Source organism: Lepeophtheirus salmonis, chromosome 6 (assembly GCF_016086655.4).
Source record: "Lepeophtheirus salmonis chromosome 6, UVic_Lsal_1.4, whole genome shotgun sequence".
Classification (NCBI taxonomy): Eukaryota; Metazoa; Arthropoda; class Copepoda; order Siphonostomatoida; family Caligidae; genus Lepeophtheirus; species Lepeophtheirus salmonis.
The window spans coordinates 27,771,302-27,897,793 of NC_052136.2; the positions used below are offsets into that span (position 1 = coordinate 27,771,302).

At 32.6% G+C, this 126,492-nt stretch overlaps 13 protein-coding genes and 5 long non-coding RNA genes across 35 annotated transcripts; 10 read left to right on the top strand and 8 right to left on the bottom strand.

Annotated features, from left to right (window-relative positions):
* The first annotated feature begins 16,869 nt into the window (after positions 1-16,869).
* On the top strand, positions 16,870-20,524 carry Mtr4 (exosome RNA helicase Mtr4). The gene is made up of 7 exons (XM_040715224.2): positions 16,870-17,063; positions 17,127-17,896; positions 17,960-18,296; positions 18,352-18,921; positions 18,982-19,828; positions 19,892-20,217; positions 20,295-20,524. Exons 2-7 carry the CDS (start codon positions 17,144-17,146, stop codon positions 20,450-20,452), a joined length of 2,991 nt encoding a protein of 996 aa, XP_040571158.1. The 5' UTR covers positions 16,870-17,063; positions 17,127-17,143; the 3' UTR covers positions 20,453-20,524.
* Positions 20,408-23,284, bottom strand: TBC1d7 (TBC1 domain family member 7). 2 transcript variants are annotated; one of them, XR_011780910.1, is made up of 5 exons: positions 22,973-23,284; positions 22,324-22,914; positions 21,737-22,269; positions 21,052-21,659; positions 20,408-20,758 (listed from the first exon to the last, which is right to left on the bottom strand). XR_011780910.1 is itself a non-coding variant. In XM_040715225.2 (4 exons), exons 1-4 carry the CDS (start codon positions 22,993-22,995, stop codon positions 20,561-20,563), a joined length of 1,023 nt encoding a protein of 340 aa, XP_040571159.1. In that variant the 5' UTR covers positions 22,996-23,277; the 3' UTR covers positions 20,408-20,560. The 2 variants fall into 2 exon arrangements, 1 of the variants encoding a protein (XP_040571159.1); XM_040715225.2 differs by lacking the exon at positions 22,324-22,914 and having other exon boundaries at positions 21,718-21,911; positions 22,973-23,277.
* Positions 23,285-23,331: 47 nt separating this feature from the next.
* On the top strand, positions 23,332-25,963 carry LOC121120378 (NAD-dependent protein deacylase sirtuin-5, mitochondrial). Its single transcript, XM_040715238.2, is given in 5 exon segments — positions 23,332-23,429; positions 24,205-24,684; positions 24,749-25,020; positions 25,091-25,102; positions 25,105-25,963. Coding segments are annotated over 4 exon segments (900 nt in total). The 5' UTR covers positions 23,332-23,429; positions 24,205-24,292; the 3' UTR covers positions 25,329-25,963.
* A 9-nt stretch (positions 25,964-25,972) lies between these two features.
* On the top strand, positions 25,973-30,515 carry LOC121120377 (CUE domain-containing protein 2). Of its 14 annotated transcripts, none has more exons than XR_005865033.2 (7): positions 25,973-26,861; positions 26,932-27,349; positions 27,417-27,590; positions 27,665-27,790; positions 28,357-28,464; positions 28,562-28,685; positions 30,176-30,515. XR_005865033.2 is itself a non-coding variant. In XM_040715229.2 (7 exons), exons 1-6 carry the CDS (start codon positions 26,791-26,793, stop codon positions 28,669-28,671), a joined length of 1,017 nt encoding a protein of 338 aa, XP_040571163.1. In that variant the 5' UTR covers positions 25,973-26,790; the 3' UTR covers positions 28,672-28,685; positions 30,351-30,515. The 14 variants fall into 14 exon arrangements, 12 of the variants coding, with proteins under 12 accessions (XP_040571163.1, XP_071745710.1, XP_071745712.1 ...); XR_005865034.2 differs by having other exon boundaries at positions 30,351-30,515; XM_040715229.2 differs by having other exon boundaries at positions 28,552-28,685; positions 30,351-30,515.
* Positions 30,516-30,968: 453 nt separating this feature from the next.
* Positions 30,969-32,640, bottom strand: LOC121120889 (ras-related protein Rab-32A). Its single transcript, XM_040715788.2, has 2 exons — positions 32,176-32,640; positions 30,969-32,113 (listed from the first exon to the last, which is right to left on the bottom strand). Exons 1-2 carry the CDS (start codon positions 32,545-32,547, stop codon positions 31,850-31,852), a joined length of 636 nt encoding a protein of 211 aa, XP_040571722.1. The 5' UTR covers positions 32,548-32,640; the 3' UTR covers positions 30,969-31,849.
* A 545-nt stretch (positions 32,641-33,185) lies between these two features.
* On the bottom strand, positions 33,186-39,811 carry LOC121120421 (centrosomal protein of 192 kDa). The gene is made up of 3 exons (XM_040715288.2): positions 39,627-39,811; positions 39,317-39,559; positions 33,186-37,754 (listed from the first exon to the last, which is right to left on the bottom strand). Exons 1-3 carry the CDS (start codon positions 39,627-39,629, stop codon positions 33,390-33,392), a joined length of 4,611 nt encoding a protein of 1,536 aa, XP_040571222.1. The 5' UTR covers positions 39,630-39,811; the 3' UTR covers positions 33,186-33,389.
* A 310-nt stretch (positions 39,812-40,121) lies between these two features.
* On the top strand, positions 40,122-43,817 carry LOC121120422 (uncharacterized). Its single transcript, XM_040715289.2, has 2 exons — positions 40,122-40,521; positions 41,733-43,817. Exon 2 carries the CDS (start codon positions 41,734-41,736, stop codon positions 43,726-43,728), a length of 1,995 nt encoding a protein of 664 aa, XP_040571223.1. The 5' UTR covers positions 40,122-40,521; position 41,733; the 3' UTR covers positions 43,729-43,817.
* On the top strand, positions 40,528-41,705 carry LOC121120424 (coiled-coil domain-containing protein 134). The gene has a single exon (XM_040715290.2). It carries the CDS (start codon positions 40,599-40,601, stop codon positions 41,244-41,246), a length of 648 nt encoding a protein of 215 aa, XP_040571224.1. The 5' UTR covers positions 40,528-40,598; the 3' UTR covers positions 41,247-41,705.
* A 1,028-nt stretch (positions 43,818-44,845) lies between the features above and the next one.
* Positions 44,846-46,398, top strand: LOC121119660 (uncharacterized). Its single transcript, XM_040714395.2, has 2 exons — positions 44,846-45,844; positions 45,907-46,398. The coding sequence occupies exons 1-2, from the start codon at positions 45,693-45,695 to the stop codon at positions 46,307-46,309; spliced, it is 555 nt and encodes a 184-aa protein (XP_040570329.1). The 5' UTR covers positions 44,846-45,692; the 3' UTR covers positions 46,310-46,398.
* LOC121119659 (alanine--glyoxylate aminotransferase 2, mitochondrial) lies at positions 46,373-48,314 on the bottom strand. The gene is made up of 6 exons (XM_040714394.2): positions 48,175-48,314; positions 47,625-48,102; positions 47,150-47,566; positions 46,980-47,095; positions 46,767-46,922; positions 46,373-46,707 (listed from the first exon to the last, which is right to left on the bottom strand). Exons 1-6 carry the CDS (start codon positions 48,178-48,180, stop codon positions 46,456-46,458), a joined length of 1,425 nt encoding a protein of 474 aa, XP_040570328.1. The 5' UTR covers positions 48,181-48,314; the 3' UTR covers positions 46,373-46,455.
* A 2,934-nt stretch (positions 48,315-51,248) lies between these two features.
* On the top strand, positions 51,249-54,233 carry LOC139905836 (uncharacterized). 2 transcript variants are annotated; one of them, XR_011780912.1, is made up of 4 exons: positions 51,249-52,015; positions 52,125-52,734; positions 52,803-53,042; positions 53,107-54,233. It is a non-coding gene; the product is annotated as an uncharacterized lncRNA (long non-coding RNA). The 2 variants fall into 2 exon arrangements; XR_011780911.1 differs by having other exon boundaries at positions 51,249-52,734.
* A 3,781-nt stretch (positions 54,234-58,014) lies between these two features.
* Positions 58,015-81,446, bottom strand: LOC121120824 (uncharacterized). Its single transcript, XM_040715702.2, has 7 exons — positions 81,363-81,446; positions 74,686-74,824; positions 65,122-65,230; positions 64,974-65,053; positions 63,146-63,340; positions 61,261-61,662; positions 58,015-58,492 (listed from the first exon to the last, which is right to left on the bottom strand). The coding sequence occupies exons 2-7, from the start codon at positions 74,806-74,808 to the stop codon at positions 58,034-58,036; spliced, it is 1,368 nt and encodes a 455-aa protein (XP_040571636.1). The 5' UTR covers positions 74,809-74,824; positions 81,363-81,446; the 3' UTR covers positions 58,015-58,033.
* Positions 81,447-86,372: 4,926 nt separating this feature from the next.
* LOC139905737 (uncharacterized) lies at positions 86,373-87,394 on the top strand. The gene is made up of 2 exons (XR_011780764.1): positions 86,373-86,511; positions 86,574-87,394. It is a non-coding gene; the product is annotated as an uncharacterized lncRNA (long non-coding RNA).
* A 10,961-nt stretch (positions 87,395-98,355) lies between these two features.
* On the bottom strand, positions 98,356-102,081 carry LOC121119865 (uncharacterized). Its single transcript, XM_040714679.2, has 2 exons — positions 100,711-102,081; positions 98,356-100,653 (listed from the first exon to the last, which is right to left on the bottom strand). Exons 1-2 carry the CDS (start codon positions 100,996-100,998, stop codon positions 99,298-99,300), a joined length of 1,644 nt encoding a protein of 547 aa, XP_040570613.1. The 5' UTR covers positions 100,999-102,081; the 3' UTR covers positions 98,356-99,297.
* A 52-nt stretch (positions 102,082-102,133) lies between these two features.
* Positions 102,134-102,971, top strand: LOC121119866 (uncharacterized). The gene is made up of 2 exons (XR_005864867.2): positions 102,134-102,672; positions 102,730-102,971. It is a non-coding gene; the product is annotated as an uncharacterized lncRNA (long non-coding RNA).
* An 8,512-nt stretch (positions 102,972-111,483) lies between these two features.
* LOC121119269 (uncharacterized) lies at positions 111,484-118,654 on the top strand. Of its 3 annotated transcripts, none has more exons than XR_005864722.2 (3): positions 111,484-112,464; positions 112,537-115,378; positions 115,444-118,654. XR_005864722.2 is itself a non-coding variant. In XM_040713898.2 (2 exons), exons 1-2 carry the CDS (start codon positions 112,177-112,179, stop codon positions 113,932-113,934), a joined length of 1,686 nt encoding a protein of 561 aa, XP_040569832.1. In that variant the 5' UTR covers positions 111,484-112,176; the 3' UTR covers positions 113,935-118,654. The 3 variants fall into 3 exon arrangements, 1 of the variants encoding a protein (XP_040569832.1); XR_005864719.2 differs by having other exon boundaries at positions 112,537-114,891; positions 114,946-118,654; XM_040713898.2 differs by having other exon boundaries at positions 112,537-118,654.
* A 1,789-nt stretch (positions 118,655-120,443) lies between these two features.
* Positions 120,444-121,624, bottom strand: LOC139905866 (uncharacterized). Its single transcript, XR_011780965.1, has 2 exons — positions 121,289-121,624; positions 120,444-121,230 (listed from the first exon to the last, which is right to left on the bottom strand). It is a non-coding gene; the product is annotated as an uncharacterized lncRNA (long non-coding RNA).
* A 215-nt stretch (positions 121,625-121,839) lies between these two features.
* LOC139905867 (uncharacterized) lies at positions 121,840-123,169 on the bottom strand. The gene is made up of 3 exons (XR_011780966.1): positions 123,039-123,169; positions 122,847-122,986; positions 121,840-122,784 (listed from the first exon to the last, which is right to left on the bottom strand). It is a non-coding gene; the product is annotated as an uncharacterized lncRNA (long non-coding RNA).
* Between the last annotated feature and the right edge of the window lie 3,323 nt (positions 123,170-126,492).

The window sequence follows — 126,492 nt, forward strand, 5'->3', positions numbered from 1 at the left end:
TCGTCATTACATAGTTGGGTGATTCACAATCTTGGAAAAAATCCAAAAACCAAGTCAATATAATTCTGAGAACACCTCTAATTTCATACAAAATATGGTAAATGACATAATATTGATATCTGCAGAATATATATAGAGATGGTTTGTTGTAAGAGCGTGAGGAGATGACGGAAGCTGCTGCTAATTCATGATTTTGGAGACAGAAAATGATTTACTGCCATAAAGAGGAGCACATTGAACATTAAAAATAGCATTAGTGCATGGAAAATAGTATAATTATGTTTAAGTTCATACATATTTATTTTATTTTGAATTTTAAATCAATTTACACCGAAGATAGGGGAGAATTCTTCTTTTAAAGGGAGGTGCTAACACCACAACAGCAAAATTTTCAATAATAAACAAGAAAGAACACACTCAAGAACCATTTTCGTGATCTAAAAATAAAAGAAATTGAAAATCAACATAGTAACCATAAAAATTAGAAAGATGTTTAGGAACAGAGTTTCTCTCATAACTCAGTAAAAAATCCTCAGACTTAATTCCCATCTTTTATGATCACACAGTAATTTTAAATCCTTTTTTGAGTATAAATATAAGTGGTAGAAAAGGAAAGTTCACTCCTCAGGAATTAAATGATAATGGCAACACAGGAAAAGACAATTCACTCTTCAATTTACCAACTAAAAAAAACGGACAAGCTAAAAAATCACGAGTTATAAATCATATTCAGAGGTGTATACATCCTAGAAAACGGAAGCGTCTTTTTCTAGTTGGCAATCTGAACAGGTTTGTTTTTTTCAAAGCTGTTTTTATTATATTTAATTCTTCAAGACAGAACATTCAAGCATAAAGTAAAAACTGGATAATAATTTGTTTTCCAATTGTTCATGTCACTCTAAAATATGGATCTAATGCAATTCAGGGTCAGATAGTAAAAAAATAGGAAAAAATGGTTGCCAATGGCTCATTGAAAAAACGGAATCGTCACATTTTTAGAAAATAAAAAGCACCCGTGCAGATTTGAATTGAGAATCAAGATCGGAGTAATTCTTCCCTTCTTCCCCCCCTCCCCCCTTATCGTAGCTTTTTGTAACTGATCTAATGAAGCGTCATGAAAGACAGAGAGTAAAAATGAGGGTTTGCTTAGGAGTAATAAGAGTTATAAGAGTAAGTCCTTGTTGGACTCGGAGTAGAGAGTAGAATTGAGGATCAACATCCGAGCTATTATATCATAAATGTCTTTGTTATATAGAGAGTGGGATTTGTGTTTATTTATTTCCTCAAAGGATTGCTTACAGCTGTCATGACAGCTAAGCTGCTCTCCTCTAAAACATTCTTCGAATTCAGCATTATCAGAATTTGTAGCAATTCTAAATTTGTAAACTATATACTGCTGCTTAATGTAATGACACGTTTAAAACGGTGGTCTTTAGATCATCTTTGACTTATATTTTTTTAAGGAAATAGGTATAAAAAGGTTCTAAATGAAAAAATTTAATACTGTAATCATATTTGGAAGCTCCGGCTTTTCTGGATTTGTTCCCTTGTAGCCGTGAGAACACTCCCTTTTACTCTTCCCACAAATTGTTCTTCTTTCGTGTTTTTATCAAAAATGAATGAATGAACCACGAACAGACAGGTTTCTGACAATGAATGGAAAACAAAAAAGAATGTATGGTTCTAGCTAAATCGGAATAATTTATTACGCATTTTGTTGTCAGCTATCAATTATTCTGTTTCTTTTCCTCTAATCAGTATTCTGAACCAGTTCTAATTTCGTTTTGTTTCATCACATTTCGTCCCATTTTCGTTAAATTGAGTCTCGTCTATTTTTCGTTCAACTCCTAATTACTCCGGTAAATGCTGGGTACTACCGTTAGTTATATAGTAATTCCATAGGGTTACTAGTTGGAGTTTTAGGACTTATTTTGCGTTTCTTTTTGGTGGAAAGTTTTCGAAATAAAATGCAGATAAAGACGTGAGAGGAGTTAAAGCGAATTAACTGCATCGTCAGTTTTGGGCATAATTCATTGGAAGTATTTAATTAAGTCTATATAATTCCATGAAATATTAGAAGGCAAAGGGGTATGACTCATAGTTGACCACAAAACTTGAACATACAAGTTTTGTCAGTTGATGTATAAGGGCATTTGCAATGCAATCTATGATGTATTGATGATATTGATACAAAAAATACGACTGAACATATTCCTCTATTACATAATAGTTATTATATGAACTTACAACAGCTGACCCATAATTGTGTTCATATCCCTTTTTTTTTTTTTTGTTATAATTCATTAAACGCTTCAATGACAAAAACTCAAAATAGAAAGGAATTAATTAAGAGTCACGTTTTCAAAAATCAATTAGTCATAAGAATAGTAAAATAAATAGACACGTGATGTCATCAAGAAAACAAAAATATTTTGAAGCTGAAAATGATGATTTATCGACTTGGTAACAACAGGGGTATACAAAAATCCTTATACTGCAGGTCCAAGTTGAGTCTCAAGTCTTTGCTCACATGAGTATTTTTATTCAGTCCAGTTCAAGTTCTCAGGAAATAAAACATACAATAAGGAGTACTTTATATCCAGTGAAAAATAAAAAAAATAATAGGAATTTACAAGAAATTATTTTTTTTGGAAAAAAAAATTCAAAAATCTAGTTGTTCACAAAAATCTTTCAAATATTAAATTTTTTGGAGAATAATTTTAAAAACCCATAGTTATTCACAGACAATTACATTTTTGGAAAAAAAATTGAAAAATTAAATTAAATTTCAAATATGTAATTTTCTAGTAAAAAGGAGAAATTCATAAATTTGGGGGGAGGCTACAGACTCTTGAGCCCACCCCCTGCTGACACCCCTGGATACCCACCTAAATAAAGCTGCTCCTGCTTTTTGGGACATATTTATATACCTCTGAGCATGCTTCCTGAATAGAAAGTGTTGACCGGTTTCATTTTTTTATATATCTATTAAGCGTTCGTTCCAGTTAATGCAAACTACTTTTGCTATGGTAGCATCAAATCCTTCATTCTCAACTTACATCTATATACAAGGGTGGCCTCAAAAAGTTTCCGACATAACAAAGATACAAGACATTTTTAATGAAATTTGATGTATGTATTTTTCAGCATAGTCTCCTTGTAATTTTACAAATTTGTTCTAGCCTTACTCCCATCTATGTAACCTGTCATAATAGTACTCGGGCTTTTTCTCTGCAAATTAATTGTTCACGAGACGTTTTTTTGTTTTTGGTCCAATTATTAGGAATTAGATTGACTTAAACGTGTCAAATTTTAACACAACCACCCTTTTTATGTCTGCTACTATTAGAAGCTATTGAAAGGCAAAAACAAATTTTTAATAACAGCATGGTCCCCAATTGTGTACATTTTCACAAAACCACTCACATCAAATCACTCAAACGACTGTTACGTAACAACTGCACGTTCAAAATGGCGAAAACATTGGTTAGTAACTATTAATAAGTGCTAAATAGATGTGAATAGCTTTTATATACGAGTGCTACCATCTTGACGTTGAGAACAGATAACTTTTCAGACCACCCTCGTACATTTCCCTGCATAATTTTCTATTGACTTCACTTAATGAGTGATCCATTGACAATGAATTTTATATGATAGTACATATAAACGTTGATTAAAGTTGTCACTTATCACATCAGCAGAAGGATAGAGGAAGTTATTGATAACAACTGAAATATTATGCATGCCCACATCCCTTGCTTCTTTAAATATAATCATATATATTATGACTATGATATTCAACAACTAATATATGTACCAGTATTGAGACTCAGTCCAAGACCGATCCCCCCCCCCACCGTTTTGGTCTCAAGTGATTTCTTTTATGACTATTTACAGTGTGAAGACTCATACATCAGAAAATTTTAGAAGCCGTTTTCACTTCTTCATATTTTTTTTGTACAATTTTTATGGCAAACTTTTGAATCAAAAGTTCATAATTCAACCATTTTCTACAGATTTTATTCAATGTGTCACACTCCATTCTGAATTATGGCCTTGATGAAGTCTGAGGACAATTCGTTCCACTCCTCTGTGATCACAGCCTTCAGGGCATCGACGTTTGGTCGATGAGTCTTGTTCGTCTTGCCGTCCAAGAAACAACAAACTGCAAAGTCCAGGGAGGACACGTCGGGTGAGGACGAAGGATAGAAGTCTGCCTGTCACAAAGTAGCAATGATCTCCCTGCATAAATGCAGCATGTGTGTCCCAGGATGCCGTCTTGGGTAAACACATAGTTGTCCCCAGGGAACGTGCTCTTCAACCATGGCAAGATATGCTGTCCGAGGACCTTGTAGTAGACGTCTATGTAGACTTTTTTTGTTGGCGTTGAAGAAGTAGGGAGGCATCTTGCTGCCGTTAGACGCCAATACGCCGAGGACCATGACCTGAGCTGGATGTATGGTCCTAAAGGTTCCCTTGATTAAGCCATGAAGCGATCATTTCTCTTGTTCAAAACAGCGTTAACTTGTCACCTCGCTGGCAGAGGAGATCACACACTCTTTCCCGTTTTGCTTGTTGCTCGGACATTTTTGATCGTACAAAAACAAAACAAAGATCAAATTGTAGCTTTTTTTCAGTTTTTTATAATGGCGCCATATGAAAATTTTTCATACTTTTATAACTGAGGCTAGACGACCTCGAAGAGGATTCTAATTTATGAGTCCTCATCCTATAGACCGATGTTTCTTTCCAGAGTGTGAACACCAGACTGCAGACCGATATTTCTGTCCAGAGTCTGAACGCCAGACTTTAGATCGAAATTTATTTTTTTTCAAATTTTGGACCTGCTTTTTTGTTCTCAATATACAAACCGATTTTTTTGGTCTGAATGAATGGACCAATTTTATCTCCTATTCTGTAGATTTATCAGTTATAAACAAATATGATTCATGCAACAGATTTAACTTCATATGACGTTATTCTAGGTTGATGTTCACAAATTTGAAACACAACTGACGTCATCAACAATTCATCCATATCAACTCACCCGAATTTTAAATGAGACTGCTTCATTGCAACTTTATTTACGACAGATCCAGACTAATTTTTCCTTCAGGCCAAGCTTTTTTTCAAGGACCAAATGCTATAAAATATAACCGCTCATACCATTCTCATATCATTCTAGAGATTTAAGACCGAAATCTAGCATTAATATCTAGACGATTAGTTATAGGCGATGGAACAATATTTTGGACATAATTTTGATGTCATGTCATTTTTTGTAAAAATATATATTGAAAATTGAAATGTCCCTCATTTAAAAAAAGGTTATCAAGAAAGATCAACAAAGTCAAGAAAATGGTTATATTTTAAAAAGAACAAATCAAAACTATTCGTACAAAATTCGAACTCCTCAGTCAAAGAAAAAAAAAATAATAATTAGCTCTCCTACACCTAAAGATAGGACATATCATTCCTTTCTTGGATACAGGTTGCTACAGATCCTAACATGAAAATATTAGAATTAATTATGGGTACCCAATTTTTGGATCAAGAACCGAAACCAAAATGATTTTATGAACATTTTACCCGAAGTTCCCACCTTAATATAATATGATTACGGTTACTTTTTTACTGAGTCCGAAATAATGAGTAAGCCAATGATATTAGTTATGGTATCGCTAGCCTATATTTGGGGTGGGGGCTCAAGTCCTGGAGCCCCTAAATTTTTTGTCATAAATATATATAAAATAAACCTATTTTTATAGGTAATCATATAGTCGTTTATGTTGATAGAGCTAGTAACGCCCCTGCTTATTAATATAAGAATAGAGTTATTTGTTATTATTTAAATTATCTTCATAATAATTTTGGACACGTCCTTTATTGTATTTTGTAACCTATTCTTCTAAAAAGAAACAGAAAAAAATCACTAAACGAATTGGTGGTTAGCCAATTCTTTCATCTATGGACTTTTTATTCAATTTTTGATCTACCAAATGATTATGGGCCTATTTTCTGTTTATTTTCGTTAGAAATTTTACGTAATATACTAAATCCCCAAAAATCCCGGGTACTCCCTCCTAAACATATAAAAGGTTAGACCATCATGTAATCGGGCTTGCTAGAATTTTCAATCTGATGTATTGTACCGACTGTTGTGCAAGACAGGGAGATTTTGACAAAACGCGCAACCACTCATAGTCTTTGACGTCACTATTGCTAGAATTTTCAATCTGATGTATTGTAGCAATTGCTGGGTAAGACAGGGAGATTTTGACAAAACAAGCAACCACTCATAGTCTATGACATCATTATTGCTAGAATTTTCAATTTAATGTATCGTACTGACTGCTGGGCAAGGAAACCCGATTTCGACAAAACACACAGCCACTCATCTACTATGACGTCAACATTAAAAGCATGGTTGGAGTCAAAGATCAGCCGTACATGCGCTATGGTATAACCTTGTATTTCTATTAACCTTGGGTAAAGGGTACGGGGAGTGAAATGCTAGTGCTCAAATGTACTGGGAGTAGTCTCCCTGTTCCCGATTTTTTTTTTTTTTTCAAAAAGGGTAAACATTATTTTATTCCCTTCCCCAATGCTTAGACCTTCCAATGTCCCTGAAGTCCCCACCTCTTCTACTCTAGATACAATGTAGACCTTTTAATGTGGTATTAATTTAAAATGTTTTAATTTAAGGACGGTGTATCCTTTAGCTACTCTTGACCTTAACTTTAAGAATAAATTATCATGACCTATTAGAATAAAATAGTAATTAAAGATAATCCTTCAATTTAAAATTAAAAGCAAGATACCTATACACACATCTCCAAGATTCAATTCCACCAAAAATATTTCTTTTTGAGCATGAATCTCATATATATTAACAGAAGTATCCAAACTTGTTCGATTTTTTTAAAGTTTAATTAATTAGTTTTTCTTTAATGCCCATTTTGAAAACATAAAAGGTCCGAAATCTAATTTTGACAAAAACAAAAGTTACTTGAAATCTACATGGCTGTTTTTTTCATATGAATAAATTGATGACTTTTTTATTATAAAACGTCCTCCCTGGGGTTTGGATCAACAAAGAAGGGGGATTTATAAATTTGTATAACTAGTCTAGAATTGGATGATATTTTAAATAATTTCCCATAATATCCTGTATAATAAAAAAATATTTTTCGATCAGATATTCCGATCCGACTCGATATTTTACAAATGATTAGATCTATTTGTTTTGTATTGTCAGAATTGGTTTGCTTCGTTTGCCAAGAGATTCATATATTAAAGATACATTATTTAAAAATTAATATTTATTAGTAGGTTTTGAGTGACAAGATATCTCTAGCTGAGGAAAGATTTAGATACGAGGGTGGTCTTAAAATTTTCCGACCTAACAAAGATACAATACATTTTTTCTGAACTTTTTATTTATTTTTCAAAGAGTCTCCTTGTTATTCTACACACTCATCACAGGGATGCTCCCATCTCTGTAACCCATAGGAATAGGACTCGGGATTTTTTTCTGCAAAATAATAGTTCACGAGATAATTTATGTGTATGTCTGAATTTACTCTGAGTTGGATTGACTTAGACGCGTTAAATTTAAAAACAACAAGCCTTTATATGTCTGCTATTGTTTGAATCTATTTAAAGGTTACTCCCTCAAAAAAAATATTGAATGACGGTTTGATACTCAATTTTGTCCATTTTTACACAAAAAATACTCAGAGCGTCCAAAATGCCTGAAACTTTGATGAGTAACTGTCAATTGATGCTAAATAGATGTTACTAGCTTTTATTTACGAGTGCTGCCATCTTCACTTCGAGGTCGGAAACTGTTCAGACCACCCATATCCCATTATAAATTCTAGTCCTGGATGCAAAAGGCAGCGGAAGAATTTAATCAGACATGGGGTCCAGCAGTTCACCTGCACTACCCGTGGGCCCGGCTGTATTTTTGGATATTTAGGGCTTCTCTGATGTTCAGGGAAGTGGTTGCGGATAAATTTAAGTCGACTCGGTACCCAGCATTTCCCCTTTACCATCTGGTTTTTTTACACAAAATTATATGTTGAAAAATAATTAACTTTTGTATTCAAATGTAGATATGAGTCCTTACATGAAAATAAGTTATAAAAAAGTTTTATAAAGCCCTCAATTTTTCTTATGCACTAAAAAGTCTGATACACATATTTGACCCACACATTATGTCAAAAATGGTACCTTACTTTTTTTCTTTAACTGAAATTTTCTAGATTATTTTTTAATGACATATTAATACTACTTGAGTAATTGATGGATAAGACACGTATTGCTTACAAGGAAAGCATTACATTTGAAAAGTAATGCTTTTCAATTCTTTGGGACAGGCCTCAAACGCAAAAATACACCCATTGTGTAAATAAAAATTAACTATTGCAATGGGAATAATAAGATATTTTTCCTCTAGTTATACAATAAATCTATTTCTTTTAAGGGATTCAATACAAGTTACTTTGATTTTATTCAGAAAATACTCTATATTAGGCCTTTTTTATAAAATTAATAATTATGTCATTTTATTGACTCTTATTTTTATACTTAAAAAATAGACCTAATCCTTCTTGAAATTTCATCTAATGCAATTGAAATTTTCCTATTATGACGTGACATAAATATTCTGAGCTTTTTGGCTATTTGCCGATTCTCTTCTTTTTTTTTTTTTTTTTTTTTTTTTTTTTTTGCAGTACTCTGCTAATTATACTAAGAAGGAATCATGCATATATCAATGTATTAATGCTGAAAGGCGGCCAGTCTTCATCCTCATAAAATATAAAGATGCCTTATGTTTCATTATGAATATGGGGTGGGTTGAGGGAATGAAGACCCCCCCCCAAAAAAAGTAATAATTAAGGAATTTTTTTTTACTAGTTATTTTTTTCGTCAATTATGTAGCAGAGCAAAAATTTTAATATATTAAATTTTTTTTGAGAAAGCTATGGATTTTCGAATTGAATATTTGAATATTTTTTCCAAAATTTTTAATTTTTCTGAATGAGTAAGGATTTTTGAAATTTTTATTTCCAAAAAATGTAATATTTTAGATTTAATTTCTTAATTTTTTTTGTGTGTGTATGTATGGATGTAGATTTAAAAAAAACATTATCTGAATAGCTGTCATGACGTTTTATTAGATCAGCTACAATCAGCTGTGACAAGGGAGGAAGGAGAAAAAGAAATAATCAAGGATATTCACAAGAACTACTCCAACTTCGATCCTCAGTTCTACAATTCAATTCCGAAAAGGACTTACTATTCCAACACGGCAACATGTCCTCAGAGTTACTCTTTTATGAACACCCACGCATATTCCATAAAGTTTTGAATATAATAGAATCTATTTAGGAAAGGGTGTTTACTAATCAGGAATTAAATAATAATAATGACAACTGCTAAGGAAAAGAAAATTCATTCTTCAGATTACCAACTTCAGAAAACGGGCCAGTTAAAACTATGGAGCAGGTGAATCACGGAAAATCAGCTACTTTTCTCTGTGCAAAGAGTCTAAAAAAAAGGACATTGTCGAGCAGACCAGTGTGATCCGGAAACAAATTTTTTTTCCATATTTATAAAAACGTAGATTACTTTATTTATAATAAAATATGTTTCTTTGAATTAATTTTTTTTCTTATTAACCCTTTTTCTCATAGCGTTACCCAGGAGCAACACTTCAGAAAATAGTACTTATTATTATTTTCTTTTTTTAATCAAAAAGAGGATGATCTTCAAGAATTTTTGGGTCGATATGTATTTAAGGATAAATATTAATGCATTTTAGCATCGGATATACCGTAGTTTACCTGTTTCAAGATTGTTGTAATCCTTTAAATTTCAATAATCTTTATATAATTATGTCAAGGAAATTGTAACTGAATTATTTATTACTAGAATATTAAAAAAATATTTTTTATGTATTGAAATTCTAGCTAGTATTCTTAATTAGAAATAAACAAATTTCGAACTTAAATTTTAAATATGATTAGTGTTTTATATACTTTCTAATATTGTGTTAGTTTTTAACCTTTTTTAAATTATATTAATATTTTTTTCTTGGGATATGTTTCTTATACTCAAAAAAGTATTGGGAAGTTTTATATGTCACCAATTTTTATTCCATGAGAGAAAGGGTTAAATTCATTTAAATTTTCTGATCAAATATAGTATATTTTTGAGAACAACAGCCGTTTTGTTCACAAAATATTACAAATTTTCAGTCTGGTATCCCATTTATGTATGTTTATAGGTACTGGTCGTGTTGTAACAAAAAGTCATAATTTTTTTTATTTAATATAGTAACTATTATGAATTTTTGCTAAAAAATGTAATGATGTAAAAATTAATTTACTTGGTTGGATATAGACGGAGTAATTACATTTTTCTTCCCAAAAAATTAAAACCTTTTATCACCCGCAATGAACACACTCATTTATTTGTTGTTTAGTCTATTTGAACACTAGATGGCGCATCAAATTTCAAAACAAAGTCATAACAAACATAACTTATTATTACTAAATAATTTATCTTGTAGTTGATATTAAGACTATTGGAATTACGAATAGTATGATAAAATTTGGATACTTAATAGATAAAAGACTATAGTTTACTTCAGATATACCCAAAAATTCCTCAAATTAACCAAAGAGACTCGGAAGTCGAAAAATATAAACAATCAGACTAAATGATACAAAAATTACTGAATAACAGTTTTGAAAAATATTAATATGGTAGAGCTTCTTAATTTCGGATGTGAAAGTTTTTTGTAGTGGCGTCCTCTACGTTTTTAACACATAAAATCAATAATGATGATTTTAGAACCTTTTCATTTAGGGAGATGATTTTTAACCATTTTCCTAGTAAGAGGAATGGCATCTCCATCCCTATTACAACTCGAGCACTATTTATTGGTCATTAATATGGGACTTATTCATTCATGAAAAACTTTCAAAACTTTATAGCGCCCTCTACAATGCATCAAATTTATTAATATTATAGTCTCAGTTCACCAATTGAATAGTACATGAGAAAACTAAAAAATAAATATTATCTACAAGGTTGTGTGACAGTTTGTAGCCTATCTAATTGAAGTATCGATTGCTTGAGGGCGCTGGTGTCGTGTAAGATTATGTCAACTGTCCTTTACCCCACTCAATAATATACCTCTCGTGACTTCCTCCCTCCTGTCCTTGCTCCTTGTTGAGCTCTAATAATGTCCAGTTTGAATCCTTAGAATCCAAGGCTTAAAAAATTATTTTCTGGCTATTCACTTTTAAAACTAATAAAATAGTAATCTTTATTATTTAACTAGTTTGTTAAAAAAATAGCGTTTGCTGAGAATAATTTTTAGGGCGCCCTCTATCGGGTAATGATAATTATCATACTTGGAGTTATATTCTTTAGCTGCAACACGGGCCACTCTCTGATAACTTATTTAAAACTTTTAGTATCTTTAAAAACACATGAATATTTTTCAATTATTGTCAATTTAGGGCTAATGAAAGTGTAATTAGGGTTATTAAAATTATAGAAGATTGATTAGTGATGATGCCACTGGTACATATCCATGATGACGGTCATACCAAAAAATTGTTTTATAGTACAGTCCAAATCGGACTCGTTTTTAAAATATAGGAGGGAACAGTACAATTTTGGAACTGTTACATCCCTACTAACTATTAGTGTTGAAACTCAGTCCAGAACTGATTTTTTTTTTTTTTTTTCGGTCTTAAGTGATTTTTTCAAGACCGATTTGTTTCTGTCTCATTCTAATAATCGATTTTTTTCATATATTTTCAAAGACTGAATCTCTTTTTTTTTATATCAACCATCATTGTTATTTTCATTATATTAAACAAAGATCTTATATAGATCATAAATATTTGGATAACCTTGAATATCTAAAAAGTATATTCTAGAATATTTTTACAATACATTCAGAATCTATCTATTCATATTATATTACAATATGAAATGATAACCATAAAACTAAAATATACAACATTTTGACCTCGTTCTGCCATTCTAGGGGTAATGGACTTCTTCAGGGCCTCTACAGATGAATGATACTTGGTACTGGCCTCATGGTCGATCCTTCCCCAAGATAAAAATCGCATGGGTTCAGTTCCGGGCTGTTTGCAGGCCAATAATCTGGCTCCAAAAGTGAATACATTTTGTGGCCAAGACATCCAGCACTGTTAGAAATCCCTTTACCTTCATTAATTATTGAATTAGTAGTAAGTGTTCATTTTTCAATGGACCATCCGGTAAAATGGATTTTTTTGGGACCGATCTAGACCGACTTTTTCTATGAGACTGGAAAATACCAAATTTCTTTAAAAGACCAAATTAGTTCATTCCAACAAAAACCATAACAGTCTAGGATTTTCAGACCAAAACCCAACATTACTGACTATGTATTATTCTAATTAATGATTCAAAGTTGGATATAAAATAATATTATAAGCTTTATCGTAATATCATAATTTAATGCATACAAAAAACTACACCCATTTCCAGGGTCACGACATTCCTTGAAAAGAAAGGTTGTTGCATTGGCATTTTTGAAGATCATCATGAATAAAAATCAAGGACTTGGTTTTATTATCATTGGAAAGTGGTCTCCAATTGAGGTTTTATTTAGTTTTGTAGCAGGAATGTAATCCATAGAATATTATATTATTAATTAAAAGTATAAGTCATATTCATAATGACTCGTCATTTTTTTTAAATTTTTATAGTTAATGAGTAAATTAGGTTTGTTCGAGAAATAAAATCAGATTCTTTGTTCAAGCACAGTATTAACCCATTTGCATACAACATGGCGCCACCATACTTACACAAAAATACAATCTGTGTTTTTCTTTGTCAGCTGTCGATTCTTCTTCTAGTTTCCCCTTATCAGAATTGAATGGTGGAATTAGAATGATCTCTTTTAAGCAGTGAACAATTCCCATAAATTATTATTGAATATTTAAAAGACGTGCAATGTACAAAAGATGGCACTACTGGGCCGTATCGAGGTTATGTTTATTTAAGAACATCTTTTAGAAGAATACACACGAACTTTCAGCCAGATCAGTCTATTTATTTCTGTTTGGCATTCGTTTGAATCGAGGGATCGGCCGGAAAGATTTTGGCTACTGTCTAATCCTCGTCGAATATCTGAAAAAGGGAAAAACTATTACAAGTACGTGTAATAGATCCTTATTTGACAGTTTCAAAACCAAGCTGCAAGAAAAAAGACAGGATTGGCGCACAAAAAAGTCCTTTTCCATCACGAAAATGCACCAGCTTACAAATCAGAAGTTTCGGTTTCAAAATTAATGGAAATAGGGTTCCAACTCGAGATGCCCACAGGACTAGCAATCTCACGTAACTTCACTCTTCTGTCATACATCACCATATCATGGATCTTAATAATCACTTCTGGAGTAGTAATCTCAACTGTGTGAACAGAACGTTCAGCGTCGTTTGTGCCAAATGGTCACACCCAAAATTTTGAAATCACTTATAAACTGTTCTAATCGATGGTGAAGAGTCCCCATAATGTTTATCAAGCTCCTTTTTAGTTCCCTTAGGCGTCATGAAGTAGTGTATAATCTACACACAGAATTCTTTTTTGTCTTTTTTTTGACAATCACTCCACTACCTCGAATCAAAGGAATGCCAAATAGAAAGAAATATACCGATCTGGCTGATGTTTATTGTGTTGTCTTCCAAGAGATGATTCTAACTAAAAATAACCTGGATACACCCCAGTAGTTCCATTTTGCATGTAGTACTTTTCAAACGAAACTTGTATAGTCGGGAAGAAATGGTTTACTAGCAACAAATTTTGGACCTTCCACCCCCCCTGGTTTTGGGAGATGTAAGGTTGCGTGATAAACCCCCTGTATTTTGTTGTATACCGATGATTTTTCTATTTATTGTCCCCCCCCCCTTTCCAATCAGTGTTCTGAATATTGATTGGTTGAATTTGAATTATCTCTTGTTAAGCTACTATAAAAAATTGACTAGTAACACAATAATTAGAAAGAATAGGCTAAGAATCTAGCGTCATCACTACACTAAAGCACAAAAATATAAATTTTATTGTCAACTGTCAATTATAATACCCTTTTTATTATAATCAGGGTACAGAACGTTGATTGGTTATTAAATGTAATGACAAAAAATTAAGGAATTAAATAATTTTTTATTTTTACTAATATATGTAATATTTGAAATTTAATATTCTTGAAAAATTTATAAGGGATTAGCTGTGGATTTTAAAAAATGTTCTCTAAACAATTTATTTTTTTTGGGAATAGGTATGAATTTTTGAAGTTTTTTTGTAAATAGATTTGGATATTTGAAAAAAAAAATTCCGAAAATTAACGTGGTCACCCTGACAATTTGAATAATAATGTTTCGGGGCTGTCATGACATTTCATTAAATTAATTGCAATAAACAATCCAACTCATTATATAGCAAGGTTATAAAATGTATAGCCTGGAATTACTCCGATTTTTCAACTTATTTTCCCCATATCATTAATTGGTTAAATTTGAATTAGCTCTTGTTAAGCTACTTTGAAGAATTTTTAACTATTATTGAATGGGTAATAATTCAGGGGCACACACAAGGGGTAGGCTGGAGGGGCTGTAGTCCTCCCCAAATTAAATAATGTCTACTTTTTAATAGAGAATTTAATATTTGAAATTTTTTTTCAAATAATTTAATATTTGTGAATATGTGTGAATTTTGAAATTCTTTTCTAAAAATTTAATATTTAAACTTTTTTCTCAAAAAATTAAATTTCTTGTGAATAGCCGTGAATTTTTGAATTTTTCTTACAAAAAATTAATATTTGAAATTTTTTTACAAAAAATCAAGTTTTTTTGGAATATTAGGATTTTTATATTTTAATTAATAAATTTTGGTGAATTGCTTTTGACTTTTGAATACAAAATTAAATATTTGAAATAAAAAAAAAATTATTAAAATTTAATTTTTAAATTATAAAAAACAAGCCCCCAAAAAAAAAAAAACCCAACTACATTACCCCCTGTAATTTTATAGTTAAAAAGAATAGACGTAAGTTATTGTAATGTACAGGGTGTCCACGATAAATTGGAACTATCTTAAAATTCAACCTGCTTGATAAAAATGGAATTTGGAGTGTATTTGTTAATATGTAAAAAAGTTAGACATGATATTAAACAATAAATTTATTCAACATCTTCTCCCTCAGCAGCCACCATCTTCTCCATCCTGCCCCTAAAGGATTTGCATGACCTGATGACTTCCGCGGAATCGACAGCATTCCACTCCCTCGTAATGGAGCCCTTCAGGTCCGCGATGCTCTTGTGGCTGAACTTGCACACCTCCCTCTCCAACTTCCCCTACCAGTAGTAATCACACGGATTGAGGTCGGGTGAGTTGGAGGGCCAGGTGTTGCGATCCCAGAAAGTGATGTCGTGGGAGTTGAAGAGGTTAGTGGTCCTCATGGTGATGTGTGCGGCGCTGAGTCTTGTTGGGATATGAACTCCCTCCCAGCAGCCGTATCCTTCATCCAGGGGATGACGAACTCCTCCATGACTTCGCAGTACCTTATCGCGTTAACCCTTTCCTTGGGATTGAAGAAAAAAGGAGGCATCACCTCACCGGTGCTGCAGATGACACCCAGGGGCATCACGGAGGCCGGGAACTTTGTGGTGAAGACCGCAGGGACCTCTTCTCTCTCCTTGGCAAGCCACCTGTCATTCTGGACGTTGTAGCTTCTGTCAACAGTCCAGTTCTTCTCGTTGGAGAAGAAGACAATTCTTCCTCCATGGCTCTTGAGGTCATTGAGGGTACACTTATATTTTTTGGAAAAAAAAATCAAAAATTCAAATATTTAATTTTCTAGTAAAAAGTCAAAATTACTTAATTTACAGATTGATTTCGTACCGACATCAAACTATATATATAAATATATATTATTTGACCGACATACGTTCAAGGTGACTATATATTATGAATAATGCCTTTTTATTAAATTTGATTGTGCAGGGGCGTGCCCACATAAAGAAGTTTTGTACCAGAAGATTTTTTTGTTCGGAAGAAAAATTTAAAATTGTTTTAAGGATTTCTTTTCTAAAAAAAAATAAAACGGTCATTCGACCAAATTTTCATTTTTGAACCCCTGTTGACTTCATCAATAGTTATTAGATTGTGATGTTTAATTATAATTATCTCTTATATATTTGAATACTTTTTTTTTTATAGATTATCATATTTTGGGACCGATAGCCCACAAACTAGCCCGAACCCCAACACCTTATACCCCGATATTTTCTAGTCAAACCCACCTCCAGTCTAGAGTGAACTTTTTTTAAATGCACAAGTTTGCAACCAAAAAATGAGATAGATGATATTAAATGTAGGATTAACAGTACAATTTACAATGTACAATGTTCCTTAGATGTTAGAATGGTGTAGTTTTTCGATATTTTAATAAATTATAAGTATTCTGTGGCACATCGATTAAAAGTATCAAATCCCCTCAGTTATATTACTCATAAATACATACTAACTATGCAATCTGAATAGATCAAAATGAGATAATAGTATCAATTAGTAGTTGGTGATTAGAATGATCAATTTTGTAAGTAAATAATACATTTTATGACGAAGAAATTCCAACTTGTACAATTTACTAAGACAAGTTACAACTTGTACAGACATCGCAACTTGTACAAAACATATCGGTCTATGATTTCCAGACCCAACACCAACAAGACTACTATTTACTCCTACTGACGCGCTCTGCTTTTCAAGAGCTATATATTAGCTACACAGTTAGCTATATTTTGATCTTGGTCACAAATAAATAAATATAAACTTTGCATCGCGTGTAGACGATTGAAGGCAAAAACATGGAAGAGGACCTATTTTCCGTGTTTGAAGATGATCCGCAACCCGAGAAACGTCTCTTTACTCCGGAATCAGGAGGATCAAAGGCAGTTGCAGAAGGAAAACAGGAAATTGAGTGAGTCATTCATCATTACATATGTGTTCAATCGGAATTTCAATGAGTACCTTCCATTTTCAGCGGAGAGAAGCTCGTAGATGAGATTTTGGGGTAGTAACAAGCGGACGGGATCCCCAGTTGACAAAGATGAAGCCGGGTCTGCCGACCTAAAACGCTCTAAAATAGAAGAAGAGGCTGAAGGCGACAATGCTTTGTCCTTGGTGGAATCCGCTCCACGGATTCGTATTCAGTCCCTGGAAGGAATGGTGGGATGTACTCACGAAGTGGCTCTTCCTCCGGGACAAGATTATATTCCCCTTTCTCCCTTAAAGTCCAATCCGTACAAAACTTATGCCTTCGCTTTAGATTCTTTTCAAACACAAGCCATTGCATGCATTGAGAACAATCAGTCTGTACTCGTCTCAGCGCACACTTCCGCGGGAAAAACCGTGACTGCAGAATATGCAATCGCTCTTTCTCTCAAAGAAAAACAAAGGGTTATTTATACCACACCCATCAAAGCTCTTTCAAATCAAAAGTATCGAGAGTTCTATGAAGAGTTTTCTGATGTCGGACTCATGACTGGAGATGTCACCATCAATCCCATGGCATCTTGTCTTATCATGACGACGGAAATTCTACGGAGCATGTTGTATAGAGGGTCTGAAATTATGAGGGAAGTGGGATGGGTTATTTTTGATGAAATCCATTATATGAGAGATTCGGAGAGAGGAGTCGTTTGGGAGGAGACTATCATTCTCTTACCGGATAATGTACATTGTGTATTTTTATCTGCTACCATTCCTAATGCTAGGCAATTTGTCGAGTGGATCGCGCATTTGCACAATCAAGTAAGGGTTGCTTTGCTTTTGCAATCGCACACATTTATAACAACATCATCATATTATTTGCAGCCGTGCCATGTTGTATACACCGACTATAGACCAACTCCTCTTCAACATTATATTTTCCCTTCTGGAGGAGATGGAATTCATCTGGTTGTGGATGAATTTGGTGTATTCAAGGAGGATAATTTCAATCAAGCTATGTCTGTCCTTCAAAACGCTATTGGAGATTCAGGTGCTGGTGATAAAAAGGGGAAAAAAGGTGGAATGAAACCACAAAACAACTGTTACAAAATTGTCAAGATGATAATGGAACGTAATTTTGCACCCGTGATTGTTTTTTCATTTAGTAAAAAAGAATGTGAAGCTTACGCACTCCAAATGGCCAAATTAGATTTTAATAGTGGTAAGGTGTAAATTTTTTTTGCTCTTCAAATATGTACTAAAAACATATTTTCTAGCTGAAGAGAAAAAACTCGTGGACGAAGTCTTTCAAAATGCAATGATGGTTTTATCGGAAGAAGATCGTGCTCTACCCCAAGTAGAGAATGTACTTCCCCTTCTTAAACGTGGGATTGGTATACATCACGGAGGATTACTCCCTATTTTGAAAGAAACTGTCGAAATTCTTTTTGGCGAAGGACTTATTAAAGCCTTATTTGCCACAGAAACATTTGCTATGGGCTTAAATATGCCAGCAAGAACAGTTTTGTTTACAGGGACTCAGAAATTTGATGGAAAAGATTTTAGATGGATAAGAAGTGGAGAATATATTCAAATGTCTGGACGTGCTGGTCGTAGAGGTTTAGATGACAAAGGTATAGTTATTCTAATGGTAGATGAGAAAATGGCTCCGTCCGTTGGAAAGAATATCGTTAAAGGTCTGCCTGACCCAATTAACTCGGCTTTTCATCTCACTTATAATATGGTACTGAATCTTCTAAGAGTTGAAGAAATCAATCCTGAATACATGATGGAGCGGAGTTTTCATCAATTTCAAAATTATTCAAATATTCCAAAATTATATGAAAGTAAGACAAAATATTTTCCATTGCTAAGAACATCAAAATAATAATTTCATTTAATTATAGAAACGAAAAGTCTAGAACAAAAACTCGAAGAAATTAAGATTTCAGATGAAGAAGAAATCGCATCTTATTATAGTCTTAAAGAGCAATTGAAGAATATGAGTAATGAATTTCATTCTTGGTTAATTAAACCCCAATATATTGTACCTTTTTTACAATCTGGGCGACTTATTTCTGTCAAGCACGGAACAAAAGACTTTGGATTTGGCGCCGTTGTTAACTTTCGAAAATTATCTGGTGATAAAAAGCAAAACCCAAGTTTAGAAGCAAGTCAAAACCTAGTTTATATCATTGATATTCTTCTTCACGTAACTAAAGAAACTTCCAAATGTAAATCCACTTATGATTTGGAGCCTGCGCCTCACAATACCAAGGGAGAAATGGTAGTTGTATCCATTAAGCTGGAACTCGTTCAAAAGATATCAAGTGTCAGGATATTTATGCCTAAAGATATTCGACCAATTGAAAATCGTTGTTCTGTATTAAAAAGCATTCAGCAAGTATCAAAACGATTTGGAAGCGAAATACCTTTACTTGATCCAATCAAAGAAATGATGATTGGGGACAAAGACTTTAAAAATATAATCAAGAAAATATCAACATTTGAAAAAAGACTCTTATCTCATCCTTTGAGCGGTAATCCTCAGTTAAATACTATTTTAGAGGAGTATGGAAGCAAAGTTGAGCTCCAAAAATCTTGTGAGTCTGCTCGAGAGGAACTTAAAAAAGCTAAAAGTCTGCTACAAATGTCGGATCTGAAATGTATGAAACGAGTTCTTAGACGGCTGGACTATTGCTCTTCAGCGGATGTTATTGAAATGAAGGGTCGAATCGCTTGTGAATTGGGGACGTAAGTAATTTTTTTCTACTATATTATGAGCAAAGAATAATCAAACAATGTATATTATTTAAGGGCGGATGAACTCCTTTTGACGGAAATGATTTTTAATGGTGTGTTCCAACCTCTTACTCATGCTCAATGCGCTGCTATTCTCTCCTGCTTTGTATTCGATGAAAAATCTGACTGTATGCCGAAATTAACGGAAGAGTTAAGCGGCCCCTTGAGACAAATGCAGGATTTAGCTCGTAGGATCGCTAAAGTCTCCAAAGAAGCTAAAATTGAAATCGAAGAAGATGAGTATGTTGAAAAATTTAAACCCTACATGATGGACGTCGTTCATGCATGGTGTAAGGGTGCTTCATTTGCGACTGTGATCAAAATGACGGATATTTTTGAGGGTAAATATATATTCATTTAATATTCGAATCCTTAGATATTACTCTGAAATATCTTTCTTTTTTGTTATGGATCTCAGGAAGTATAATTCGATGTATGAGAAGATTGGAGGAGTTACTACGACAGATGGTTCAAGCATCAAAGAATATTGGTAATACAGAACTGGAGAACAAATTTTCGGAAGCTATTAAATTACTTAAACGCGATATTGTATTTGCTGCTAGTTTATATCTATAGTTAAATATATATTTCTATATTTTTGGCTACATGAGATGGCAATTTTTAAAGAATATAAATTCATTCAATCCATATCCACGCCGCTCCTCTATGCTGAATAAACTTCATTTAGTTTTCAAATTTAATCTCCTTAACCAATTGTTGTAGTGGCACAGTAGACTTGCTAATGGTTTTGTTAAAGGGTACGATACTTGTGCAGTCTTCTCTATTCATTCTGTTGTGATCACAAGGAAATAACTGACAACCATCCTTGGTCCACTGATCAATGGCTTTTTGAACAATAATCGAGCAGTCTTCTTCAGATAGCTAAAATATAATTATTGATTAACGCGAAAGCTACAGAGGGCTTGCAATGAAAAAATACGGACGACAAATATATTCGTATAGAAAGAGACCGAATAATTCTACATATATTTGTCAGTATATAACACTAACGAATATGATTAAAATCCTGTAATACGAATACTATGGAATGAAAAAAATGCTATGTTGTTCATGACGCCAATGTTTCTCCGTAAGTGTTGCTTGCAGAGCATAAAAATCTTCCGAGGTGAACTTAAATAAAATATTAATATGACTTACAACATAAAAAAACTTACTTTATCAAATATTTTTAAGCCTTCACGCCAATCCGCGCTCTGTTGTAGTCTGGAATTACATAACTCCATAATAGATATGGCGACAAATACTAATATCTTCATGGATCCTCCGATAACTTTGTCCCATACTTTAACTAAAACATTCTCATGAATGACTCCGGCAAAAGCTCTACTTATCCATACTCGAATAGGCAAATTGTTGAGCAAATCAATTTTCTCACAGTATGAATACAGTTTAGGGTGAATATTTGACAATTTTTTGATAAAACTCTTTTCAAGATCATCCATAATTCGTTTAGGATGTGAATGTAGGAACTTATGTAGCTCTTGAGATAGGTAAAAGGACGCCACTTCTGCGGAGTCTGTAATTTTAACCATGGAGGTTGCTATTGTAGTAAAGTTGCATGATGAAAGCTCTTTAAGCTGAGATTTGACATCGAATTTTATCCAACCTTGACGAACAAGGAATTGGACGGTAAGTTCTTGTGGTAAGGACATATCGTCCGTTATTTTTTGCATTCGTTTTTCCATTTGCTTTATATGGAAGTAAGGATTTTCTTTCCACCATAACATTTCTGATGAATTTTTGGAATAAATAGAAGAGAACTCTGCAAAATAAGAAGATAAACGATATCTAAAGTTAATTCTGATTAAGAGTTTCCGTACCATAAATGACTTTCCAAACCTCTAATCTCATAATGGAAGGAACAGAGAACCTCAAACAGAACTGTTGTAGTTTTTCAATACTCCTTGGTTCTTCATTGAGGAGAGTATCAAGCGTTTTTTCATTCAGTCCTTTGAACCCCACTCTTTCGTAATAATGTGTTCTAAAGTTGCGTTCATCATTTCTTGACATTTGACTACATCATTATCATAGTATATAAAAATATAACAAGAAATTAAGATAAATTATTTTATATTAATTATCAAAATATATTAAAATACATATTTATTGTATTTCCCTCTAATCACAGACATATATAATGGGTGGGTTTGTGAGCTAAAACAAATAGGAATAATAAAGTTTCTGTATAAAAAAAGTATTTATGGTTTAGAGTCCATTTTTCTATGTCGTTGCATTTTGGATAAAACAGCATTGTATGAAGTTTTCATTTTTCGAGCAGATCCTTTTAATTCTCTATTTTGTCCACCAAAGGGCTTAGTAGGTGTGGCTACTTCCTCATCGCCTTCTATTCCAAAATCATAGTCTGCCATGGCCTAGAACGGAAAATAATTTAATATGAAAATTTTGAATATTATGGCAAAGCTCACTTTATTATGAGCAGCGGCAGCCTCTCTTTGAGCAACAACAGCTTTTTCCTCCTTGATAATGTTTTTGCGAAGACTCTCTTCGTCCACTTCTTCATCGTCACTGGGCGGCCGCTTCTCGGGAATCTTCCACTGCAAGTCCAAATGCCCCTTTTTCGAGAAGATTTCCCATGAAGACAGAATATGATCCACTTGAGGGGTCCAATAAAGTTTTCCCTTTGAACATCCAGTGGTCTGATAGACTTCCTCGTCAGAATGGGATTCGAACCAAGACTCTTCGCTCATCATATCATTAAAAACAAGAGATCCCTGAGGTTTCATCTTGAATGTATGTGTACATAGAGGGCGCACATATATTCTCACCTTCTCTAGCAGGAGATGCTTCACATTCTCAATGCTCTAAATTTTAAGTCTTTCATTTGACATTTAGCAAATTGACCAGGCTAGGCGCCAATGAAGCCATTCAGATCAATGATAATACTTCATATTATATCATAAAGATCCTTCATTTCTTTAGAGATCGCTAATTCATTATACATATTTAGATATCCGGCAATTCTAATCTTAATCATTTTATTTTTTCCCACTTGATTGCTACAATTTGTAAATGTATATCAATTATCAATATTTTGAGCAAGTAATTATTACTTACCAGATGATGGTACTTGAGTTCATATTTTGAAGACTAGCAACTCGACTTGATCCACACAATCAAAGACTCACGACTGGACTTGGACTAGAAAGCTTTATACTAAACTCAAGAAAAGTCTTAAAAATATATTTTCATTATGGACACTATAACTATTTAATATTAATAATTATGGAGTTGAAATGAACTCAAAAGAAATCTGAGGACTCGAACTGTACTCCATGAAAATATTTAAGAGTGTAGACTTGTGAGCAAAGATGGTCAATACTTGCTTGAGAGTAGTTCTTTACAGTGTGCTATTAAAATATTGAATCCTTCTTTTTAGTTACGTTTTAAATATATATGTATTTCGAATACAACGTGTCATAAAATATTATTTTATGATTTGCTTTAATTAAATAAACTAGTCTTTAATTATCTGTTGTGAGAAGTGAGCTGTTTGCGAGCTAGTTTCTTTTATGTAAGCAGAATCCATCCTACTTTAATCTATATAGTCTACTAATTCAGTCTATTTTAATCTCTAATTAACTAAAAACTTAGTATATTTTATCTGCATAATTAATGTATCATGCACATAATAATAATTAAAAGATATATGTGTAATTTCTCCTTTTATTCGGAATCAAATTATTCCTTGTTTTGGAAAAGAGTATGATAATTGATAACTGATTATAATTCATTCATCTTATTAGTTTTGCCTTAGTAAGGGATATTCAAAAATCCAGAAAAGGAGAAAATCCCAATTATTTTTTTTAATTCATAATTTATATCATATGTATAAAACGAAATATTTCTAAATCAATTATAGGCTCTGTATTCAAATTTCTGGGATGAGTATTGATACCCAAGAATTTTAGCTACAGTTGAAAACCTTTATTTGATTTAAGGGACTTATATTGGCCCCGATATGACTCTTTTCAAATATTATAATATATAAATTTCTCAATCTTTTATTTTGAGGATGAATTTTATCTAGATTAATTGCAATTTGCACCAAACTTAAAGGGATAATTAATAAGAAGAATTTGTTGATAGATATGACCGATAATCATTTGTCGAAGAATACAAATTTAATCCACACTCAATTATGGTGAAAATCCTTCTAGCTTGTTTAGCTTGTTTTTGTGTTGACGGGCCATTATTGTGCATGCAACACATTTGAAGGCTTAAAAAATGAAATCATATATATGTATATCAGATGCGTAAACTAAATGCTTATATTTCTATTGCGCAAGTGTTTTGTCAGTATCTGGGGAAGTCCTCTGGAAAATTGTGAAGTGAAGAGTACTAGCAAATAACAAGAGGTAGACATTATATTGTGAAATGACTTTACCATTGCTCCGAACTACGTGTCAGTTTCTTCATCGTAATCGAAGCCCCTGGTCCCTCATGTCATCCCTCCTCGAATATTCTCCCTCTTCAAGCTATGCTGCATTTAAAGATATATTTTCTAGATCCAAGAATATCGTCGTTCTTACAGGGGCAGGTATCTCTGCTGAATCCGGAGTTCCCACTTTTAGAGGACCTGGAGGCTATTGGAGAAAATATCAAGCACAAAACTTAGCCACACCGGAGGCTTTTAGAGCTGATCCAAGCCTTGTTTGGGAATTTTATCATTATCGCAGGGAGGTTATGCTCTCAAAGCAACCAAATCCTGCACATATAGCCTTGGCTCGTTTGGAAAAAAAGTTAAAAGAGGAAGAAGGAGGACTTAAGTAATTAGATAATTAATTATTCATATTGAACTTTAATTCATTGTCTTTAATTGGTTCATGACAGGAAGTTGATTATCATAACACAAAATATTGACGAACTCCACAAGAGAGCCGGATCTACTAATATACTGGAACTCCATGGATCACTTTTCCGTGTACGCTGCACTTCCTGTGGAATAGAATCCTTAAACTATGATTCACCTATCTGCCAATCACTTCTTGGAAAAGGTGCTCCCGAACCCCATGTACCTAGAGCTGGAATTCTAAAAAAGGACCTACCTAGTTGTACGGAATGTGGAGGTCTACTTAGACCTGCTGTCGTGTGGTTCGGAGAAAGTATGATATTGTATTTGATTTTAGAATTATATTATATGAATAAGTACTGAGTCAATTATTTATTTTTTAGGATTAAATGATCGCATCTTGGGGAAGCTCACGATGCTATGAACCAATGTGATTTATGTCTTGTAGTGGGTACATCATCTGTTGTTTATCCTGCTGCAATGTTGGCTCCAGAAGCTGCTGAAAGAGGGATTGCTGTTGCAGAGTTTAACATGGAGCCCACACCTGTTACAAATGAGTTCAAATTCCATTTTGCTGGTCCTTGTGGAACTACACTTCCAAGAGCACTTGGTTTAGACTAGAGTAAGGACCATGATTTAGAGGATCGGTGGAGCCATTCTTTGTAAACATAGCAAAATTAAAACAATCCCGTTTCGGGCCCCGTGCTAAAAAAAGATCAAAATTTCTTTAAAAAACTGATTTCCTGTCCATCAACACAAAAACAAGCTTTAATGATTTTTCTCAATATTGAATCAGGATTCCTTATGTATTATTTGACGAATTATCGTTCATTTCTATGAACAAATTCTTTCTGATTAATCCTAGAGAGAAAATGTAAGTTGCACTACTTCAAGTAGCAAAAATGCATCGTTACAATTAACCAATTGAAAAGGTCAAATGAAGTATCATAAATGAAAAGAAAGTTCTAGACTACATTCTTGGATATCTCAAATCATCCCAGAAATTTGAAAAACCAGCCTATAATTGACTGAAATAAGGATTGTTTAAGTGTTAACTTACCACATAGTATACTTTAATATTCAGACACAAGTAATGATCATTTTCCTATGAATATTTAAAAATATTTATGGATTTGTAACATCGATTGGAACATATCATTTATTTTCTTAAAATAATTAATTATTATCATTAAGAGTCATCGTGTGTTGTTTTTTATATAAATAAATACTGTTGTTAAATAATGACCATACTAATAGAGCGAGGGAATCACGTCCTTTATTTGATAATTTATAGGTTTCCTGCTTGATTAAAAGTCTTGCCGTCATCAGGATATGTATAAAAAATAATGATACTTATCATATAATTAATTTTTCAAAATATTATTGCCCTTTAATGCACTTAAATAACGGACTCTGTTGCTTGTAACATGTAAGATATAAAGTATGTATATATCTATGTAGATATAAGCTCTCAAATTGCATAATTGTATCATCATCCTATGTTAATGAATAATGAAGGTGTACTACATATTTTAACATTGACATTGTGTAGAGGGGGAGCTAAGCCGAGAGGTGTATGTGCTGGCTTTAAAGTAAGTAATATTTGACAGGTATATTGGTTAATATCATGATGTAGAGGGCAAACAAAGGGAAGAGTGTATTAGAATATTAATAATTTATAATACAAATGAAATTCATAAGTGTTTACATTTTATAATATTAATGAAATGAAGACCAAATGGCTCGAAATCTTATGATATCAAGGATTGCTTTGATTGAGAGAAAGTTGTATATTACAGACTAACATCAATATATATATATATATATATATAAAAAGTTTAATAGAGAAATATAAAAGCAAAAAGGAGTTTTTTGCTGTTCTTTATATTTTGCTCTCTGCAGCATTTCTACTTCAACTCCTGACTGTCTATAGAGGCTATACACGACGCACGGGTCGATATTTTTTATTCTTCTACAAATCAGCTTTGACAATAACATTAAACTTTAATATCTACCACCACGACCATAAAAGCGGATCCCTCCTCTCCTCGACGACGACATTTCCTCCTCTTCCATAATAATAATGAACGACGAGTCTATTTCCAGTTCCCTCCTGGAGTTTCTCCGATCTCAAATCCCTTCAATTAAAGTGGAGTAAGGAGTCAAGATATACATCCATTATAAATACGTATAATTAATATGACTAACATCCATTGCTTTTCAGTGATATTGATGGCATTCTCTTGGACTATGTCACCTCCATCCTCGAGGATCTCAAGGAAGACAGCTCTAATTTTGATTTGGATGAATTTTATGAAATGCTCACTGCCTACATACCAGACTCTGCTTCTATAGAATCCGAGATACTTGCGGATTGGCTCATTAGAACGGCATGTGAGCAGAGGAAAGAAGAGCCTCAGGGGAGTAGCAGTTCTTCATCTGCATCCTACTCCTTCCTCTCTTCGTCGATATCCAAGGTTGCATCTCTGGATCTCTCTCATATCATAAAAGAAACACCCAAAGAGGCCCTTGAAGAAGAAAAATCACCTGATTCTTCCACTTCCTCCACATCATCCACTTCTTCAGATCCTACTTTTGAAAGTAAAGAAAATGCTCATATCGAAGAGTCGTGTGAGGACGAGGTTATTTCATCTATTCAAAATGAAATGTACAACCCTTTAATTTATATAATATTCTATATATTTATAGAGATATGAGTTTCAAGATAAAATGGATAGTCTTTCCGAGTTATTTCCCTATGCCTGCCAATTAGAAGTGGTGCATTGCTTGAGTTTAGCTGAAGGAGACATTGACAATGCGGCTCATCTCATCATGATTCGTAATGAAACGGGACAGAGTTTCAGAGCACCTACTGATAGAAAAGTAGTTGCATAATTTAATTCATACTATCTGTCTGAAGCCTACTTAATGATGTGTATCGTCTTTTTAACCTTTAGATAATCAAAGCCAATACCAAGCCGATATTAAATGCAAAGGAATTAAAAGAAAAAATTGTTGGTAAATATGGGTTCATTGATCAAGCAGAGGATTCCAGATATCATCGACCAAATATAAAAAAAACCGTAGGTCTTTTTTTTTTAAACTAGTTATATTTGATTTATATTTCATTATTGTGTTTTAAGAACATGAATTCATCAATATATGTATCAATGTGATGTGTCTACATAAAAGCAATCTTAACTGTTGCTTGACTTCATACCAGCATAAACGCTTCATTATTTCATTGACGTATTTCACTCAATTAAGAATTCATATTCTAATTTCTGGGATGGATTGAGATACCTAAGAGTGTAAAATCTATTCTGGAGCCTTCATTAGGGGCGCTGGATGGGCTGTAGCCCCCATCCCAAATTAAGGAATTTTATCTGTTTCCTCTAAAGTTTAATAATTGAAATTTGTTTCCTAAAAATTAAATTTTTGTCAATAGCTGAGGATTTTTGAATTTTTTTTCAAAAAATTTAATATTTCCGCAGGATTATTATTTTTTATATATATATATTTATGTATCTTTTGTAGAAAAGTAGAGTAATTAGATTAAGAATACAAATGTAATCCTTTTGAGAAAATTCATCATAGCCTGCTTTTGTATTGACAAACTACAATGATTATATGATATTTTTACTTATAGGAGGACAAAAAGTTGATTCGCTATCGCGACGGCAAAATAGTGAGCACCAAAGGAGAAAGATTTACTCAAGTTAAGAAGGAAGGTCCTGAAGAAATGAAGAAGTCAAATGTAAATATTGTCTCTAATTTTTGACAATTAATATCTTATGACAAATCATCAAAAATACATATTTTGGATTTGTCAATAATTTTTCAGTTTTTTTTAGAATTACGAATCCGACGTATAATTTCCACATATCATTCTCAAATTATTCCCTTTTATTTAATACTCTCATTATCACAAAATTTCAAACATAATTATGCAGATATTAGATAGCATTTTTGAAATGGGTTTTAAAAAAAAAAAAAAAAAAAAAACTATTTACAAATCAGTATTCATTCGAGACGTAAGCCACTACGACCAATGGCGGAGTGGCACGATTTTAATTATGGAGGTCATGCGTAAATTTTGAGCTCCCTATTCAGGCCTGTGACTACGGGGAGATGTTACACATCTCTGACTAAAATCTTGTCAAATTTGTCGACAAGACTTTGTTTTTTGACTGATATTTTTTTGTCACAATTTTGAAATCAACAATATTAATTGTTGACAAAAAAAAAATATATATATTATTTGTCAAATTTGCCTTTAAAGAAACATGTCAAAATTGTCCAAAGCCCCCTTCCCCCCAAAGAAAAAAATTAATAACGGCACTTAGCTCTACAGATTTACAAAAGTCTATTTTTTGGGATCTAGTTTTATTTAAAAAAAAAAAAATTTTTTTAATATTTTTCGGATTTGGCGCCCTCTTTAGGATAATTTTGGACCTTAATTACCCTTTTTTAAAATAGCTATTACATTTTTATTTATTTTTAACGGCCTTTTTTAAAATATGCATATTTCATTGAATGACGTTTTATAGAGAGAAAAGGTAATTTAGAAATATAAATAAAGTATTCTTTTTTTCTAATAAAACATCATTAAATGAATTTTGACACAATTTATCAAAAGGCCAAAAGAAGGTTTAGCTTTTTCTAAAAATAGAATTATGGAAAAAGACCACTCGAAATTATTGTTTCTTAGGATCCGCATTTTATTTTATAAAAAAAAATTGTTTAGAAAATTGTTGTTTCTAGAGATTATGCCAATACAAGATCTAAGGTCCTTAATAGCAGGGGCATCCGCAGAGTTATTTATATATATATATATATTTCTTTAGGGGGAGGGGATTCTTTTGAATTTCTGAAAAAATTAAATTTTTTCCTCCACCCCAGAATTTGATCGAATAAAACAATAAATTGACCCCTGATTCCCATGACATTTTTTTCGTATTGAATAAGAATTTTTTCATGGCTAAGGCACTTTTTTTCCTTTTGCAGACACCCTTGAATATAGTAAAAGTCCTGAGATGTTTCTTTATTGATATTTTTTCTTACATCAATTGCAGGACGTCAGTAACCGTTCTTTTTCTTAACACAAAATATCCGAGAATTATATCTCGGTCTTGTAGCTTCAATAAGACCTCTCGACATTAATGTTTTGATATAATATATCATTTTAAAAAAATAAAGAAAGAAGAGGGGCTCTGCCCTTAGCCCCTTGTCACTCCACCACTGGCTACGACAACATGTTTTATTATTATTTTGAATTACCAAATCTTAAAAGCTACAAGCGATTTTTAATATAAATTATAATTATTATTCATTAATTTTAATTTAATTAAATGGAATGTTATATAATACGTATTAATTTCTAATAATTAATTATTATTTTTCTTCCTTTCCACGCTGCTTTTATTGGAATTACTCTTTTTTTTTTTTTTTAATTTATTGTTATGTAGAAATTCTGACAAAACCTCCTTGACACCAGGTCCATTTGATATCGGTGTTTTCGTAGATCAATAACTTCTAATAATATGTTTCCCTTTACAATTACCACCCTCTTATCATTGCATCAGTATCCATTCTTCTTCCCATTGAAATTATATTATTATCTTCATAATTATGCATGTTCAGTATTTCTACTCGATGTGATTATTTTTAGTTTAATTAAAGCCCTCTTCAGGCATCTTTATTGTTCATTCCATCGTTTTTTGTTAGTATCAATGAAAACGGCTGTGAAGTTTTCAAATACACTTTTAATATTAGTTAATTATAATAAATATTCCATGAAAAAAATAATTATCCACACTTTTGTAGTATTTATTTATATATTAATCAATAGGTTGATTTTTGGTGGAGCCAATGGCAACAAGTAGAACCATGCCCTATGAAATCTTCCCCATTGCTTTTTTTTGGGCCCTTAGGTTGCTTATTGGTAGAGTATCGGAGAAAGAGTCACTGTTGAACTATGAAATCATATTATTCCACAAAATCCTCGAAAAACGATAACAATACTAGCGAAAGGTCCCATGAGCAATAGTTCTAATTTATCTGTTTCTCTAACAAAAATCGACCTAATATGTGCAATAGGGTCAACGATTCCACATCAAACCGCCCAAAGGTTTTCTTTGAATAACTCAAAAATTGATTAAATGTTGTTGATTACGGTTATAGGTGGAGGGAGGGTACTAAACTGAGCCCTGCACTGGATATTATTTTGAAGAAATTTAAATAATATATAAGCTAAAAATGATTATTTATAAAAGGACCCAAAAGGTAGAAATGGGATAGACCTTTTTTATTTATGTTTTTAAAATGAAGAGGTAATTTTAATACGGATACAATGTATTTAAAAAGAATATAAGAAGGCATAATTTTTTTTTTTTAAATATTATTAAAAAATACCTGGAAATTTTTTATAGCATAATAAAGGTCAATTTAAAAGAATCTAAAATGTAAAAATATATTTAAAAAAAGGAATGAAACAAAGACTCATTAATCTTTCCAAATGCCCTGCTCAAGCTAAAACAGACGCCTTAACTTAACAAAGTATTTCTGTAAAGTAAAATGTGGTTGACCAAATGTGTATTCCAAACTTATTTTGGAGCCATTACTTTATATTATGACATTTAACCTCGTTTATCAAGAACCAAATTCTCTTAACTTAAATATTTACTTAACAGAATGAAGCTTGGAAACTCAATGTTTCATTATGAATAGTGGTGTTTTTTATTTTTGATAGTAAAATAGATACAAGAAATTCATTTCAACAGTCTCAATTTCTCTATTTTTAAGTATAAACAATCAATATTAGACTTCTAGGACGACATATGGGTTAATATTTGTAATTTTTTAGTTAAGACAATTTGACCCTCAACCCTCAAAGTGTTGTTCCGGTCGAATTGGATTCATTTTTTTATCCACAATACATATATGTAAATGTGGGCATGTTAGTTTTTGTTTTGGAGATATTTCGATTGGGATTAGGAACAATCTATTATGTGAAATGTGCAAAGATTTAAAAGAAACTACATTTATACTAAATTTCATAAAATTCTAAGGTGGCCGGCTCAAAAACTGCCCTCTTCTTTTGGACGATTTGAATCTATGCCACTATAACTTATTCTTCTCAATTAATTATTATCGAATAAGCTCGGTAATAACCTTTCGTGTACAGGAATAAGAGTTAAATCATTTTGAAGTATGTTCTCAACCAAGGTCTTCATGGCATTTTTAACACTCGACTCATCCCTCGCTGAAGTCTCAAACCAAGATAAAAGCCCATTTTCTTGCACATAAGAAGAATACTTATATCGTGGGACTTTGATGTCAGGTAGATCACACTTATTTGCCATCAGTATGATTGGCATTACTTTGTTTGGCTCTTCATCCCCATCCTATGTCCAATTTTGCGTAAAAAAATATTTTTATATGTATTGATGAATGATTGCTCGCTCACCGTGATATCTGCCCTGGAATCAAATAGCTTCTCCGTTACATCACTTAACCAAGATAGTGCAGAGTCAAACGTTTCTGATCTAGATAGATCAAATACTATTACTGCCCCGTGAGCATATTTATAGTACACTTTTGTCATCCCTCCGAATCTTTCGTGACCAGGGACATCCCAAAGTTGCATATTTATTCTCTTATCTTTCACTTGAACGGATTTCAGCCGATAGGAACAATCTACACTGACTCTATAGTCTGAATGGTAGTCGTTGTCCACGTAGCGACGAATTAAACTACTTTTCCCAACTCCCAGATCCCCTAAAAACAGAATTTTGAGAAAAACCTCTGGGGTTATATCCTTTAATTCTTCTTCGTCCATTATGACTCAACCATTAACGTACCTAAGTAATACACATTTCTAAAAGAAAGCCCGGACCTAGCTTTCAGGTAATATTATCTCAAGCCATATTCGCAGTTTCTTCAAGGAGTCAATAATAATGATATTGATTAAAATGCATAACACTGGTCAACATTATTTTAACCCTTGGAATGAGATGATTATGTTCCTGATTGATTTTACATCGAGAAAGATGGAAATTACCCTTACAACAGTTCTTTTTTGAACAATTTTTACATGATTTAAAGTTCTTTTTCACCTTGGAAGATCTAAAAAATATTACAACTATTTCTGTAGGGATATCCGATAAAATGCCTTGTAAGTACCAAAAAATACTTTTCATTTGTAAGTAATAGAATACATTTCTCATTCTTGGTAACAATGATGAAAATCGTAGTTTGTTGTATTGTAAAGAGTCTTAACTAAAACCATTCAACTTCATAAGAATAAAAAAAAGAGCACCTTGAAAAAAAAATAATATTTAAAAGTTTGATAAAGATTTGTTATTTAAAATTATATTTATTAAGCTATCACCAGTTTCAATCCAGGGCCAGTGTACTAGTGTTTAGCTTTGACTTGAAATATGCAGAAGGGAACTCAAAATAAAATATATTGCAATATCAATTTAATAGACTAATCATATCAGATCAGACATGTTAATTTATTTATAAATATATATATTATATACGAGTGTACAACCACACTATAATATAAGCGTCTCAGAGTGATAAAAATGGATTATTAGACATAAAGGATAATATAGTTGTTAGATAAAATTTAGGAACTTGATAACGTACATATGATATTCAAGGGTTAGTAATGAACTATTCACATGAGCCCATAAGGATCCCGACAAGGATTTTATGATTATTTTTGAGAACGATATTCTGCTTAAATTCTCCCTTAGTTACGGGAGCAAAAGTGACTGGAAATCCAAGGTAAGACATAGGCTTGATGACAATTGATGTTTCATGATACTTAGTAGTGAAGGGAGTTGAGAGTGCTTCAACATTGAATGTTTGAGCTGCATTCAAACGATTCTTCACAATTACTTTGACGACAGAGTGTTCTCCAACTCTAGTAACAGGAAATGAAATAGATTCTTTATCAAGATATACGGTTTTTTTAGTGCTCGGTTCTTGTTGAAATTCACATTCGGGTCTATAATTTGATGAAACAATACTTTGAAGGGGAACGGGTATATGAGAGGGCTGTTGCCCTCCACTAACTTCTAAAATGGCAGTCATTATTTCACCAACAGAGCCTTCCGTCTTTCCAGTAAAGCATAGTGCCTTTTCAAAGTGCACTCCCCCCTTGATTGGCCGAAACAAAATACTAAAATCAATCGAACCTTTTGAGAGTAAATAACCCTTCTTCAAGGAAATTATAAAGTTAGGATCCGTGTCTTTCACATCCCATTGCAACCTTTGTTCTGTATGATTTTTGAGGGTGACATTCATCTCAGTTCCTGGATGTGCAAACTTTATCTTATCTGGCTCAATTGTGAATTTTAAGGGAAGAACATGAAAAATGATGGATTGACAGCTCTCTTGATTATGCGGAGATGAATAAACAGAAATGGAACCTTTGCGTCTCTCTTGAGCAATAGCAGTTATGGCGATAGTTTCTCGTTGACTGGGCGCAACAATTCCGGATGATGGTTGTACCATGAGTATGTGTGCTGGCCAACCAAGATCAAATCCCTGAGTGTCTCTTGTCACATTAATTAGGGTTACCAACACAGTTTTTCTGGATTCGATGAAAATTTCTTCATCATGAATTTCAAACACTTTTCCAGTCTTTGAAGCTGACGCAGGATGCTCCAAAATAGGCGAGCACCGTGTAGGAGGTGAGTGAGGTTGTGTAGCAAATAGGGTACTATTATAATTCGTGTTATCCATTCGACTCTCACTCAGAGTTTCTTCAACTGGTAAAGCATTGAACTTAATTATACTCTCTTCTTTAGAACAAGTAATTCCGGATAGTTCTACAACCATCTTTTTCGCATTCTTATAAAAACTTTTTACATCCAAATGATTTGTTAGGCCACTAAAAGACTCACACTCTCCTTTATAATCAGTATCCATATTAGCAGCAACTCCATTTCCAAAAATAGAAGATTCGTAAGTCAACTTAAGGGAAGGAGATAGTTTATGTATAGCTTTGCGCATTGCACTCCGAGCTAATTCAGATCCATAAAATACATGAATAAAACCCACAAAAACTTGGTTTTTGTCTCCCATGGGAACCCTCCTAGGATCAACGGTAAAACGAAAAATACAGGATTCGTTAGGATATAACACAATTGAATCTTCATTCTCAAAGCTAATAGCATCTGACTTTGCACCATTGTTTCCTAGAGCAAGACATGTACAAAATCCTGGCCCACTACCTTTGTTACGGATACTTAATGTTTTAATAATGGGTTTATCTGATAGTTGCCCCAAAAAAAGTGACTGTTTACCATTCACTTCGTCTCCAAAACCACTAAAAGTAAACTCTGGCGCTCCAGCATGACCTTGTAGTGCTATGGTTGCCTTATAAATTTTTCCTCCAGCTCCGAGTCTTGGTTTGATAATAAGCTTTCCTACATCGATCTTGTCCCCATTCTTTTTTAGCAAAGTTGTGGGTTGAAATGAAACTTTTATACAGATAGTTCCGTAACCGGGGAGTGAGGCTATATCTACAGACCTTTTGTATTCATCGGATTCGTTTATTTTTACTTTAAATAAATTAGATTCCCGGACAACTAATGTTACAGCTATAGCATCGGGCAAAGCATTTTTTAATGTAAGCATCTGTTCTTCTGACGTACCAACTGGAACGGATATCCAATTTATAAATGATTTATCAGCCTCAACTGGAAAAACGAAGCCTTCTTTAGCCGGAGTATTATTATTAGTAACTTTTTTCGTATTCAATTCTCCTAGAGAACTTTTTCGAAGAGGAGATGAAGAGCTAGAAGAAGTATTAGGAAGTTTACCAAGTTGAACTACAGGGAATTTCAAAGCGTTTTCTTTATCTTCATCTTTTGTAAACTTCGAACATATTTTGATGGGGACTTCATATGTCGTGCCATTAGGCTGTACAGTACACCTTAATATGCATTCTTCTTCACCAACATCCTGAGGATAGAACTTAAAATGAGTTTGATACTCTTTCTTAGGTTGAAGTATCATAACGTTTTGCTCCATTTTAAATATTCCAAGAGATGAATTCGCAATCGACAAGGATATAGTCATTTGTATATTACCAAAGTTCATCATAGGAATGGAATGTTCAAACCAAGTTCCATTTGGAGAACAATAGAGGATGGGTATCTTATTAGATTTCAATGTCTGCAACTTTGCTTGTCCGACACGAGCTACCATGGGGACTTGGGCCAAAAGTTTTCCCTCACAGATAATATTGATTTGAGAGTGAAGTGTTTTCAGTTCATCCGATCCAGATGCAGGTGTATGAATACTTATTTTAATGCTACATGCAACAGATTCCTCTGTTGTAGACAAGGAAATTGCGGGTAGAGTTAAAATAATGTTTTTGGACGAAATAATCTTTATATAACGTGTTTGACCATCCGTAGGATAAATAAAGGAAGGCAGTTGTCCTTGAATTTCCAAACGAATCTCTTGATCATGCTGCCCATTATGAACAAGAACCAAATCCTCTGTAGTCGAACAATCCTCAGGTAAAATTCCAAAATCTATACGGTCACCTTCTCGTGTGAGAACCTGAAGTTGGCATTGATTTTTTTTCAATTGTTCCATTACAACGATGGACACATTCGGATCATTATCAACAGATTTAGAAGACTTAATAACACTATTAATGGGTTGAATCTTGAGTTTTTGCTCATTCCTCGACAAACTTTGACTCCTGATAGGTGATGAATGTCGAGTCCCAGAGCTTTTTTTTCTGGATTTCGATGGAAGTGTTCTCGATGAAACATTAGGAGACGAATCGTTTGAAACAGAAGTACTTGACATTTCTAGAAAAGATGGCAAGGCACCACTAACACAAGACATGTCAAATGAGGAAGATTTCTTATTTGTCTCGGAAGCTTCCAAAGTTTTAAGAATCATGGAGACTAGATATTCGGCAGAACCTTTTTTATCATCTGAACTCGAAGATGAATCAGTACTGTTATTCATCAACATGGATATAAAATTTAGATCCAATTGACCATCCGAACTTAATTTATTTTTTAACACCTGTTCTAAACCCTTTGAATCATTGATGGATATGGAGTTGTTAGTATCTGACATACTAAGATTCTTTTTATATTTATTTTTATCCTTGCCAGTTTCAACAGAAGATGCAGACGAAACATCACTAATGGTATATGTAGAATTTGTATGAGAAGTCGAACTTTGTTGCAAAACAGTTTTTTCTAAAAGAGGTCTAGCCTTCAATTTGGGACTCTTAATAGTCTCAAAGCCTAAATTAGGACGAGAGCTATCATCAGTGGCATTGCAAATAGAATTACCAAGTCGAGAAGTGTTCATCATAAAGTATTGGGATCTAGATAGTTGATCTTCAGTTAGCATAGCACTTGCATTTGTATTATTCAAACATTGTGAAAATCCAAGCTTTGATCCCGTTACATCCGATGACATGGTTTGCTCTTGAATAAACCGAAATTTATCTTTATTTTCTTTTTCAGCATCATCTATAAAGTTAGAATCAAGAGAACGAAATTCTTCCTTCTCAAATTCTTCTTGTTTTTCCTTTTGCTCTTCAAATTTAGCATTATCAAAAAAACATCCAGACTCATTCATAGCCCCACCAAACGGGCTATCCTTGGCAGCGGAATAGTTAGATTGAATACTGTTTGGCATTGACATCAATGCAGAAGGAGGATTTGTGTAGTCTGAGAATCGTTCGTTTTGTGTACATTCGTCTTTCGATGAAGATGAGGAATTTGTTGTACCAAAAGAAGTAGAGCGAGCACTAAACTGCCCAGTACAGAAGGAAGGAGACTCTTTTTCTATTTGATTCCCAAAAATTTTGTCCCACGAGAGCCTTGAGTTATCTGCACTTATATCTCCAGAGTTCACGGCACTAACAATATTTTGAAGAAGACGGTGAACGGGAGGAGGTAAGCCACAACTATTCATTGGTGTACTTGGAGTTGATTCAGAAGGGACTAAAAGTTTAGTAGGAAGTCCTACAGGGGTTGTGGCTTCAATCTGTAATGTCATTGATTGGTAAATTTAGAAAATCTTTCATGCAAGTTGAGAAAACTCTTTTGAACCAGATAGGATATCATTAAGAAATCTAATTAAGTAATATATCCTACCTTTTCCATGTCAAAATGGCACTGTAAATAATTACTATACACATTGGGAAAATAGCATTGAGTCTATGTTTGACATTGTATTATTTAGAATTGTCAATTCATAGAAACTAAAGTCCTTGTAATTTAACAAATTTTATTTGTATCTAATAATGGACTAATCTATCTTAGATATGCTCAAAAATTAATTAATTGATCTGTAGCTAATTCAATCCGATTTTGAGTTAAGACTTCTTAAAAGTGGAAGAGTAAAGATGTTTTCTGTTGTCTGAAATCTTGATCAACAATTTTTATTATACATTGTAACATCATTGCAAAACAATTAAGCATTTAAACATAAGTTACTCTATAAAATGGTTGACCTTAAACATTTCAAAAGTTAGTAGGAAATGAAGATATAGATTGTATCAAAAGATTTATACATATTAAAAATGGGTAAAAATCAAAGAATAATACGCTCAAAATATTAGAATATTTCATTGTTAAGAGCTAACAAAAGTATTGATCAACAGATCCAAAATCTTATATATGAGTAGAACTATTCTCTGCAATATTACCACATATTTCAAATTTTAACCAAACACAAAATGCTTCATCTTTTTATACATGAAAATTAGTCATTGAATGACACATTTTTAATATAAATATTGATGTATTCTAGGCAAGTCCTATATTTCCTAGGGTTATGTTGTTAGAACACCCTACAAATTAGTGTCTTATCTTGAGATATTTAGCCTCACTCTAAAAAAATTAACAAATATTGAAACTTTTTTCTTCTTTTTCTTTCATTGAACTGTGTCCGTTTTCAAAGTCAAATTTTTTAAATTTTGAGTAAGTTAAGTTCGTGTTTGATCAATCATGGAATTCTAGATACATAAGTCTATTAACGGCATTTTTTCCACACTTGAGTTATAGACTCTTTTTATATATACTTTATTAACCTATTCGTGGTAAGTAATGAGTTTTTTTAAATTTTAAATGCTCGCAAAATATAATTGTTAAGATTTAAAGAATTAACAAAAATGTAAGGAAGCTGAAATTTGAATGTTAAGCACAATATATTCTGCTCATATGCGTCATTAATTCAGATATCTTACTAATTACATATATGGAGTTCGATTATTGAGAATTTCCACATAATATGTCATGTGGTTTTTTTCTCCTATTCAAAAGTAGGACATCATCAACTCCTTTTTTTTAGTAGGAAAGTAGGGCCTGTACATATTACTTTTAATTAATGTCCTTTTGAGTGATACTAATTGAAATTTGACTCATCATTGCTCGTATATTTGGAGTTCAAGTAAATATTTTGGGACAGTTATGCGTAATTTTCATGCAATTATCGGCTTATGTTACATTTTCCCGCCCCGAGTAATACTCTCAGTGTACAGTGCCATTTTGAGTTAGAAAAGGGGTTGAATTGAAAATGATTAGCATAGGATTCTCTAAATGTACAGATTTAGAAGAAAATGTTTGTGAAGAAGAGTAAGCAACAGGTGTGGGCTCGAAGTCGTCAAAGACTTCTTCCTCCTCTTCCAAATCCCCCTCTGCGTCTTCTTCTTCCTCAGTAGTAAGAGCAACAAATCCGGAAGAATCATAGCCACTAATCCCAGATAACTCTGAAATAGCATCTGGTCTCAATAGCCCCAAGGAGGAGCGCGCTGAAGTTGATGATTCACTCCTATCTGCTCGGGGATCCTAAATCATCAGGGAGTAAGGCAGTAAATAGAAGAAATACATATTATATATCGTAACAAGGATTTACCATGATTTGACGGATGAATGACTAAAAAATATAAAATGAAGTAATAAAATTGCCAAAGTGAAGGGTACTTGAATTCCAGGAATAAAGACGTTCTAACTTCTATCTCTAAAAAGTAAAATCCAAGGATCAAGTTATAAAATCTCCCACTTTTTTTAACTGAAAAACTTAAAACAGGCGCACCAACTGCTCCTATGAATCATTGGCCGATGTTTGATAATTTTTTTATAGTCCATCATATACAGCTGTTACTTCTGAGTATATTTTTTTATTAAAATCATGAACTTTGTAAATGGTAAACTTCAAACCTTAACCATTAATTAATTATCCCTTTACAAAACGAAGAGGTATTAAAGATTTATAAATGTTGTGCGTAATTTATAAATTACGCACCCCTAAATTTTTATTTGTTTTTGATATATTTATTTTTCCAAACAACCTATCTTTTTCACCTTCCAACCTCTTATTTCTAGAATAAGAATTGTTAAAGGTTTGTAGATTATGTTATATTAAGTTCATAAAAATAAATTGACGTTGAACCAAAGACGTTGTTTCATAGAAAATATAAGAAGAGCGAGGATCTTTTTTGAGGAGTTTATTATCCATTCAAGATGATGTCAGCTGTTGTTGGGTTATTTATGCTATAATAGTCTCTAAAAGAACCCTTTCTTCTTTTTCTTGGATTTTACAGAGTGTCTAGTATTATTCAGAACAGTTGACATTATCTTACGCGACATCAGCGCTCTCAAGCAACCTTTGATGTGAACCATCACAGTTTTACTAGCATGATTTTTAGCTAGAAAATATATATTATATAAATATCAAAGATAAGAGTAAACAAACTATTCATTCCTGAGTTACACACGTGGACCATTCAGATACCGACTTAGGAAGAGAGGTGAGTTGACGCATTATTTATTATATTTCCGTATGTTACCGTAGGGGATCTGTGTTCCTAAATATTCAACGACCAACATGTCCAAGACTCCTTTGACTCTTATTTTATTACTATTATGTGGCGTTCTTTCTGTCGTTCAATGCCAAAAAAATGAGGATTTAGTGTCCGAGTTTCACAAAGGATTCATGGCTAAAAGAGCAGCAATGTTGAGCATGGTCAAGGATTTAACGGTCATGGATGAGGATAAAAGAGACAAAACCTTAGACTCCCTCCTTAAAAGCATGTTTAAAGTCCTAAGCGAAGTGAAATCTCAGGTTCAAAGTGCTGGAATGTCCCTCAAGGATATTCCAGAGGATAAAAGGAGCAGAGAATACGTGGCCCTTCTATTAGAAAATACTTGTTTCTTCTCTGATATCCTTCTAAGATTCCCCGACTATGCTTCCCACAGACTCTCTGCAAACAATGACTACAATACACTCTATCGTTGGAGTCTCAGCTACATCAGCTATGGGGATTTCCCTCCTTCTCTCATTAATGAGCCCACTAAAAAGCTCATTCATCTTGCAACCCAAGAGCTGGGCGTAGGAGAAAGGGATCCGGACTATGTTAATCCTTATAAGAAGAAAGATAGACCCCCACTAAAGCGCTTTGAAGATCCACCTATTGCCCCGAAAAAGTCTAAAAAGAAAGTCAAAAGGGGACCGCGGTTAAATGTCGAACTCTAATTTAGGTGTTGTGATGGGATCATGACATCCAAAGAACAGTGCCTACCTTCTAACATTTGTTTTTGTGTACCAATTAATGTTTATTTATATATTTTTTTATGTCATTGATAAGTGTAAAGCTTTACCGTTTTCGGACATATATATTTTCGCCTGATTGCACAAATGTATATTCTGCGGGGGACAATAAAAAAATTGAATTAGTCAATAAATATTGTTCACCCTTGTTATTAGTAATTTAAGGGGTCTAGGATGTGCTAAATGTTAATTTATTGTTATATCAAAGATAATTTTCCTCCTTTTGTTTAAATACGATTACTTTAACTAAGGTTATATTCCGATCAAATAGGGGAAACTTCAAATCATTGATAATATTTTAGCAGAAAAAGTTTTTGTGCAGGGGGAAAATATTAACCCGAAAAGGGGACCTGTCTTAATGTATCCATCCATAGTTTTAATTTTGTTTTTCTCCTCTTTTTTTTGTATTAGCATGGTTAATTCGATTGTAAACAAGTCTAACAGGAGGTTCAAGGTAGCTCCTTCAAAAAGAACCAAGGGCTTGAAAAAAAATGATAAGGTGCCATTTCTCGTTCAACATCCCAAAAAAAGACGAGGAGTCGTCTACATCAACCATTTGCCTCATGGATTTTACGAAAATCAACTGTACGCATTTCTGAGTCAATTTGGAACGGTGACGAATCTCCGAGTCGGCAGAAGCTCAAAAACAGGGAATCCTAAGGGATATGCATTCGCGGAATTTTTGTATCCTGAGGTTGCGGATATTGTTGCTTCTACTATGAACAACTATCTCATGTTTAAAAAGATTTTGAAGTGCTCAGTGGTTTCCAAAAGCAGATTATCTCGAAGGATTTTTAAAAATAAGATCCATCCGAATAATCCACCTGCTCCCAAAATACGCGCAAAGAGTAAGCATGCCCTTAATAACGTGAATGTGTCTGATGAAGTTGTTGAGAAGAGGAAGTATAAGCAGTATGGTAAACTCATCAAGTTGCAAAAAATGCTTCAAGAGGCTGGTATAGAAACCACCATCAAAATCCCGAAGACGGTTCTTAAAGCTAAATCGGAAACTGAGACTGATAAGACAGAAACAGTTAAAAAACCTAAAGTCAAGACTCCAAGTCAAAGGCCTCTCATTTCTCTGGTTCTTGACGATAAAATCAAGTCTTTGAAGAGGAAAAGAATTAGTGATCAAACTAAGGGAAAACAGAACTCTGATTCTTCTCTAAGCAGCACCTCGGTAACGCCGAAACATAATAAACCAGTTGGGAGTAACACCCCTCAAAGTGGGTCAAACACACCTAAAAATCTGAAGAGACCTGCTCAGGCTTCCCCTGAAACTCCTTCGAACATGAACAAAAAGATTAAAAATGCTGTGGATGTAAAGCAAGGAACGACTCCCGGAAAGGGCGAGGCTCTAACGACTACATCTCAAACTCCATCTCATAGCAAGAATTCTATGGATCAAGCTGAGGCCTCTAGTAGTGGCAAAGTTATGCTTAAATCAGGATCAAAGAAAAGAAAACGTCAAAGTCTTTCGGGAGATTCTGTCCAAGTAGTTGAAGGTTCATCCAAGCAGGAGGATGCTAATCTTTCTTTCTCATCTGATAAGAAAGTCGCATCAAAATCACCAAAAGCTAAAAAGGCTCATAAAGCCATGGATACACCAGTGCCTCAGAAGATGAGCTCATCACCCACTCTCCAGGAGTCTAATCAATCATCATCTAGCTGTCCAACAACACCTGTATCGTCACAAGGGGGAAAGAAAAATCCCAGTACTCCCTCAACATCCAAAAAAAATAAGACACCCAATTCTAAAATCGCTTCACCCGGAGCACCCTTAACAACTATAAAGATTAAGACCCCAAATTCTAAAATCGCTTCACCCGGAACACCCTTAACAACCAAAAAGAATAAGAACCCAAATTCTAAAGTCGCTTCACCCGGAACACCCTTAACAACTAAAATGAATAAGACTCCAAATTCTAAAATCGCTTCACCCGGAACACCCTCAACATCTAAAAATAATAAGACCCCAAACTCTAAAATTACCACACCTTCTACCCCCTTAAGTGGAAAAAAGGTGAAAATGCCCAATGCCAAACTAGCTTCTCCAGCTACAACACCCATCGCGAAAAAAGTTAAGACTCCCAATTCTAAGAATAAATCACTAACACCTTCAGTTAAAATTGATTCACCGTCAACTTCTAAAAAGGCAAATACCCCAACGTCTAAAAGTAATTTGAATACGCCAAAGGCTAAAAAAGGAGGAACCACCCCTTCTTCTACTCCTGGATCTGCTAAGAAGACAAACGTTATGAATAAATCACAAATCACGCCTTCACTTATGACTCCTAAAGCAAAAGTTGATTCACCGTCAACTTCTAAAAAGTCCAACACTCCGACCTCTAAAAGTAATACACCAAAGCCTAATAAAAGAGGAACTCCTGGATCTATAAGGAAATAAACTCCTTAGGTGTTTTTTTTTACTTATCAAGATTAATACATTCGTTGATAATCGTATTTGTTTTTGAAATATACTAACTCAAAAATCCATTCTCCTGAAAAATATTTTATTAATTGAAGTATAATTTTGTCAATTTTAAGGTATTATAACCTCAGAGCGTTTTTATATGACGTCAGCATGGTTGATATTGGCCATATTGGGGGTTTTATGACATTAAAAAATTGTTGTTCATTAATATTAAGGAAAATAGTATTTTTTGAAAAATTATCAACGGGGGGAAAAAATGAGAAAAAAAAAAAAAAAAATAGGATTTCTTTCGGTCTTTTTAAATTTTTTCAAAAAATCTAAACAAAAAAAAAATACTGCAGATGCCCCTGAACAGTTTCCAGATTGACCTTTTTTAAGCAGTTTGGCTTTGAAAAATTTAAGATTTGACCGAAATTTGAAATAAATATGTATTCAATAGTTTTGTTTTATAAAACCATTTTTCATGAAATTTCATTGAATAGGTTCTATGGCCCATTAAAATATTTCAAGTGGCAATGCAGATCATTATATTAAAAGGTTAGACATCCTTGGACTAGATGTTAAAATGAGACTAATAAATATCAAACATATGTCCCTCTATTGCCCAGTTTTATTATATATCTGACTAAAAAATGTATTTAAAATATATTAATACATCAATACACAATCTTATTTTCGTAGTGTAGATAAAAATTAACTATTACAATGGAAAGAATTCGAAATTTTTCTACAATTATCTTACTTTTCTCGTCACGAATCGATCAAAAAGAAAAAGAAAGTACAATTATTGGCATTATTAGGGATTTTCAATACTTATTACTTAGATTTAATTCAAATATCAGTGTTTATCATTAGCATCAATTAGTATCAAATGCAGATATGCTCAGTCTTTTTTTAATTCTTAAAGCCAATTGATGAAGATTAATCTAGATTTATTGGAAATTTGTCCATTTTATGTAGTAAAAATATCAACTATGAGCCCCATGATGGCGTCACCTTCAATTATGATGCAATTTTTGACGCTGGTGAAAATACTTTATTGTTCATTGTTACCCATCCTGTTAAAACAAGATGAAATTGGCAATGACCTTACGCTATGAGGTCTTATTTATAGTGAAACATAATGACAATTTGCTTCCATGGGTACACTGGGCCAGTGGCCAAGGGTCCCACCTTTACAGAGTTCTCATAGTTATCGGGATTTATTTTTTCTGTCTTATCTAATAAAATTTCCTAAACTTTCAAAATTTATTTTATCTTATATAAAAATTAGGTTATCGTTTAAATTTTAACTCTTAAAATTTTTGAAAAAAGTTTTATCTCTTTTAAAAAACATATTTATCAAATTTATATTTAAAAAAACATTCTTTTAAAATGGTCAAAAAGTAGTATTCTATGCAGTTATTAAGTCTTTTTTTATTCATAAATTCATTGGATTGGATGGAGTTTTATCAAGGTTTATTGGAAGTTTGAATAATTTTGTAGTAAAATACCAAGTGTGAGCCCCAAAAATGGCGTTTCCTTCAATTATGATGCAATTTGTGACGTATTCATTGGTTAAAAACTCTGTTGTTTAGCCTCCAAAATGGGCGACATCAACAATGACGACGTCACGTGAAAACGCTTTATATAATATGAAATTAGTAATAATTATTTGTTCATTAAATCTTTGGATTTATCGCTTAAAAAATATATCTTATAATTAACTATCTATCGTAAAGAAAAATATTTATTATATTTTAAGTAATGTTAGTGTCCATTGCATAATATTTATATTATCCTCAATGTTGTGAGTTACGTCATAAAAACAGCTGTTTGTTTGAGTTGCAACTTCTTACATCAAAATTAAAATAAAATTATTGAAGAAAGACATTAATTAATAATTGTAGGTCCAGGATCTGCTATCAATCCTAATAAACCGTTTTAAATTTTATATCATGGCAAATCAATCTCGTGGTCTATTTGTGGCATTATTCAACAACTTTATAAATTCATTTAAGTTCCGCAAGACCGTTTTGAAGTCCGCTACTCAAATAAAAGGAGAAGATCCTTTTGGAAATAAATATTATGAGATCCCCGCTGATCCATCGTAAGTAATGTGTTTCTATTAATAATGAAAAGTAATCATAGTCAATCATTTTATTATTGAAGGCGAGGTAAGCGACGACCGGTTCGCTGGTATACTGCCTTAAATACACCGGAAAAATCAAGCATCTCCAGCACATTTACGGATGGGTTTGATAGTGAACTCCCTGCAGAATGGGAGTCTTGGCTCCGTAATCGACGGGACCATCCACCCTCTGCAGAAGAAGTTATTCGAAGTTTACAAATGGGAGAAATGAAGAAAATGAATGCTGCGAAATTGGAGGAACAAAGAATAGAGCAGCTTAAGGCAGAGGGTATTTACATTGGTGGCGAGGAACCTGTGCCTCAAGACCATGAAAAGCCATCCTACCCCAAAAGAAATGAATATGAGCTCATCCCAGGAGAGAGTGAGAAAGAGATTCATGATCGTTGGAAGGATTTTAAAAATCCATATTCTAAGACTGAATAAAATTGTTCTAATTTTACTCTCAAATTATATACATGCTTTTCATATGACGATATAGTTCATGAGTTGAATACATTTTAATATTTATTTCAGATCTGCCTTGAAAACTAGGTACATGATTACATTTATCTTATATATATTTCAATGTGTTATTGGGTTTTAGAAAGAACATCTCTCATCACGTGAATTGCAAAGTCTACATCTTCTTTGTTGATGCACATTGGTGGCTTGAATCTAAACACATTTCCAGCTAGACCACCACGTCCAACAATCACACTTCCATCCTTGAAACCATCCCATAATTGCATGATCTTATTTGGATTCAATGGTGTTTTACTCTTTTTATCTTCGACCATTTCCATTCCAATCATCAAACCCTTTCCTCTCACATCTCCTACAATCTACAGAAAAACCAATCGATTCATTCAAAATATAATAAAAAATGGAATATATTATATACTTCAAACTCTTCTCTCAATTTTTCAAGTTCCTTTATAAAATATGATCCAGTTTTATGGGAGTTCTCCTGACATCCATCTTCTTCAATAGCATCTAAAACAGCCATTCCAACAGTGGATGCCATTGGATTACCTCCAAAAGTATTGAAGTGTGTTGCCTATTAGATAATTAAGTAAGAAAATAAGCAATAAAGTGGAATTATTATTTTAATTACTTGACTCATAGATGCAGCAACTTCCTTTGTCGTTACAATGGCTGCCATGGGAAAACCATTACCTATTCCTTTAGCCATAGTGACTATATCTGGCGATACGCCATGCCCCTCAAAACCTATGAAATATTTAATAGATAAATTAATAAATTAAACCTCCTACATATTTGTACCCCAAAAGTGAGTCCCTGTTCGTCCAAATCCTGTTTGTACTTCATCAGCAACATATAATCCTCCCCATAATCTAATTTTCTCAACAGCTTTTTTTAAATAACCTTTGGGAAACTGAACAGCTCCTCCGACCCCTTGAATAGATTCTGCAAATAATGCTGCGACCTTTCCACCCTTGGGAAGAGAGTATTTGCCAATTTCGTCTAATTGTTCAATATATTTATCTGCTGCCATACAAGGTCCTTGCGGATCACAGGAACAATCTCGCTGTGTCTGAGAAGGAGAATCTCTACAATGGCTTCCACCCCAAATACCCTTGTAGGGATCAGGATTCATGGCATGATGAATACCAGAGCCGGTGTATAAGGGAAACTTCCATGGGGAATGTGCAGTTAGGCCCATTGTGTAAGGACTCATTCCTTCAAAAAACTTGATTGTTATCTCTTTGATAATAAGTGAAATATATCAATAACTTACCATGGTACGCATTACGATAAGAAATAATATCGTAGTTTTTCGTGTGTAATCGAGCCATATACATGGCAAGATCATTGGCTTCAGAGCCGCTATTTACAAAGTAAGCACAGCATAAATGCTCAGGGAGTGTTGAAGTCAGTCTTTCCACATATTCGTGTATCTTAGGATGATAGTAAATATTTGTCGTATGCCAAAGAGTAGATAGTTGCTCTTCAAGTGCCTTGTTCACTTTAGGATGGCAATGTCCAACTGACACAGTGACAATACCACCAAATAAGTCCAAATATCTTTTGCCTTCTGAATCCCATAGCCATTGCATTGATCCTTGCGTAATATAGAGTGGACTACTGAAGTTGGTTGTAAGCGCTGGATTTAATTTAGTTTTTCTTGTAGCATGGACAGACTCAAAACTTGGTCCAGAATGAGGTTTTGGAGTGACAGCATATGCTGGCAATTTTCTCAGTAGGCTATTAGTGAGCTATATGGATATTACATATTAAAGGGCAATTAATTATTTAGTATATTTGTGTAATCTACACAATGAACTCACTTTCATATTATTGGATATTCAAGTTCTCTTAAAGTATCCAAATAAGTTTCTTCATGTGTTGTGAAACAAAATGAAGAAACTGATGATTTTAAAAATTCAATAGATTCATGTCATTGAAAGAACAGAAAACAACATTTTTTACAAGGAGGGTCGGAGAGCAATAAGAAAACCAGTTCTTGGGTATCTTAGAAAATCAAATTCTTAAGTGTACAAAACACAATTTTAGACCATTTTGTTAACTTTTTTTCAAATTAATATTTATTTTAATTGCGTAATTTCGTTGGTTTTATGTCATATATAATATATATATATCCCCAATATTTAAAGCATAAATTAAGTTAGGTCATTTCTTTCTGGCCTGACTCACGGTTGTTTAGCCATGGATACATGTTTAACATACTACTAAGGTAGCATTGAACAGGTTTTCCACCTATAGTTTTTGTACAAATCAATTATGTGACAGCACAGTGAATTGTACACAACTTGTGCTCTATTTTAAGCCAGATTATACATTCTAATTTCTTTGTCTGATCACAAACTAGGATCACCCTTAAATCATTTCATAATGGTCTTTAATTTTACCTCCGCCCCTTCCCCCGTCATACATAATACATTTTGAATCTTATTTTTTTTAAGATCAAGAAGCTCAAATCCTCAAACATGTATTATATTTGACATGCACACTGTAGTGGATTTATTATACATAGGAGGTAGGTATCCATTGATGGAATAGTTCAATTAACTTATATGGAATGTACGTCAATTGTTGTCTACCTATTTCTTAAAAAATATATATTTTTTTTGAAAATCTGATGAGTATTTGTTACTGGCATTAGGTATTGATGGTGATTAATAGACTGATGATTTTCGAGGGATTTCTTTTGGCCAAAATGAGCAAAAAAAGTAAATTATTGTAAAATGAGCACCCAAAATATCAAAATTGAGCAATTTGTATTTAAAGAAAAATACAGTTTTATAAGAATAATTTAAATTAATTATTTTTCTTTTATATTTATGATAATTTATTTATGAATTTTGCTATATTATATCGACAAATCAAGATTTTTAGAAAGATTTACTTCTTGTTAATTTTTGCCTTCAAGCATCATGTGTAGTATTAAACATACTAAACGACATCCACGTTAGTAGCTGATGGAAATTTTGAAGTTGGCGAGATCTTCATGAGTCTTGTTAGACGGAGGCATCTCCTCATCAACACCACTGATATTACGTCCAACTTTTTGCATAAATGGAAGATCAGGATTTGGCAGTTTGGCGGAAAAGTATTTCTCATTTGTTGCAAGATTCAATGGAGATTATTCAAAAGTAAATTTTGCGCCAAATTTATTCTTCCCCTATTTGGCTCTGTTATCGGAACCTGGCTCCCTCACATATCCAATCCTCTTATCATAACCCTGATTTCATAATATACCTACATATTTTACCTCCAAAAAGTGAGCCTAATCAAGGTTAATAGAAATACAAGGTTAGACCATCATGCAATCGGGCTTACTAGAATTTTCAATTTGATGTATCGTACCGATTGCCAGGCAAAAGAAGTAGATTTTGACAAAACACGCCACCACTCATAGTCTATGACGTCACTAATACAAGAATTTTGCATTTAAAATACCAACTGCTGGGCAAGAAAAACAGATTTTGACAACACACGCAACCACTCATCTACTATAACGTCATAATAAAAGCGTAGTGGAAGTCAAACATCTGTTGAACACGCATTATGGTATAGTCTTGTATTTCTATTAACCTTAAGCCTAATGAAGGAAGGCATTGCCAGGTAGATTTTTCCTCGAGAAATATCATCAAAAGTTGTTGTGTAATCTAACTAGAACCCAAACTTTCTATATTCATTTCATACCAGTTTGGAAAAAGGAACCATTTTTATACAAAAAAAGGGCAAAATAAGCAGTTTTTCCAAAATAGGTCAAAGTGAGCAGTTTTTGATCAATTGAGCGATCAATCACAAATCCTAAGTAAATATATACTTTCTCTATGCGATTTAAAGAGGTTTCGTGACCATAAATAGATCTGACGATGGAATCACATTTCAATATTAGGATCAAATTATTCTATTACCCTTTACCGTCTGAATTAAAAAGAAAAATTCTAATTTCAATAGACTTTTATAAGCATCAGGATATAATATAAATAAAAAATCTCAAAAATATTTTTTAATAAGAAAAATATATTGGTCACATGATATATTTCTGTACTATGGCTTGGAATGTCTTAAATTCATGCTATACACGTGTTTATTTAAAAAGAGACTTTGAAGTACATCCAGTCGGAAATCGTTTTCACTTAGGCCATAAATTGTATCATTATTGAAGGAGAAGCCATCTTGGGGACTCTAAGTTGATAATTTTACTACATTAAACGGACAAATTTCCTATAATCATGAATAAATTTCATCAATTGACTTGAAGAATATAAAAAGACCCTATACCCGCATTGAATACTTGTTGATGTCAATCATAAGCACTGATATTTAAATTAAATCAAAGTAATAGGTACGTAAAAATCCTAATATTTGCTAGATTTTTACATTTTTTTTGAATAGATTATAGATGATAAAAGTATCAGAGAAAATCTTTAAAGATATTATTTTCTTTGTAATAGTTAATTTTTATCTACAATATGCCAATAAGATTGTATAACGGTATAATATCATACTATTAATATATTTTAGTGTCAGATATATAATAAAAACAGGCGATAGATGTAAAAATAAAATAAAATGTATGGCTAGCTATACGATATAATGTCATGTCGTTACCGATATTTTATAACGCAACCTTTCTTCTAACAAGAAACAGAAATAATATCTAAAATCATTTGGTAGTTATCCAAATAACTCAATCCTACCAACTACTATTTTAAAATTAATTACATGAATATAAATTTTATAATATTAAAATCTTACAAAGTATTTTATTCAATAATTTATTGTATAGCTACGTATTTTATTAAATACGTAGCTATATGTTTGTATTTTTGAATGATGTCCAAAATAATAATAAGATGGCCAATATATACTAGTTTTGGTGAAAAAGTAATTTGAGTATTTTCCGCCTCTTTTTTTAATTAAGTATATCTTGTTCATTATTGCTCGCATCGGATCATAATCATAGATGTGAGTGTATAAATGCTTTTTGATAGTATTGCGCTTGGCCTGTTCGGTCATGAATTACTTATCGTCAAGTATTGAAGTTTTATATTTTTCTATCTGAAAGGGAAAAACGCGTCGAAAGGGAATAAGACAATTTGTGATGTATACGGGGTCGATGCTATTTCGGTTCGTGTTGCACAACAGTGGTTCGAGCGATATTTTTTCCAGTTCAATTCTGCCCTCCACCATGAAAAACTCAACTGTTGGATGCGGGCGATCGAACAGAAGTGGCTAGCATTAGGAAATAGGAGACAACAGGACGTCATCAAGACAACACGTGGTAACACACATCTTTTATGACTCGCCAGAAGCTCCGGGAGCTTGTATGGGAAGATCTTATGCATCCACCCTACAATGCGTACCTAGTTCCAACTGACTACCACCTGTTCCTGTCTATGGCCCACGCGCTTGGTGTAGAAATTTGGTCTCAATAGAGGCCTGCGAAAATTGGTTGTCTAAGTTTTTTTTTTCTTTTTTTGTAGTTAGGGAGAAGGGCTTGTACGAGAAGGGTATTATGAAGTTGGATTCTCGTTGACAACAAGTTATCGAACAGAGCAGGCATACTTGGCTTAAATCGGATGATTTTAACACTTCTTATAAATCATTGAAATAAACCGAAAAATACAAAATCACTTTTTCCGAACCTATTATGTAGGTATGTGTATATACGATGAGGGATCAACGAAAATTGTATTCCTGTTCTTTTGGAAAAGGAACATACAAATTTACAAGTTATTACTTATCTTTTTTTATCAAAAAGAATAAATTATGAAATAGACATGACGAATGATAAAAATCCAGTGTGGAATAGGCATGTTAAAAAAAACCGAAAATGGTAACCCTGACAATTTGAAGAATGTTTTGGAGGAGATTAAGACTAATGCTCATGACGTTTCATTAGATCAGCCCTGACAAGGGAAGAAGGAGAAAAGGATATAAACAAGGACATTTAATAGAATTAGTCGGATGCCGATCCCCAAGTCTACTATGAGTCTAACAAGGACTTACAATTATAACTTCGCTGCTAATCCTCGGGGTTATGCTCCCTCTTTTTTATGAGAATGTTTCGTATTTTTAACTCTATACATACTCGTTGGATTTGAAAAAAACAAAAACCATTTATAGACAGTAGAAAGTTAGTTAAAAAATTACTAAGGAGTGGGAGAAAGGTAATGGGCCTGAATTGGATTTTCATCCGTTTCGCTTAGATCGCAATAAAGTTAATTCCCTTCCAAATAAAATGGAAAAAAAAAGAAGAAGAAAAATAACTTAAAATGGAAATAAAAGTTCCTCAAATCCAATCTTTAAATGTCAATTTAGATCAATCAATTTATATATGATAAAGAATAGAAAAAAGAAGAGGGGTAAAAGTATTATTATCTCTAACCATTTTTGATTGTGTCAAAAATAACAAAGGTCTATTGTATGTATTTTACAGGGTGTTTAGATCAAACTTTTGTCAATGCAATGCGTTTTTAGCAAAGTTCACTATTGGAAAATATGCCTTCGATACCGTCTTATACAGGGTTGATCTCATCCAGTGGTACACATTTTATTATTTTCAATCCAGAATGAGATTGGAGCACAATCAGAGAGGAGGACAGCAAGACATCTTATCTCTGAACAGAGGAAGCTGAGACAGTTGGAAAGAGCAAAAAGGATTCTAAATTTTTTCAAGGTGAATAAAAATTAACGCAAAGTTTTGCTCTTTTCTGATGATTTTTTTAAACTCTCAATGCCAGTGTAAATAAGCTGAACGGTCGTAGATCACAACCAAATACCCAGACAATGTCTCAGCTTCTACCCAATATCGTCCCTTTTACCAAAACATGCCTTATAATACCTCATATATGGTGGTTTTTCTTATTAAAACAGTCTGTAAATATTTGTGATTAAAAATTTGGTTGAAAGTTTGGGAAAACTCGTTTAAATTGGTGGTTTTTTAAAGCAGTGGTTCTTTTGATTCCATCGGTCATTAAGTAGGTTTAATAAAGATGCTTCAAATGGTAAAAAATCTATGGTCATAGTCACAAAAAGGTCAAAAATGTATAATTATTATTTTAAAGGACTTAAATATTTATTTGGAATAAATCAGAAAATAAAACATTTCATCCATAACTTTATAGCAGACTTTATGCAAATTTGTACATATGCATTGCTAGACAATGCATAAGGTCTGATCAATGCATGGGATAATAAATGTGTGTATTATAGTGTCATAATTTCATTTGACAGTTTTGTAATTAAAAAAAAAAAAGCCCACAATGTACAGGAAAATGATGATTGATTTATCCTGTAATCCAGAAAAAAATGGCGGTATGTAATTTCTAATATAAAAATATATCAATATTCAATTATCCTTCCCGATCTGCCTCCCAAGTTCCTGTGGTGAATTACCCACTTGTGGGGAATGACAGGGTTACCAAGGGGGGAATTACCGGTCGAACAAAAAACCACTTCTTCAAAAATTCACCAATTTCAACTACTTTTTCCAAATTTTCAACCAAATTTATAATCACAACAGACTGCTTTAATAAGTAAAACAACCATATATGAGGTATTACAAGTCATGTTTTACTAAAAGTGACAATCTATATTCGGCCTATATTCGAAAAACTACGGAAGCAGAAGAATCCCAAGGCGGTGACCCTGCACTACATCTTAATTCGAGAGGCACTCGCCTCAAGAACAATGAACATCTGCTCAAAGAAGAACTTGAGACGGCAATCAGGCTTGTGAATTTTGCCTAAGCTGTGCCATTTCAAAAGTGGAACCAAACATTGAGGCACTCCTCAAGGCAAAACAAATGCTAAAGCCTCATTAACTTGTAAAATTTAATTTTCTGTGAATAGCTATGGATTTTTTGTAATCAGCTCTAGTTTTTTGAATTTTTTTTTCCAAAATTTAAATTTTTCGAGAATAACTGTGGATTTTTGAATTTTTTTTTTCGAAAAAATTAAATATTTTAAGTTTAATTTTGATTTTTTTTCCAAAAAGAATCCCTCTTGATGTAAAAAATGCGTAATCAACCATGATTCAATTTGATTTTAAGTGGAGATTTGGCACTCTGCCTATTGGACATTTTAGTTATAAATATTATCATTATGAAAATTGATAACAATTTTCATGAAAAAAAAAAGTTCATTCATCACAAAGATTTTTTATGGGGGTTATACTACTATTTAAATTGCATTTAATGTGGAGGATAATACTCAATGTGGTTATAAGTATTTTCTAAAATAAGACCTTTTGCAACTTCTTTCAAATAGGATATTGTGTCAAAATGGTTTTATGTTAGGGGTTGCATTTTCTTTAGTGTTGCTGTCGTTGTATTGGAGTAAAAAGAAGGGGGAAAAACAAACAAATCTTTATTGAAATAGAAGTTTAAATTGGTTTTGTATATATGTATAAGTGATATCTATAAAAAAAAGTACTCTCACCGGGTGGAAACTAACAATTGATACACTCATACATTGTATGAGTTTGCCCGCAAGTCATACTTTCTCTTTCTATCTCAAAATTGGAAACAGCGACAGCGGATGGTTGAAATTCAATTATCGCAACTTTTTAATAATAAGGAAATAATTTCGCAAAGCGAATAATATATTATTGGATTAAGAGGAGAGGAATCTTGACTCAATCGATCGCAATTCCTCGAATAAGTTTCCACGTAGGATTAGAGAATCATTGGAGTTTGTACCATAAAAGTTCCTCTCCATGATAACTATTACGTTCATCGTGCCATTTTTCTTCTAGATACACTGGGGTTCCAGCTAACCTGGCTTAAGAACCACTGCTATACATTATTCCTTCTGTCCACATGTTGAGATGAAGGCATGTAGATAACGTTATAAAGTATGGAGTTATTAAAGGCATCTGTCGACTGAATATTGGATTGAAATAGATATGGACTACATCCGTAAGTCCTGTGTCTCTTTCCAAAAGAGGATTACTGCCATAGTAACAGCCGATGGTAACGGATATGAATAGATAAATAGCAGAGTGTAATGGAGATAGTCTTGTATAAAATATGTTATTATTTTAACATAACACATGGGTTAAAAAGTCCAGGACTTTACACATAGATGGCGCTATTTTTTATTATTAATTCACCTCATTTTAGTGTGTACCAACCTTTCAAATTTAGCGGTCAAAATTTCATAACAATCTTTTCTTAAGTTTGTGAGTTATTTTTTTATTTCCAAAACAATGGATCAAAACCAATTTTTTGTTTTAATTTTACAGTGCTGTTTGATGGGGGAAAATATTATTCAAGCTCAGCAATGGCTTGGAAAGTGTTATAAGGACTCCACTCCATAAAGAGGATAAATAAATAAGTGATAATGAAAACTTATTTTGAACAAAAAAAAACGTGTTTTCTTTGTTACGCTCATATCTTATATTACAAGGAATATATTCGACATTAAAGAATAAAATAGAAACTCTGTAAATTCTTAGTTCCCACCCAGTACGTCTCTCTTATTTCCTCATATGAATAAACAATACAATACCTATCTTATAACCATATATTTATATAAAAGTATATTAATGTATATCATTCAATTCATGAGAGGGTCTCATTTTATCATCTCCATATTTTTTTTTTCATTTCTGATAGAATGAAAAATTGAGTTAACTTTTTTTCTTCAAGAACTTTTAACTTGCATATATACGCCATATTGTTTTCATTACAATTTTGATCGAAATAATCTTATATATTCATGTATTGTAGGTGTTTATTAATAATACAGTGGTTCCCATTCCCTTTTAGCTCCAAAACCCATTTCCTAATTGTTTGGAAGCCAGTCATATCATGGCAAAAATGTAGGCAGAAAAAATGTAATGGGCGAAAATGTTATTGATAAAATTACCTAGAACCCTCAGATAGAGTTGCACTCATAAAGTATAAGTAAACATTTACTCCATCTGACCAAGGAATCTTCTTTAAAGTCAATTTACTTTAAGTATGTTTCCTTCCCTAGGAACGACTGGGGTGTGAACCAACGCACATTGAGTTGAAGGGAATAATGTTTCCCAAGGGCGTTGTCCATTGAGTAAAGAAGTTTGTCCCTTTTTCACTTTTTTATTTTGAGAAAAGGTTATGAGATACAATAAAGGTAACAATGGGTGGCCTAACATATAATATTTTCCCGGTGAACTTTAGCATAAAAGACAATAGTTCCATAAAAAATACTTGGAGGCTCTAATTTATAACTAAAAACTCGGCCTTTTAGCCTACTTAACGCTAAAATGGCCGAAATGTTGTTTTTGACATTATTACATTTTTAAAGTCGATTTTCCGTAGTTTTAATCAAAATAACCTCTCTTATTTCGTGAAAATTATTGATTTTATCCAAACCATTTAAAAGAAGAAAATCATTTGAAAACTTTGTGAAATTTTTAATATTGTTTGAAATATACTTATGTATATTAGTATGATTATAATTGGAGTTTTGAAAGATTAGTATCCTAGAAAATATATCACATCTCATTAAAAAATATCAGATTTTAATTGTTTCTAGTCATTTTTGACACCTTGGCCATTTAAATTAATGAAAAAATGATTACCATTATCGTATTAAAGGCTTATACCAATAGTAAAATCTTATCTATATTAATAAACCAAGGTTTTTTTGTCTGTCTTTATGAATGTATATTTAGATTATATACAGTTATTTTTAGTGTATCTTAAAAATGAGTTTTCAACTCATTTTTAACAACAAGGATGTATAGCTAGAGATCAGCCAGGTACCACCCTAAAGACTAAAGTACTCCTTGGCTCATTACGAATTATTAATTTTTTATACTCAAGCTATTATTCTTCTTTTATTCTTGAAGCGAGAAGATTCAGGTATTGAAAAGCTACGTGTGAGTGTGATTGGAAAAAGTAACCGAGTGACACCGATGATTTGTCGGAGTGTTACCTTCTATATTATTAAATCAAGTTTTGTCTGTTCGGAGACGCATAATAGCTCTGGCGAATGCCGGGCAGTACTACTAGTAAATAAAACATAGTGAGTTTGACTCTAGATGAGGTTTAGTATGGAGCGTGTGAGTTTTTACGTCAAGCTAATGAACTTCTTGAGGGCCTCCACAGACGAATGATACTTGGCACTGGCCTCATGCTCCAGAGATACAAATTGCAATGGCTCAAGTCTGGGCTATTTGCAGGTTAAGAATCCAAGCTCCAAAAGTAGGAAAATTTTCTGGGCAAGACAGCTTGTACTCTTTTGGCCATTTAGGACTGTGCACTGTCTTGTTGGAGGATGTAATTTCTTCCTTGAGCTATTCCAGGAATGTAAATTAAGAGTACATAACCAGAACCTTTACAATGGCAAAGGTTGACCCACACAAGTTTGCTTCAGCCTGCCAATGTTTACGACGCCATGTGGCCAAAGTTATCAAGAGAGGTAGATTTCATGATGAATAATTGAAGGTCATTAAATGTAGTTTTCTAATAATAATGCAAATGTGATTCTAACACTTCTAGCTCGTTCTTTATAAAGCTTTAAAGATTTTCACAATTTATCTGTACCATCCTGTACATTATTGAATCATAGTTTGTTTGTTCGTCTGAGCCTAATAACTCCTAGCAATGTCGGATTCTACCGTCAGTTCCTATAAATGAAAATCTGCAAATATCATAGACATACATTTAATGTAATTTATCTATATTTCAATGAAAATTAGAAAAATGATGATTAATATAATGAAGTGAAAAGACTTGTTCGATGAAGCCACAGAGTTAGAAATCCGCACGTTCATTTCTGATGTCTCAAGTACTGATGACGAATCCTTCAAATCGGGAGTGCTCATGTGTACTACCGAAGGACGAGAGCTTTTCTCTATAGCTACAGAGAATGAAGTTGTTTTCTGCATGACGCCATAGGTGAAAGCACTACTTGTTGTGGACCTTGTTGTCGAGCTTTGTCTTTTCCTCATCATCTCTTCTTTATCACATTTTTGAAGGATTCCCAAACTTGTCATATCACTCATGGGCCTTCCATTGAGAGAAAAGGGAGAAATGCATTTATTGAGAGTCATGAAGTCATCGGAGTTTCCCAAGAGAGAGTCCAGTATGTAAAGGACACGACATGTGCAAGGGAAATGATTCCCAACAACACTCACCTAAAGGGATATTAATTGTATTAAAGTTATTTGAAGCTATGTATCAGTTCGAATTTTTTGATTTAAATTGTCTTAAATCTCAAAAACCCACGTCAAAATCAGAAGCAAAAGAAGTCATATGGAACAATCTTAACTAAATAACGCCAACATAAATATTAGCAGAGATAGAAACATTAGTTTTGAGACTAAGGGTGTGACCGATTTTTTTTTCAGTCCAGTCTTCACTGATTCTTTCGAGAACGATCTGGACTAATATTTCGGTTCACACTGAAGTTGGAAACTGTGGATCGAAAATATAAATATACATGAAGTAACTTTTCTAAAAAAAGTTCAAAAGGTCGTACACAACAAATTTTACTTTTAATCAATTTTTTAATTTAAAAGAAGTCTTTTTTTTTTGACAGAATTAGTTTGGTATTACAAAAATTAGTACTGTCCTACATTGCGCAAATATTTCCAGGCTGAAACTCAACTTTGTAATTAATACAATTATAGATCGAACATACCATAAATTACGGCTGCATGGGATAAGCTCATCACGCGTTGTTATTATTTTTTTCACGTGAGAGATTGTGTCTGCTATGTGATAGTGGCACGAAACTAAATGATACACAAGACATCTTTCAGAAGAAGAAGATGCATTTGGCTTAGTGTTTGATGGACCATAAAAACTAAAACGAATGCAGTCCTATCAGTCCAAAATGAGATTAATTTAGTATATTTTCAGTTGTAGGAGTTTCATCATGATCTCATTAATCAAAGAGACAAGATACCTGAAGTTTAAGTAGAAGGCGAGTGGGTAGAAGTTATTATAATAGATTGTAGCTATCATTCCTTATTTTTTTAATTATATTGTTTAATACTAGCTAGGAGGGGAAAAAACAACGTAGGAATGAAGGACCAACTAATCGGTCCTTAGGACCGTTGAAATATAAACAAAGTTTGCACCGATAGGAAATCATTCGTAAGACCGATCCAATGCTATTTTAAGTGATTAAAGAGAGGGAATATAGATCAAACTTGATTTCAAATTAATAATTTAGTATCTCGAAATGCATTACAACCTATCACTGTTTTTATAGATCTGTCATTCTCCAACTTTAATTAAGTAGTGACAACTAGTGACTTAACATGAGTATTCCAATTTAATGAATAAAAAATGCTGCAAAAATATTCCTTCAATCTAGATTAAATATTTTAAGTACTTAATTACTTTTTTCTCTTTCTTAATAGTTTTTTCTCATAATTTAGAAATTTTGGTATTAGGGAAATAATTTGTCTGCCTTACGGGCATTTTCTTCTTGTCATTATTATGGACTGCACTGATATCTCACTTCTTTCATTACTGAGTCCGATATATATGTATATATTACTTTATCTCTGAATATGAGTCAGTGACTCTTAGCATCCAGCTAATATTTATTATTTTGAAACATCGGAGAGGATGTTTCAAAATATGGGACGTTTTTAAGGACTCATAACAGGGACGGGGACAACGAGAAAGATAAAAAGACTAAGTGAAGAAAAAGGCGGGAAAAAATAAATTTCTCAATAAGCTGTTGTAGATCCGATGTCTTATGTTATTTTATATTAGAACAAAATACATTTTTTGAGAAAAACAAAAGAAAGAGAAAGCCCTTTAAGAGGTTGAATATATTATATAAATAGAGTTGAAATTTTGTAAGGAAACAAAGAGTCGGAGGAGAAGGCGGGAGCGTGACATATGCCCCTTGTTATATGCTTTTTTGAGCGAGAAAATGAATCACTCATATAAAAAAGATAACCTTCTAGATTTATAATAGAATTATCCCAGGGAAAATATTGAAATTATATTGAAATTTATATATATTTAATTTATTATATATTTTTAAAACAATTTGCAGCAAAGATAGGCGAGAATGCTTACTTCAGAGTGTGAAGTTAACAACACCATAGCCTATTAAATAAAGGAAAAAAAGAAGAAACACACACACTACAACCCCTTTTTCTTCTCTAATTTTTAGGTGTAGTATTTTGATTAAAAACTAATCAACTCTGTATATAACAAAATAAGGGATCTTTGTAAAGAAAAAAAAAATTGTGTGTGCTCTTTATTTTAATGTTCCTTGAATTGGTTAAATAGAGTTGCATTTCATTAAGTATAAACATTATTGTATTACATTTACTCCATCTAAACTAGGATTTTTTTTGGTGAAATCCATCTAAATAAAGTATATTTCTTTGTCTAGGAATCACATGGTTGCAAACGTACACAAATTGAATTCAAGAGAATGACTTCTTCTGAGCGCGTTGTCCATATGCTACGGCGATTCCATTTTTTTTTTATTAATTATATAATAAGTGGTAGGTGTGTTGACACCACCCTGTAAAAGAATAATTCTCGCCTACCTTTGGTGTAAATTGATTTAAAAATGTATGGTGAATTAAATGGATATGAATTTACATATAGTTATCATATTTTCGCTTCACTAATGCTATTTTAAATGTTGAAGATTCTTTTCTTTATAACATTTATTCAATTTATCTCACCAAAATCCAATAGGAGCCAGCTGATATTAACAAAGGGTTTGCTTCAGTTGTACCATATGTCTTGCTCCTTCTTTTTCCTTACGCACTTACTAAAACACCACCTCTGTATATAATATATATGCAACAACATTGCCCTCGATCAGTCTACTGTTCTATATGGACAGGACCGATTTCAATCCCGTATTCAGGATTGACACAGCCCTAGTTACTTGACTTCCAATGTTATTTATAGTACAAACCTCTTTTACGTTCATGTTTTGTAGAGCATTTTCATACGGGATTTCAAGCACATGATTCCCTGAGAGTACGAGTTTGTTCACAAAGCTTTGAGGTAGGATAGAGAAATCCTCTATACGATCAATTTTATTATTTAACAACCGAAGCTCGTTGACTTCATTCATTCCATGAAAGGCTTTTTTCCGTATGGTTGCAAGGTCCGAATTCTCAATGTTAAGTTTTTGAACATTTTTCAATCCTCGAAACGTATGTCCCGATAACTCAGAGAGATCCAAGTAAGCCAACTTCAATAACCCAATGGATTCGAGTCCATTAAATGCATCCGCTTGTAAATTCCGAACTCCAGCTGGTAGGAATAGGAACTCTACGTGTTTCAAACCTGAGAATGCTGAGCTATTGACAACCTATGTATATAACAGATAATTACTTTGTGATATTGTAAACACATCTGGGGCGCAGATAGGATTTTTAAACTGGGAAGGGAGGGGAGGCGTATTGTTTTTAAATCTTAGTGGAGGATATGTTGGGGGTGTAAGAAAATCTGAGGAGGAACATGTTTCTAAGGAGAATGTTTCTCAACTGATGGGTTGTGACCCAAACGAGACTTCTTATAGATAAATAACTGTGGGAACATCACAAATAACAAATTATCCAGGTCTTTAAAGTTCCATGGTTCAAGTGCATGTGTGAAAAATTAAAAATCGATAGATAGAAAAATGATTCAAACGTCATGTGAGGTAGCATAAACTGGGATAATTAATAAAGTAATATGGCTCTGAAATTTATTTTATTTGTTTTGTTCGCACGCTTAATAAAATACATTTTTTTTGGAAGGCTAGGATTTAATCATTAGATAATATTTTACGACAAAGTCAAGATGGCATCAAAAATGATACCATTGTCGGTCTAGTGTTAAATCTAAAGCCTAGACAAAGAGAAAGGACTTGTATATTGTCATACAAACATTTAACTATTGTGAAATTGACTATGCGTTCGTTTTTAGATTAACTATTTAGTGCTCTAGGGGTACCAAAATATTTAAAACAGTATTATACTAAAATGTTATTAGTTCTTTTAGTAGAAATTTATGTTTTCGTTTGAATTTTTTAAATTGAAATATAGATCTATAAGATCTACAATTTGGGGATACGAATTCTTGGCCTTGTCAAACAGTCATCTCAGGGCCGTTTTTTTAGAATGTCCTTTCTTAACAAAAGGCCATTCAAACAAATTCTGCCCTTCTCCAATATATATATAATCCTGCAGATGCCCCTGACCCTCCATCCCATTATATTTGTAGACAAGATAATTTCACTGAATGCATTGATGATCGCATTTTCGAATTCAACAATTATGGTATTGGGTGAAGGATAGTAGTCAAACTATAAAAAGTCTACTGTCTGAGCCTTATAATTTTCCAGAAAATAGCTCAAATATCCCTGGACAGGCCTGTGACGATAGGGGAAGGGTCATAGACGGATGATACCACCGCTTTGACTAAAATTTTTTACTAATTTTTGTCACAATTTGTTTTAATGTTAAAAGAACATAAATAACTGTCCAGTCATTTTCTCGAATTAAAAGACTTGATTTGTCCGGGACTTCAGTCACTCTCTTGATCTTATAGTCGGAAATATTTATTTATGATTTAAAGAGTACTAAATTTGGTATAAGTTAATTTTTATTACTTTACTATATAAAAAAATATATTATTAATTAATTAAAAACTTCACAACCATCACAGACAAATATATTTGTATATGAGTTCTTATTTTTGAATTGGTAATTTTATTTCACTATGCTTACATTCGTATTATCTTTTTTTTTTACCCCCTCCATCCCTACTGCGCCCATGGACCACAAAGGTAATAAATTTAAACGTCTTACTTTGATTGGATTGTTATTTAATAGTAAAGTTTTAATACTCTCTGTCCCTGCAAAGGCATATCCATCAATAACTTTGATTCTGTTGTGACCCAATCGAATATGAGTTATGTTAGTTAAACTAGCAAAACTAAAGCCTGGAAGACGATTCAAGTAATGATTATTCTGTAAGGAGATTTCTTCCATGTCTTTGAGGCCCTATAAATATTATAATCATTTATTCTAGGGTTAAAAAAAGAAGCTTTGTTCATTAGAGTTCGATACTTTTGACACCGATGCTTTGAGACCGTACAGTTTTGGTGCTGATGTTTTGGTTTTATCATGATAGTTCATTATACTCAAAGAAGAGTGCAACAAATTCAGAGCTTTCTGCATAATACTTTTAGTACATAGGCAGCTGTAAAGGCACACTAAAAATTCCTTGATACAAAGTAATTTTCCAACTATCGATGCAAAAATCATTTCTAATGATTTGAATGTTATAAATTAAGCTGTTACTTATAATATCTATATTTATAAAGTCAATTTTTTTTTGTTTATTTGATGGTCTAACATAGATACCCTTTGAACAACGAGTGTGTGTAGCTAAAGCTCAGCGCGTCATTTAAAAAAAAATAAAAGGAAAAAATAATGAATGCAACTTTAGATTATGTTTTAGCAACGGGCGTGCATGGCTCAGGACTTCCTATTAAAAAAGAAAAGGGAAATATATGTGTAGTATTGTAAATCCAAAGTATTTTTTGATGTGCACTTTTTTTTGGCGGTTAACCTGAAGAATATTTTCTTGTATTTTATTAAGCTTATCATTTAATTCTGGAACCAGTTTGCGGTTACACTACATCATTAAAAAATGGTCTCTGATGACGTAATCCCTCAAAGTTCTAACATTACAAAGAAAACTATCCTTTTTAAAAAGGCAAGAGTAAAACCTGCCTACTACTGAATCGTCCATTAAAGTCTGAACACTTTAAAATCTTAAAATTCACCAAGATATTATTTATGAATTAACAATAAAATTTCACCAACATTAATACTACGAATAGATGTGTGTCTAAGCTCTCTTAATCATTCATGTAGCCACCCTTAGCTGCAATGATGGCTTCCAAGGCAGTGGCAAAAGGTCTTTCACCCGCTGTGGACGTAGTCTTTTGTTATGACGTCCCAATACTGGCAGAACGTGGCCTTGAGGACTTGTATATTTGGATGACGGACACTGCAAGCCTTCCCCTCGACATGCACCCAAAAGGTGTAGTCGAAGAGTGTAGACAGTAGTCCTGAAGACCCCCAACTGCTTGAAATGACCGGACAGAAGTTGGTCTTTCATGTTCAAGTGTCATTTCCTAGACTTGTACATAAGCTCGGGGAGCTCAGGTTTGTTTTGTTTTATAACTAATTGTTTATGCTTTAATATATCCGAGTATGAATGAACTTCAATCATTCAACCTTCATGCATGATTGAATTAGAAGGTACAAAAAATTACATTTTCTCAAAAAGAAAATAAAGATAAAAAAATTATTTAAAAAAATTTCTTTTCTAAAAACAAGGTAATTCCGGTAAATTATACAACAGAGGAATCTTTTTTTATTCAGATTTTAAGATTAATTACTAGAAAAAAATATTGCACGTTTGAAGGTCACATTTTATACAACTCTGAATATGAATATCTAACCTATATTACTTTTTTTTTAATTTGACCTAAATTTGGCAAATATGTTCCGTAAATTGAGCAATTTTTGAATAGCTTCAATTTTCCCCCTATGGAAACCTTATTCGGAGCCAAAACATCGGTGTCAAAGCGATCCATTTCGTAGCTTCTACGCCTTAACTTACCCGAAAGGCAAAGGGTTCAACTTTTGATATATTGTTTGAGTCCAAAATTAGCTTTCGCAGGTGTTTGAGATTGGAAAATGCTATGAGTGAGTATAGATATTTATTTATGTATAAAAACACTTTTAAAAATTAACAGACAAATCCTTACCGTTCGAGGGTATTCTTTTGATATTTTGCTGAGTAATGGTAATTTCCTGAGTTTCCTTTGGAAAATTTTTAGGAATGTTTCTCAGGACGCCCTTTGTATTGCATAGAACCTAAGAAGATAAAGAAATTGTTATGTGTATTTAGTTAGTAAATTAATTCTATGTACTTTAAATAGAAAAGAAACCGAAAATTAATATGGAACATCTGACAATTTGATTTTTGTTTGAAAGAGAGCAGCTTAACTGCCATGACTATAGTTGTATAAAATATGATTTAATATATATATTTTTTAAACTAAAATTACTTATTGCATATAATTTTCGAGTAGCATCTCTTCGTAGAACACACACCAATTTTCAGCCGGATCGGTCTATTGGCATTCGTTTGAATCGAGGAAGTGGAGTGATTTTCCAAAAATGGAAGAAAAAGAATTTCGTGTCTTAATTAAATATTACTTTATGAAAGGCAAAGCGCCTCAGGAAGAAGCTTGATAAACATTATGGGGACTCGGCACCTTCGATTAGAAGAGTTTATATGTGGTTTCAAAAATTTTGGTAGTGGCCATTTGGGCACAAGTGACGCTGAACGTTCTGGACACTCTGTTTAGATTACACTCCAGAAATCATTGATAAAATCCATGCTATGGTGATGGATGACAGAAGAGTGAAGGTGGCTGAGATTGTTAGTCCTGTGGGCATCTCGATTTGGAACCCTATTTCCATTAATTTTGCGACTACAACTGCTGAGGTGTGAGCTGGTGTTTGTGTGCCAATCCTGGCGTTTTTCTTGCAGCTTGGTTTTCAAACTGTCCAATAACGATAAAAAATACCTGTTTCAAATAGTCGATGAGGATTATTCCTTGTGAATCCAATAAACAGTTTCCATAATCTTTCCGGCCGATTCCTCGATTCAAAAAAGTTGGTGTGTGTTTTTCTAAGAGGTGCTACTAACTAAACATATCTTCGATACGCGCCCGTAGTGCCATCTCTCAGAATTTGCACGGACTTTTCAAATTACCCTTGTAAGCTTTTAAAGATCCGAAAAATTCCTTAGATCTTTTTTAAGAGTAAATCTCAGACGTTCTTGGATAATACAAGTTTACTTATACCGTACTAGGGCACTTTGGATCCGGATCTAAGACCCGTCCTTTTTATTCCTGAATAAAAAACGACAAGTGTTACAACTGTCTCCATAACCAAGGATACTTCCCTTAATGTGGACCGATCAAAACTACAAAGTAGCAACTCTAGATCCGGATCTAAGTCCCATCCTTTTTCTTCCTGAATAAAATTCGACAAGAGTTGCAATTGTCTCCATAACCAGGGATACTTCCCTTATAAGGACCCATCAAGACTACAAAGTAGCAACTCTACCCAGTCCCCCTCCTATGCATAATATATGTGATATTTCTTTATCCATCTCTGCTGTTGAAAGTAGTTTTCTTATTCCAAAACTTTTCCATCTGTTATACTTTGTCGTGTCGTAATTTATAAGTAAAATAATGGAGCGTAATATGTATTAATATGGTTGTATATAAGAAACCTACAAAACCAACAACCACATAAATATGGTGTTGTTCTTGATGCAAAAAAAAAAGAAGAAAAAAAAAGAAGACTTTCTTTCCATGTACATTGTACATATTACAATAAGGAGATATAAGTGCTTTACTTTCTGGTAAACACATCTTTTATTTTCTCTTCTCGCCTTCGCTGTAATTCATTTTCATTTATGATGCTGATGAGACTGTTGACGTATAATATAATATATTAACATATTATACTACCTCCATTTGGTATATTTTTATTTATTGTTGCGCCATGTTTGTTCATGACACTCAGTTATTTTATACGATGGCTCTATAAACAATTTACATTATCCTATTTAATAGCTTCTTCCTTCTTTCTCGTTGTTGTATATTATGTGTGAGACACTTTATCCGATCATATCCGATCTTAGAAAAATGTTTGAATGCTCTTAATTTAACAGAGGAGGGAAGGAATTGAGATTCGAGACTTACGACTCGACTTGTATTCAAGTACATATTCTGAAGAGTTGCTACTGGACTTGATCTTACATTCAATGATTGAAGACTTGGCTTGGATTTGAGTAGATATTTCTAAGAGTTGTGACTCTAATTGATCTCACATTGCAAAAAAAAATTGACTTGTACTTGAGTCCATATTTTGAAGAGTTATAACTCGAACTTGATCTCACATTCAAAGTCTGAAGACTTGATTTGAACTCCATTTGATCTCGCATGCAAATACCAAAGACTTGACTTGGATTTGAGTCAATATTTTGATGAGTTACGACTCTACTTGATCCCACATTCAAGGTCTGATAAATTGAAGTGGACTCGATCTAAACTCCAAAAACTGAAGACTAAACTAGGACTTGATTCCATATTTTGAAGAGTTGAGACTCGACTTGATCTCACACTCAAAGACGAATTGACTTGGACTCAAGGACAACTCAAAAATATAAGCGAAACCTTCTTCAAATTTGTCATGGTTACCATGTTGATGCTTTTTTTATTATTATTATTCTATCGATTACATTACCGATCATGAAAAACGTAGAGGAACATTGATTATTTGTTGCAAAAGGTATAATTGTAAGTCCTTGTCGGATACAGAGTAGAATTGGGATAGAGCTCCGAATAATTCTTGCCAATGTCCTTGTTTATTTCCTTCTTTCCTACCCCTCATCAGAGCTGCTAGTAGCTAATTTAATTATACGTCATGACAGCTAAGCTGCTCTCCTCTACATTTTTTTATCATAACCAAAAAGCTACCGATAAGCATCACTGAGGAACGTAACTATGAATTCTAGCATAATTCAGGATCGACATCGGAGTATTTCCTACTTATTATTCTTGATTATTTTCATCTTCCTCTCTCCCATTGCTACTCACAGCTAATCCAATCAAAATTTTATGGCAGCTAAGCTACCCTCATCTCAAACATTCATCAAATTATCTGGATTACCATATTCAATTTCGTTTTTTTTTTAAACTTTAACATGGCCGTAGGTTATATTTTTTACGACTCCCCATACATTTTAAACTGAAACCATACGAATATTTATAGGTACATACAAGCATACATTATATGGCTTTCGTTCTTGATGAAGTGAGTAAATATATTGTGTTTATTTTGTATTTCCACCGAATAGGCATTAATTTTACTTTCAAAATAAAATCACTTCGTCCTGTTTTCCCTTGAGATGCTGTTATTTCATTTCTTAAAAGAAAAGAGAAAATGAGTTTCCGTCTTAATGAATAGGATCTGAATCATTAATATGATACAAGGAGGAGATTCTACGGGGTGGAAACTAAAAATCGACACAGTTTGTATTTTATTCTTAAATGCTTTATGTATTGCCCATAATATATGCGACAAAAATATTACTTAAAAAAAATCTCCATTATACCGGTCTGTGCAAAAGAATTCAGACTCTTTGTGGAAAAATAGTTAAACATATATCATTAATTTGAAAGGCTTTTTTTCTGTATTCTATTAAACCAAAAGTGGCTTAATATTTGATTTTCTATATAATGATCGAATATGGCCGCCATCAGCTTCCAAAACGTCCTCCAGATGGAGCCAGAAGCCCTGGTTTAACCGGATGAGGTAGTTCTGGGACATTGCGACTCTATGGTGGCCATGAGCTCTTGTCCCAGAATTGCATATTGTTGGCCAACCATTTTTGGGCCAAGATGACAGTATGTGCTGGCGTACCATCTTGCTGAAACACGAATTTGGATCTTTTGGCCATCTCCTAGGCCCATGGTAGTACCTTGTTCTCCAATATGCCAAATAGTCCTTTGCAGTGAGTCTGTAGTCCGTTGGGAACCAGATGGGGTACATTTTTGCTCCATTCGAAGCCACAATTCCTAGCATGGTTACAGAGGCTGGATGTTTGGCGGTATCGTGGCTATCATTCAGGCACTTCTCGACTCGAAAAGTTAAAAGCCTGTTATGTTCTAGTAGCCTTGATGACACAGCGAAGGGGAGTCCGGTGCACAGTAGTGAGACTACCTCAATCCTCTTCAGCTCATCAGGCATGGGCATTGAGTTGATTAAAAAAAAGTTTTTATCACAAATAAATGTTGACTGTGTTAGCTATCTGGAACCGTCGGAATTTTTTCTCTACATTCACCCAACTCCAACTTATTATTATTAATTCATTTGTACGGACCGGTAGTCAACTATTTCTCTATACAATTATGCAGCCATAATCTGTTATTAGTGTTTTGTCAGTTGTTATTTATAACTGCAGTCAAGTTCATTCCGGTCCTATATAGCCAGTGCAGCCTCACTTGTCGGTGCCTAAAGAAGGTAAAATTGATGCCTCTTGACGTCATTGAGATATTTTGCATTTTTATTAATGACTTCATTATATAATAGAGATTAGTTTGAGTTAGTCCTTATTTGGGATTGTCCAGTCCGGTGCCATCCAGTCCTTAAAGAAGGTAAATCGATCTTTCGTTAAGGCTGTTTTTCCTTTTTTTAAATTATTCCGTTATTATGGTTGTGTTGGTCCTTATTTATGAGCGAGGACCGCGGTCTAGTCCAGCCCAATCTTATTTGACTGTCCTTAAAGAAAGTAAAATGTATCCCTCGTGATGTCATTGAATAATAACATATATTATATAAATAACTAAAAAACAATATAAAATGGTTTTTTTAATATTCAATTATAATTAAGCATGGATATTTTTTGCAAGGATAGTGCAATGCTCTAAACAAAATTCCAAGGACCAACAGTTAAGGACTGGTCCCTAAGACCGACTGTCTTTAGGCCTTTGAGGATTGTTTCCCAGGATCGTTAGGATTGACCCTAATACTGAATCGGACCGTATAAATATGGACTGACATAACATTAGAGGATAACTGTGACAGTAATTCTCTTACAAAAAGAGATGCTGGACTTACAGATGGACTCCTGATCTATTTTAATCCAGGCTTCGTCAACAATTGTCTTTATTCACTTCATACTTACATGACTTTCAAGGATTTCTCATAGTTGTCGGTTACTTGAACTTTTATGGATCTTAAAAAAGATCCAAAGGATTTTTTTGGATCCAAAAAAGGTACAAGTATAGGTTATTACTTTTTTTCCATTGTCATTTCCCAAGGAGTATAAACACACGGCACCCTCCGTGGATCACAGAAACTGCAATTTAATACAGTAACCCGTGATGCATATACCCTTGAGGTGGGATATATGTATTTACGTTAAACATTTTAATCATCTTGTATACAATAATAAAGGCGAATTAATAAAAAATTAAAAAAATGATATTTGGTTAAAAAATATAATAAATAAATAAAACAGTTTTTTTTTATCGTGTAGGTAACAAATAACCATTGTTTTGAAAAACGTCCTTAAGGTGTTAAGTGCCCGTGAAAATTTGGATGAAACTTTGTACATCTTTTTTACTCCAACTTGATGAGTCCTCATCAACTAATCCCAATTTTTAAAGATGCATTTTCATTGGAATGGGGCCAGAAACAAAGCTCATAATTTTCATCCATAATTAGGACTTGTAAAGAACCGTTTCATTTTACGACAAGTTGGATAAATCTACTATTCCTTTTCCCCTTTTGCAGTTACTATTTTTTAAATTTCTACCTCCAAAGTTGTATGTGGAACTTCTATATGGGATTAATAAGTCATTTGGCACTCAATTTTAGACAGAGTATCCACAAATTCGTTCCCAGTGTTGCCGTCATGAACCCTTACCCATTTTATACTTAAGGGTCGTTTTGTATTTCCAATCTCTTCTAAAAATACATGGTTGTTGTTCTGCTTAGTACTTAACCCTGGTCATCTGAATACTAGTATATCGAACGTAATCATCTATATTTATCTTGATTAGAGTTTGGAGCGATATTTACATAAAATATAACAATAATTCTAATAATTATGTTTCTAATAGTTTTATCATTGGATTATTCATTTTTTCTTTATCAGTAATCAGTAAAAATGTAACCTTAATTCTGATCCTATTTTATTTAGGTTGAAACTTTGGATGAAATCCTCATAGACAAGTATACGTCTAATTTTGGTTCTGATCTAGATCCAAGTGTCATTTACTCGAATATTTACGTCTAAAGATATGTACCGAGCCGGATCCCAAAAAATTTGGATCTTTCCTTTTTTTAGCCCCACTCCGATGCCCTTATAAATAGTGTTATGTCAGTCCTGATTTATCTGGTCCAGTCCAGTATTAGGACAGGTCCTTAAGACTTTTGGTCTTCCGTACTGTCAGTACTAAAATGGATTAAAAAGACAAGGAATAAAGTTGAGTGACTTTATCAAGGACATAACTCTTTTTTTTTTTTTAAATATTCCTTTCACTGGTTAGATGGAGTTGCACTCGTTAAGTATAAGTAAACATTATATTATTACATTTATTCCAACTGACAAAGGAATATCCTTTGAAATCTATATACGTCAAGACGTTTTTTCTCTAGAAAAGATGGGGGCGTGAACCTATTCATATTGAGTTCAAGAGAAGAATTTCTCCTAAACACGTTGTCCATTGAGCTTCCATAACTTTATAAGTTTTAGGACTGAACTAGACGGGAGAAACTGATCTGGACGGGACTACAGTCTTCAATTAGAAATAAGGACTGACATAACATTAATTGTAAACTCAATTAAAGAATAAATTACGTTATCCTACAACTCAAGGCTAATAGAAATACAAGTTTAGACCATTATATAATTGGGCCTGCTAGAATTTTCAATATGATGTATCGCACTGACTACTGGACAAGATAGGAAGATTTTGATTAAACACACAACCACTTATAGTCTATGACGTCACTATTGCTAGAATTTTAAATTTAATTTATCGTACCGACTGTTGGTCAAGAAAAACAGATTTTGAGGAAACACGCAGCCACTAATACATTATGACGTAACTAATAAAAGCGTGGTGGAAATCAAACATCAGTCGTACACGCGATATAGTAGGACCTTGTATTTCTATTAACCTTGACTACAACTGATTTTTCATTGATGATGCAATGTAGTACCGGAATTTTTAAAATCAGTCATTTATAACTTTTGAATTGTATATGGTTGTACATTTTGTAGTGTTCACTCTGTTATTCATACTGGATTAAAAATCGTAGCCGTGTCTAGGATAGGCTCATAAGACAAAATAACTTTATTTTATTTATAAGTTTAAAGATCCTATCCTTCGAGGGATTTCCTCACGCACAACATAGAAATAAATAAAAGGATCAAGATACAAACACCCCCCTTCACATTGCTGGTGAGACATATTTTGACATTAATTTATTTTTCTTTTAAGACGACAAAAATACGAAAACACAAAAAAAACTTTCTTCATAAAAAAAATAGAACCAAAGCCTCATTACATTATGAGTTCATATAATCATAGTATTGTACACAAAAACTTTGGACATTTATATATTATGTGTAGAATAATCCTGAGAAAATATCCTTATACATATTTGATGAAATCCTTCACCTAACTGTTCATTAGAATGTTCCATTTTGGGGTTAATACATTCCTTTTCTACTAAAAGATCTTGTCTGCTTGAGACAAATAAAAAAAAGGACCACAATCAAAGTTTGAGTCATTTCAGGTCATTTTTGATGCTCTCCATCTCTCATGAGTAGATTTTCCCTTCTCAATAATTAAAATTAATGATAAATGCCCTATACCGGGGGGTTCATTATAAATCTTAACTTTAACTAATTCATTAATAAATAGAGGGTGAGGGATTGAAAGTAAATCATATTCCGATACATTAAAACATGAACAATTAGTTACAAAACAAAATAAACCCGAGCTCATTAGCTTATGTACAAGTCGAGACAAAGACACTTCAAAGTGATCGACTAATTTTCATTTGTGCAATCTAAGCTATTGGTTGTCTCAAGGATCACCATCTACGTCGTCAGTAAGCCCGAAACGTTAGAGAGGAAGAAGGTTTCTATCAAAAAGGCCAAACTGCATCCGTAGGATTTAAAGAAAACAGCCCAGACTAATCCTCTCAAGTCCATGAAGGCCCATGCAAGAGATCTCGGGATTTCACACAGACTGTCCATGGAGCTGTGGAAAAAAAAGGGTGGAAATAGCCTTGTGAAAGTGAAGGGACCACTTTTGACACCAACAATGAAAGAAACCCATCTTCTCCATTACAAGACTGTTTTGAATGAGTCTTTTGAAATCTTTTTTGACACTTTTGACCCCCCCCTACACCCCTGATGTCCACCCCCTCAACCACACTTTTTGGGTATATGTCGTCGAGTAGATCGAGTAGTACATCCATTTATAGCATTAATTTTGTTGAAATTGTAGTGTTAATCCATAAATTTTATTCTTCAAAGATTTCAGATTATAATATATCACTCGGTAAAGTAAAAATGCATACTCAGGTTGCAACTATAAAAGTCGCTACCACTTTCTAGGACATATTTGATACACCTTTCATCATTGATAACGATCCTCCTTTTTGTATCCCTTCAACTTGGGCCAGATTTTGATTTGTCATCTTATTGATAAAATAATGTTTATCAGATTATATAAAAATGTATGAAAAAAGGTCACAGGGTACATAGTGCTCTTTTATGTAATATGTACACAAGTAACATATTTTGATCTATGAAATGACAATATAAGCATAGTAATGAAATCTCATAGTTTTTTTGCATGTAGCAACGAGCGTGTATACAGAATGTACTGTAGAAAGTACTTCCTGATGTATATCATATACATATTGTCGATTTAATAAACGAAATGTAGTCGTATTAATGAAATATTGAAGACGTGTTCATTTAAAATTAAATATGTAGCACATTTTTTGTAAATTTTTGTAATGACTCTCTTATACTACATGAACTAGCGGTAATAAAAAAGTGTAGTGCATATCATAATTACTTCATTATTGAGGAGAAACGTTTAAGTCAGACATGTCCAATCTTTTAATATAATGGGCTGCATTTCCAGTGGGATATTTTATTGGGCCACAATACCTATTAAATTAAATTTCATGAAAAATGCCTTCATAAGACAAAAAAATTAAATACATATTGATTTCAAATTTAGAATACTATTCGTAGTGAGAATGAGTAGTGGGCCGCATTTAAACATTTATCAGAGTGCAATGCGGCCCGCTGTCTGTGAGTAGGGCATCCCTGATCTAAGAAATGAGTGAGTAGCAGCGTGTGAGTGAGCTTATGAAAATAGGAGATTAACACAAAGGATTTGTGTAGGAGCTATCTTCTATATTATTAAAGCAAAACTTGTATGTTTGTCAATGCCTATTAACTCCAGACAATGAAAGGTATGACCGCTAGTATTTTATAACAAAGTGGAACGGCAAATAATTTAGCCATCTTAGCTGATAAATATGAGATCTACAATAAGTTTTCACCATATTTGGAACGGTACAAGAGGCTTAAAAATGGTCAATTTCGATCTAAAAATCATATTGTTTGAAATGGCCGGAGAGACATTTATTTGTTTGTCCCTAGTAGGATGATTTTTTTGGCACACTGCTTAAGTATTTATACATACCTGTATGGGTGACAAACAGAGACACTCCCGGGGACATCCATACACGAATCCCTTGATTAAAAAACAACTAATGAAGAACATCACTCCAAAGAAAAAGAAAGCTCCTTTCCCCAAATGAATCATTTTGTTTAATTATATCCTGAAAGAAAAAGGGTAAAAGATAAATAATTAAACGTTCATTTGTGTATCCAAGGTTGAGATACAGGATTCATTTGCTGTTAATTGTTTCGTAACCTGACTTATTTTTACTTCTTCAAAGATAGATACCGGGTGCTCCAGAGTTAGAGTTACATTACCTTTATCGTTAATGAAACAGCAGGAAGAAGTCCTAGCCAGCATATATTGCAAATTTAGTGCAAGATCAGTTGTAAAGGCAATTTTGAGTACTTTTGAAACAAAACCTTTTGGTCTCTCCCTTCAATAAATCATAGTATTGTATCGATCTACAAAAAAAACTAAACACACTGCGGTCCTATCAGTCTGGCCCTAAAAAGTTGTCAGTCCTAGAACTGGTCCTTATTGGTCTGTCATGGCAACTAACAACAACTGAAATGACGATGTTACTGAGTATATCCTTTCAGCTGTTCTACATAACCTCTTTCAAGATATCTAAAGTTTAAAGTAGCTTCAAGTTTTATACATTCTAGCTATTATTTACATTGTGATGTTATTCTTGTTTATATTAATCAATCCTAGCTAGCAGTGAAAAATAGCTAGGACCGTAGGACTGAAAGAACGATGTATCGGTTCTTAGGACAGTTGAATAGTAAAAAGATCAGACCCATAAAAAAAAAAAGTTAAGGGAGGGGGAGACTGATTAGGCAATCAGTTCTAGAACCGATCCACCACTTTTTAATCATAATCCTTTTGTTAGTAATATATGTCAACCAGGGCATTTTTGTTCCTTTGTTTATTCGGTCCAGTTCAGTTTCAGAACCGTCCTTTCGGTCCATGGAATCAGTCCTTAACTGTCAGACCTTGGAATATTTAATACAAATGTCGATGCTTTATTATGCCGAATAAGATATACGAGATGTATATTGAGAACTTTCCAAATTCCTTGCAAAAATATCCATATTTCCATTATAATTCAATATTAAACAAACATATTATATTTTTACTTAGTTACTTATAAAATTTATTATATTATTCAATGACGTCACTAGGTATAGACTTTACCTTCTTTAAGGAACAACAAGTGGATTGGACTGGATGGGCCCGGAATGGATCGCAGTCTCTTGTCCTAAATAAGGACCGACACAACACTAACAACCCAATAATAATAAAAATGAAAAACGCTACTAATGACGTCACAAGGGATAAATTTATCTTATTTAAGGACCGACACAACACTAATTTGGGATATTTAGGAGAACGGAAAACTCGGTTTCAGTTCTATATAGTTTAAAATAATCGTAAAAAGATAAAAACTGCGGGCTTGACCCTAGAATTTCACCCAAATATCCTATATATTCGGTCCCGGAGCCAAAAAATAGATAAAGCTTTACTTGAAAAATAAAAATATCGAATCGTTAGTCATAAAATACTTAGAATTTTGTTGACTCTAGTCCTAGTAAATTTGTTGATCCTTGACACGAGTCAATTTAAAAAGAGAATCTAAGAATAGAACCGAGTACTAAACAATTTGATAACTATCAAATTAATAATAAAAAAAGAACCAAAACTACCCGGATCTAAAATTAGAACATGAATTCCATCATTACTCCTTGTAGTATTGTTCGGCATAACGGTGCTATAATAATACCGGGGGGTTTATATTTTTAAAATGCTACTATACTAAATTGGTATTTAAAAAAATAATTTTTCTCTTTTAATAATAAGCTCTTTTTTCAAATGACAGTAAAATAATTTTTTTAAATCAAAAAAGTTTTATTTTTGTTTCATAATGATAATACTCATTTAAAATTTGGTTTTACAAAGCTTTGACAGTCATATCAGATAGGTGACGTCTCCCATTGTCGATAAACTGAATTTCGGTATTTTAATACCTGGAATTTTTTTTTTGCTTTATTTCCCTTTTTAAATAACTTTTCATTAAGAGGTTTTTAGAGGGAATGTATGTGTGTTAATACATATAGCCACCAAATTTAATTTTTAATATATCATATTTCATAACTGTGAATGATTGGTTTATTAAATAATAAGGTATTGACAATTTTGCAAAGGTTTTAAAAATATTGGGTTTTTTTGAATAAATTATCAAATTAGGATAAATTGTACTAATTTAGATGTCACCAGTTTTAGCTCTCTAGGACCATTTTCAGTGTAGTTTATTCCCTTTAAAGAATTTTGCAAATTTCAAATTGTGAAAATGAATTGAAAAATGTATACCAATATTTTTGTATATTAGAAATGGAAGCCATTAACATATTTTTATAAATTGCACCAATACAAACTCTAGACATAAGTTGCAATTCGTTTATTTTGTTTAAAAAAAGAAAAGTTTTTTGGCAATATTTATTTTTGACGAGAAAAAGGCACATTCTTCACAACTCCACCCCTGATAGCAACTGAATGTATTCCCAAGAAAACTTTAGAATCTCCGGTTGGACTGCAGTAGTGTTGTGTGGGTCCTTATTTAGGACGGAGGTCCAGTCCAGTCCCTCTAGTCGTTCCTTACCAGTCAGGATGGCCAAATCGACAGTTAAGGATCGATCCCAAGGACCAACAGTCCTAAGGACTGGTCTTTAGAATGGACTCCCTTTTCTGTGTATTTGTGTGCAAAGAACACTTTAGTTCTAGGATTTAGACAATTTTCATATAAACCACATAATCTATGAGGTATTTAATATTTTAGATAGCACACTAATTTTGACCCACCCTCTACGTTGTAAATAAGACTCCAGTAGATTTATTATTATTTATAAAAAAAATATTTCTTAGCTCTAACACTCTATTTATGAGATAACTCTTAATTTGATTAAGATTCAACAATTTCCTATTGTCTTATATATAAAACGTAGCTCACAAATAGTCCCATACATTCAGAGAGTAAATAAATTATTACCAAGATGAATTATTGATTAACTTCCGAAAATGGGTCAGCACAAAGCTAAATAGAATTATTTATTCTCAAAATTGCGTCTGAATTACAGTTTTTATTTATTTAATTAAATAACTAGCGACAATTTCTATGAGCAAAACTGTTCTGATTTGTCCTTTGAAGGCATCACAAAGTGTCTGTGTGTCAGACTCTGTCTCATCTAACCACGAATTGATCTCATTATTTCCCAGAGGCAAGCTCAAGTGTCTCACTGAGGGCGAGCAGAATATGTATTTTGATCACTACATACTGATAGTGGGACACCACATATCATTATTGTATAAATAAGTCCGGTTTTTAGCTCATTTATTTGTAAAAATTTTCATCGGAAATATTTTGAAAATCATCCCAAGCGTACCTTTAGTCGTCAAAGGGTTGGTTTAAGGTGGTATTATACAATTTATATAGTTATGTCAAATAACGGAATTTTTACTATTTACTGGAAAATTTATATACAAATTGTTTTTCTAATAAATTTTATATTTGAAATTTGATAAGGTAAATCAATTTTTGTTTCCAAATAATTAAAAATTTCAATTTTTTTTTATTTAAAGACTTATTTTTTTTAATTTTAACTTTTTTTTTCAAAATATTTAATTTTTTCTGAATAGCTATGGATTTTTGATTTTTTTTCCTAAAAATTTATATCTAAAATTTAATTTTTGTAATTTTTTTTCAAACATTTTAATTTTATGAGAATATCTAAAGATTTTTGAAAATTTTTGAGAATAGCTATGGATTTTTCAAAAAAAAAAATCAAAAAAAATTTGTTTTTGGGGAAACTGTGGATTTTGATCTTTTTTTTAAATAATTTTTTGTGAAGGGTTGTGGATTTTTAATTTTTTTTTCCAAAAATTTTTTATATCGAAATATTTTTCCAGAAAATTTTAATTGTTCATATTCCAAAAACCAAACCCCCTCAAAATCGCATCTTGGGGACGCCTCTGACATAGGTATATTAATAAAATTTTACTCTTTCAAGTAACTTTTTAAGATCCTGGTAGCACTTTATCCGCTGATATTGAATATTTAATTTTTACCCTTTTTTATCAAATCTGGTTTTTAATTTTTGAATTTTGTGAGTGTTTTTATAAGTTTGATACAACTTTTTAGTTAAAATAGTAATTAGTAATTCATATAAAAAATAATTTATTATCTGCAAATGTTAGAGTGATTTCAAATATAGGCTTATATTTCATGTGTATTCAATCTTGAGACTATGCAATCTTAATGCATGAAAAAACACATTTATATACGTTTTTTGGGGGATAGGAATAATGTCTCCATTTTTCATTGGCCAAAGGAATTCATTTGAAGCCTAAAAACTTAAATGGAATATATTCTTGATAAACTCAATTTGATACGCGAAAAAAACTAATTACAGATTCGAAATCAACATTTTACATGAAATCGGTGGAAATGTCTAAATACATTTGTAAACATTACAAATACCAATATTTTATAGACATACGAAGGTCGTTTGAAAAGTCCGTGTAAAGTTTGAGAGATGCACTATTGGCACGTATCGAGGCTATGTTTAGTTGTAGCATCTCATGGAAGAACGCACAATAAATTTAAGCAAGTTTGGATCGAGGATTCGTCTGGAAAGATTATGACGACTCTTTTTGGGATTCGCGAGGAATAATCCATATCGACTATTTGGAAAAAGGTGGAATTAATACAAGTGCATATTATTCATGGTTATTGGACCGTTTGAAAACCGAGCTGCAAGAAAAAAGCCCACGAATGGCCCACAAAAAAGTAATTTTCCATCACGACAATGCATGAGATCACACCCACCTCATCAGTGTTAGTTGGAAAATTAATAAAAATAGGGTTCCAAGTAGAAATCTCAGCCACCTTCCCTCTTCTGTTATCCATCACCATATCATGGATTTTATCAATGATTTCTGGAGTAATAACCTCAACAGATCATTCAGAATATTTAATGCCACTTGTGCTCCTATGGCAACTCCAAAAATTTTGAAACCACATATAAACTGTTCTAATTGAAGGTGCAGAGTCCCCATAATGTTTATGAAGCTTCTTTTTAGTCTCCTGAGGCGTTTTGCCTTTCATAAAGTAATATTTCATCAACACACGAAATTCTTTTTCTTCCATTTTTGGAAAATCACTCCACTTCCTCACTTCGAACAAATGCCGAACAGAAAGAAATATACCGGAATTGCTACTAATTGTACTTGAAGTAGTAAAAATTCACAGTCACAATTAATTTGATATATTATATTTGAGAGAAGCTCTAATATTGGGGTCAAATGAAGTTTTATTAATGAAATGAAAGCTCTAAAGTATAAATAATATTATTTGCTATATCAAATCATCCCCCCGTGTTTGGATGTAACGCCTATAATTGACAGTAGTAATATGTCTATAAAATATTTGGCTGAAAGGAGCTATAACCCTCCACCCAAATTTAGGAACTTTTTCTTTTTACAAGAAAATTTAAAATTTGAAATTTTTTTTTCCAAAAATGTAATATGCGTAACTTTATGTAATTTTTCACATTTTTTTTTTTGCAAAAAATTATTTTTTTTTGGATTTTCTTTCAAGAAAAATTGATAGTCAAAAGAAAAGAATCAGAAAGGAACATATTTTATTTGATAAGGGCCATATCTGAGCCAATATAAGTCTCTAAAATCAAATAAAGGCTTATAAACTATAACTAAAATTCTTGGGTATCTTAAGGGGTCCTATAAATTTGTATACAAAGACGATGATGATCTACTTAAATCACTCAAAATTGATCGTCAAAATAATAGAAGGATACATTTATATATTTTATTTGAAAGGCTATTTGGGGGCCAATATAAGTCTCTTAAATCAAATATTGACTTATATACTAAAGTTGAAATTATTGAGTATCTTAACTCATCCAAAAATTGGAATATGAAGCTCTTTTGACTTAAATTGGCCAAAATGGATCGTCACAGTAACCGAATAAGAAAATGACATATTTTATTAGAAAGGCCATATGGATGTTGATATAAGTCCCTTCCATCAATTAACGGATCTAAACTATAGCTAAAATTCTTGTGTATCTTAAATCATCACACAAATTTTTTAATACAAACCCTATATTTGACTTAAATTAGCGCAAAATCGATTATCTCAATAAAATAAATAGATTTGATATAAATTTGATAACTAGCAAACCAATTTAAGTCTTTGAAATATAGTAAACAATCTGAACTAAACTTTTTGGGATTCCTAAGTCAACCCCAAATTAGAATCCAAAGCCTTTATTTGACTTGAATGAGCCCAAAATCAATCATCCTAATAAAAAAAACGAGAAATTTGATGGAATTTTTTTATCGGGGTCAATATAAGCTTCTTAAATCAAATAAAAGGTTCTAAATTATAACTATTTTTTTTGGTTATCTTAAGTCCTCAACCAAATTTGGATAATAAGCCGATAAATGACTCAAATATGTCTATACAATATTGAGATTTATGTATATATTAATTAAGAAATTAATATATGTGTAAACCGTCAATATAAAAGTAAGCTCGAATGATTTTTTTAATGCTTCTTTTTTATCCCAGCCTTTTTTTATGTAACATATGCAAATATATCTAATTTATTAACCCTTACCTTCCTATTTGTAATCGAATAAATGATGTAATCTGAAGTGGCACTGGTTGACACTTCCAATGAGTCTGAGTTTAGCAAAAACATGGAAAAACAGAAAAAGAAAAATATCGGGGCTTTTTGCGGGGGAAAGAACGACGTCAGTTGAGTGTGTATTTATCATCGCTCTTTCCCTTGAGTTGCGGTGCTTTTCCCTCCCCCTTTCCCTTCCTGCGCTTTCATTTAGTGCTCTCCAACATTTACTTTATCTATAGAGTCAAATCTAATACCACTAATAGGTAGCGGAAATGCGTTTAAATCCATGTTTGGTTTGCGAAAGTATGCAATATAAACAACAAAATCTTCTCATTTTACAATAAATTTGACTTTTCCCGCTCAAATGATATTATACAAAGGGAAATATGTATATTTGTAAGTAATTCTGTCTTTTTACCCCTTATGGACTTTTCTGTCGCTTTTTGTGTGTTTTTTTTTTTTTTTGTGTTTATGTGTGTATTTTTTTATTATTATTGCTCGAAAACATTTTTGCCGAAGGGCAATTTGTCAAACGGATCATTTGGGACATTTCACTGAAAAAAGAGATATTATATATGTAAATTATAGAATACATATATTAAATATCATTAACAAGTAATATTAACTATGCATGTTTAAACGCAAGTAACCTTACTCCAATTCATGTGACATTAGTTTGAGCTGGTCACAATATGAAACAGAAAAAGATTAACGCAGATTGTATGATTATTATCTCGGAGGTCCTAGTCTGTAATTGTCTTTGATGTTAAAATCAAGCAAGGTCACAACATTTCTCTAATTTGAAATGTAATACATATGTAAGACTTCACTGTCTTCAAAAAATACTAAGACTTATTCGAATACTACAATGATTTATAAAAAACTATTAGTTATTTATTTTAAAAGATAAACTCAATATCATCAGTTTAATTAGAGTAAGGTGGACCTGAGAAAGTTGAAACACGTTTTACTTGGAGGTACTAATAGTCAAACGAGTTAAAATATATTTATGATAAGTACTTTTTGTGTAATTTTCATTTGGATATAAATTTCCCGGCCCACCCTATAATCAAGTCATCAAATTGACTTTAAAATCTCTTTGGTACATATTATAGTTGAATTAAAGATTTTTTTTCCATATTTGAGTAGCTGACATCAAAAAGAAAAAAAATTGAACGGTGTTCCATGGAACATGGGTTCAATGAATGGAACTGATTTTTTTTTAACGTTGAACGGTAAAAATCAGATTTTAGTGTTCCGTTCCACTAGTGCTTACAAAAATTCAAGAAATAAAAGTTTATATATTTTATTCTATTTTTTAAATATAATGTACAGGGCTGATAAAGCATAGACGAACATTTGGGAGACCTTTTGTATGGCAGTGCCTCAGGAAGGGGGTCTGAGGGGGGGGGAGATTTTGAAGGCTCTTATCGACCATGAAAGTTTCTAGTACACTAATTTAACTCGAACATAGGAATTTTACCAGTCAATAATTCTAAATCATGGGACCACAGCTCATCATTTGGGCGTGGATGTAAGCTAATGGACCACTAAAAAAATAAATTCTCCTCTTTTGTGCAGCGGGGGCGGCAGTATAGCTCTGCTGAAAAACATTGTTTCCCTCTGGGGAGTTGGGCTTCACCCAGGACAAGACCACATCCTTCACTACGTTCTGATACTCCTTGAAACAGATTTTCAGACCTTTACGGATCCAATAAGGGGGAATTCTCTTCCTGCCTGATCCACAACTACCAGCATAATTGCGCTCGTTCCTGGAGTTTCTCGAATAATCCACGGTCCAGTTTTTCTTGTCTTGTTGTTGTGCTGGCTGCAAATTAAATTGGCTATGCTTTGCCTTTTGGGTTCCATCTTGATAATGAATGAACTGATTCTGTCAGTTGTAGCTTATTTGAACGCTAATATTTACCGGATTATATGTGATTTAAAAAAATCTTGAGACTTAGTTCTCAAATGCGGCCTCCCACACACTATCAAAGCGGAAGTAACAATTTACTGTCGTAGAGTGTATGTGGTACTAGCTCATGATTGGAAAGCGGAATCTGAGTACAGAACGGAATTGAACTATGAACGTTGACAGAAGGAAAATAAAGTTATGAACAGAAGGCCAAAATAGTGGAGTGCTTCCTGGTCTGAACATATAAATTTATTATTCATATTCGAGAATACTCGTGGATTGACGAACAAGCATAATACCAGACAAAATCAGTGATTTCCACTTGGTTAGGGTGCATGATGTGACATAAGAAGAGGTTCTTTGGAAGTAGTGAGGCAAGCCCTTGAGAAGATTAGGGGAGGCACTCAAAGGTCGTGTCCTAGGAGAGTACGAAGAAATTGGGGACGTAAACCAGGAAATTTCCCAAAATGAATAGTCCATCCTATAGAATGATAATTAATTGACAACGGAGATGTGATGATCAATTCTTCTATTTGAATCACTGTTGTGTTTGTTTAGTATTTAATTAATTTAAAGTACTAACACGGTAAAGATTCAAACCACAACCTCCTGTGTTCTGTTTATATATCGAATAAAATAATTATTTTTTTGCAAAATAATACTCATTTATTCATCATATGAGATATTTAGCATAAGAATAATACCTATTTATGATACTATCATTTCAAATTGAATTAAAATATACAAACACATATATCAATATACTAAGTATCTTTTTTTGGCCAAATGTTCCTTTGTCAAAATTTAAACCGGCAAATTGTCTTTAGAATAAATGTCCGTTCTACAAATTGTACTTATTATTTAGAACAATGATATTGTTGACAAAAAAAATATAATTCGACGAGACTAAGATGATCTACGCATTACATTTCAAATACTTCCATATAAAAAAGAAACTAAAGTCCAACGGCTATTTTTAAAGTTTTTAAAAAGCCTCAGAATTTGTAATTGCATCATCATCCATGTTTTCATTATTAAATTGCGTAAATCATTTGACCAATTTGATTGAGATTCAATGAATGACCCCTACAGTATAAAGAAAAAATGAGAGCCTAATATCCATGGATTACTTTATAAAATAACTGAAGTCTTTCAGGCATTTAGTTCAACTCATATTAAAAAAGAAAAAAAAAAGACAAAAGTACTCTAGATAAAAAAATAAAAATAAATAGACCTTAGATGGGATTATAATAATGAGCTAAAGTACTCCCTGGCTCATCAAATCATATTATTATTATTTATTTATTTTCAAGCTGTTATTATTCTTGAGGAGAGACCCCCTAAGTATTGAGTGAGGAGCCACGTGTTAGGGTGCTCATGAAAAAAGGAGAGTAACACTAAGGATTTGTTGGGGAGTTAGTTATCTTCTATATTATAAAATAAAAATGAGTATGTTCCTCAACCCCTAATAACTGAGGGCAATGTCATGTGCACAATTGTATGTAGCAACTTCCACATGAAGAAAAAAGGGGGATTATATTTTGATTAAACTCCAGGTCTGGCTTGTATTTTGAAACCTAAAGTTATGTCATATTTCACTGATTTCCGATGTAAGACCAAGAAAATATTATTTGGATCAATCTATTATTTCATTATTCTGTATTTATTATTCATTGTTATTATTAGTTATATGATTGTAATTGTACATTTTTTAGTATGTAGATTATATTTAATTAAAGCCTTCTTTTTTAAACTTTGAACTTCAAATATATTTCGAAATACTCTACTTTGTCGTTTCATTAGTTATTATTCTGAGAATAAGGTTAATAATGAATTACAATTTCATGGAGTGTGACGTTATAAAATCTACTGTAACGGATAAAAAACGTTAAGTCAATTATACGTAGTATATCTTCATTAAACATTTTGCTAATAAATACTTTCGTTATACCCTCAAAAATTATAATAAAGCAGGCAGATGATTATCACATAAGTATTTTAAACAATGATACCATATGTCTTCCCCTCCCCCTTCTCCTTGCACGCGTTTTTCTCTACAATATTATCAACTATACTTATGGACCATAAGTTATGGTATAAGTTATAACTAAGGGTGATAATTTTGGTAAGAATAGAAAAGAGAAGAGAAGAAATACTTATGGCATCATTGATTAAATAATATACATCTTCTTCTATCAATCCAGAACGTCATCATTCCCGCCTATATTATTCAATATTAATATAATATCAGATGGTGATAGTCGATAGTAAACTGAATAAAATCCCCCAAATGACGTCGCCTTCTGTCTGGATTTCTGAAAATGGAGGCCCAGGAATTTGGGAATTACTTACTAGATGAGAAACAGATGGTTTGTCGGATTTGTCGAAATAAATGTGCCTTTGGTCTCCTATCTAGAATTACACGCCGCTCATTATTCTCATCTCATATCAAGAGAATGGATCTTCATCTAAAAAATCAAGTTAATGATGAATACATCAAGTCAGACTCTGATCTCACAAAGATGCTTATTGGATGTAATATAACCTTATCCATTCCTAATCATCTATGTTCAAAAAATTTATGGAGAAATACACGTGTAAACTTATCCCTTCCCGAGGAGCCATCATTAAATTAATGGTGGATGTTGGTACTGATGCCATCTATAGAAATACATATAAAAATGTTTTTAGTCGTCCACACCAAATGACGATCAAGTTATCAGTAAAAAGTATAAAATATTTACTAATTTCGGAATGAAACTCTCAATTTTGTACTATCTGTTGCGTCTTGACGAGGGAGAGACACAAACTTATTTATAATAGGAGAGATCCAGGATGACCGAGAGAAATGAGGAGAAGAGTTCACGTGGAGGAATAATGTAACACTGTGTATTCTAACTATACTCTAATATATTTACAAAAGACGATACTATTTATAACACGTAAAACACAGTACTTATAATACATAGATGAATATACAAGAAGATAAAACATGTAAGGAGATATTAAATACATAACACTATCTAACAGTAAGTATTCAATCTTTCTTTAAATCTAACCCTAATATATGATTCTATTTTAGCTAAACATATCAAGAATTATGATACACAACTCAGTAAAGGGCAAAAACAACTGCTTAAATGGTCACAACAACGGGGGTAGTAGCTTTGGATGGTTCGCAACTAGTTTGTCTGAGACTAGTTTCTTCACTTAAAGACTTGGGTATGATCATTAAGTTTTCCAATATTACATAGTCAATAAATATTACTTTTTTATGACTTAAGGCTTAGCTATGGTTGATAGGCTTCAAGAAATGGTGTTCAGAAAACTCATAAAAGGCAAAAACAACTGCTTAAATGGTCACAACAACGGGGGTAGTTGCATTGGGTGTAGCATTATAATTACCAATTGTGTATATATGTTGTTATATAAGCATAAATAGCGGAGAAAAAAGCTTTTTTGATGCTCTTAATAAGGAGTAATATCGCCGGACATTACTACATAATTAGCTTTTGCTCTAAATCTTTACGATGTCATGTTAGAAAACTACAATAAGTCAAGAATGGTTGCCTGAATTGTCTTATCAGTTAAATTTGACTGCATGGATTAACTTTTCATTTTTTAGATAAATATGAAATTAATGAAAGTGGGATTCTAAAAGCTGTTCTTACTAAGATTGGAAGAAGATATGGATTGAAATCTAACATTATTTTATGATTTACTTTATTATTAATAATTATTAAAATCTCATCGGTAGAAATATATCTATCCTGTGTACAATTGCATATGCAACTTGCACATAAGGAAAAAAGGTGATGATCTTTTTGATTAAACTCCACGTCTGGCTTGTATTTTGCAACCTCAAGTTATGACATATTGAACTGAATTCCGATGTTAGAACAAGAAGATATTATTTGAATCAATCTATTATTTCAATATTCTGTGTTTATAATTTATTGTTATTATTAGTTATATGATTCTAATTGTTTAATTTTGTATATTTAACTTAAATGTATGATGGTTTATTTTTTAGTATGTAGATTATATTTAATTTAAGCCTTCTATTTTAAATTTGGAACTTCAAATATATTTCGAAATACTCTTATTTTGTCGTTTTTTTAGTTATTTTCTGAGAATATGGTTCACAATAAATTACTATTTCATGAAGTGTGACGTTTCCAAATCTACTGTAACGGATAAAAATCGTCTAAGTCTGATAAATACTGATGTGATTATCAGCGATAATCATATCAGTATTTTAAACAATGATACCATGTGTCTTTCTCCCCCCTGTCTCCTCGCACGCGTTTTTCTCTACAATATTATCAACTATAGTTATAACCTTTTATTTCTATTAACCTTGATAATATGAAGAGAGGAAGAGAATAGAAAAAAAGAAGAATACTTTATTATAAGAAGTGAAGGCGCAACTCTTACTTCTTCTGAGAGTTGCGCCCAAAAGCATTAAACCAAGTAGTGCATCGAGCACCATTAGCCCAAATTTCAAAAAATATGTAGAAAATAATATTTAAAAAAATATTAATAAAAGTTGTAGCACATACATAAAACTGTGGTGTTCTTTAATAAACTCGTCACCAGGCCAGGGCCAGGAAGATAAGAATATCGGGAAGAAAGAGATTGATGGAGATTTAACAAAAGAGGTAATATATTAAGACATAATAGACACGAGGACTGACAACATCCTCTGAAAAGTACATATGTTAAATAAGATAAATGTAAGATAAGGTACACATATCAAATAAATAAAAGAGTAGATTTATATTAAGGGTCAAGCAGGTTGAGTGCATGGACACTAGAAAAACTACAATTTAAAATAAACAAAAATATTTTTACCCTGGCCTAGGCAAAAAGTTAAGGTTTGTTGGGATGAAAAAAGATACTATTATTATGTCAATAGAAATAAAGAATTAAATATTGCATGCATGGTTAAAAGCTAGTTTTATAAAATTTCGTCAAATGACAGTTGAAATATTTTGGTTTAGTAATTTATGTTTTACAAAAAAAAATTATTACTTATTAGTTATTTTAACCTTGAATAATATCACCCTAATTTAGAAAAAAAAGCCAAAAGTATCACAACTATGAACCATTTTGGACATTAATTTGAATTATTTAATTCAATCACAGATGGATAAAGGAAATATAATATTTGCCAATACAAAATTAAATATTGAATAGATAATAGTAGTAAACATAAATGATAATTGCCGCCCTGACCTCTTAATTCAAAATTAATACACGTCATAACTCAGATGTACGTCATACATAAAGTTATTATATTATAATATAAGTATAAAGTTTTGTTGCCATTTGTTATTATTAATTTGTTTCACTTTCTATTTATAGCTACTATTAAAATTTATAATTAATATTTATCGTTATAATTAATCGTTTTTTATTTTACCAATATTTCATTAACTTAATATCACAAATATACGTTATAATACTTAAATTTATTAGTAATGAATTAAAAAGTAATATTTATTACTAAGAGTTCATATAAAACATACAGTCAGGACGGGCAAATGTAAAAATAAATTTTGGTACCCTTGCAAAAGTTTGCCGGATTAGGTATTTTACTGCAGTCTGTCCTGAAGGTGTTTTAGGGATGATGCATTTGATTTATTAATTTTTACATTATCAAAAGTAGGCCTGGATTTTAATTTATTTTATCCTTCTGGTCAAAATAAGGATATAATTTTCAAAATAAATTACGAACTATGTAATTTTACTTAAAATAATCAATAGAAACCAAATTTTTCATCCATAAGCAAATTTAAACCTTTTTATCAATTTTCACATATTAAAAGTACAATTTGTGTTCAATTTGTTTCTTTCCAGTTTTCAATCATTTTTAGGATAAATTATTTTATTTGTTATTTTATAAAAGTATGAGACTCAAATCATAAATTCATATGGTCGTTTTTGTATCTTGATCTATTTTTTTCATAACTTAGCAAGTAATAAATAGTTAAATACTAATAAAAAATAATAATACATAAGAATCGGAATTTAAACATTATTTTCCCGGTGCCGATTCCAGATAAACACCAGATTCCATGACTTCTAACGAATGCTCAAAGTGCCTAAAATCATTTAATAATATTTCCTCACTTAATCATCATAATTGAAGGTGTCCAATTGACCTTGGGTGTAATAAGAAGATATCGCAGCTCAAAGAGGAGGACACCTTTAAGGAAGACAATATGTCTCCTAGAAAACGTTCAAATTGCCTTGAAACAATCAGTGAGACTTCCTCACTCAATCGTCATGAGCAATATTGTCTAAAAAACCCTGACTTTGACAAGGATAATAAAATATCTAAATATCGTTCGATTGAGTGTTCCATTTGTCTCCAACAATTTACAAGTTATGGGTATTTTCAACATTCTAAACTTCATGTAGAGCGTATGAATCTTGATGAAGTCATTAATTGTCCTCTTTGTGGATATTCTTTAGAGAATCGTACACTTTTAAATGCACATATCCATGAATCTCATGATGCACCAACAGGATGTTGTGGAATTTGTTTTAAAATAGTTTCAAAAGAGATTTTATATGGACATTTAAAAAAAGTCACAATTATGAATATAGAATATAGAAGGATCTTCTCACGAGGGATCCTCCTTTTAGAAATAGAACCGGGGCTTCGTAGTCGGTACATAAAATACCCGACTCCGACATCTTACCAAATATTCAAATAAGATTAAAACGACTCAGCTTGGATCGTTGGTGTTTTGTCCTATAACAGTAATACTCTGAACAAAGGCATGGGTAGAGTTGATCCTTTGGATCAGCAAACTGCTGCTAATCTATCGGATCCCAAGTCATCGACCAGTTTTTCTATATCATTTTGTTAAAATAATGAATAATGCAAGTGCTAATTGCTATATGGCCAAATTATTAAATATAAGGTTAAATTATTTCTTCTTAATTGCAAAATTGTTATTGCCTAGAATCGGGTTCAATATTATGAAAAAATTAAAAAATAACTTCCATTGCCATCGCCGAGACCAAAAAAATTCTGAACAAGTTATTTAAATTTATATTCACTACAGTACTCGTAAAAAATATATATTATGCTAATTTGATAGTTTAAAAATTTATATGTTAAAATTATTTTTTTTCCATATAATACGCTTATTACATATATTTCCAAAAAAAATTTTGAATTGTGTTTATTCAAGGACAATTCTCATTGTACCCAAGGTTAATAGAAATACATTTCTATGTATTTCTATTAATGTAAAAGAATTAATATTCTTTTATTTCAAAATTCAGTAATATTTTATATTTATTTAATATCTTTTAAAGGGTATTTATAATGCTATGTATTCCTTAATCGCTGATAATTTATAAAGAAATATATTGAGTTAAGAAGATTCGTCAAGGTTTTTTACATGGTGCTGTTGTGATCATGGGATTAAATTTTCTAGTAAGTTTAAAGTAGAAAAGTACAGTAAAAACCGAATTTACAAGAGTAATTTTGAACTGATTACTAGTGGCATAAATAATCCTAATTATGACATATCCAAATGTTCCTACTTCCATTATGCTTATCTCCTCCTATATTACACTCCATTGTGAGATTTTTCCAAATGTTGTTCATAGAACTTTACATTGGAAAAGTGATTTACTCTCACTTTACCAAGTAAATGGAGTCTCGAAGTAAAGAAGTGTAATACAAGATCCATTAAGCGTTTGAGAATAAGGATATATTTATTGAATTATAAGAAACCAAAGACTCGACAGCCATCCATGACTGCAGATGTGGGTGGTCCTTAATATGGTCATGTTTTGTTTCATCCTTATCTCATTAATTTGGAAGGTATTCAATGATTAAATTTCTAGCTGCGATAAGTATAAGCAACGTTCTTGCCTCTGATTTCAGAGACAAAATAGTGAAGTTTTTCATTACCAATGGAACAGGGTATTTTATTTAAGCAGCCAAAAACCTTTAAAACCATTTTTAAATTATGTTTCATATCAGTTGTTAAACTTATAGTCCGAACAGAATATCAACGCTCTGTCCTGATTACTTCTAATATACAAACATTATCATCTCTGAAGTCAATATATTTTTTAGAGTTCAGGTGATATAAAACTATTACGCCAAGCACATCAATTCAGTAAAGAGTATATAATTGTCATAGATGAAAACAAAGATACAATCTAAAAAAAAAAAAGATATTCGCAAGAATGATCCACATTTGTCAGAAATAATTTTTATTCAACAAAATTTGAATCCATTCTAGGTAATCATTAAAGCATTAAAAGAGAGATTGCCTCTACTCCAAAGTGTACTTTTCGTTGAAAATATATGCCAACATATTCATCTTGAACCTTTCAAGACTAAATGACAGGAAAAAACACGGGATACATCAAATTGAGAGAATGGGTAAGAACCCGAACCCTTTAATCACGATAGCGAGTTTTTTAAATACAAAAACAAGTCCCGTCTGACGGAGGTTTACGTCAAAAATATGATAATCAAATCAAAAATAGAGATTCACTATAAAGATAGCTGATTGAACCCATAGGCCATAAGGTAATTTAATATAGTAATATTAAATTTAATATTTAGAAATTATTACTTTAATATTTAGAAATTATTACTTTAATATTTAGAAATTATTACTTTAATTTTAAACATTAAATACCTATTTCAGATGACAACGTCTATAATGACCAAACTTTTATCCATCATCGTAGACAACGTAGCCAAATTTTAGTGCCTAAAAATGTAGTAAATTAATAAATAATTATAATTATACTCGTATGATTTATTAGATCATTTAACTGTCTTCATAGTAAATCTCCAATGTTTAATAATTCAATATTCCATTACATTATAATATCCTTGACGTGATTCTCCATTAAACGGAACCTTTTTGGTATATTTATGTCCAACATCAAACTGAACACTCTATTAAAATCATAATTAAGGATAGGAGTATTTTTTTATTTGAAAAATTTGCTATCAAAAGCCAATTCTATCAATTTGATGTATTGATATTAAGACTACTAATATTATTACTCTAAATATTCTCTTACGATCATGACAAGAAACATTGAAAAACGTTGTTTAAGGTTTTTGGCTTCTTTAATTCAAGATCATGCTTGTCCTTCAGTCTTTCTACTTTGGAATTGGAACCAAGAACATTGGGAATTTTTAAAGAACCACATGCAGGGTCGTACGTCAGTATTGCGCTTTGTCCGCTTCAGCGGACCATAAAAACAAAATCTTACTCAACAGTCCACCAATCATATAGGTATGTAAATGAATTAAGTCATAATTAATTATTAAAATCTATTATATATATGTAACTTATGACCAACTCATAATAGTACTGAGTCATTATAATAAAATTACATATTTGTAGCACGTCCACCCAAAACGAAGCTAGATAATTTTTCTCAAAATTGAACATGGAATACATTTTCCAACAAATTATAGTTCATTTAAATGAAAAAATGATTCTGATTAATCCTTTGGTGGCACCACAAATTGTACTTAAAGTAGCCAAAATTCACCGGCACATTTATATAATTAGTAAATTATATCTCTAAGACAATATAGGGGCCAAATTAAGTCAGATAGATAAAACGGAGGTTTTAAACTACAGTTAACACTCTCGGGTATCTCAATTCATCGCAGAAATTGTAATTCAAATCCTGTAATTTACCGTAATATCTCATTCAAATATTGCCTGTCATTTTATAAATATAAATGATTGAACCTTTGAATATAAAACGCGTTTTCCGCTTCCCGTGATACATTTCTGATAATTAATAAATTACTGCAATTATTTCAAGAGTACTTTACAGCCAAAAATAAAAAACAAAGACGCACACAACATTTTTCGTATGGATTTAAAGTACTTCACATTCAGTGGATATTTGAGTTAGATATTACGTTTAACGTTACTGGTTGCAAATGTGAAGTACTTTACAGCCAAAAAAAAAGAAAGACGCACACAACATTTTTCGTATGGAGTACTCTTGAAATATTTAAGAGCGTGAGAATTTGTTTCATTAAATACAAGATAAATTAAATTATTACTGCTTAAAAGGGACATAAATAATCGTTATGTACTTTTTAGAGTGGATTGTTGCAGTAATTTATTAATTATCAGAAATGTATCACGGGAAGCAGAAAACGCATTTTAACAGAGAGTTGGTGATTTGTTCTATCTGTCAGAAGGAAATACAGAAGGACAACTTTAATGATCACAAAGTTAAACTCCATAAGAATGACCCGAGCTGCAAGTATCAAGTGAAAATTGATCATAAGAAGCAGAAAACATTGAACGTTACTATTAAGAAAACTTCCTCTGCTACATCCTCATCCTCAGTCACTGCCTCCTCCTGTCCCGATGACCCTACTCAAGTTGAGGTCTCACTGCCTGAACCAAGATCTGAAAAGTCCGTTTCTGCTGAAGAGAAAGTTACTGCAGACACAAAAAATAATGGCGACTCATCAAATTACCCCAGCGGACGGATTTCTCATGCAATAAGACTTCCTAATCTCGATATCGGACCAATCTTCTCTCCCAAGCAGCTCTCTGTAGTCAACAACGACAATATTCCCTCTGCAGAGGACTCTGAGACTAGCGACAATGTCTAGGAAGGTGAGAAGAGCAAGACTGAGGAGATGGAGTTTGTGGACGGAGGCCCAGAGTACCCTGTCGTCTTCACGAGCCAGCTGTGTGTTTACATCCACTGCTACGCCCATGTCCTCAATCTTGTAGTCAAGGATCTTCTCTCAGATATAACCCTGTTGAGAAATACAATGGGGACAGTACAAATTTTATACAACTTCATTGAAGGGTCACCAAAGAGGTCAGCAATCTACAAGTCGGCGAAGATAACAAGTAAAGATGAGGAGCATGCCAAGGTGATGACCCTGAAGAACCAGTCTGCTACCCGCTGGAGTCTCCCCTACGATGCTGTACACGCTGTATCTCTAGGGAGGGTCAGAATCATCAAGACCCTCATAATAATGAGAAAAGATAAAGATACATTGTCGAGTTCAACAGCAACTTCTCTGCTCAACAGCATCTTTAGTAACGAATTTGTTTTCGGCATTGAACTGTTGAAGACACTCCTCAGACACACATCTAACTTGTCAGATGAACTTCAAGGCAGAAAGGTTGACCTAACAAAGGCCCGGAAACACGTCAACCTAGTGATTAGGACTTTTGAAGATCTAAAGAATGAGAAAATCTTTGAATCAATCTGGAAACTTGCTGAGTTGAAGTCGTCTGAGATGAAATCAGTATTTGACCAGGAGGACTCAATTGATTTGGAATTCAAGGAGGCGAAAATTCCAAGGAGAATAAAGTGGAAAGGAACAACTGAATCCTACTTCCGTGAAACACATTTCGATGTTGCAATCAATAAGATTGTATTAGAGCTTGAGAGCAGATTAGCCACCGACGACACAAACATCACAATGATCTCATTGCAATCGTCAATGACAGTGAAGTGGAGACCTGTGTCATTGAGCGTGTCGCCAAGCACTACAGACTTGAACTCGAGCAGCTCCAGTCAAACCATGCAATCAATCTTCCAGCAATTCAAGGTTAATATTATAATGTTTCATTTTGCATTATATGTTTAAAATTTATGTTTCTCTAGGCAGATATTGACACAGAAGACATGGTTTCGTCACAAATTGCTGCGGAGTTAATAAGCTCGGGAGTGTTCCGTCTGATGCCGGAGCTATACAAGGTGATCGTTATCCTGGTCTCAATGTCCATCAGCAGCTGTGAGGTGGAGCGGTCATTCTCCTGTCTCAGAAGGCTCAAGAACCACATGAGGACCACCATGGACCAGGAGAGGCTCTCCTCCCTCACCCTCTTGAACATGGACAGGGTGATGGTGGACAAGGTGCTCCATGAAGACATGGACAGTTTGATTGACACCTTTGCGTCAAGGAAAGAGAGGAAAAACTTCTTCTTCTAATCATGATAAAGAACACATGCATTTTTTTTCATTTTTTTTCAAACACATCACCACGTATACATGCGAGTTAAGAACATCAAGACTTGTGAACATAATTTATTTTCTGTCGATGTAACCGTTTCATGGTATATTATAATCTCGTTCATTATCTTCATCCGTTATTATTTTAAAAATATTTAAGGAGGTTTAAATTGTTTGACTTAATTTTATAGTTCAAAAATTTTCTCTCATTCTTGCACCGTGCATTTTATACTCCATTATACTCCTTCCTTTATGAATAGGTCGGCATTGACTTTCCGTCTAGAGTTTTTCCTTTTCATTTTATTTTCCCCAATGTTTGCTTGAAGAAAATAATGGTCAGACAGTCCATTGGACAATATTCTTGCAAGATTTAATCTATGATGTAGCATTTGCCTTGTTTAAATATCCCACGTTCCCCACTGAAAATCAACCGTTCACCCTTGTAAAGCGGACCGAAAAATCTTCCTGACATACGGCACTGACCACATGTAATCTTTTTATTATTTTCTTTCGAAATATCTTCCAAACTAATGAGATAAGGGCAACCCAAAAATAACCATCTAAAGGACCAAGCAACACTGCAGTCATGGATTGCTGTTTAGATGTAGTTTCGCCCAATACAAGAAATATACTCTTCCCTTCAAGTTCTTTGAATCTTTCCTTATCTTGGATAACACTTTTTTACTCTGAGACTCCATTGACTTGGTGATGCAGAAGTGAGAGATAATTACTTTTCCAGAGTAAATTTCCATGAATATATCAAAATTTGGATGATTCACGATATGGAGTGGAATATGGCGGTAGTTAAGGATCATGGTTATATCACTAATAAAATTCGAATGTTCAGAATTAGAATTATGTGACTTGTATACAATACTAAAATCCTCTCGTAAATTCGATTTTTAATGTGTTGTTCTTGTGTGAAGGCCTTCATGACTATAGTTCCATAATGACAAAGACGTCATGCAAAAAACCTCAAATCCTCTTCGTAACTCCATAAATTTTTATCACTATTATCTGCGATACAGGATTTAATATCAATAGTCAATGTTCAATCAATGTCAATCTTAAACTTCATCAGGCTACAACTTTACTTGTTTCTAAAACTTATTAAAATAATAAATACGTAGTTAGTAGGTACAGTTTACTTATTTTTATGTTTATGAATTCTGATACATTTCCTCCTCAAGAATGAAATAATAATGATGTATAATGATGAAATATTACTAGTTTGTTATAATAAGGATTGCCAAATGCAAAAACCGCTTCCGCTTTAAAGGACATATAATCTTCATGTCTAATTATGACATTGATATGCATAAGAGAGCAATAATAAACAGAAACAGTGCTACATATTCGATACTACACGCACACGCCTGAAATATTTTATTAATACGAAAACATAGTCATTTTTTAGATCAAAAATGTTATACATCAGGGATCATTATTTAAAGTTTCTTGATTCTATCAAGGGTAATATATATGTATTTCTATTAACCTTGCATTCTATCTATAGTTGTTACTTTTGAAAGATCTTTTGGAGTATGCTTGTACCCCTAATAAAGAAGTCATTATTGAAAACTCTTTCTCTAATCTCTTGCTCTCCGGCCGTATCTGTAGTACTTTATGAACACTATATCAAGTTTTCTAATTTAGCCAATATTCATTTTCAACAGTTTTCAAAAACTCTTCAACCTACAGGAGAAGTAAATAGTAATCATTTAAATAAATATTACTATTAGAAATGAAACAGAAGTTATCTATAATTTGATATATTATTGATCAAAATTATTTTGGTTGGACAATAATGGAAGTCAAGTGAGAACTCGTAAAACGAGGTGCTAGGACTCATGGGAGAAAATTACTACTGATTGAGCGTCCCCAATCATATAATAGAAATCATGATTTTGAAGGATCATTAGTCCAAATTCCTGATCTGATTCCGATGCCAAATTGGGAAAATTCATCTGAATTGAAGACAATTGTTTAATTTGACAAATTGTGTATTCCATCTGTGACATTTAATCAATTATTTCAACTTGTGCAGCAAAATGTTTGAGTCCCCCCCTTTTTTTTTCCTATCCCTTTCTTCTCTCTATTTCCTAGCCTTTTGTTCTTTTCTTGTCCTTTAACAATTAAATAAATTGATCATAAAAGATAAATGAGAAAATTTGAAATTTTATAATGATATAGAGAGTTTTCTGAATGGAGGTTTTGTTAAATAGTTCAGACTTTCAGCTTTCAAATAAGATATTTTTACACTTTCTCATTCTGGATTTATCTTTTTTTGTAGATATGAGCCTCTAAAAACCGTTTTTAACTTTAAACAAGGATAACTCAAGTTCTAAGGATAATAATTACATTTAAAAAATTGTTTTGGCATTAGGCTGCGAAATATATGAATGCCAATATATCCATATTTTCAACAAGAAGCGATTAAAAAAGCTTTAAATCTTAAAAATAGCCAAAAATTAAATAACTTTTAAGTTGCTTAACATTTTGCGTTGCTTACCTAGAGCTAAATTTCATCCTGATCAGACTAGATTTCTAGGCTCTGGAGGGTGATGTTTTTTTTTTTTGCAAATAAGTTGATTTTTTTCATTTTTTTTTTGAAAATATGGGTTGTCGATTTAAAAATGCACCAAAAAAATACAAAGAACGAATTATTATACCAACGGAAAAGGGAGAAGATATATTGTATACGATTTTAAAAAGAAAATTAAGAAGAGGATTAGCAAGTTAGTCTTAATACGTATCTTCATATCTAATATCTATCTTCTTGTTTAAAGGAGTAACATATTTACAATTATGTTTTTTATCGACATTTTTTACTAAATTCTGGAGTTATTTAAAGTATTAATAAAATAATTCGTAATAAAATATATAATGGGGGTTCGTCCTGGTGCTATTATAACATAATACAAATATATATAACTCTGGATAGATAATATAAATATAATTAAATAATAGTCATATTTATACTAATTTAATGAATGAGTTTTGATGCAACTGATACAACAAGTTGAAGTATAATACCTGTTGCATTATTTCTAGGAATTGCTCTTTTTCATTTATTAATCATTATTTGTTCATGAAAACTTATCTATAAAAACCATCCTCAGAAAGTTTGTAAACATAATATTAATATAAAATTGTTTGCTTGATTCTAAACGGATTATATTAAAATTTAAAAAAAATACTAAGTAACTATGAACTTTACGATAATCAAATCAATATTTAATTAATCCAAACAAAATGGTGGTTTATGAAATGTGAATGGATAATACAAGTATACAGGGAGCACTATAAAAATGAACGAAATCTCGCAGGCTTTAAGTTAAACTCATATAAAAAAATAAAAAAGGGGAAGCACTTTGTACACAATTTAAATAAAAATGCCATTAGATGATGTTTAGTAACGAGCTAAAGTACTACCTTGGTCATTAAATTATATTTTTTTTTTCTCTTAATCTTTTATTATTATTTCAATTATTCTTGAACAGAGAATCCATAAGTAATAACTAATGAGTATGTAGCCACGTGTGAGTGTACTCATCAAAACTCCAATGATTTTTGGGGGTGTTATCTTCTATATTATTACAGTAAAAATAGTATGTTTATTGACACCCAATAACTCCGGCACAACTGCTAATATATGAAATTACAAGGCATAAATTAAATTGCAATTATCTTAGTTTGATAGTTTCTTGCCTGTGTATTAATATGGACTTTTTATAATTAAATACTATATAAACTACTACATTATTTTTACAAATTAATGCCTTCGTTTAGATAAAAAAATAATAATAATAATACAAACCGAGAGTATTAAGCATATTTAAAAAATATGAAATGCTACTTAAATACAATGTTTTTCAAGCTACAAGTTTCAACTACATACATAGTATCAATATAGTATAATTATTCAATCCCGTGAAAGAAAAACACTCGCACGGGTTCTCTATATTTAATATATCGCAGAAAGTTAACTATCAAGCCTCACTTTCTGTCTTTCGAGTGATAACTGATAATAGACTCACTTAATTTAATTTTATCTGTAATAGTAATTACGTCATTTGAGGTAGGTATTATTTTATGAACCCGACGCAAGTGGATATAGAGGTTACTTTTCTTAACACAACAGTATTCACAACGCGAGCATTTATAAGGTTTTAATCCTGTGTGGATTTTAAGATGGTTTTTGAGACGCCAATTTTCAAAAAATACTTTATTACATTTGTTACATGTATAAGACCTGCTTTTGTTGTGAGTTCTTCTAATATGCCTTTTTAATGATCGAATTTCAGGCATAATTTTACCACACTGATCACAAACAACGGATTTTTCACCTCCTAGATCATGAGCATAAGCGATGTGACTTTGAAGTTCACTAGGCAATTTGAATTTCATGCCACAGTTAGAGCACAAATGTTTTCTATATTTATAATTGTGACTGTTTTCAAAATGTCCATATAAATGCTCATTTGAAACTATTTCAAAACAAATTCCACAACATCCTGTTGATGCATCATGAGATTCATGGATATGTGCATTTAAAAGTCTACGGTTCTCTAAAGAATATCCACAAAGAGGACAATTAATGACTTCATTAAGATTCATACGCTCTACATGAAGTTTAGAGTGTCGAAAATACCCATAACTTGTAAATTTTTGGAGACAAATGGAACACTCAATCGAACGATATTTAGATATTTTATTATCTTCGTCAAAGTCGGGGTCTTTTAGACAATATTGCTCATGACGATTGAGTGAGGAAGTCTCACTGAATGCTTCTAGGCATTTTGTGCATTCGTTAGGAGACTCATTGTCTTCATCAAAAGTGTTTTCTTCTTTGAGCTCCGATATCTTCTTATTAACTCCCGATTCATTTAAACACCTTCGCTTATGACGATTGAGTGAAGAATTATTATTAAATGTTTTAAAGCATTTTGAGCATTCGATGGAAGTAATATTGTCTTCAATCTCTTCTTCTTTAAGCTCCGATTTTTCTTCATTATCCGCAGGGACATATATACACTTTCGCTTATGACGGTTGAGTAATGAAGTATTTTTAAATGTTTTGAGACAGTTTGAGCATTCGTTGAGAGTCCTTGGGTAGTCATTTAATTCCTTTTCTTCTTGTTTAAGTTCAGATAAGCTCCAGTCATAGTCCAGTGTATCATTATCAAAATTATCTTCCATATTGTAGAGTGTTGTAAGTAGGGATTGACATTCGCTGCAGATTCCAGGAGTGTTTTCCAAAAAGAATGAACATTGTCGACTCCTAAATGCGATATCTCCTTCCCCTTTGGATGGCTCTGAATATACATCCTTTAGTAGAGAATCATTTAAAGTCTGAAATGATAATAATTAATAAGAAATGTTCAATATCTTAAGTCTTAAAGATCACACCTGATTCCCAATTCCAAGACACATAAATAATTTTCCTTCGTTTAGACGATCTATAATGTGCTCTCTATCCAACTTTTCCTCTTTCAAGACCTTTCCATGGTATGAAAGAAGTTTCACAGTCCCTAATTCCACTACGACATATAATTTGGGTAAATATCCACTCAATTCGTTTGTAGAGGGACGAATAAGGAGGAAAGAGGATCCGTCATTCTTTTGGATATACTCACAGGATCGTAAAGATGAGTAGCGAGATACAAGATTGTCACGAATATCCAATAAAGATCCCATTCCACTAACTCTCAAATGAGGTGAATAAGACGATCAATGTTTGTTGTTAATTAATATTGATAATGTAATATTTCCATGCTTACTTTAGTTAGACAAAGATTATATTTGTTTTTTTGTCCACTCCCAACCTTTCCTTTTAAATGAAAAGGAAAAATTTAACAAAAACTTATGATACTATGTGAAGTTTTGACTGGGGAATACTGAAATCATTGTATTATTTTCAGTATCTAATCGTAGTCTTCAAACTGTCAAAATATTTATTTAACATTTTATGAATTCAATAAAGTCTCAAAATAAAAATATTCAAGGATTTTGACTTTTGAGTTAATACTTGAAACTTGTCTTGGAAGCAGTAAAAATTTACCTTTCCTATAAACCAAGAAGACTCATTATTGAAAATAATACGAAATTTCAACAAATAAATTACTTGGAGTGCAATTCAAACTAATTTAATTCTTGTTGTTGCATTTGGTTCTGGACTTTAAATAATAGTTAATACATATTTACTTCAATTTACATTTATGAAACATAAAATATAATCAAGAAATTAAATGACCCGCCCTAAAAATAGACTATCATTAATTGAATCTTAAATAATTTAATATTTATCTATATTAATAAAGCAAAGTTTGTTTATCTCTATGTATTGATGTTGGAATGTATGAAATACCTTCACGAGGTGCACTAAATGTAGTTAGTCTTTGATGATAATCATAAAGATTTAGAAATAAAAATGTAGTCGTATTAATGAAGTATTGCAGGGTTTTACATATAGAATCCAGGGTGAATAGAAATACAAGGTTAGACTAAACCATTAAGAGAAAGTGGCGCATCAAAGTATATTTCGTCATAATTTTTTATCATTTGAGTGGAAACAAGATGCATTTTTTCCCCACAAGGTTGTATTCATGAAGCCACAGCTGAGTACGTAAATAATTAATAAATATTAAATCTTAATTTTTCAAATTTAAAAGTAATAGGCTAATTGAGTAATAGTAATTCTAATAAGTAAAATTTATAAGACTGGAACTATATAATGGAGGGATTACAACTTCTTTTTAACTCGCACAACTTATTGACACTAGTAGCTAAGGCTTGTAATTTTTGTGAGTATTAGTTATTACTCAGCAGAAGGAGGGATGGGAGAGAAAAGAACTGGAGAACTCCCTAGATCCCAAAGACAGTGTGTTCAGAGGGATTTAATACAATGGATTTTCCTAACAAGCATTTACATATATGATATAGGGATCACATTAGTCCAATGGTTTTAGGCGAGTCAAACGGCTTTATCTCCTTTCTACAAAGTCTGTTTCGTTCAAGGGATATTCCGTCTTCCTTCCTCACTCCCTGGATGGGATATTATCTCCTTGTAGAGAAGGGTCCTTGAGAGGACATATGCCTTACATATCAACATCTGCGATCTGTGTCACTTCTCACCTATTGAGTCATTGTCTCTATCTTCAAGAATATATAATTTCCTACAGATCTCCTATGGGCTTATCATTGACTTCACAAGAAACAGGAAGCTCCATAAAAAAACACTCCAACTTAATTAAAGGCTGTGTGTGGCTCAGAAACAGAGAAAGTTCTCACTATTTTTCTCGTTCATTGAAATCCGTTTGTCAACACTGCTTCGTCTCTAAGAACCCTATTTCAATCATCAGAGTCCTTGATGTAGATCACACATAAATAACTTATCTTTATCACATTTATATTAATTCCATTTATTAGGTGGAGTCCGTGATGTACGGTCTACATAGTCAATTATATAAGGTGGACTCTTTTCTCACTCAAAACAAGTGGAAAATCATTTTAGAATCTTAAAGATAATGTGCCTTTTTATTTTCTATAGTTTGGACTATAAAGCATATTATATTCTGCTTTATGTATAAATAGTTATTGTAATTATCTTGTACAAAATCATCCTAAACATAAATTAAGAAATAAAAGACTTTCACAAAAAAAAAAAAAAAGGATCTTTTATTTCAAAAAAAATTGGGAGACTTTTTGCCCCCCTCCAGTCTTTCAATAAAATCTACGAAGAAGAGGGTTTGATTGCACTCAACCCCATTTGGTAAATGAAATTTAAGGATTATTCAATGTTAACTCTTTAGCCTTGTCATCATCAATCCTATAATTCAATCTAATGCCAAATATAGTCAATCCATATGTATTGTTATTAGTAATTTGTATTGACTGTCACTCCTTGGCGAATTGAATCTATGAAAAGTCAACTACTTGCAATAGCATTAAAGAAATTAAATGGAAATGAATGTAAAGTTGATGATAAATTTTTATCTCTTTTCAGTATTAATAGCCATACTCATGGCAGCATATTGAAATTAAATGGAAATGAATGTAAAGTTGATGATATTGTTAGACGGCAGAACATTTCAATTGGAACACATGTCACTTGGTTTTCAGAATTAAAGGCTGACAAATCTAATTCTACTTCGCTGGACTGACAATTTTTACTATAGGTATGATCCGGTGGTAAGAGAACGTTTATCGTTGGAATTGCATCACATCTTCTTTTTTTGCGCATCAGCGATGTATTTTGACATTTTGCAAAACATTTTGCGTTCAAAATGTTTTTCACAAATCAGTGAGGATGGATTTATAAAGTTGTCGAGCTTTGAAGATTGAATAGCATAAGGAAATCTTCACAGTTTGAGGTTTAAAGTTGGAATATAATTTGCTAATATAATACTAACTATATTATTATTTCACAGTCAATTTCAAACTCATAAAAACTAAGAGTCCATCCCTACACTGGGACATTGAACATCGGCAACTATGAAATTGTAAGGAACTAAAGCAAATCGTGCAATTGGTAGGATAATCTTCCTAAGACATTAAGAAAATCTTCTTCGTGGGATGCTAGAACCGGAGATATCTCTGATAGGCAATAATTTATATACTTGTGTCGGACAATATAATCTGGCACCTCGATCTTTCCAGCCGGCTCACTAAGTTTCTTCATATTAAGAGAAAGGCGTCCGACTAAACTAAAAACCAAAACTGGTGTTCTGTAGTTATATAATAATAATTGTATTTACTACTATATCACTATAAAATATCTCAGTTGGTCTTTAGTTTTTGATATTTTTAGATGGATTGCAGATACATTACCGAAAATCTTTTTAATGATTGGTGTATTAAGTTAGATGTTTTGTTTGAGTTAAAATAATCGAATGAACTATTTATATTTATAATTGTTTCAAATCATTTTTTTTCATGAAATCATTGTTATGTATTATTAGTGAGTGGATACTATTTCCTTTCTGTATTTGTTATTTTAGTACATCAATTGTAATTAGTCGACTATATAAAGTTATTAAAACTTTAACCAACCTACAACTTTTAAAAACTTCTAGGCTTTTTTTTAGGTACATAGAAGTCTATTTTTGTGGGTTCTATTAAATTATACTAATGAGCATCTTTGAAATAATAACAAAAGTTTTCTTAGGTAAGCGCACGGTATTTCATATCACCTTATTCATGGCAATTTTTTTTTTCATAACATAAGGATTAAATCAGGTGTTTTATGAGCTTTTTTCATTTTGTTACTTGTTCTTTTAGATTATGTAGGGTAACGAAGACTGCAGGGGCAATGGCTGAAATAGAAGTATTTATTGAGTGGATAAACAAATATATTATCTCTTAAGTTTTGTTTTTTTTAAGTTTCATTCAATTTTTTTAATATAAATTATGTTTTAAATTATTTAACTTAGGATTGTTATTGTCATTAATACTTGAAAAAACAATTACTACTCTTTCGTACGGAATGCAAGAATATGTCTTCAAAGAAGATAATTACTTATCAGAGTCGCCGATATAAATAATTATCAAACAAGATCCTCTGTCGTGCAATATTCTTCTAGATACTTCCTAGTCAACCTTCCAATTAATTCATACAGAATTGTAAAAGTACTTGCTCCATCTTAATAACAGAAGGATTTTTTCGACACATATTCCTGGGCCTCCATTTTTAGAAATCCAGACAGAAGGCGACGTTATTTTATTCAGTTTTCTATCGATTATTTATTATTATATTAATATTGAATAATAAAGGGGGGAATGATATCGTTCTTGATTGATAGAAGAATATGTATATTATTTAATCAATGATGCCATAAGTATTTCTTGTCTTCTCCTCGCACGCTTTTCTATTCTTACCAAAATTATCACCCTTCCTTACACATAGATTGATAAAGAAATGGACTGGATATGAATGTTAATTATTCTTTGGAACAAAACGTGGCAGTAGCATACAGTGATTCCTTCCCAATGCATTGAAACCTACGTATTATATACAATTAAGGTTTGAAGAATTGTTATTGTCTAGCTTGTTTACTTTTTTGTTTCTAATTTTTCAAAGCTGGAATACAACGGTAAAAATTCAAAACAAATATATATTTAAGAAGAAGTATTATTTATTATCCAAGACTCAAGGCGAAAACATCGCAAGGAAAAAAAATTAAGGCTAATTTATTAAGGGGAAACCTCCTAGAACCCCATCTTTATTGCAATAGCTCCTTCTATATTTTGAGGAGCTTTTTACAAAACCTCTCTTTTTAAATAATTTCAAGTATTTTCTTCTTCTTCAAGGAAACCGTCAGTTGTGCAGTTGCCATTTGTGATTCTCCTAACAACATAATTTATCATCATTTTCCAAATTATCCCTCAAGGAGGAAAAAATGGGAAAGTGCTTGTCATCGAAGGAGCCCCTTAGGAAAATACCCTAGAATTTGTGATAAGTCATTTTGAGGAAAATGCTTACAAAAGGGATTTAAAAGGTGAAATGCTGGGACTACTTATAAAAAGAAAATTGAAAGAAGATGCTATCGCTTCCAGAGGTCTCGTACCTGGGGAAGGATTTGAGCAAGCTCCAAGAATTGAATTAAGATAGTGGACCATTTTGAACAAGATTCTAATGAAAAATACTTGGGAGACATTTGACAAATCATCCCAAACCAATGTAAAATCAACTCAAACCCTTGTGTTAGAAAAGGTTAACGCATCTAATGAAGTATGTGTATCCCGGATTATACAATTTAGTAGGGATTCTAATACCAGAAAAGATCCACTCATTCTAGAACTCGAATCACTTAGGAAACAGAATGCAGATTTACACGAAAAAGTGAAAATCCTTCAATCAGAAAATAGATTATTAAAATCCAAATCTAATTTTAAAGAAGTGATGAAAGGAGAACTGGAAAAGAGATTTACTAAATCTCAATGTAAACTCATTATCAGTGGAAAGAGGTTTTGAAAATGGAATGAGGAGGATTTTGTTTAAGGACTGATACTGAAGTCTCTTTCCTCAAAAGCCTTCCGTTACATTCAATCCAGTGGCCTACCTCCGCTTCCTAGTGTAACAACCCTCAAACGGTAGATCCGAAATTTTATAATAACTCCCGGAATACAATCAAATATTATTAAAATTATCGCTCAACAAATCAAATCCAACGAAACTCCAAATGGAAACTTTGCTGTCTTTTGCTTTGATGAGATGAAGCTCCCGACCAATATCAAAAAAGGACTTAGGATGTGCCTATGGAGTAAATTTGGATATACAAAAGGATATTCTCCAAAGCATGATAAATGGGATTAGAACAATGAAGCAAATTAAGAGAAATAAAAATGGTGAAGTGGTGTTGCCTAAGTCATCTGCTATGAAGCCCTACCAAAAGGGCATAAGTATTTCTTATAAATCTTTGATATCATTATATCAATACATAAATAATGAAATTGGCCTTCCATATATATTGACATCTCGTTTGAATCAAGATTGCCTTGAAAACTTTTTTTAAGATATATTGGACGAACCCACTCTCATCCTAATGCTAAAGGAGACAATGTTTTGTTTCTATGTAGTATCACCAATGCACTGATGTATATATATTAATCTTGCATCTCCTCGGAGGTCCTATTTTGAGTGAAGCAGATTCAGAAGTAGACATAGAATTTTATCAAGACTTTGATGATATAATTTATCCTTAAATCATTAAAGGTGAGATTGAGGAAGATATAAATAATGATGAAAATACAATAGAACAACCATCTAACGATTTACATCTTCCTAAATTCTGTGAAGATGAAGGATTTATTTATATTGCTGGATATGTGGCCTAATCGTTACATCAAAAATTTCCCACTCTGGGGTGTATTACTTCCAGCATCCAAGTTCCTCCAAGTCCATGCGATAAAATATCGTCAAGAGGGGGACTGCTTCAACCATCGGAATCTTTTTTGGAATTTTGCAAAAAATGGAGAAGCATTCCAGCAAGTTTCATGGGATTTTTTTGATACCGAACCATTTGTGATGGATCGACTCATCAGCACAATTGTGGAAAAGTATCCTAAGGAAGAATATGAAGTTATAAGAAAGTTTATTCGCACTCGTACATTCATTAGACTAAAGTATATTAATATTGTAAACAAAAGTAGCATAAAAAGAAAAATAGCGAGTAACGTGCAAAAAACTGTTTATTTCATTAGTTAAAAAATAGACACGGAAATTATAGTTCTTTATTATGGGACTTCTTCCCTTGTCCCTGTTCTGTACTTCACTCCCTATATATATATATAAATATATATATTCGGTACTCTAATACTAAAGTACTCCACTAGGGGTAACATACATACATCCCCCTTTTTTTACATAAACATTTTTTTTTTTTTAATACAAATATAAACAATCCATTTTTTCTTCCTTCAAAACTCCACCTTTCGTACTTGCGCTAGAGTTCTGACGTTGGCTTGCTTTCCTATTCATACGCTCACCCTTCTCCCATTTCTCTTTTCGATGTATCCCTCTCTTTTTAGGTCAGGTACCTTTAAGGTGCCCCCTCTCTCCCAGTTTATTTTTCGAAACACTCGATGATGTTCATTATACTAGTTTTTCCTATCCTTTCGTTGATGTTCCTCATCATCCGGCTTCCTTTTCACCCTTGGCACCTTTGTTCTGACCTCCCTATTAAAGAGGAGCTGAGCAGGTGAATACCTATTTTGCAGTGAATCCGACCTGTACGCCAGTAACGCGTCTTCTACATCTCTGTTGCGTCTTGACGAGGGAGAGACACAAACTTATTTATAATAGGAGAGATCCAGGATGACCGAGAGAAATGAGGAGAAGAATTCACGTGGAGGAATAATGTAACACTGTGTCTTCTAATTATACTCTAATATATTTACAAAAGACGACACTATTTATAATACGTAAAACTCAGTACTTATAATACATAGACGAATATACAAGAAGATAAAAACCAGAAAGGACATTAAATACATAACATCACCCCCCAAGCACCAAATCCATGGCGGTGCTTAAACAGGTTCCTCTCCATGAACAGCAGCCTATAGATCCGCTCCATCCATGTCCAGGCGAGGACAAAACATTCTTCCTTGTACCGCAAAAGTTTATCTCCATAGCACGCGCACCGGAGAAAGGAGGACAATACTCCTCATAAAGGTTTTAAGGACCCGAGCACCTTGCTCGTCCCTGGGAGAAATAACATTCACCCTTGTTGAGGTTTCCCTGGGAGAAACAACACTCACCCTTGTTGGACCCGAGCACCCTGCTCGTCCCTGGGAGAAACAACACTCACCCTTGTTGAGGTTTTAAGGACCCGAGCACCCTGCTCGTCCCTGGGAGACATCTTGCTCGATGTACCCTCATCCAACTCGGGATGATCCACAAGAGAGACCGTTCCACATCCATCAACCAATGATGTGAACGGGAGAGTAGGAACAGTAGAGAACCAAAAGTGCGTAGGAATAAATCCATTGTTAATTATGTGGTCCCTGACCCGGACACACACTTCACTTCTTGAAAGTGACCAAGGTTCTCTTCCTTCCTCCACGAGGCCCAAACATAGGCACAGTCCATATTGCTCCGCCTTCCGCAGACGAACGAGCGTTCTCCCCATCGACGAAAAAGGGCTACCCAACTCCAACAGGGCTAGCTTCGCGGACAATCCCACAGCAGGGAGGTCACGTGATCCTGATCCCATCCTCGTCGCCAATGTTGCGTCTTGACGAGGGAGAGACGCAAGATTATTTATAATAGGAGAGATCCAGGATGACCAAGAGACATGAGGAGAAGAATTAACGTGGAGGAATAATGTAACACTAGATCATGTGTATTCTAACTATACTCTAATATATTTACAAAAGACGACACTATTTATAATACGTAAAACTCAGTACTTATAATACATAGACGAATATACAAGAAGATAAAAACCAGAAAGGACATTAAATACATAACAATCTCGACTTTTTTTTTAAAGTTATTTATGCCTCTTTCAGCTAAACCATTCTGGTGTGGCTGTTTTGGACATGATAAAGTCTGATTAAACCCCCGTTCCTTTGCAAAATCCGATACTATAATAGTCCACTACTATAAGATAGTATTTTCTTAAAAAAACATAAATAAATCACAAGCAATAAGTTTGCATGGTGCTATGATACGAACCTATTGGGTACCTAGGAATCTGAATATATTTATTCAGTTTTTGATAATCCCCACATAAACGTATTCCCACAGCCTTCTTTTCAACTACAATAGGTGAATACCAATCTGTTTTGGTAAAAAACTTTTTCAATGATACCGTAATTTTTTTATTTCCTCTTTTACTAAATCATACATAGGTATTGGAACTTTCCTTACCGATTCGGCCCACGGGATTGCTTCTTTCCTTAGTTCTATTTTATATTCCCCCCGGAATACTCGGAAATTCCAAACTATTAATAGTTTTTTTAAATTAATTTTAAACCCATAGTTTCCCTATATCCCAGTAGTGGTCTCTTTACATTTCCAAAATTACTCTTCCCTTCAGTTTTCTTTCTCTATATTTAAACTCAATCCACGATCCGCCTTTCATTTCTATTAGATTCCTATCTGGACCTCTTGCTGGTCCCACCTTTTCCATTGTTTTTGCTTTCAGTGTCTTTATATATCCTTTCGGAAACACCGTAACATTAGCTCCTGTATCCACCTTTACTTTGACAGGTATCCCATTGACCAACATGGTAATGTACCATGCTGTACCACACTCTTCCTCCTCAATGGTATCTAGAAAAACTGCAGAGAAGTGTTTATCTCTTGAATATCTGGTGTTTCATCCACCACCTCTTCTACTCTTCTGTTTTTATCCTGGTTTCTCCAGCACATCCTTGAGTAGTCTCACACCTTTCCATACTTTCGACACTTTGCCTTGTATTTTTGAGCTGGGCATTCTGTTTTTTTGTGCTGTTCCTTAGCTCCACACCATCTACAAAGCTCTTTTTTCTCTCCATAACTTTTTGTCTTATCCATTTTTAGACTGTCCATCTCTTGGGACACGCACCTCATTGACCTTAATTTGTTTTTTTGTTTTCTCATCAAGTCTCATTTCCTTTAGGCATAGATCTAAGGTCATTTCTGCCCCTAGACAGCAAAGTATTTTTTAAATCGTCTTGCGAGTCCGGTATAGAGAACAACAATTTGTCTCTCAAGTTTCTCTCCCGCTGAGACAAAAATTCACAATTGGCAAACATTCACCTAACCTGCGAACAGAAATCCTCCCAACTTTCTGCTTCTCCTTTTCATACGGACTAGAACATATAGGACTCAAATATTACATTCTTTTTTGTACTAATATATTCCTCGAACTTTCCCCTGACCATCTCGTACTAATATCTCTCGGGGTCTTATAGTTCAAAATCTCTGTATATTTTCAACGCCTCCTGTCCTACTGTTGAAAGGAATATCGATGCCTTAACAGAATCTCTTGAAAACAGTTCATATAGATATCAAACTTCATTTTGAACTATTCCCAAATTATAGGCCGTATCCCTTCTCAAACCAGAGGAGCTGTAGGCGGTATCATTGGGTTCATAGCCCATTTGGAGTCAAGGTATACGTCATTGCTTCCTCCCCCATTATCCAGGATTTTTTTCCCACTTCTGACACCATGTAATATATTCTTATAGTTCTTTATTATGGGACTTCTTCCCTTGTGCCTGTTCTGTACTTCACTCCTTATATATATATATATATCTTCGGTACTCTAATACTAAAGTACTCCGCTAGGGGTAACATACATATGTATACATCATCCCCCTTTTTTTGCATAAACATTTTTTTTGTAGGGATATGTAGGGTGGAATTACTCTGATTTTGATCCTCAATTCTATTCATAAGTCCAACAAGGACTAACACTTTTCGTCTTATATGATCACACACACACACTAGTTTTTACTTTATACTTGTAAGTTCTCTTTTCAGAAATTGATGATAATAATTACAGTTTCAGAAAAAGAAAGTCATATTCAGGATACACTGCAAAAAAGTTTTGGACGTGTTCTAAGTCATATTTTATACAACTCTACTCATAGGGTCCAGGTAGAGGTATGCAAGAGAAGTTCTTGATATAAAAAGAAAGAGAGTGAAGAGAAATTAGAAAAGAAAAGTGGCTGGGGTAAAATACTTAAACCTTGTCCAAGAAGTTCAGACTTCATGTTTATTTCTTCACAAATTATAATATTTGAATTTTTGTGTTTTGATAAAGACCTAGAATAATTCAAATTTCGCTTCTTGAAACATATGGATTAATTTAATATTAAGGTATATGATATAAAATTATTATCCCTCTTAAAAATATATATATTTGGTGTAATCCTACTCTTTCGTAGTCCTTGACATCACCATTAAGGTGAGTTTCCACATTTATCATACGTGCACACGTAAACAACGTGTTTGAAAGGGACCAATTTATTTCTAAAAACTTTGCATATTACATTTGAAGAATCAAACCTCAACAATTATATCTGGCAAAATAAAGAGGTTCTGTTATTTATAATTTTTCTTGTATGGAGAAGAGAAAAAGCATAAAAAAATGAATTTTTTTAGTACGGAATATGGTCTTTTCTCTTTTCCAAACAAAAAACATTTTAAATTACAAAACCTCTTTATTTTTAACGTCAAAATTGTTGAGGTTTGAAGATATCATACGAAAAGTCCAAATACGTTAGTGACGTGTACACACACGATAGGAATGGAAACCATAAAGCTTTAGAAGCTTAGTCTACCTTTATAATAATATATTAATAACAACAATAAACAGATATTATATTTCATTGTCTATTGATCATCGTATTTATCTGGGAATCAGAGTAGTAGAATCTAGAATGGGATCTTTATCGGATATTCGTGACAATCTTGTATCTCGCTACTCATCTTTGGGATCTTGTGAGTCTATTCAAAAGAATGATGGATCCTCTTTCCTCCTAATACGTCCCTCTATTATCGAATTGAGCGGATATTTGCCAAAGTTATATGTGGTAGTGGAATTAGAGACTGTCAAACTTCTTTCATATCATGGAAAGGTCTTGAAAGAGGAAAAATTAGATGGAGGGCACATTCTGGATCGCATAAACGAAGGAAAATTATTTATGTGTCTTGGAATTGGGAATCAGGTGTGATCTTTAAGACTTAAGTAGTTGAGACATGAGATCCAAAAAAGTTCTTATTAATTAATCTAATTTCAGACTTTGAATGATTCTCTACTTAAGGATGTTTATTCAGAACCATCCAAAAGGGAAGGAGAGATCGCATTTAGGAGTCGACAATGTTCATTCTTTTTGGAAAACACTCCGGGACTCTGCAACGAATGTCAATCCTTACTTACAACACTCAATAATATGGAAGATAGTTATGAAAATGATTCAATGGATTATGATTGGACATTATCAGAGCTTAAAGAAGAAGATGGTGATGATGAAGCCTTTGATGACAGCAATTACGCTATGAATCTCAACGAATGCTCCAAATGCTTCAAAACATTCAAAAGTTCTTCCTCACTCAATCGTCATAAGCGAAAATGTCTAAATTACCTTGGAACTAATGAGAAGAAATCAAAGCTTAAAAAAGAAGAGGAAGAAGACTACAATGAGGACAATGTGACTCTCCACAAATGCATGAAATGCCTCAAAACATTTAATAATACTTCCTCACTCAATCGTCATAAGCGAAGGTGCCCAAATGATCCTGGGGTTAATGAGAAGATAATATCTGAGCTTAAAGAGGAAGAAGTATTTAATGAAGATAATGTGACTACTAACGAATGCTCAAAATGCCTCGAAACATTCAATAGTATATCCTTACTTAATCGTCATGAAGATATTTGTCTTAAGGACCCTGACTTTAGGGAAGAGGAAGAAATATCCAAACGTACACCTTATTCTATTGATTGTTCTATTTGTCTCTTAAAATTAACTACAAAAAGCTCTTATATTCGCCATACCAATCTTCATGAAGAACGTATGAATCTTAAAGAAGTCATTAATTGTCCTCTTTGTGAACAATCTTTAGATAATCGTAAGCTTTTAAATCCACATATCCATGAATCTCATGATGCCTCAAAAGGATGTTGTGTACTTTGTTTTGAAATAGTTTTAAAAGAGCATTTACCTAGACATTTTGAAAAACGTCACAATTATAATCAGAAAAAACATTTATGCTCTGAATGTGGCAAGAAATTCACATTTCCTAGTGATCTTCAAAATCACATTGCTTATGCTCATGATCTAGGAGGTGAAAAATCCGTTGTTTGTGATCAGTGTGGTAAAGTGTTGTCTCACCGTAAAGCATTAATGAGGCATATAAGAAGATCTCACAACAAAAGCAGGTCTTATACATGTCCCAAATGTAATAAAGTATTTTTCGAAAAATATCGTCTTACAAACCACCTTAAAATTCACGCAGGATTAAAACCTTTTAAATGTGCCCGTTGTGAATATTGCTGTCTCCGGAAGAGTAACATGTATATCCACTTGCGTCGGGTTCATAAAATAGTACCTACCTCAAATGACGTCGTTACTATTGCAGAACAAATTAAATTAAGTGAGTCCATTATCACAGAAAAAACAGAAAGTCCAGTTGGATAGTTATATTTTAGCATATTTATACTTTTATATAAATAGTTCCTAATCATTTAATTTTTGAGGCTATTTTGGTTTTTATTTTATTATATTTTCGAACAAATGTACCATGTAATGTCGATGATTTGTCTTAAATTTCGTCCTTCAGTGTAATTAAGTTCTCATTTTAAGATATGTAATTTAATATGCATACATATTTATTAATCAGTATTAGAAACCTGCGAATTTACTAAAAAAATATTTTCATATAAAAGTTTATTACCATTATAGATGGGATAGCTTATCTCATCTCTGGAACATTAAATGTATTCCACTTAAAGCGACTCCTATATGGTAAACAAATTATATTTCCTTTTTTATAATTCCGTTCCTGTGTAATTCTGATCCAGATCACATTATAAGCTATATTATAGCTTTTTTTAATTTTTGAGTACCGTCGTGGATGCCATGCTCTTATCAATTCCTCAAAGAAAGTAATGAGTTATGCATACAAGTTTTAGCTGCCACTGTATTGGATACTTGGCTTTCTCTTCTGGATGATGTATTTCTCCAAATACTATTGGTCTAATTTGTAGTGGGTCAAGCATTGTCCCCATAAACTAATAATATATCCAAAATGTTGATTGAGGAATGCTTAAGCCTAAGTCAATGACATAACTTTGAACAGACTTGACAAATTTTCCCAAAGCACTACGACCCACTAGTATATACTGATTCTCAAAAAATAGAAAGTATTCAATGATTTAATTTTCGTCTTTAGTATGAAATGACTCTTGTATTATGAAAGCAATTTGAGCTGATGTAGATAAATTAAATACTACCGATTTTATATTCTTTATTGTTGTTAAAACGGAACATTGAAAATGTCCTAGTGATGGCAAATTGGAGTTCCGTGAGGAATGTCAAACAATGAGTTTTTGGAAAACTGATCTTCATTCGAAATGTTAGGAAGAAAATGCAGAGGTAAGAGTATTACAATAACCCAAGTTTGTTACAGTTATCATTCCTACTATAAAGTGCATGATTGTTCCACATTGCCAAAAGCCTTTAACAAGTTGCCTCGGTGTAGCTAAATTTAGGTTGATCACTCATATATATTACTAAGCTTAAATGATATTCAGGCCATAGATGAGTATACATTGGTACATATATACATTATCAACCTCGAATTGGTCTGGATACATTTTCCGGCAACCAAATATTATATTCCGTGGAAACATAAACAAGTAAATCTATCACTATGTGTGTATACTGTGTACACTTCTCGAGTCATGGTGCCTTGTCCAGTCGGTTGTAAATAGTCAATGTTGTTACATATTTATTATTAGCAAATATATCTTAGTCATTATTAGTAGCCTACCCTATTCTTTCATCCGTCATCATATGCATCATTAACATTCAGTAGCAGAGGTCCGTAGTTCCAAGATCAAGAACCACGACGCGTTATCTGGTAAGGAGAATAAAATATTTGATAAAACGATTCTTATATTGAATATCGATGGATGGGGGTATAAGATATGGAAGAAGGACATAAGATTATGGCAAAAATTCACCGACATAGATAAGAAGAAACAGACAATTGGAATTCGTTTGTCGCTAAATGTGAGGTCAAGAGAGGCTACCACGGAATTAAAAGATGAAATAGACTGTGACACTGGTGTTGAAAATAAATTCGCCAAACTGAACAAGTTATTTTTACTTGAAGAAGGTATATGGCAGTACTTGTTATTCCAAGAGCTGTATGACCTAAGCAGAAGCCAAGGTGAAGAAGAGTCTAGTAAATGAACAAGGTGAAGTCACAAGATGCAACATTTGCAAGAGTGAGTTTCACTGGGCAAGAAATTGGAAGAAAAGAGGGCCGTGAAAACGTGATGGCAATAGAGGAAAACAGAAGAATGGGTTTACCTCAATATTAACCGCATACGCTGAAGAAGATGCTGATAATAAGTTAGAAGAATTGTTACAAAATTCGAAGGGAAAAGCTTTATTAAATTCTGGTTGTGCATGTACTGTTTGTGGTTGGACAACTACATTGAAAATATGAGCAAATCTGATCGTATGAAGATGGAAGAGTTCACGACAAAATCAATTTATACTTTTGGTAATCATCAGAAGACAAAGTCAAAAATGAAGATCAAGCTGCCGTGTCAAATTGGGGCAACGTATGCTTATATAGATATAAAGCTACACAGACAATTTGGTCACCCATCGTCTAGGAGATTAGTCGAATTTATCAAGAAGTGTAATTCTATAGTAAAAAGTTGGTACAAGAAATAATTCACATAACCAATAAATGTGAGATATGCATGAAAACGAAGAACCAAGACCAGTTGTTGCTTTACCGATGGCCAAAAGCTTTAATGATGTTGTATCTATGGATCTCAAGTACTGGAAGAAAAACTTTTATTTTATGGTAATGGTCGATGCAGCTACAAGATTTTGTGCTGCATGTACTATTAGTAACAAGATACCTTCCAACATCATTCAATGCATTTTTAGAACATGGATATCAAAATTTGGGGCACTTAAGAAGTTTCTTATGGACAATGGCCGGGAATTTAGCAATAATGAGATGATTGGACTGGGAGAAAAATTTAACATTAGAATAATGAACATAGCTGCATACTCTCCATTTTCGAGTGGTCTATGTGAGAGGACAAATGGCATTTTTGGAGGATTTTCTCTTTACCAGTTAGTTTTTGGTTTTAACACGAATTATCCATCATTAGATGTATATATATTGCCTACAATGGAACCAACAACTAAATCAGAAACAGTGAGAAGAAATTTGAGTGCATTAAATTCAGCTAGATGTGAATAAATGAAAAATGAATCAAATGTCAAAGGGCTCTTTCGCATAATATCAGAGAAGGAGCAACAAAAGATATCAATATTGGTGATATGATATTTTACAAACGAAATAATGACTCAAAATAGAAAGTTCCTGGTAAATTATTGGAAAAGATGGTAAAGTGTATTTAGTACGTCATGGTGGTTACTCTATAAGATGTCATATTTGTATGCTGCGAAAAGATGTGAAGATGCGAAAAAGTGTTGTAAAAGAAGATGTTCCAATGGTTAAAACAAATGTTGAACTAGCCCGTGTTAATGGTATTGATCATGGTTATAGTCGAATACAAACAAACGTTGAAGAAGCTCGTGATGATGATGAAGATTATCATTATGGTCGAAGACAAAGGAATGTTGTGAAAGCTCGTATTGAAGATGAAAATGTCATAGCTAGAAGAAGTAGTCCATGTAATGAAGAAAAAGTTGTCATGAAGTATTGTTTAATATTAACTCTGGAGAAGTAAAGAATGCAAAAAGAAATTAAACTTACAATTGGAAAGAAAACAAAGTTTTTGACATGACAATGAAATCCGAACAGATTCACCTACCTGTAGCAAAGAAAGATTAAGAATGGCAATGATGTCGATGAACTCAAATGGTTGAATTTGGAACTCCATGAATATGAAAACTGCTTTTTTGCAAGGAGGTCCAATAACAAGAGATGTTTTTTTTTGAACCGCCTTAAGGTTATTATATTGGAAAATTATGGAAACTCAACAAAGTAGTATATAGTCTGGTTGATGCAGCAGGAGCTTAGTATAATCGTTTTAAAAGTTTCTTGTTAGAAATTGGAATGACTGTGTCAAAGTTAGACAATGGTTTTTTTTATTGGAAAGAAGATGGAAAACTCAATAAAATTATCTGTATTCATGTTGATGATTTGAGGTGGATCTAGTGTATTTAAACAAAAAATTGGGAAGATTCGAAAAGAATTTCAAACAAAAGTAGAAGAAATTGGAAATTTCAAATACTTTTTGAGTCAATGTCAGAAGCCAAAAGGATAGAACTACTAAAATGGATCAATTTCAGTATAATTCGTCTATGGAAGCCATCAGTATGAGTGACAAAAGAAGAAAAGAAAAATGGCAACCTTTTATAAAAGATAAAATCAAAGAATACAGATCTATAATTGGCCAGCTTAACTGGGTTGCCACCCAAACTCGACAAGATATATCTTTTGGAGTGAGTATGGGAGTATCAAAGATGAAGGAACCAGTGGCACAATAAATTATTAATGCAAATAAAATGGTCCAGAAAGTCCAATGTTGTAAGATTTGAAAACGTGCAAAATTACATGTTATACCGATACATCCTTTGCAAACGTCGAAAATAGTGGATCACAAATGGGAATTTTCGTATTGATAGAATAAAAAACCGCAAAAATTTTCCTATTGTATGTGTATCTGAAAGAATAAAAAAAGTGGGGAAGTCAACCTTGGCAGCTGAAACTCTGGCACTGTTGGAAGGAGCTGAACTGTGTTTCTACATCAATAGTCTAGTGTATGAAATTTGTGGAAATGTCTTCAAACAACGAAGCAATTAGAGGACAAGAGATTGAGGATTGAGATTGCAATGCTGAAGGAGATAATGGAAAGATCGGAAATAAAGAAGTTTGGGTCCAAACAAAAAATCAATTGCCGAATTGTTTTACTAAACATGGGAGTTCACCACTCGATCTCATGGAAGTGATCCAAACTGGCCGAATTCGGACGAACACAAAAGATGGGGAGAATGTGGAAACAAACAAATAAATCTGTCACTATGTGTGTGTACTGTGTACACTTCTCGTGTCATTGTGTTTTGTCCAGTCGGTTGTAAATAATCAATGTTGTTTCATATTTATTATTAGCAAATATATCTTACGTCATGATTAGTAGCCAACCCTATTCTTTCATCCGTTATCATATTTATCATTAACATATTCCATAGTGTAGCATCGTATATTTGACCACAAAACATTATTCTTTTTACTTTTGATAGATTGTCTTTTGGCAAGCTATTCAAAAAAGAATGTCTGGAGTTATTTACCCTTTTTGCAGACTTTTTTTTTGAGTTCCTCGTTGGACATGATGAGTTATTACTGAATTCATCATGGTGTACAAGTGTTCTGCTCCGGGATGCAATAAGGATTTGTCTGCATTTTAAAGGATCTAGATAAGAGCTTTCACACATATCCCCTTAACAGACTCGATAAACGTACCCAGATGGCTTAGGACCACCCCAAGAGATACGATTGTCCAAATAATATTCGTAAATTCATTACTATGTAGTCTTCATTTTAAAATAACTGATTTTATTACAGAATCATTTGATAAATCCAGTAATAAAGAAAAGTCACTCCAATGGAGGTAAGCACTGATTCTGTAAATATTATTTATGTGTCACTGAGGCGAGACCGTTCGTTTTATACTTAATTTCTTTAAAAATATTTTCGGAAGCATTGTCTGTACTATTTCTATTATAGCATAGAATCAGTGGCATTCCCTTCAAATACTAAATAATACACTAAATTATTACAATTTTTTGCATTGTAATTTTAGTAATTAACATTGAATTTCTATCTTTTACCTAAGTAATGTAATTACTAATAATAAAAAAATAAATAATAGGGATGTTTTTATCTTAAAAATTGAGTTTCTAGTTTCAGAAGGGATCCATAATAGTAGAGGAGAAAAAATGGGTTTGAAACACGACAGTTTTATCGAATCACTGACTTGGTGGAATAAGTATGAAGTCCAATCTTGTGTATAAAAACTAAATAGATTCATAACTTTTTCTATCAGATATTCATATCATGGGGTTTACTTCCATACTGAACAACAAGTATCTTTTTTCTGGAGTACCACTGAGCTTCTGAACAGGTGGGGCATTCAAAACGTCATTTATGGTTCTGAAACATCCTTACGAGCTTCATGAAGGGCTTTTAAAAACGTTAATAGTATCATTATAGTTTTTGAATATTATGTGTTGAATGGAAGGATTACAGTGACACAATTCACCCCTTCAAGTCCAATTATACTAAGCAAAAAAAAAAAAAGATTGAGATTTTTAGTTAAAATTACTATATTTGGGAAGAACGCAGCTAAGCTGTCGTGACGTTCCATTAGTTCACCCATGAGAGAGTAAGAAAGAAAGTAAACACAAATCCTACTTTTTTTATCTATTTTAAAAAACATTTACATTGCCAAGAATTACTTCGGAGTCGATCCTAAATGATATCCAACAAGGTATTTTTATCATAAACATGATTATAACCTGTTGTATAGTTAATAATGGTTACAATATTAATCCATTATCTCATACAGTTTTTATCAAGTTTGAATAACTTACCAAATGCTCAAATTTGAAGAAAAACATCCAGTTCTAGATCATTTGTGTCCTAAAATGGTAAAAAACTCTCAATAAAGGTATTAGAAAAGTAGACAATATGGATCCTTGATATTACAATATTGAACTGCCTTGTCCTCTAAATATTATCTTCTTAACTAAAAATAATTAAAAAATTATTATTGTAAATAATTGGATTCAATATTATGTAGGACGTCAAAGAACAATTCCATCGTCATCATCAGAACCCAAAAAAAGACAACTCAAATTGTTTAAATCTATAATTGTGATAGATATTACCGAAGTTTGATTAAAAAATGATGTCAAATTTAAAAATATATAAAAATTATATTTTATTTTTTAACATTAAAAAATATTGATTTTCTCTGAGATGCTAAGATATCAGACATGAAAACCCCCCAGTTTGGTCCGAAAGTAAGAAACGTTCATTCAAAAATATTAAAAAAGAACTCAGTGATGTTGAATCCTTCTTTTCTTCAATCTCGATTCAAACAATATTAATGTAGTCATTCATGCTTCTAAAGCTGTTGGAGCTGCACTATATCAAATGGTGGATAATCGTACCATACCAATGGATTTCTTCTCCAAGAAATTGAGTGACATACAAACAAAGTAATTAACATATGATGGGTAGCTCTTAGCTACTTACTTAGTCGTCCTTCGCTTCAAGTATCTTACAAAACATCAGAATGTCACATTATTTACAGATCACAAATTTTGGAATCTTCCTTTAAATCTAAACGTGAACCCAAGCCCGGCCGTCAATAGAAGCATTTGGGTATAATCACTAATTTTAACAAGTATCTACATTGCAGGGGTGAGAACGTTGTCGCTGATCACCTCTCTTGTCCTGTGAATACGATTGAATGCAATCTTCCTTTCATAGCTCGATCTCAAGTTTTGGCAATGGAAAGAGATGAAAATTTAAAAAGTTTTGTTTTTGTGAAATATGACGATCACTTTAACAAAGTTTTTCTGTCCCGTGACCTTTAATTTTATGTGAGAAATCCACCTTAATACTCCAATCAGCAGGTAATTTATTTACGGGAGCCTATATCTAAGATATGTGTGTTTTTTTTCAAATAGTTTGCAAGGAAATTTCTACTAAAGACCAGAAAAACACAAGAAATCAGTCAATACAAGTTTCGATAGTCCAAAATACCTTATAGTTAGTGTTGAGCGAGTCTTTATTTTCGACCAAAGACTGAAGTCCTGGATACCAGTTCCAAAAACTTATAAAGTTCGGTCCTTGATGACATAACTCAACTTCTTTTTTTTTTTTTTTTAATTAAGTCCTGCTACTGACAATATGAATGACCGACAGTCTTATGGAGTGGTCCTAACACTGTACTGGACCGAATAAATAAGGAATACTGGAAAGGAAACAAAAATATCGTGCTCACACAATAAGGCTGACTCTCCCTTTTTCTGTAACTACAAAAAGGAGATATGACTAGTATGATTTATGAACATTGATAAATTTATCCGACTCGTAACAATTTATCACAATCTTAAATTAATCAATTTCTTAACTTATCCGACTCGTAACAATTTATCACAATCTTAAATTAATCAATTTCTTAACTTATCCTAAATTATATTCATCCTTTCACTTAATAATTTCATTTTATACCCAGACAAATTAAAACTTAATTTATATTTAAAGTTGATAATATTGTAGAGAAAAAGGCGTGCAAGGAGAAGGGGGGAGGAGACATATGGTATCATTGTTTAAAATACTGATGTGATTATCATCTGCCTGCTTTATTATAATTTTTGAGGGTATAACGAATGTAATTATTAGCAAAATGTTTAATGAATATATACTACGTATAATTGACTTTGACGTTTTTATCCGTTACAGTAGATTTTATAACGTCACACTCCATGAAATTGTAATTCATGATGAACCTTATTCTCAGAATAATAGCTAATGAAACGACAAAGTAGAGTATTTCGAAATATATTTGAAGTTCCAAGTTTAAAAAAGAAGGCTTTAAATAAATATAATCTACATAATAAAAAAATATACCATCATACATTTATGTTAAATATACAAAATTGAACAATTGGAATCATATACCTAATAACAATAAATTATATATACAGAATATTGAAATAATAGATTGATCCAAATAATACTTTCTTGTTCTGACATCGAAATCCAGTTAAATATGTCACAACTTTAGGTTGCAAGACACAAGCGAGACGTGGTTTTAATCAAAAAGATAATCACCCCTCTTCTTCATGTGGAAGTTGCTATATACAATTGTACACAGGATAGACAAATCTCTACCGATGAGATCTAACTAATTATTAATAATAAAGTAAATGTCAAAATCATAAAATTAGACAATAAATATACTATATAAAAAAAATGTTAGAAATAAATCCATCTGAAAGATTTAGAGCAAAAGCTAATTATGTAGTAATGTCCGGCGATATTACTCCCTATTAAGAGCATCAAAAAATATTTTCCCCCGTTATTTATGCTTATATAACAACATACTATTATCATGAAAGATATACACAATTGTTAATTATAATGCAACACCCAATGTAACTACCCCCGTTGTTGTGACCATTTAAACAGTTGTTTTTGCCTTTTATGAGTTTTTATTAACACCATTTCTTGGATCCCATCAACCATAGCTAAGCCTTAAGTGATAAAAAAGTAATATTTATTGACTATGTAATATTGGAAACCCTAATTATCATACCCAAGTCTTAAAGCGAAGTAAGTAGTCTCAGACAAACTAGTTGCAAACCATCCAAAGCTACTACCCCCGTTGTTGTGACCATTTAAGCAGTTGTTTTTGCCCTTTACTGAGTTGTGTATCATAATTCTTGATATGTTTAGCTAAAATAGAATCATATTTTATGGTTAGTTTTAAAAAAAATTGAATACTTACTGTGAGATAGTACAAAATTCAGAGTTCCATTTCGACATTAGTAAATACTTTTTACTGATAACTGGATCGTCATTTGGTGTGGATGACTCAAAACATTTTTATATGTATTTCTATAAATGACATCAGTACCAACATCCCCATTAATTTAATGATGGTTCCTCCTGGAAGGGATAGGTTTACCCGTGTGTTTCTCCATAAATTTTTTGAACATAGATGATTAGCAATGGATAAGGGTCTATTACATACAATAAGCATCTTTGTGAGATCAGAGTTAAAGTCTGACTTGATGTATTCATCACTAACTTGATTTGTTAGATGAATATTCATGCTCTTGATATGATAATAATGAGTGGCGTGTAATTCTTAACAAGGGACTAAAGGCACATTTATATCGACAAATCCGACAAACCATCTGTTTTTTATCCGGTAAGTATTTTCCAAATTCCTGGTCCTCCATTTTCAGAAATTCAGACAGAAGGCGACGTTATTTTAGGCATTTTATTCAGTTCTCTATAGACTATCACCATCTAATATTATTATATTAATATTGAATAATAAAGGCGGGAATGATAACGTTCATGATTGATAGAAGAAGATGTATATTATTTAATCAATGATGCCATAAGTATTTCTTCTCACACGCTTTTCTATTCTTACCAAAATTATCACCCTTATTTATATTACTTTCGACATTCATTTAGTATATTTTTTTTTACATAATAGTTTTTATTTCGTATGTAATAATAAAATATAATATTGGAAGTACAATCATCTGTAAGTTCGAATGCAGTTTGGCAATGTTTTTGTTGTTATATTGTCGATGGCAAATATTTTATCTTCAGTAAGGAAAGCAAAATTCTTCACCACAGCGTTGAAAAGTTTATCGATATTTTAGGAATATAGGTAGAAAAACAGTAACGAGATTTGCAAGTTGTTGATTGTTTTTCATAGGATATTGGATAAAATGCAGGGTAAATACTCAACTACTATTACATATTAAAAACTATAATAATATCCTCAACTAACTGTAAAGTGATTCTAGAATATGACTACACATAGTGTAAACAAAACTGAAGACATAATATGAATTTCTGATCATTGCTAAATGACTACATAAGTTTCTAAGAAGTTCATTTGTAGTTGAAGGTATTATGATAACTAACGGTAGTTGATTGTTTACTTTTATTATTTTCCTGATTTAAGGTCATATAATAGTTATATATTTTTAGAGATGTGATGACATGGCAAGTTTTTGGATAGTGATTGTTAAATATAATCGACAATATAAATACCATTCCTTGCTGGTGTTGAAAATCCTTTAGAAGAAGTGATTCTAGGGAGATTTCCACATAATGTTTTCAATTTGCATATCATATTGATCTACTTTCAGGGATAAGATTTTAGAAATTATTCTTTCTTCGGCTTTGTATGGATCGACTTGAACAAGTTGAATTGTGTCAAATAAGGAAACTATTTACGTTTCAGTAGTATCCTTTGGACATTTGTTAAATAAACAATTTTTCACTAAAGTACAATACTAATTTTTTTTTTTTGATATAGGCATCACAGATTGATAAAACAAAGAAGAATTCACTTTTTTGCACTAGCTAGAATCATTTTGTTATTTTAGATAGCTGAAATTGATATATGTGCCATGCTAAGTATTTCTTCAACAGACCATTCTTGTTGTTGTAAATCATAAAACCGTTTTATAAAATTGATTTTCCTTTCCGTAGAATTTTCCATTAGGGTATTATAAATAATGTTGATGTATATAAAATACTATTCCTTGCTGGTGTTGAAAATCCTCTAGATAAAGTTGATGTTGTTACAGAAAATTCTGAAGGAGAGGTCTTCTTCCACTTCCATGCAATCAGCAATGTCTAGCCCTTTGATATCTGAATGTATGATTTTGACAAGTGCAACTTTTGGAGTTTTAAGCAACAAAAACCCCGAGTGTAATGATTCCGAAGAGAGATATTGTGCCGAAAGAACGGTCTCTTCCATAAACATTGCATACTCCAGAGCTTCTTGTCTTTCATTCTCTAAATGTACTCTATTGGTACTAGTTGATGCCTGTGTTGGTCTTGTAGGTGGTGATGGTGATGAGAGGTAGCTTGCCAGATTCATCCACTTTGATGGGATGGAATCATCTTTCAACCACCTATGAATGTATATCATTTATAAGTATTATTGATTACTAAAATTGCAATATTAAAGGGCATAATTTAGAATTTGAAGGGAATGCTTCAAAAAATAGTTGAAACGAAATGAAGCAAAAAACGAGACGTCTCAGAGATTAACCAGAAATATTCATAGTTTCGGGAGTATTGCTTATCTTCGTAGGAGTTACTTTCCTTTATTATGAGATTGATCTTCAGATTCAGTGACAAAATCAGTTACTTTAAAATGTATACTGCATAGTCTTGAACTCACTGTTGGTGTCTTATAAATCGTATCTCTTGGGATGGCCCTCAGCTATTTGGTTAGAAGTTTGGAGTCCTTCATGGGGAATTTGTGAAAGCTCACATCCGGATCCTTAGTAATCCCGTCATAGCCCAGATTGCCTCCAGGAGTAGAACACTTGTACACCATTATTAATTAAGTAATAACAAAAAAAATTATTAGATTTTGTGAATCACGTTTTCCCTCGTTATAATTTATATATCAGAGGAAGAATATGTCAGCCTCCTAGTGTGGGAAAAAAAAGTGAGCACGATTTTAAGACGCACTTCCAGTTGTTTCAGTATTCCTTGAATTGTATTAGTATTTCTTGTGGAATGTGTCAAAGGACTGCTTGAAGCTCCATAAATTGGACTGGAAAATTGTAATGAGATAAGCTCTAGATAAGAAGACTCTGTTTCAATTGAACGACTCAATCCAGCAATTATCTGGGAAGATAATTTAGCTGCAAACGCTCTGCAACATCAAACTGACAAGCACAAGCAAACGTTTCCAATGCCTTCCACAAGAAATACCCATCGATGCAGACAAGTGATAATCGGAAGGCGCCAGGTCTGGCCACTAAGCCGCATGAGCAAGAGGTTCCCAGTTGTACGATTCTACAAGCTGTCGGGTGGCTATAGAGCGATGCGGTGGTTCGTTGTCATCAAGAAAAATTACCTTGTGTTACCTGGCTTTATATTTTGGACGGTTTTGGCGTATACCATGGTTCAAATCGGCCAATTGTTGTTGGTAGCGATCATCATTAACGGTTTGATCGTTAATACTTGCAATTCGGCGTCTTCAAACTTTTTCGGTGGGCGGCCGTGCTCTTCATTTCTCACGTCAAAAACACCACTTTGGAATTTTTGAAATCACCTGAAGCACTTTGCTCTGCTTGGAGCATGTCCACTGTCAACTTTCACGAGCATTTGACTTGCTTGAGAAGAGATTTTCTTCCATTGGTAACACAAATCAATGATGTACGCACATCATAGTTTGTCGGCATAAA

Bases quoted from the DNA above. Each gene is read 5' to 3' on its own strand.
- LOC121120889 (XM_040715788.2), bottom strand. From the start codon at position 32,547: ATGGACGAAGAAGAATTAAAGGATATAACCCCAGAGGTTTTTCTCAAA. The intron at 32,114-32,175 runs GTGAGCGAGCAA...AATTGGACATAG, and splicing joins ATTCCAGGGCAGATATCACG to GATGGGGATGAAGAGCCAAA.
- LOC121120377 (XM_040715229.2), top strand. From the start codon at position 26,791: ATGAACGACGAGTCTATTTCCAGTTCCCTCCTGGAGTTTCTCCGATCT. The intron at 27,591-27,664 runs GTAGTTGCATAA...TTTAACCTTTAG, and splicing joins GAGCACCTACTGATAGAAAA to ATAATCAAAGCCAATACCAA. The intron at 27,791-28,356 runs GTAGGTCTTTTT...TTTTACTTATAG, and splicing joins GACCAAATATAAAAAAAACC to GAGGACAAAAAGTTGATTCG.
- LOC121119660 (XM_040714395.2), top strand. From the start codon at position 45,693: ATGGCAAATCAATCTCGTGGTCTATTTGTGGCATTATTCAACAACTTT. The intron at 45,845-45,906 runs GTAAGTAATGTG...TTATTATTGAAG, and splicing joins GAGATCCCCGCTGATCCATC to GCGAGGTAAGCGACGACCGG.
- LOC121120422 (XM_040715289.2), top strand. From the start codon at position 41,734: ATGGTTAATTCGATTGTAAACAAGTCTAACAGGAGGTTCAAGGTAGCT.
- TBC1d7 (XM_040715225.2), bottom strand. From the start codon at position 22,995: ATGAACTCAAGTACCATCATCTG. The intron at 21,912-22,972 runs GTAAGTAATAAT...ATAATGATGTAG, and splicing joins AACTCAAGTACCATCATCTG to TCAAATGTCAAGAAATGATG. The intron at 20,759-21,051 runs GTAAGTTTTTTT...ATTATATTTTAG, and splicing joins GCTTAAAAATATTTGATAAA to CTATCTGAAGAAGACTGCTC.
- LOC121119659 (XM_040714394.2), bottom strand. The intron at 47,567-47,624 runs GTAAGTTATTGA...AGTTTTTTGAAG, and splicing joins TTATCGTAATGCGTACCATG to GAATGAGTCCTTACACAATG. The intron at 47,096-47,149 runs GTACAAATATGT...AATATTTCATAG, and splicing joins AACAGGGACTCACTTTTGGG to GTTTTGAGGGGCATGGCGTA.
- LOC121119865 (XM_040714679.2), bottom strand. From the start codon at position 100,998: ATGGGATCTTTATTGGATATTCGTGACAATCTTGTATCTCGCTACTCA. The intron at 100,654-100,710 runs GTGTGATCTTTA...TTATCATTTCAG, and splicing joins GTCTTGGAATTGGGAATCAG to ACTTTAAATGATTCTCTACT.
- LOC121119269 (XM_040713898.2), top strand. From the start codon at position 112,177: ATGGGATCTTTATCGGATATTCGTGACAATCTTGTATCTCGCTACTCA. The intron at 112,465-112,536 runs GTGTGATCTTTA...ATCTAATTTCAG, and splicing joins GTCTTGGAATTGGGAATCAG to ACTTTGAATGATTCTCTACT.
- Mtr4 (XM_040715224.2), top strand. From the start codon at position 17,144: ATGAGATTTTGGGGTAGTAACAAGCGGACGGGATCCCCAGTTGACAAA. The intron at 17,897-17,959 runs GTAAGGGTTGCT...TATTATTTGCAG, and splicing joins TCGCGCATTTGCACAATCAA to CCGTGCCATGTTGTATACAC. The intron at 20,218-20,294 runs GTAAATATATAT...TATGGATCTCAG, and splicing joins AATGACGGATATTTTTGAGG to GAAGTATAATTCGATGTATG.
- LOC121120824 (XM_040715702.2), bottom strand. From the start codon at position 74,808: ATGATTCATTTGGGGAAAGGAGCTTTCTTTTTCTTTGGAGTGATGTTC. The intron at 65,231-74,685 runs GTATGTATAAAT...TTATCTTCTTAG, and splicing joins TCTGTTTGTCACCCATACAG to GTTCTATGCAATACAAAGGG. The intron at 61,663-63,145 runs GTAAGACGTTTA...TTATATACATAG, and splicing joins TAAATAACAATCCAATCAAA to GTTGTCAATAGCTCAGCATT.
- LOC121120424 (XM_040715290.2), top strand. From the start codon at position 40,599: ATGTCCAAGACTCCTTTGACTCTTATTTTATTACTATTATGTGGCGTT.
- LOC121120421 (XM_040715288.2), bottom strand. The intron at 37,755-39,316 runs GTACATTTAGAG...ATGACATTACAG, and splicing joins AAACATTTTCTTCTAAATCT to ATTGAAGCCACAACCCCTGT.